The 144179-nt window shown below is 38.1% G+C and overlaps 3 protein-coding genes, 2 long non-coding RNA genes and 1 pseudogene across 8 annotated transcripts; 2 read left to right on the forward strand and 4 right to left on the reverse strand.

Annotated features, from left to right (window-relative positions):
- Window positions 1-75520: 75520 nt before the first annotated feature.
- LOC133799556 (uncharacterized mitochondrial protein AtMg00810-like) lies at window positions 75521-76915 on the reverse strand. The gene is made up of 3 exons (XM_062237561.1): window positions 76642-76915; window positions 76418-76536; window positions 75521-75571 (listed from the first exon to the last, which is right to left on the reverse strand). Exons 1-3 carry the CDS (start codon window positions 76913-76915, stop codon window positions 75521-75523), a joined length of 444 nt encoding a protein of 147 aa, XP_062093545.1.
- A 7370-nt stretch (window positions 76916-84285) lies between these two features.
- Window positions 84286-95808, reverse strand: LOC133802258 (uncharacterized). 4 transcript variants are annotated; one of them, XR_009877228.1, is made up of 5 exons: window positions 95488-95808; window positions 93931-94075; window positions 92058-92129; window positions 84665-84769; window positions 84286-84561 (listed from the first exon to the last, which is right to left on the reverse strand). It is a non-coding gene; the product is annotated as an uncharacterized LOC133802258 (long non-coding RNA). The 4 variants fall into 4 exon arrangements; XR_009877226.1 differs by lacking the exon at window positions 95488-95808 and adding an exon at window positions 95023-95425; XR_009877229.1 differs by lacking the exons at window positions 92058-92129; window positions 95488-95808 and adding an exon at window positions 95023-95424 and having other exon boundaries at window positions 84665-84766.
- A 274-nt stretch (window positions 95809-96082) lies between these two features.
- On the reverse strand, window positions 96083-97913 carry LOC133802257 (berberine bridge enzyme-like 21). Its single transcript, XM_062240524.1, has one exon. The coding sequence runs from the start codon at window positions 97889-97891 to the stop codon at window positions 96287-96289; it is 1605 nt and encodes a 534-aa protein (XP_062096508.1). The 5' UTR covers window positions 97892-97913; the 3' UTR covers window positions 96083-96286.
- Window positions 97914-115620: 17707 nt separating this feature from the next.
- Window positions 115621-118348, forward strand: LOC133799557 (uncharacterized; annotated as a pseudogene).
- A 201-nt stretch (window positions 118349-118549) lies between these two features.
- LOC133801152 (berberine bridge enzyme-like 19) lies at window positions 118550-119911 on the reverse strand. Its single transcript, XM_062239308.1, has one exon. It carries the CDS (start codon window positions 119252-119254, stop codon window positions 118733-118735), a length of 522 nt encoding a protein of 173 aa, XP_062095292.1. The 5' UTR covers window positions 119255-119911; the 3' UTR covers window positions 118550-118732.
- A 7848-nt stretch (window positions 119912-127759) lies between these two features.
- LOC133801747 (uncharacterized) lies at window positions 127760-131932 on the forward strand. Its single transcript, XR_009876944.1, has 7 exons — window positions 127760-128023; window positions 128338-128556; window positions 129780-129858; window positions 130284-130415; window positions 130570-130658; window positions 131305-131415; window positions 131752-131932. It is a non-coding gene; the product is annotated as an uncharacterized LOC133801747 (long non-coding RNA).
- Window positions 131933-144179: the final 12247 nt, after the last annotated feature.

The raw sequence follows: 144179 nt of genomic DNA on the forward strand, positions 1-144179 counted from the left end.
TTGACTTTCCTGAAGCTCCTGGGTGAGGGTGGCTTTGTCCTTGCATAGCTGTTCGTTCAGCTTGGACAGCTCCTTGTTTTCCTTGAGCAGCTTTTTCTTCTCTTCCTCAAGTACTTGGTTAGTCTGAGCAAGCCTGGAGTCAAAGTTCTGTCCGCAAGAAACCAACGCCCCAGCACGGCGCCAGCCAGCAGTTAAAGACAGTAGTCCCTGAAAACAAAAAACGAAAAAGTAAGGAAAATAAGTCAGACATAAATGATGAAACAGCAGAAAATGACTTACGCTGACTATCTCATTCAACCCTCTGTTGATGATTTGGTCGACCTCCATTGAGTCAGTTTTGTTGATGGCGGCCTGGCTGCGTCTGTGCTTCGAGAGCTTATATATTCTCTCCCTGGCCGACCCGACCACGAGGCTGGACAGGGAGCCTTCGGACAGGTTGTCTGAAGTCTCTCTGCCAGCGGCCCTAGAAGAGGGCTATGGATTCTTAGGCACGGGCATCGACTGTTCAGTGGGAGGCGGAGGTGTCATGTTTTCCTTAGAAGGGGGGGCGACGGAAGTATCTTCTGTTCGAGCCTTCTTTGAAGGGGTCTTGCTGCTTTCCCCTCGAGCCCTTTTGCTGTCCTTCTTCGGGACAGAAGCGGCAGCAGCAACTTGGTAATGCTCGAAGAAGTCCTCAGAGTCCATACCTGCATAAAGGAAAACAATTCGAACAGTGAGATTAAAGGGTCACGGGAAACAAAGATCAAAGTAAAAGGATTACAAGTAAACTACCCGAGCTACACCTATTGGTCATAACATTATCTACTGAACTACCTAGTTCTTGGAAGAATTCTGAGTTTAAAGAAGGGGCGTTCCTAAAGTTGCCATCCCAATCAAATAGATGAGAAGGAATTGGCAGATTATTCAAAAAGGAGAATGATGTACCATTTACTTCCGATGAGTCGTCAGACAGTTCAGTAGGTTCGGCAACCTTTTGTTTCCCCTTGCCCTTGGGGACCGAAGATTCTGCTGCTTGATGGGGAACAACAGGTTCCCTGATCGTAACCCCAGTTGGCCTCCTCCGTGGAGGGGGCGCTGGAGGTTGCTGCTCGAGTTCCTGCTCAGGTCCCGCATCGGCGTGGATGCCACCCGCCGCGGGTTTGTTAGTCGCAGGTTGGGAGCCCCAAAGGCCATCCAACCTAAGGATAGCTTCATTAATTAAGTTATTTACACTCTTAGCAGCATTTGGCATGCTGGCTAAGAGTGCTGGCCTCGACTCCATTCCTGGAGTGGCGGTCGGGCGTAACCATGGACTTGGAACACAATGGAACAGGGAAGTATTATGACAAGAAAGAATTAAAGTACAGAAACTACTAGTTCAAGGATTATTATTTTCTTTACCTCCTCGAGTGAAGGCAAGATTATCCACGGCAATGTCGAGCGTAAGGAAGTACTCTTGATGGTACTTCCCCACGTTGGAGATGTGAGTGGTGTTGGACAGAAAGGTGCGTCCGGTCTCCTGGTGGCAGAAATGAAAGAACCCCGTACCATCCTGGTTGGGGTTGGACTTGAGGTCGAACAGAAAATTGAACTCATGAGGAGAAGGAGCTGGCCATTTCTTGAGCTTGTAGAGGATATAGAGCACGACCAGCATCCTATACCCATTCGGGGTGATTTGAAAAGGGTCCATCCCAAAGTATATTTCCACCCCTTGAAAGAATGAATGAAGAGGCAGGGTGGCACCCGCCTCGATATGGTACCTCGACCAGGCACTATAAGCCCCCTCTAGCAGGTAGGCTCGCTGGTCGATGGAAGGTCTGACCAGGGTCACCCCCGTTAGATTGTATTTGTTTAAATAGTTGGTGATCATGCGAAGTGTCACCGAACTTGGGGAAACGACGTGCCACTCGATAGCCGGCTGGTCAGCATGGCGAGGATGGGCACGCCTCTGAACTTCGGTTTCAGGTGGGAATTCACCTCGACCACTGGTCGAGGGGGCATCAGCAGAAGGCTGACTTGGAGAGTTAAGGTTGCGTCTTTTTCTAGCTTTGGTTTTTGTTCTGGCCATTTTCTGATTGGGAATTGGTGGAGGATTTGGGTTAGGACGTGAAAAGGGGATTTCTAGAATCAGTGTATGGATTATCTTCGCCTTCGAGCAGTTGGACCAAGAGTTCGTCTTCAATAGGTCTTTCTCCCCCCCAAGGGTCTTGAATATGAACTGTAAACAGACAATGGAGGAGATAAGACACAATCCGCGAAGTAGTGTGGAAGATTGGGATAACGTTGCTCGTGCCTAAATAACCAGCAACATCCTAATCCTACGATAACTTCAACGTGGATAGTTTGAAAGATGGATAAAAACAAAAAGGAAAGTAAATTTTTTTCTGAAAAGAGAACTTTTTCGACTCTTGAGGGGCGGGAAAAAATTTCGATTTTTTTTTTCACCTGGCTTAAAGGTTGAATCTTCTGTCAACCTAACGTCCCAAACCAGAGATCCTAACTATCAAACTATAGTCTTAACCTATACAAAGCATAAAAACACACTTTTACCAAGCAATAGGCGGTTTATACCAAAAAACCCTTAAAACCCTATTCAAGAACACCCAAGTCACAAAGCAAAGAAACGGCATGCATGGCGCAATAGAAAGCTTAAAGAACGAAGTTCTTACCAGGGCGAAGATGGAGATTCGGAAGAAGATGGAAACTCGAGCCGGAAGACCTTCGGCTAGACGTCGGACTGGTTTTTGAGGCTCTGAACTCTGGTGCAAGTTCTTGAAAATATTGGCAAAGATGGTGAATAAAAATTTCTTAAAGGGGCAGAAAAGCCTACTTATAGGGATTGAAGGGATAGCCAAAAGACAGTAATCATCACTTCCCACTTTCGAAACGTGGGGAAGTGTATAAGCCGTCAAATTGCCTTTTTGGAAACTGAAAAGGCTTGATTAGACATAATTATGTCACGGTTTTCAAAAATGCGCAGGGATTATGACAGGCATCATGGGAATGTGAACAATTGTTCCCTTAAGTTTATTTACTACTGGTCGCACTAAACAAACTTGGGGGGAAAATGTTATCCCTAAAATCAGAAGTGAATGACATGGCAGACATTAATTACACGTGGCTGACACCTAGCAGAATCTGTGTTCGACTATCGACCAGGAAGACATTCAGTATCATGCGATCGGTTTCTTTATACGACCAGCCTGGTCGTACGCACATTATACGCGGAGGAAATCTTAGGCAGTTATGATGGAATCCAAAATTATCTCCCATGATTTCCTGAGTATCTGATTATTTAGGAAAGAATATCTGTAACAAATCAATGTAAATCTTCCCTGAGCTTATAAATAGAGGGAGAGGGCTCAAGGAAGAGGATCCTTTTCTTTTGAGCGAAAAAGATCTTTTGAGATTAGAGAGAGATTACACGAGAATAATTGTATTTTCTTCTTCAGAGGTTAGTGAAACTCATTGAACCCCAGTTCTTTGATCACCCCTTTGAATCTCGTTTCAATAAAAATTCAAGTGGACGTAGGTTATTACTAGATCCTTGGGCCGAACCACTATAAACTCTTGTGTTCTTATTATTTTCGTCATCACATTCTTTTCAACGTATTCATCCACGTCAAGCGTATTTTGACTCCGTGTGAGTTGGCCAAAATCTGGGTCAACAGTTAGGCAATTAAGTTCCTTGAACTTGAGCTTCTTTTCGGTAAGTTCTTCATCTCGGTGGTTTAGACTCATTTCTTTTCATCTCTTTCTCTTAGAAATACTCACCTTCTCTTTGTTGGTTTTAGGAGTGTTCCAAAATCCCGTCCTTGTTCTCACATCCCGGTATTGGTAAGGAAAATATGATAGTTATTATATGCTTATATGATAATATGTTTTTATATGTTATGATATATATATGTTTTGGGGCTTATAGTTGCTCAAATATCAAACCCCAACACTTTTATGTTCTTGGGGCTTATAGTTGCTTAGTTAGCAAACCTCATTGTATTTTGAGGCTTCTAGTTGCTTAGTTAGAAAATCCCAATGTTTACCATGTACATGGGTTAGAATTATGATGTATGTTATAGTATATGTTATATGTTTTTAGTTATGTTTATGTTTCATGCTTGTATTAGATTCTCCTTGTTAGGCTTTAGGCTCATTCCTTTGTTTTATATGTGCAGGAAAATAGTTATGGCAGTGGTAAGATTCTTGGCAGCTTGGGATTGTGTATTGATGGAGAATGGATTCGGTGGAATGCGTGAACGATTCGAGGACAAAGTTGTTTTTAGTTATTTCAATTACGTTTTCTATGTATTTTACGCACCTGATTTTGTAACGAATTTATTTAAGATTTCAGTTATGTTTTATTTTTAAAACAATGGGATCCCATATAATACCTCGAATTTTATGTATTTTAACATTTGCTTTACAGATTTCAATAAAGTTATGACTATTTTGTATGTATGTTTTCTTAAGATTGGTGTCTATGTATAGTAGTTATTAATAGTCCAAAGTTTAGAATTAGTTGGGTCATTACACATAGCATCCGTAACATCAATTCATAACCCCTACTCTTCCAACATACACACCATGCTTCCAACTCTAGCATGCAAATATCACATTCAAATATCACGGATTAGGTAATCGTGTAATTATTTCAATAATTAAGAGCCAGGCTCTATCAGAATCTCATGCTCCCTAATACAATATGTAGGTAAAGCATTTACATTCTATTTAAGCAGTTAAGCACATAACTACATAAATAGTTACCACACCCTGAGTGAAGCTTGTCTTTATTAAAGAGTGTACATGCCCAGCTTGTCTACAGGAACCCTTAATCTTGGCTCGCTCTGATACCAAGTTGTAATGCCCTACTACCCAGGGACCGTTACGTTGTGCATTTTAAATAGTGCTAAACTCGCTAACCGAGTCATTTGGCCATAATCGTGTAACTAAATGTGATTAACGGTTTAGGGTAAAAATATTTGGTCAAAGATACAACGTTTCACTAAAATGTTTACTGTATACATTGGGATCATGAAATATAATTTAAAGGTTAATTACAGTAAAAGATTTACAACCAGTCGACCTAAGCGGCAAAATAGGGTTTAACCCTAGTTCCTCTTTAAACCCTCGACTGTGGTGGTCGAGTAGTCGCATATGTACACATCGTCACCTAATCTCTCCAACTCAAGGATGGTCCAGCTTTCTTTGGCCTTTACCTGCACCACATAGCACCCGTGAGTCGAAGCTCAGCAAGAAAATTTAAACATGCTCATAAACAGGTAATAAAATTTCACTAAATCATAATAGGCATGCCTAGCAGTAATAACCCTACTCATGCATGCAAGCATGTACAAATAAATGCTTGTCGAGTCCTATGCTCTGAGTAGATGACTAATAAGTCTCTTGCTCTAAGGTAGATGACTAATAAGTCTCTCTGAGGTAGACGACTAATAAGTCTCTCTCTGAATAGATGACTAATAATTCATACTCTGTATATATGACTAATAAGTCTATCCTTATGTAGATGACTGATAAGTCTATCTCTGAGTAGATGACTGATAAGTCTATCTCTGTATAGATGACTGATAAGTCTATCTCTCTATAAATGACTGATAGGTCTGTCTTTGTGGTTCCTCACCCTCCTAGCCATGTGACGTATCAGTCACCTGAGCTTATAACCTTGTCTCTATGTAACTAGCATTTAGACTAGATAAGCGCTTTTTTTCATCGAGCTTAGCGTCGGTCAAGCATTTCATGCTCATGGTGATAATGCTTAAGTCGATTAGAGCTTATCTTTTCGGATTGCGTTAAACACGCTAATATCATTCTTGACTCATAAGCCAATATCATACTACCAGTGCCTAGTTCCACTACCAAACATGACTAACAAGTCACAGCTTCACAATCAATACTGACACCATTGTCGTTGTTGACTAATAAGTCGGTACTATACACAGATAAGCAAAGCTTCTATGCATTAATTATGCAATCAATTTCCATATATAGAGCACTCAACATGCCTCATTAACAATTACCAGCATAATTATAACCATGCACATTCAAACATCAGCATGCTTAATTGATAATCACAAGCATAATCATAATCATGCACAATTGCAGAGACTCAAGCTCTAATCAATCTCATATTAAACATTCATGTCATGCCCTAATCACATGTATCTTATGCATCACATGCATCACATATTGGGTACAGTTTTCTTACCTCTAGTCCAAGCACAGGTTACCAATAAACGAGCCACAAGCACGGTCCTGTTTCCAAGCCCCTAGCAATAACCTAGTCACAACCATAATATAAAATCTCATAAAAAATGATTAAATAAATACTTCCAGACCTAAACCTAGCCTCCGGGACATCGAATCCTACTCAACTGGGTAGTAGGATAAATCCCAGGCCCTTAGAGTTAAGTTCCCACGACTAAAACCAAATCTGGACAAAACTTCCCTCTAGCGCCGCGGCCCCACACTAGAAATGTGCCACAACCCGCCTCCAAATAGAGGATGAACCCATCTCTGCTTGTGCCTAGTGTCGCGGCACGCCACCTTGCGTCGCAGCCCTAACTGCCCATCAGAAAACTTCACCTTCTTCGATAAGCCTAGGCCCAACGCCCAAGAACAGGGTCGCGGCCCGACCACGAACCCAAGCAAAAACCTCATTTTCTCCATTTAAAAACCTTCCAAAAACCTATACAAACATATCCAAATCCCAAAATCAAAGTTCTCAAACATCCCAGTTATCCAAAACAAATAAAACCCAAGCTTCAAATAATCCAAAAACTCACCAAAACATAAAATCCAATCGAAGCATAAAAACTCGAAAACTTAAAACATAAAACTTGGATTACCTCAGATTGAGTCGTTTCCCAACTAAATCCTCTAGCTAAAAAGCTTCTAATCTTCCCTAGAATCGCTATGCCTCGATCCTTGCCTGAATTATAGTCCTAAAACTCAAGTTTACTTCGAAAATGTGATCGATGTCAAAAAGGGAATGGGAGAGAGAGAGAGAGAACGTACTGAACATTTTCTTTATGTTTCTGATAGGTTACTTCAAGCTTAAGTAACCTCAAGCAAATCCTAATGCTCGGCTCCCAAAAACGCCCCCGGGGGTAAAATAGTCAAAATTCCCAGAATTCTCTCTTGATCTCACTATCTCCCAATTTATCATCAAATATTTATTCCCATTACCCAATATCCCGGTAATGTGCTACCCAATATACTCCTCAACTCACTCCAAGTCAAGTATGGATCTCGTTGTGAATTTCCCACTAACTTGCTCCATAGGATCGTCTCGTGCGGAGTAACCCAAGCATAACCAAATAATAATGAAGCACCACACACATACCACATATATGCCAAATATACCCAAAATGGCCAAAATATGAAAATTACCCAATTGAACAAAAATGGGCCCACATACATATTTAATACACCTAAACATGCATATCTAGTCATATTATAATACAACTTACATAATCACATAATGATCCACATAAATATCACATAATCATATAACTCTAAGATTTGCCATCCTGGCCCCCTAATCAAGGCCCTGAGCCTTATTAGGAAATTTGGGTCGTTACACTACAAGTCAGAGAGTTGAGTCCCATATTTCCCTAGACACGCGCTGCGGCGCAGCCCACCCAGTGTCGTGGCGCTAAGGCGGTTCAGAAAACCACCTCTAGCCCCTGTGTTCATGCGGGTCGCAGCACTCCAAGAACAACGACGTGACGCAGCCCCACGAATCTAGAAATGTTAGCGATTTCATAAATCAAAATCTCTTCCGAAACCCCCCTCCAAACTAAGTTTATACCCCAAATTGACAACCCAAACTATTCCTGCAATTCAGATACGCAATAGATAACAACCCATAGCTTCTAAAATATCCCCAAACATCGAAATTCAAGAACTCACCATGAACACTTAAATAAATCAAAGTTTAGACCTCCAAATCTCTGAATCCCTCAACAAAATTTGAATCCCCTTAGTTGTTGGTACTCCTAGCTGCCTCCTAATCCGAATTCTTGCCCAGGCCCTCAACTTCCTAGCAATTCCTCTCCAAACTTAAAGAAAAACTTCAAGTGCTTCAAGAGAGAGAGAAATGAGATGGAGAGAATCACAGGTGAGTGTTTTGCTTGTTTCTGAGTTTTCCTAAAGTCTCTAGATGACTAAGGTAATCCAAGGCTAGGGAAAAGACCAAAATACTCATAGCCTTTACCTTGGTTCTCTAACGCCACCAAGGGAAAATTTGTCTTTTACCACTCTTTTCCCGCTAAACCTCAAATTCCATTTAAGATTCCCAATTAATCTCGACATACCCAAATAATCACCAAATAACTTCCCATTACCCAATAAACCCCGACAACGTACTAGATTACTAAAATACCCCTTGGCTTACCCCGAGTCGAGAATTTGACCTCGTTGTGACTTTTCCACTGACTCGCTCACTAAGATCGCCTCGTGCCGAATATCGCAAATATATTCACATAATAATGTGGTCTCGATAACATAACACGTATAATTACAATTATAGCCTCAAGGAGTCAAAATTACAAAAATTCCCTAATTAACGAAAAATAAGCCCACATGCATATTTAATACACACAAACATGCATAAGTATTCATATCACAATATAACTCATATATGCCACATAATCACACATATATTCAGTTAAATTCACATATTAATCAATTATGTCGTCCTAGCACCATAATCGAGGCACTAAGCCTTATTAGCAAATTTGGGTTGTTACAAATCTCTTCCTTTTGTCTATTAGAGTTTCTTAGACAGACCAACGGTATACCTTATTAACCGAACCCCTTAAAAATTGCTAAAAAATAACACTTCATTTCAGCTTTTACATAATAAAATGCCCAATTATGACCACTTAAAATGTTATGGTTGTCTTGCATATTCATCAACATTAGTTGGTCAACGACACAAATTCACACCACACTCAAGAGCTTGTGTGTTCATTGGTTATCCAGAAGGCATGAAGGAATATACCTTACTTAACCTTCAATTAAATAAAAAAATTTCATTCTCGTGATGTTCAATTCCACGAAAATATATTTCCTTTTCATTCTAATGCTCAGTCCATTTTACCTTATCATATATTTCCCTCATCTATATTGCCTAATTTTTCTTCTCTTGCAGGAAAGCAAACTATGCCATCTGAGTTGCCTCAGCAACAAAACAGAGGCAATCCTTCTTTATTTTTTGATCATAATGCAGGGCAAAATGATACTAAGGTTACTGATTCTCAACAGGTTAAGCAACACCAAACAATACATCCAATTACTACCAAAACAGGTCGCACCATTATCCCACCTACACACATATCTGATTATATCTACACTTACACAATTTCTTCTTCCTCAACAACACACCCCATTGCCAATTACCTTGCCTACACTAAATGCACCCCAACTTTCCAAGCTGCCATTTTAACTCCCACCATTGTTTCTGAACCAACCAGCTATTCTAAAGCATAAACCCCGCAGTCATATTCATTGTCTTGTTGGCGAATCCCTTCATCAAAATGAAATTTCAAATTCAAAGAACTTGAAATCAAGTGGCTTTGTCCTTCGAATTTCATAATGAAACAGCTCATCTAGGCTATCCAACTGCCGTTACGTTATCAATAATAACGAAGATTAGACAGTTAAAACTTGAAAACAAAAATGATTTAGAAAAAAAAAAGTGAATATCATTCACACCCTACCATTTCGCTAGAATGCTCAACCTGATCTTCCTTTCTAGCAGGAGTATTCAACAAATCTCAAATGTTAGCACGATTTGAAACAAGATTCACATGCGAGATGAACCAGTTACGTACTTCGAGAATGGAACCACCTATGATGGGGACTACCATCTAAATAAAATAACAAAATTGTGTAACCATCTCATAGGCAGGAAGCTCAAAAAATCAAGCAATCACCCCAAAGGTTAACCATTTCCCAAAAAAAAAAGGCTAATTACGTGTTGGCATTTCTGAAAAATTACCAAAATGGAACTTCATCCATTTATTATCAAGACGCACACGGCATAGTGGGTAATACGAACCATTATGTTTCTTCTATATAAAGAACACATATGCATTATAAAATTGAGGCCGAAAACAATAAATTAGATTCAACAAATAAATATAATAAAAACAACACAAAGAGAGATGGTATATATACTCACTGAAATCTTAGCAGGCATGAACCAAACCAGGCAATCTGCTTTTTTTTAGTACTTCTTCATCTCCGCTAAACAAAGAATTCTAGAATAACAACTCCATATCTGCAAACAAATTTCAAAATGAATAACAGAGAGTAATGATACACAATTATTCTTAATATTCACAATTCAAAAAGACACTTGCCTCTCTGCGAACCCATTTCTTTGGTTCGAGCGAGTGGATGCATTGGCGATCTACAGACAACGCGTCATAATTACAGAGCTCATAGATGCAATGACACGTACAAAATAAATTTAAAGGATATACACTCTATAATATATGGTTGAAATAAAGGATATAAAATGACATAAATATAATTAAGAATGTTGACTTGCTACTCATCCAGACCTGGGTTGCACATGAATTCTGCTAGCTTGTAGATGGGGAGGGATATCGACATCGTAAGTCTAAAAGATCCTACAACATGGCCCTCATTGGTATAGAATTGCGCATAACTGTTAGTACCCAACAAGTTGGGGTCTTTCAAATCATTGCCAATGGTCTCGTTTGGGGTTGGGTTGTTCACTACTTTAGTCAAATCCATAACCTAGTTTGAGGTCCAATTAAAAGTCAGTCACATTCTTGCTACTCATTCAATGTACATTAATGTCTACGAAATAAATAAAAATTAGTCTAAACACTAAAACAAAAAGGTTCTGACTAAACCTGATCATCATCTGTCACATTACTGGGGTTGCCTATTTCAGTCTCAGTGTTCTGCTAAACTACTGTTTCCTCCTTTGCATCACCTTGGGCAGTTTTCACACTCAGCCTCCTCACCTTATTTGCACCATCACCCTTAAATTCTCAGGTAAAGATACTGCTAGTGCCATCAAAGCTTCCATTTGATGGCCCAACCTTGTCACCTTCTCCATTATCACCCGAAGAGCGTTATCCATATCATTGATAGCGCAGTCCTACTTTCTATTGGTATTAAAAGAGAAAAATAAGAATATGCATAAATAACACATAAATAGATGAGAGATTTCATCTAATAATCTATCAGGTGTTCTTGAATCTTTTTGTATAAATAAACAATTTTCATATCCTTTCGGAAAGCTTATACCTTAGTCTTCCATGTCAATCCTCAAACACACAATGACGTGTATGAGCACGTAGAATTCAAATGTTGATTTAGACTAGATATACTTAACACATGAGATCTAAAGATAATTGAAAAGAAAGAGCCTATAGAAATTTCTAGAATTTCAGATTTAGAAAATTTTATCGTTTCTTTTCTTAGAGAAAGTGTGACAATCAAAATTAACTTTTTAAAGAAAAATATCACTTCTTTGCAAGTTTAAAAAGATAAGTAACTAATTTAATTAATCTTTATTTTATTTTAAAAAAACTGATCAATAGAGTACAGTACACTGAAATTCTAAATTCAAATCTCAAAGATATGATATCCCTGAAAGTGGCTCCACTCACTATACAGTACACTAAGTGGCGTGAGCCACTAAATGGCTCTCCATGATTTTCTCTTGTTTAATTAATTATTTCCTAGTCCTAAAAAATTAAGTGGCTCTCTCATAATTATCACATAATTATTTCCTTGCCCCGGAAAATTAAATAATTTGAAATTTAGTCATTCTCTCTACAAATCTTCGTTATAACTCCTTACCTTTGACAGAGAAGACCTGAGGACCATGGACCTATAATACGAAACTCCAATAAACCAGATTATTAATAATAAACAAACTATTTACTCTAATAATCTTATTTATTAATTCAATGATTACTTAACTATAAATTGGAATCTCTCCCTAAGTATTTATAGAATTAAATTTACAGAGTTTTCTTTGTAGTCCATTTATGTTGGTCAAAATTATCGTTTTACCCTTCCAGTTACCTCTTGTTCATTAAGTACTATTATTTCACTGGCGAATAATTAATCTATAATAAAATTATAAATTTGAGCTCAATAACTATTCAATTCTAAATTTAACTCTTAAAGGAAACAATATTTAATCTGTTAAGAAAGTATGGATTCCGATATTGTAAATCATGTTCCAAGCCATTTATGATATTGAATCTCCAAAACAAACATCACTAACATCATTATACTAAGAAACTTTAACGAGTGAATCAAAAGATCCAATAAACACAAACAAGAGTTCATGACTAATCAGATTTAGACTGATCAATAAATGATCATCTATTATGATATGAATTAAATATCCATGGTCAGCGGTATGTTTATAAAGATAGTTAATTCATATCGATTCTCTCATATAGTCTTTGTTATATAAAATACTTTTACTAAAATGTCTATCCACATCAGTATGCGGAATCTAGATTACTTGCATCACGTATGCTTAGTAAATTGTACTAGTAACAATTCATTAAAGATTCCTTACTTTAATATAACTATTTTACTCATTGTAAATAATATGAATTCTCTCGTAATATTACAAAATCATATCATCATAAATGAATATGGAATTTTTTTTATTTTCATATAAATTATTCAAACAATAATTATAACATTCAAATATAATAAAATTTTACTTTTATTTAAGTTAACAAAACGTCTTTACATATTTTTAGGGCATAAATTCTAACACTTTCAACCTCATTTCTAACCATACAAACTACACAAATCTAAAACTCCAAAAAATATCCACCAATTAATGACAAGGTTTTCATATACCAATCTTATAATTTACTGAAAATTAAATAAACTAATATGTCACATGCACTTTGGCATCCATTATATCCACCATTGTGACGCACATAAGTTTTTAATTTTTTGCACACTTCGTCTATCCAATAAATGATGGGAGGAACACACCATTCAACATATACACTAGGCACCACAACATTGTGGAGATACATAAGCTGAAAACAAGAAAATACACCCCCTCTATTAAGGAAAAACATTTTGAACATAAAGTACATACACTTAACATACACAGAATTATAACAATCTGGAGAAAAGCTGTGCATCCATAGATATGAAACACCTAACCAGACTTATAAGGCGACCAAATGCATGCGTGGCCCAATTTTGACACTTGTGGTTGATTCTCTCACTGCATTGATGTTAAGAGGTACGCAACTGATTTCTAGAATACGGTACCAAGATGCTTCCCACAACCACAAGAATGAAGCTAGCCAGAAACTTTGAGGGTGTTTGGCTCCTTAATTAAAAAATTGTTTTTTGTTTTTAAAAGTTAAAAACTGATTTTTGAAAAGAAATTTGGGGTGTTTGACGTTGTTTTCATAAAACAAGTTTTAAAAACAAAGTTACAAAAAACAGAAAATTTTGAGAACAATAAAAAGTTGTTTTTTGTTGTTCTCAAATTTTTTTTGTCTATATTTTTTTTTCTCACATAACTTTTTTAATTATTATTTTCTACCATAATTTATTGTCACATCATTTTCTCTCTCATTAGTTTCTCTCTCTTCACTTTCTCTCTCATTAGTTTCTCTCTCTTCACTTTCTCTCACATCACTTTCTCTCTCCTTATTTTCTCTCTCATCACTTTCTCTCTCCTTACATTTTATCTCTTCACTTTCTCTCTTGCTATTTTCTTTTTCATCATTTTCTATCTCATTATTTTCTCTTTCATCATTTACTATATCCTCATTTTCTCTCTCATCACTTAATATTTCCTTATTTTCTCTCTCATCATTTTTTTCTCTCTCGTCATTTCCTCTCTCTCTACTCACTTCTCTCTCTTCACTTTCTTTCTCATTACATTCTCTCATTTTTTCTTGCATCCATCAATTTCTCTCTTCTCAATTTCTATTTCTTCAAATTTTCTCTCTTTACTTTGTCACTCCTTATTTTTCATCATTTTTCTTTCAAATTATTTTATCTCATTATTTATTACAAACTTTTAAAAGATTTTTATCTTTGTAAATATATTTGTTAATTTATTATTTAAGATTTAAAAAAAAGTAAAAAATTATTTTTAGAAAACATTAATCAAACACCTCTTTTTTTAGAAAACTACAAAAAGTGTTTTCTGTTCTCAATTCTGAGAACACAACTTTGAAAACTGAAAACAGAAAACAGAAAACAAAGCGAAACAGGCCCATCTTTTGCCTTGTCTTTTTTTACTAATTGTGCTTCTAAAGCAGACAGGTCAACACGATTCTTGCCGTCAATCATTCTCATTTTGATATCACATTCGGGCACCATCCTTTTAATGTTTATATTAATATTGACGTTAGGTACGTCCATGACCCACTGGAAAACTTTTGCATTTATTGGCAAACTCTTCCCATAAAGTTTTAGACAACTGCCTTCAACATGCACTCTTCGCCAGCCACTGAATAAGTGGAGTGTACATGTTGGGGAAATCAATCCTCAAATAAGCTCCAAACCTAATATTTCTCACAATGGATTTTTGTTCCTCCAACATCTTAATGACAATACAAGACTCCCTTTTAAAGACACATCGGCTGGCAATTTCCTTCTAATCAACCTCAACCCACCATCATTCCTGGACTTGTCCTCTTCTTCATCATCCATTCCCTCATTGTACTATGATGTTTCCACACTGTTCTCCTTCGTAGCCTTGCTTGTTGAGACATTATTGACAGCTGCCTTCCACTTTAGCCCAAGGTCCTTTTGCATCTAAAATTAAACAAAAATGGAAGTCAATATCATTATTTTGTAACACAAATAACCCAACAATATATACCTACCAACACTAGGAAAACATACCGATACATTTTGAAGCCGCTTTCCTTTTGAAGGGCTAGCAACTTTGAATCCCTGCGATGCATATACCAATGGATCACATTACCATATAAAATTAGAAAATAAAGAAGCTAATTATACTATTTAAAATAAAAACTTGTCCATAATCTCCGCCTTAGTTGGAGCTTGCTCTTTTTTTTGGGTCCGCCATGCTTTCCCTTAACAGTCATTTTTCCACAGCTGTCACAACACACCACAATAAGAGCAAAGAACAGAGTTCATATTATGCTACTCGAAAATAATAACATGCAAGAAAAAAAAATCAGTTCAAAACATAATATTGTAAGCATGAAACGAGTTAAATAAATTGGGACAATCAATAAAAATCCATCAGATCATACAACTTATATATTATTACATCAGTCAAAAGTTGTTAGTTAGTTTTGGTTTTAGTTAGCTGTTAGTTACAGCTCTTCTTGTACCTATATACCTATATATAAACAAAGGCAAATGTATAGATTGTAACAAAGTTTTCTCATTCAATAAAACAAAACCATTTTCTCCTCATGTTATGGTATCAGAGAACACACATACAAACAAACATTCCTCATGGCTCCCACTCGACACAACTCTTCTGCAATCCTCCGAGTTCCCCCTCACGCACCGATTGAAGATGCATAGAACGAATCCCAGGTGCCTGAAGCTCCAACTGCGTCAAACTCCAACAGCAATGGCGGACACACCTCTGCTTTAAATTGATTAACCCCCTTGGAATATCTTGATCGTCCTCCCCTTGAAGATGCCAACAATCCGTATTTCTTGGGCAATGGAGATCATCCGGGGCTCATTCTTACCTCACCTCCACTAACGGACAAGAATTTTCAATAGTGGGATCGAAACTTCATGATATCGATTGGAGCAAAGAATAAATCCAATTTCCTCAATGGATCTCTTCCCCAACCTTCCCCCAATGATCCCCACTTCAATTCCTGGCAACGCTGCAACCAAATGATCTTGTCTTGGATCATCCATTCTGTCTTCTCAAATATCAAGAGTAGTATAATGTTCTTGAACTCTGCAGCTACTATGTGGGTAGAATTAAACAACTGGTTTAATCAGGGGAATGGGCCACGATTTTTTGAACTTCGACAAACCCTCATTCGTCTCCATCAAGGTGATGATTCAGTTAGCTCATATTTCACCAAATTGAAGGCTATATGGAATGAAATAAATTAAATTTGTCCAAGAACCCCTTGCACCTGTGCTACTATTGCTGATAATCTTGATTCTCACAATCAAGAACAGGTTTTGCGTTTTCTTACTGGTCTTAATGAATCATATCATGTTGTTAGGGCTCAAGTTTAGTTGATTGACCCATTACCTTCCTTGTCCAAAGTTTTTTCTATGATTATACAAGAGGAAAGACAAAGAAATCTTGATCCTTCTACAAACCCAAATCTAATTGCTGCCTCTACCACAAATCAGATACCTCATCAGTAACCCCCAACACACAAGGCTCCTAATCCTTCTCCCCCAAGCAACCTTCCACCCTGTGCTAAGAAGCTACGCCCCACCTGCACCCATTGCCAAAAACCAGGTCATCTCAAAGAGAAATGTTATTTTCTTCATGGCTTTCCACCTGGTTATGGTACTCAAAGGAAACCAGAAACTTCTCAAAGCCTTCATCATTCTCAAAATGCTCAACAGTCCCATAGATCCTCTATTCACCAAGCTACTGCCTCTCACACAAATGCCCCTGTCCTTCCTTCTAATGCCTCCATTCAGGGATTAATATCTCATTTGAGTCAGCAATTACAACACAGCAATTCCTCTTTGGCAACAACACAACCTCTAGTGTCAAATTTTACTGGTAACCCTATCATTTTCTCCAATTTACTATGGATTGTTGACAATGGAGCCACTCATCACATTTGTTATGATATCAATTGTTTCTCTTATTTTCACTCCACTACTATTGCTAACTCAATCATTTTACCAAATGGTTTCAAAATTAGTGTACAAAAATCTGGTACTGTGCAAATAAATGAGCATCTGAAATTACACAACGTTTTATATGTACCAACATTCAAGTACAACTTGTTATCAGTTTCTGCTTTATTAACATCTCATGATTACTCCATTTCTTTTTATCCATCTAATTTTTCTATACAGGCACTACATCTGAACATGATGATTGGGATTGCTAAAAGAATTGGTCATTTATACTTTCTGCACCAACATCGTCGTTTTTTGTTTTTTTGTTCATCTGTACACTCTCAAAACTCATGTAAAGATGTTCATAAATGGCATACTCGCCTTGGACATCCTTCCTTGTTTTTTACAAATTCACTCAATAAAGATTTGAAACTTTTGCCTTCTACTTTACCTTCTTCTTGCAATTTTTGTCAATTAGCTAAACAAAGAAAATTACCCTTTATATCTCCACAAAACATGGCACCTGCTGCTTTTGATCTTCTTCATATGGATATATGGGATCCCTTTCACATTGTTAGCATAGAAGGTTTTAGATTTTTTCTAACTATTGTTGATGATAACACTAGATTCCCTTGGGTATATATGTCAAAGTGTAATCTGATGTTCAACTAATCATACCTCAGTTTTTTTCATTCACTTCCACTCAACTTTTAGCTACTATAAAGGTCATTAGATGTGATAATGCAAAGGAATTGAACTTGACTTACTTTTATGCCACTAAAGGCATTCAATTGTTTCATTCTTGTGTAGAACGACCTGAACAAAATTCAATTGTCGAAAGAAAACACCAGCACATATTAAATGTTGCTAGAGCTCTTGCTTTCCAATCTCATATTTCTTTACCTTATTGGATTTACATGATACATACAACTGTTTACCTTATTAATAGAACTCCTTCAGCTTTATTTAAGTTTAAAACTTCCTTTGAAATGCTGTATCATAAAGCTCCTTCTTATGAACACTTAAGAAATTATGGTTGTCGTGCTTATGCCTCTACTCTAACTAGTAAAAGGCATAAATTTTCTCCTCGGGCTAGTGCTTGTGTTTTCATTGACTACCCTAATGGGATGAAAGCTTATATCTTATTAGATATTGAAACTCATCAAAAAATTTCACTCTAAAGATGTTATTTTCCATGAAACTATTTTTCCTCTCAAAACTAACACCTCTAGTGACTCTTTTGCTCAGTTTTTCTCTTATGACAATATCCCTTCATCTTCACTTTCTAACATTTCTAATGCAGGTGCTGAAGTTGATCATATTACTCCAACAAATACACAATCAGTTCCAAAACTGAACCATGATTCTCAGCAACAGCAAGCTCCTGTAAGATGTTCACAACATGCCTTGACACAACCTCCTGTTTCTGCTAATCATTCCACTAAGTATGGTCATTCAATTCATCAACCAGCTTACTTGAAGGACTATATATGTGAGTCTTCTACTGCACATCCTCTATCTAATTTCCTATCTTGTGATAAATTTAAGCCACATTTTTGCAATGCCATTCTAGCTGCTCATTCCATTATTGAGCCTACCTCTTTTACTCAAGCATCCAAAGATCCTAATAATGGCAATCAGCAATGATTGATGAGATCGATGCCCTCATAGCTAATAACACATGGACCATAGTCCCTCTTCCCCAAGGCCAACATGCCATTGGCAATAAATAGGTGTATAAAATAAAATACAAATCCAATGGTGATATATACAGGTACAAGGCACGTCTAGTAGCAAAGGGTTATACCCAACAACAAGGCATAAATTACCTTGAAACTTTTGCTCCAATAGTGAAGTTTGACACCTTAAAACTTTTATTTGCTCTAGCTGTCATTAAAAACTAAAAATTACACCAAATAGATATCAATAGTGCTTTTTTGCATGGTGATTTAAATGAAGAAGTTTACATGAAACTTCCTCAAGGTTTCACACCTAAGGGGGAGTTTCCCTCAAATGTTGTTTGTAAGTTAAATAAAAGCTTGTATGGTTTGAAGTAAGCTTCACGCCAATGGTATGCTAAACTAAGTACTACTCTAATCAATGATGGTTTCAAACAACCTCCATCTGACCATTCTCTATTCATAAGAACAACTTCTACTAATCTTTTAGCTGTTTTAATAAATGTTGACGACATTATCATTGCTAGTAACAATGATCTAGATGTGTAGCTACTTTTAAAGCTAAGTTAAACTCTAGCTTTCAACTTAAGGATCTCAGTCCTTTACGTTTTTTTCTTGGTCTAGAGATTAGTCACTCTACAAATGGTATTTTCTGTTTCACAATGTCCTTTTACTCTCCAAATTTTAAGTGATACAGGATATCTAGGTGCTAAAGCTTCCTCAACACCAAGGGAACCAAATATAAAGATTAGTGCCAACCACATGGATGTTCTTACTGTTCCTACATCTTATAGAAGTCTCATTGGTAAGTTAATTTTCTTAACAATAACACGACCTGATATTTCTTATGTTGTCAATAGGTTAAGTCAATATCTTAGTGAGCCACGACAGCCTCATATGCAAGCTAGCCAAAGAGTTCTACAATATCTCAAAGGCACACTAGGCCAAAGCTTTTTTTTACCTTCAAAATCACAAACTCAACTCACAGCTTATGCTGAAACTAACATGTCTCCTTCAGATTTACAGCTCAAAGTCTTCTTTGATGCTGATTGGGGCACTTGCCCGGATACAAGACGATCCATTACTGTCTTTAGCATTTTTTTGGGCTGATCCCTAGTATCATGGAAGTCCAAGAAACAAAAAAATGTCTCTCGTTCATCTACCAAAGCAAAATATAGAGCAATGGCTAACACCACTTGTGAACAACTATGGCTGCTTGCTCTTCTCCAATATTTTAGTGTTCCTCATCCACAACTAGCTATATTATATTGTGATAACAACACTGCCATACACATTCAGAGAATCATGTATTCCATGAGCGCACCAAACATGTGGACATCGATTGCCATATTGTCCGAGAAAAAGTCCAAAATGGTCAGCTCAAATTAGTTCATGTCTTTTCCAACAACAATGTAGCTAATATTTTTACAAAGCCTTTGTTTCCTTCTCACTTTAATATCTTACTATCCAAGATGAGTGTCACTAATCTGTACCACTCACCTTGAGGAGGAGTATTACATTAGGCAAAAGTTGTAAGTTAGTTTTGGTTTTAGTTAGCTGTTAGTTACAGCTCTTCTTGTACCTATATACCTATATATAAATAAAGGCAAATGTATAGATTGTAACAAATTTTTCTCATTCAATAAAACAAAACCATTTTCTCCTCCTGTTATATATGAAGTTATTCAAATTTTTAATATTAAAAAAATACTTCAATTAAAACTAAAATAGAGTAACGATGAAAAAAGTAACACTTCATTTTCTAATAAGAGGGAGTAAAGCAACAAAACCCTAGTTCTATTAATACAAGTTACAAACATTGAAAATAAATTAAAAACTAAACAAGGATTCAAATAAGAGCCTCTACAAATCAGTTTCCCTTTAAACTAAAGATAATGAAAAATTTCTTAAAAATCTACCTTTCGAAAACTCGGACCTGACAAACCTCTTTGGCTTTGTTCTTCTCAAGCTCTCCACCAGAGTTTCAATGCCGCTATACCATACTCTAAATGCAACCTTGACAGAGACACAAACGGACGATCAAAAATTGCGGAATGATGGATGGCATGATGGGAATGAAATCTTTTTGAGAGGGTTTTCATTAGAAAGAAGTAAATGAGATTATCAAAGAGAGAAGGGAGTTTTCTAAGGATGAATGTAAATGGGAACTAATTGTGCCTCTCATCAATACCACACTTCAACTTATCTCTACATCTACTCAGTAGACTGTAACTGTCAAATCACTGACAAATGAACAGTACTTTCTCATGGAACTCCCAAGTCGTTGATTAAATGAAGGGTCACGATTCTAACATATGGAAGAAAAGAAACCGTTAGATCAATGGAACAGATTCAAAAATAGAATAATTTCTGCTACCATACTGGGCTTGCCTAAATCGGTGGCCTTTATAAATATACATGACAATTCTTCTATAGGGATTTTACTTTAAGCTTTACCGGTGGGACTTTCAGTGTTTCTCGACCCATAAATAGTTATCGGCACGATTTTTTTTATGACCGTGTGTATTGTAGCTATTTAGAGCATCCTGCAAATTTTCAGAAAATTCTGAATAGTTTACTGTACCGAAAACTAGTTCAAACATATTAATTTCCACGTGCATAAAAAAAATTAGTCACTGTGCAACAACATGTTTGTACTTAGTTTTCGGTACTGTAAACTATTCGTAATTTTTTTAAAATTTGCAGGATGCTCTAAATAGCTACAATATACATGATCATAAACAAAATCGTGCCAAAAACTATTCACGTGTTGAGAACACTGAGAGCCCCACCGGTAGGGCTTAAAGTGAAGCACGTATAGGAGAATTCCCCTAAATATATATCCTATGTTTAAACAAAGTGTTTGCTTAGTTTAAAATAGTAATATTTAATAAAAATAGTTTTATTATTTGTTTTAAATATGTACATAATAGAATAAATTATAATTCTCTAGTATATATAAATATTTAGGGGAATTCTCCTATAGGGGCTTCACTTTAAGCCCTACTGGTGGGGCTCTCAGTATTCTCGACCCGTGAACAGTTTTCGGCATGATTTGTTTTTTGACCGTGTATATTGTAGCTATCTAGAGTATCCTACAAATTTTCAGAAAATTCCGAATACTTTACAGTACCGAAAACTAAGTTCAAACATGTTGTTGCACGCGTGACTAATTTTTTATGCGCGTGGAAAGCAATAGGGGTGAGCATCGGTCGGTTTGGGCGGTTTTTTCATAACATAAAATCCAGAATTCGGTTTTCGGTCCGGATTGGTGCAATCCAAAAACCGACCAACCAAACCAGTTAAAAGAAAAAACTTACCGTTTTGGACCGCAGTTTGGTCGGTTAAACCGACCAAACTGAATTTCTTTTTTTTTTTTTTAATTTTTTTTTTTGAAAGTTTTAGTTAAAAAACTAAAAAATTTGGATTGTTTGAATCCATTTTTGTGCATTTTTAAAACATAAATATATAGAACATAATTTCATATTTTTTTATTTTTATTTAATAATTAATAATTATATAATATTATATTATTATATATTATATTGTTCGGTCGGTTTCGGTTCCACCGGTCGGTCCTGAAAAAAATTTCAAACCGACGGAACAGTGGCGGTTTGCGCCGTTGGTGATTTTTTCGGTGTTCTGTTTAATCGGTTTTGGTTTTTTCGGTGTTCGGAAGGTCGGTGTATACGGTTTTTCGGATTTTATGCTCAACCCTAGAAAGCAACATGTTTGAACCTAGTTTTCGGTACTGTAAACTATTCATAATTTTCTGAAAATTTGCAGGATGCTCTAAATAGTTACAATATACACGGTCATAAAAAAAATTCGCACCGAAAACTGTTCACGGGTCGAGAAACGCTGACAGCCCCACCGGTATGGCTTAAAGTGAAGCCCCTATAGAAGAATTGTCCTAGATATTTATATCAATAATCCCTATATATGACATCTAAACACAATATTGACATAAATATATTTACATGGTTTTATGACATATATATATAAAATACAATAATATTTAAAAAGAAATTACTAATAGAAATAAAATAGGAATAGAAAAAGTTGTAGTATAAACAATAGTATACATGCATCAACTATATTTAGTTTCTAATGTATCTCACATTGTCCTTTGCTGAATTTGATGAAGAAAAATAGTTGTAATCACTTGATAAAAAACACACTATCACACAAATTTATAAGATAAAAAAAATGATATGTATGCATTTATTATTTTTAAATAAATATGATTTAATTATTTAAATTATCATAAAATATCATAAAAATATCATATTTTAATTAATTAATTATTTTTTATTTAAGTTTATGTTTGTTCTAGTTTTTGAATTTGACACTAACAAAAAAAGATTATATATTATATGTTTAATATAATATTAATTTTAAGTTTAATTAAATTTTATTTAAGTTATAAAATATATGGTTTTATTATTTTTAAATAATTATCAATGTAAAATATCTAAAAAATATCATATTTTAATTTGTTTAATTGTTCATTTATTTAAGTTTAAGTCATGTTTATAATATATTGTAAAATATAATAATATTCTGTTAAATATAAGAATATTCTGTTAAAATTAACAGAAAAAAAAAATAAAAAACCATTAAGACTAAGAATTTCCGTTATCTACACATTTTTTATATAGTGGAGATATAACTTTTGGAGGGTAGTTGTGAAATTTCCCACCAATTTCTTTACTACTCTTTTCAATCCGTCCACCAAGTGAATCATCCAAATTGTGGGCCCAAAGTCATTTACAATCACTCCAAATTTACTTTCTTTCTTCCATTCTCTCCAACCAAACAAAAAATATTTCTTTCCCTCTATACCTCTCCATCCTTCCATCTTCCACTCTATCAAATAGATTGGTCATCAGAATCCAATGTCGACACAAGGTCTTCACTTAGAAAAATTATATATAAGAGAATTTATATGAACATGAAGTGAAAAACTGTGTGGTAACTCGCACAAGGGCAATTACATATTATTCGTATTTATTCCCTCTTATTCGAATAATTAAAACAAATTTATAAAAAAAAACAGAGAGAGAATAAAATTTACTAAACCAATATGGATATATAATTAGTAAACAAACAATAAAAATTTCATATATAATTGTCTAATAACTAACTATATAGTTAACAAAATATTCATGGTTCAGGGCTTGAGAAGGGTGGGAGCCTAGTTCGAGGCTGCGTGAGCAGGGATGGAGGATTTTGGATCACGAGAGGCAAAAATCCAGGGGATCGACCACTTGTTGGGAACGGGTACAAGCAAGCCAACTTACGAGAAGGTTTGAACCCAGTAATGACCACAACTTTAGGCCTGAGTAGTCCGATCTCTGAGACAATTAAAATTCTTGTAAGCATGTAAACCAGCCTGAATGGCCTGACCACTTGGCGAATGATCTAGTTTTCGCTGAGCTTACGAGAAGGGGACAACAAATGGATTGATCCTTGAAACGCCAGGGACGGGAGTTGGATTCTGATAAGGAATGAGGAGAGCTCTATGCTCGCCACTTAGTCGAGGCACCCATGCCTTTCGATTTTAGGATGCCTGCAATGGGCTCCTACGGTGGGACTATGGAACCTACTAACCATCTGACCAGATTCAATAGACAAATGACAGCACACAAGGTGTGAGAAAGGAAAAGAACAACATCCCATCAACTACATCAACAAAAGGTTACAGGGGGAAGAATCTCTGTACCCGTTGATAGAGAAATTAACTTTTTACTTAGTGGTGGCCTCGAAAAAACTCCACCCATATTTCTAGCAAATGCTACAAAAGTATTGACCAACCATCCTCTATGACAAGTCTTGCAAAATCCAGACGCTCCTGAAAGACATTTAAAATGGGCCATAGAACTCAACCAATACGATATAGCCTACAGCTCGAGAACGACTATCAAATGATAAGTGCTTGCTGGTTTTGTTGCTGGGTGGACTAGAATATGTGACGGACCTGAGACAAGTAGAATACAAGTCCCTACTTGCAATTCATTTCTTCACGGGTCCTCGAATGAGAACATCTTGGGAGGCTACATATTTTGGTATCACTTTATGGTAATCGGGTACATAGCACCTTCAAATTTGAATTTGAGGCTTCCAAAAATGAGGCTGACTATGTAGCACTCCTCGCAATATTACGGTTTGCCCAAGACCTTCAGGAGAAGGGGCTTGATATTTTAAGTGATTCACAGCTAGTGGTAAATCAAGTGACCAGAGAGTACCAAGCTCGAGGCTCTAAGATAGCCTCTTATTTGGGTAAAGCATGAGAACTACTGCATCTGTTTGACCATTACACCATCAGGAAGGTCCCTCAAGAAAAGAATTCTAATGCAGATATCCTCGTGAAGTTGGTGACCACTTGGGATTCTGAGCTCCTTAATGTGATTCCCATCAAGATTTTGGCAGTACCAAGCATTCAAGAGGTAGAGAAGGTTTGTGAAAACCCAATATGAAGACACATGGATTGGACCAATCATAAAGTATATAACCACCAGTGAGCTCCCAGCTGACAAAAATACAACAAGAAAGCTACAGTACCAAATCCCTAGCTACATTTTAATGGATAACAAGTTGTATAGGAGGTCACACTCAATGCCCCTTCTAAGATGTGTAACCCTTGAGGAATCCTGAGCCATTTTACAAGAGGTGCTTGAAGAATTCTATGGTGATCACGTTGGGGGGCAAAGCCTATCCAAGAAGGTCCTAAGGCAAGGTTACTTTTGGCCATCCATGAAGAAGGACTCCCTCTAGTACGTTAAGAGGTGCGATAACAGTCAATGTTACGCCAACATACCCCAAGCACCTCCCAATGAATTGACTCAGATGACCACTCTTTAGACTTTCGCAGTTTGGGGAATCGATTTGATCAGATCATTGCCCACAAGGCAAGGAAGTGTATAGACGAAGTGGTAGTTGTCGACTACATTACAAACGAGTTGAGGTCGAACTACTCGCAACCATCACATCCAAGAAGATTTTGGATTTTGTAATCTAGAACATTATCTGCCGGTATAGGCTCCTGAGAAAATTGTTGTCCGATAACGGTCTACATATCAATAGTAGCCTTTCCACTGATTTCTGCGAGAAGCATGGAAATCGCAAAAGCTTCTCAACAGTAGCACACCCCTAGGCAAATGGCAAAGTATCATGAAGAAAACGCTAAAAATATATTTGAGAAAGAGGCTATAACAGGCAAAGGGTGCTTCAACTGAAGAAATGCCTAGAGTGCTTTGGGCCTATCGAACTACTGCTCGGACATCAACCATCCATACACCTTTTTCTATGGCCTATGGATGTGAGGCTATGCTCCTTGGGGAGGCAGACATCCCCACACACAAATGCACCACCTATGACCCGACAACCAACTATGAGTTACTTCAAGAGTCGTTGGACCTACTTAAGGAATACCGTGAGCTGTCACAACTTCGGGTTGCCTCATATCAACTAAAGGTCACTGGTACTTTTGTTGGTTTTTGATCATGTGATTGACAATGCAGCAGAAGCAAGGGAAATTATTTCAATGCAATAATAACATTTATTAAAGCATGGGATCGAATCACTCTAGGAACCATAAGTATAATGGGATCTTACTCGTGCGTATGAATCTGAATAAAATAGAAAAGTACGAATACCTTCTAGATGTAGAACACATGCAGATCAAATAGCGTCTTAGCCTCCTAACCCACTATCTTCCATATTATAGCTCGCACAAAGAGAATGACATAGACGAATGTCTATGCTATTTGGTAGGATACACAAGAACACACTTTTGAATCTCAACACATGAGAAAGTATTCTTCTCACAATTCAGAGAGAACAAAGTTCTCTATTTTCTCTCTTGGAAAAATAATGCAAAAAAATCTGATTTCTTTTTCTCATGATGTTATATTCTATAAATACAACAATCAAAGAAAGACATAGCCCTAATCATATTGGGTCAATGATGGACTGTGGTTGGCGCCAACTACATGGTTGTGGGCCTTGTGGCATTTTTATTTGTATAAATGCTATTTGTTGGACCTTTAACATATTATTTTATGCAGTATGCAATTATACCACAAAAATAAATATGATTAAATAACTTTTCAACAAAAAATTAATTTCACAAAATTATCAATATAAATTTATTTTCCATTAAATATTATTTCACAAATAATGTTAATTTTTGCGATTAAAATCAATAATTTATTATTTTTGATTATTTCCTTTTAATACTAAAATCGTACATCTGTGTTATCGAGCTAGTATGGGGACAGTATGGACTCATAGTTCTAAGCTGTAATAATTTAAATAATTTCACTTACTCTTAGTTCCATTAATTTAATTATTAACTATGAATTATTCCACTAGAAATTCATAGTTGAACTTTCAAAACTACAGTCTTATATTAGTAGAAGCTATAACTATAGAGCCGTCCATTGATTTAGTCATTTGCATGAGTTATGCTAGTTGTTAATAATTAAAGTTAGGTCTTAATGTTCGTTAACCTCTCTAATTACGTATTTATCAATTAGTTCCATTGATCCCCTAATGAACATTATTCTATAAATTTAATTATCGAATGAAATTTTTGTTCTCTAACAGAAATTGAGCGCTCTATGTTCTAGCCCTGAATCAACACTAAAAGGAACAACTAATCTGCTTTCATTTAAGTAAGGAGCAGATTACAAATCTGTGAAGTATGTTCTAAGCCACTTGTAGTTTTATGACTCCAAGATATCAAAAATTCAATTGTAAGAATATTGAACCTTACCCGATAAGTCAAAAGTCATAAAAGCACAAATACGAGTTCATTACTCACTTCAAGATTGAGATCAAGTCTCAAACAACCATCGATTGACGAATGTTAAACTTATATATTTTAATGGAGATTCGTGTTCCAGTCCAATATAATTTATATTGTATACGATACCTCTATCTTTTTGTTTCGCTACACTTAACAGTCTCGATAAACTACTCTGTCTTAAACAGAAGATAGACCGTACTCATAATATTTATTAAATAAAGCTCCACTTGATTTAGCGATTACGGACAAATTTTATATTATTATCTTGAATTAAATCCTCTTGTATATATATCTTTATACATATAATTAATTCAATACCACATCAATAATATTGGATCTTTATGATAAATTCCATGTATAATTAAATACAAATACGAGTGCATAATATTAACTTTATTTAATTAACAGTAATCGTTCATATAGCAATACACTTTAAGGGCACAAATCCCAAAACTTTATCTCCAGGGTAAAGGATCAGAATTCACTATAGGGACCTCGTCCTTAGACGAGTGTTCCTAGCCACCAAAGATCCGGGAGTAAGGGTTTTTGGCACGAACTAGGAAGGACCATACAAAGTAGAGGAAATCATTAGGCCAGGAACTTATAAATTGACCAGATTGAATGGAGAGTTGATACCGTACGCCTAGAATGTCAAGCACCTTTTTTAGTATTACAAATGAGAATATAAGCAATGTTTATACTATTTTTACGTCTTGCATCAGGAATGTATTGCTTAAATTATGTACCCATAATAGCACTGCATATGACACACCTGAACACCCTAAACAAGTGGTCACTGATTACAAATCCCCAATCACTTGGAGGCATATGAGTAAGACTCAAATCTCTCAGAAGCTAGAGTTCTCGCATGCGAGACCTAAACAAAGCTCCAATGAGAGGAACCTAAAAGAAGTACCTTAGAGTTTTTCAAACCTTAGCATCGACAATAGGCATGTGAGATCTTGAATATGGTCCTCGACCATTTCCCACTCACGACTACGTGTCTTCAGACCTGAAGTCAACACAAAAAGTAGAGGATCCAAAGTATATCTTTAAATCCTTGGGCCAACTCAGATAAGAGAAACCTAAAATAGGTACCTTAGAGTTGGGAAAAAAATGAGCAAAACTCAAAAAACTTGGGTAATCACACTACAAGACCGAAATGCATCCCAGGGCTTTAGTGTCAAAGTTATGAGTGCACAAAAACTTAAGACAAACATGATAATACGAACCTAGGTTTATAACGCATTACAATACATGCAAAAAACCTAGAAGACATAGGTGCATCTTGGAACCCTTATGATAAAATAACTCGAATACTTAAAAAGATAAGCATAAGGTTGCCTATTAATCCAAACATAGTAAAAAAAAAAATTGGTACCAATATGCATTACATAGGCCTGAGTACATTGCGAAGCCTCAGTGCTAACACTCTGTGTATGGGGAACTATAAAACACTATTGACTAAGTTGAAGAAAATAGACATACAAGTAAGAAGAGCTATATATTAAGTTACATAAAAATTATGTGTACAAAAAGGCTTGGGAGAGCGAGCTATATAAAGTTTATGCTCCAAAGGCCCAAAGACCTATAAAATATTACACAGAAAAAGGAAAAGTAACAAAAGAGAATATTCACAGGCCTCCTCAGCTTTTAAACGCTCCCCACAAAGACCTTAGATGTAGGCCTCATTGCCATGATAGCTTAGGCTCAGATCTGGGTTACAGAGCCACACTTGGAATATTGCATCCATACCAATTGAGTTGGATAGCTCCCAGAACATAGCAACCTCAGCTTCACTCTTATTTATTACCTCAGCCACTGGAGCTACTTGGGCATCAATTCTTGTACTTAGAGTTGCCTCCTAAATGATCAAGTCCGCCTTGTCCTTCTCCAGTGTGAAAATATTCTCTCGTGCCTCAGTAAGCTTTCTCTCCATAAGTTCTCGACGGGTCTTCTCCTCATCTCAAGCACGCTCAGCCTCTGCGAGAGATTGGGCGAGTTTCTTTGCCTTATTTGGGAGGGAGAACATCGCCAGTCAGCTCCCTGTGAAGGTGTTTGGTGTCTCACATCAACCCCTTCATGGCCTCACTTTGTTAGATAGTGAGGAGGGCCATCTAAAAGAAATATAAATATTAGAGGTCTGTTAAACATGAGCAAAAACCAATAGTCAACACATGCATTAAAATGAGGGGACTTAAAAGTACAGAAGTCACCGACTAACTTTGAAAAAGGTCGGCAATATTCTGCTCTCGCAACTGGGCCCACCGACAAGGAGGTATGCTCCACATAATATCATCCACCGTCGCTAGAAATCCCACAACGAGTGGGGTGGCCTGCTCGGGTCCTCAGAGGTACTCCATGAACTCGGCGTGGTGCAATGCCTCCAAGGCTTCTTGGCCCTGGCCTGCAGAATGGCTGCTCAAGGGCCCTCAAGATGGGTTATGAATTAATGAGCCTGCCAAAGAGGGATTTGATCCCTCGGCAACGGATTTGCCACGCTGAGTTGATCGGTCGAAGGCCTTTTGTGCAGCTGGAAGCCTACAACCATCCATTAGTCTCAATAGAGGAAGATTATTCGTATCCTTCCAAGATGCCCCGAGGGGGGCTACTCCTACAGTCACAATAGTAGAGCTGTTGGTCCTCCCAGGTGGGACCTTGCTGACTGAAATAGTCGATCTGGAAGCATGAGCAGCTAGGGGAGCATTAGTTGTGCTGATTCTCGATCTTTTCTCTACCCGAGAACTCGCCAGCTTATATCCTTCTTTTTTGAACGTCCAAGGCCACGTACTTCTTCTCGACGATCAACCAAACAGAATTCATCTGACCTAAATAGCAACAAGGAACAAAGATTAGTTGGCGAGGAATACAAAACAACTGGCAATATAACATAAAAATGAACTCTAGCTCTCGGAACGTCATCCCACCATTGAGGACCTCCTTGGCTAAATGGGATCTCTTAGAGGGCAAGTCTTTTCACAAGGCATCCTAGTCTGTGTCATTGCCCAAAGACATCAGTTCATCGACGGTCCTTTCCATGGCATCAAGTAGGAGACTCAAATCCAGGCCAAAGTTGGTGCTATACTTGTCAAACCCTTGAACCCTCATCGTTGCGAGCTAATCAATGACAGCTATCATAGTGAGATCCACAGGATGTGGTAATGAACCACCTCGTTGACACAGTTGAGGTAATCGGCATACTGCCGCCTCGACCAAGTTGATCAGCATACCTCTACCGACGCAAAGAAGGAGTAAAAGATGAATGTCCCAAACTATGACCCTGTCAACAGTACATAGAACAAAAAGTGAGATCTCCTCGCCTTGGTTCTCGATCTCCTGCTGACAAATTCGATGATTTTTAAATTAGACATGCATGACTTTGAAGGTTTCATCGACCTCATCTTCTAGCTCTATTCAAGGCTCAGGGGTAGTCTCCTCAGGTTTCTGAGTGTCCAAGACAGCTCGACCCAGATTTATTGCCTCCTCATCGGCGCTCATTATGGGAAACTGCCGAGAGTTCTCAGAAGCCTTATCAATATCCTCCTCCAAGGGCCCGAGGTTCAGAGCGTCCAGGTCGACAAACTTATTAACCACCACCACTGAAAAGATACGCCTCTCCCTCCGACAAGGTTGGACAATCCCCATCATGTTGAGATGGTCGAATATTAGCTCAAGACCGATAAGCCCCTCCCCTCTCAAACGAGCACTGGTGTTCATAAGTAGTATGTCAATCTCTTCATGAGAGAGGGTATGGATGGCTTAGGCCTACACCAAATAGTCGTCGGTTTGTTTAGGCCTCGCATATTCACCTATGAGATAGAAGTCGGGGAGGTATGAGGCAAATAAAAGAATGGATTATGATAGACACAAGTAAGGCACCAGTGAGAAATCTTACCGACTCGTTTGAGTGTTAGGCGGAGTCAGTGGTTATTGTGGGTGTCAAAACCCATCAAGAAGAAGAAATTGCTTTTGGAGTATTGGGGCTTGTTCTTCTCATGGTGGAGTGTCTGATAAGATGACACCCACTTCTTCTGTTGGTAGAATCCATCCTCTTCCCAACCTCATTTCATGGGAGCAACTTTCATTTGAAAGTTGTGTGAAAGTTGTAATGAAGTTCCTTATGGCTCCGGAGAATCCAATTTTTCTCCTTGTAGAGCACGTAGAATGTCGCCAATAGTCGGTTGGCGTTGACAATGAGCTGGAAAGGCGAGATTTGCATCCACCCCACGAAATCAATGAAGTATTGGTAGAGTGGAAGGGCCACACTGGCTTTTAAGTGGGCTTGACTCCAAGTCAAGAACTCATGGTAGGCATAACAGGATCTCTCCATCCTATCGGGGAGCCTGTTGATGTAGTGATTGGAGGAGATCCCATAGTTCTCCACTATGGAACCAAGTACCTCCAAAAAATTTATGTCGAAGACGATACCCTCTGACTTGAAGTGGGCAACCTAGGAGGGGTGCTTGGTGGTCTAAGATTGGGCCCAGTGGTATTTGAGCAGCAACAGGCACCGCTCGGGCTTATTGGGGTAGAGCCATCAGATTGGGGAGTATGAGTGTTATACCCGCCGAAGAAGATGTCTGAATTGAGGCTTCAATCACAAGGCTTCGCTCAATGAAACCCCACCATCTACCTTCTTAGAGTTCTCAAAATTCATGTGTGGCAGTCGCTCTAGACACAGCTGGGTTCTCACGTTCTCGACGCTCACTTTGCAAGCGTAGATTCTGCGATAAAGGAGAATCCTCGGAGATGTGCTATTCTGGCTCGTCGCGAAGTAAAGACAAAAACCCAATGTCAAATGAGCGATACCTGAGGGTCACGAGACAACTGAAACAAAAAACGAGCAGTTAAGCACTTGGCAAAAGAAGAAACACCAAGGTGCTTCGATTAAACAAAAATGGAAGAAAATTCTCGCAAAAAAGTAGAAAGATGGAAACAAAAACCAAGAAAAGGGAAAATGAAACCCAAGAACTCGCTAATGCCAGAAGTCACAAATCGATGATGTATGTGGACAAAATCTAGTGTAAAGTAAGAGTTTATGCACAACATTCAAAATTCAAAGTAAATAAATTAAGGAAAAGATAACTTATGTGCTAAGAAACGGCGATACGTCTAGTAAGTGGTCCTCACTCAGATGAAACGTAGTCCTTCAATTATTGGTATTAAATAGAATAAAATGAGGGACGCAACAGAAAGGTGGGGAAGGGGGATTTTAAAAAATTATTAATACAATCCATAATCAATACATATATTTATACATTAAATCACTTCATACAATGAAATAAAGATTACCTTTTGGAGCCTATCAAGATTCCTTGAGTCTTTTAATATAGTCAATGATCTTCTTATCTAAGTTGTACGCCCTGGATTTCCCACGGGCTGTTTAGCAGGACGATCCTCGGACTAAACATGATTTAGCCCGAGGCTCCCACAGGCCAGAGGCTTTATCTTCAGGACGGGCCCTTTCTAGCTCGAGGGGATGGAGTTTCCTGCTCCCTCTTGTTGTTCCAGGAGCTGGGAACAACATCCGACGACCACTGACGGATCAGCTCGGGTTATGGATTGCTCCGGTAGCGAGCTTCTCAGGAAGCTCTGACCCTATGGGAGGTCAACACGCAAGATAAACGTGCATAATCCTGACATCACGTGTCCGATATCCCCCTGACTTCTCGGACACGCCGCAGGAACGTGCGTATTCAGACACCCACGGATGGGTTGGGCCGTGCGGCCCATTATCTCCTTCCATATTGATTAGACCACACTTGTGTGTCAGGTTTAGGAAGTAATCATGAATATCACAGACTTGATATGACAAATGGTAAGGTCACGGGATGACCTCCCTACCAATTTCCAGGTGCCTTCTCCTATAAATATGGAGACCCTGGGAATTGATGGGGGTTGGAAAAAATAGTCTTGTAAGAACTATATATTTTGTAAACCAATTACCCAGAAAAGATCAATAATATTGACTAGTGGAGTAGAAGGATTTTAACCTTCGAACCACTTAAAAAACGTGTTTAGGGTCACCTAGTTCTTCTCACAAAGATTTCATATCTGCGGCGGTTCTACTTTTAAGTACTAATCTCTTTCTCTTCTTCTCTTAATTACCTGTTGCCGAAGAACCGCGTCAACAGTTTGGTGCTTTCATTGAGAGCAAGTCTAATTAGTACCACCACAAACATACAACTATGGTGACCACTCGATCCAAACATGGCAACGAGACAGAACAGCATGATGGGCAGGAGGCCCGCCATGTTGCCCTCCCCGAGGAGCAAGTTCCTGAAGTCCAGCAAAGGCCAGGAAAGCAGCCGGCCGGCCAAGACGATACTGGTAGTTCGACGCCCCGGCCGCCTAATCCGAATCCAGGTTATTATACTGCGGTGGAGATGGAGAATGCTCAACTGAGGAGCCAGCTAGCAGCAGCTGGTCAGCAAATTCAGGATATTCTGAGTCGACTACCCCCTCTCACAACCAACGGTAACGTTGGAGAGAGGCAAGGCGAGGCTCCTAAGTCTCGCCGGAGTAATCGATCCAGGTATAGCCGTTCGGGTAGACTCCCTGCAGCCAACTCCACCCCTTCATCACGCCATCAAGAGGCGAACTTCAGGGAAATGCCTCAGACCGAACCGCAGCAGTACAGCCGTTCGGTTAGGACATCAACCCCTAGCTCTCAGCCTTCCTCGAGGACACCCAGAAGAGATAGGGGAAATTCCCAAAGGAGGGCCGAGGAGATCCGGAGACGTCAGCCCGTTCCCGAAGAGCGTCCAGTTCCTCGTCCAGATCGCCCAGCGCGAAACCATCAAGCTTGCAGGGCCGAGAGGCCCCCACCAAATTTAGTCCGTCCAGACGGCACTAGGATCGCCTCTCCGGTCAGGCATCCTCCTTCTCCCATCAGATATCCGTCTCCTCAAACTGTCCGAGACATCCCGACCTACGGAAATAGTAGGAGAGACCCGCCATCGGCCGGGCCTTCCCGCCGCAGCAGGGCGCCGGGAGGAGGAGCAGGTCAGAGCCGCCCAAGACGCACATCGAGCCTGTCCAGCAGGAGTCACTGGACCGGTAGTGCACGGAGTGATCTTTCAGGAGGAGACCTGCGACAGCGACTAAGTTCAGCACAAAGTCACCATAATACCCATGGAGGCGACCTTCGAGATCGCCTCAACTCTCACAGAGAGGATCGAGTTAGGGATGGTAGCCAGGCCCGCTCAGTTGGGGTCCGATCCGAAGTACGTAATGGCGGGAATGCCCCGAATGACCTATCTCCAGATAGGAGGGGCAATAACCCGCCTAATATGTACAACGGGTCCGGAGCTGTTGAACAGCCCCGGAATAACCCAGGATCTCAGGACAAAACCTTAGAGCACTTAACTCAAATGGAGGAGCTGATGAAGAAGCTCTTGTCAGAGAAAGAAAAAGACGAATATGATTCAGGGGATGAGATGGAGCTCTTCGCCCCCAACATAGCAGCAACGGCATACCCTTCTGGCTTTCGTATGCCTCACTTGTCAAAGTTCAACGGGGATGGAGACCCATCTGACCACTTAGGGATGTTCAACACCCTAATGATGGCTCATAACATCGGGCCAGAGCTTCGTTGCTTGATCTTTCCTTCCACCCTAACTGGACCTGCCAGGCAGTGGTTCAAACAAAGTAAAAGGCAGTCAATCAGCTCCTGGAAGACCTTTTCGGCTGACTTCAAGAGGGCATTCCACGCCTCTCAGGCCGCCAGGGTCCAGGCCGACTCCCTAGCTAACGTGAGACAGCAACCTGGAGAAACGCTAAAAGCCTACTTGAGCAGATTTGCAAATGTCGCTGCTCGAGCCAGAGATGCCGACGACAGCTCCAAACTCATGGCTATGAGGACCGGGATCCTAGTAGGCGGAGATCTGTGGAAGGATATTCAAAGGAGGGGGGTCAGCTCAGTTAGTGAATTCCTTAACAGAGCCCAAGAATGGATAAACTTGGAGGAAGCTGAAGCTTCAGCCGCGGGGACCAGCCAGGTCCTCGAGAAGCCCGCTGGGGCGGGAACAGAGATCGTAGTAGCGACTCCCGACGTCACGCAGAGCAACCAGCCCGGTGGCGGCAAAAGAAAAGGAAATGGTGAAAACGTCCAGCACGGTCAAAAGAAGAATAAGTCCGTGGATAAATTCAAGCCCGTGTTCACAGCGTATACCGAGCTCACCCAAACCAGAGAGAATATTTTCCTGGCCAATGCTACGCGAGTCCCCTGGAAAAGACCAGAGCCAATAAAGCACCCTAAGGGAAAGAGAGACGCTTCCAAATTCTGCCGTTTTCATAACGACGTCGGGCACAATACCGACGACTGCAGGCACCTCAAAGATGAAATCGAGACTCTCATCCGAGCAGGTCCGTTGGCGCAATACTCGCGGAACAGGGTCCCCACAGGTCGACCCGCTCCGGAGATCCCAGCCAGTCAACCTGGACCTCGAGTAGATCAGGACGTCCCTCCCCCCGTGGTCGAGGGAGAGATTTCCACCATCTCTGGAGGGCCACACATGGCTGGCACGAGCAGAGGCGTTTAGGGACAACCCGAGCCGAGGCCCTTGAAGAAGAAGTGGCCCGGCTCAAGAAATGTGGCTTTATCCGCGAAGCCAGATTTCCCATTTGGGTTGCCAATCCCGTGTTAGTTCCAAAGCCCAATGGCAAGTGGCGGACCTGTATTGATTTTTCCGACCTGAATAAAGCCTGCCCCAAGGATTGCTTTCCGTTGCCGAGGATCGATCAACTGGTGGATGCCATGGCGGGGCACGAGCTCATGTCCTTCATGGACGCGTACTCGAGCTACAATCAGATCGCGATGAATCCAGCAGACCAGGATCACACCAGCTTCATGACCCCGACTAATGTCTATTGCTATAAGGTCATGCCGTTCGGTCTAAAGAACGCCGGAGCAACCTACCAAAGGCTGGTAAATAGAATGTTCGCGGATCAGATCGGGAAGAACATGGAAGTATACGTCGATGATATGCTTGTCAAGTCAAAGACTGCCACCAACCACGTTGCCGACCTGGAAGAATGTTTTAACATACTGCGAGAATATGGCATGAGGCTCAATCCTCAGAAGTACACTTTCGGTGTCGCATCGAGGAAGTTCTTGGGTTTCATAGTCAATACCCGAGGAATCGAGGCAAATCCCGACAAGATCAGGTCACTGCTCGAGCTTCCATCCCCCAGGTCGCGGAAAGATGTCCAAGGACTCACAGGAAGGGTGGCGGCACTGAACCGGTTCATTTCCAAATCGACCGACAAGTGCCTGCCTTTCTACAACCTGCTCCGCGGAAACAAGAAATTCGAATGGACAGTAGAGTGCGAGGGCGCATTCCTCGACCTAAAAACGCACCTGGCTGAGCCACCTGTGCTATCAAAGCCCAGGGTAGGAGAACCTCTTTTCCTCTACATGGCCGTGACTGAGGACGCAGCTAGTGCCGTTCTGGTGCGAGAAGAGGACCGGGCTCAGAAACCGGTTTATTACATCAGCAAGAGACTCCTCGGAGCTGAGTCAAGGTACCCGTTGATGGAAAAGCTGGCGTTCTGCCTAATCACGGCCTCGCGAAAACTCAGGCCATACTTCCAGTCCCACTCTGTACACGTCATGACCGATCAGCCTCTAAGGCAGGTTTTGCAAAAGCCTGAAGCCTCGGGACGCTTGCTAAAGTGGGCGGTCGAACTCAGTCAGTTCGAGATTTTCTATACTCCCCGAACTACCATAAAAAGTCAAGCCTTGGCCGACTTCGTGGCAGAATGCGCGGGATTCCGTGAGATCCCATCAGAAGATTCACAGCAGCTCACATCCTCAGGCTCATCGTGGAGGATCTTCGTTGATGGCTCGTCTAACGAGAACAGCTCCGGGGCCGGAATTATTCTGATATCCCCAGAAGGACATAGATTCCATTCGGCGCTGAGATTCGGGTTCAAGGCGTCCAACAACGAGGCAGAGTACGAGGCCTTGTTAGCCGGACTTAGGATAGCTAGCAAGCTAAAGGCAAGCTCTGTCCAGTGCTTCAGCGACTCCCAGCTCGTGGCGAATCAGGTCTTAGGCGAGTATCAGGCGCGGGGTCCCAAGATGGACTCTTATTTGGCTAAGGTAAAATCCGAATTATCTACGTTTGGGCAAGGGTCGATCGAGCAGATACCTCGGGAGCAGAACGCCAATGCAGATGCTCTCGCCAAGCTCGCCACCTCGGGGGAGGCAGAAACCCTGGGGTTGGTGCCAATTGAGTTCTTGGACAAACCAAGCATAGACGGAGATCGAGTGGATATTGAGATGATTGACATCAGGCCGACCTGGATGACTCCCATTGTTGAGTACCTCGTCGAGGGCAAGTTACCCGAAGGGCGCAACGACGTACGGCGAGTCCTTTATCAAGCTCCGAGATATACGCTAGTCGAGGGGGTGTTGTACCGACGTGGGCATTCATTACCTCTCCTCCGGTGTGTTCTTCCAAGTGAGGCGAAGGCCATCCTGCAGGAAGTTCATGACGGATTCTGCGGAGATCACACTGGGGGGCAAAGCCTGGCCTTGAAGATCCTTCGGCAGGGTTTTTACTGGCCGACTCTGTCCAAAGACTCGATCTCATACGTAAAAAAGTGCGACAAATGTCAGCGGTTCGCCGCGGTTGCACGAGCACCCCCGACCGAGCTAAAAATGATATCGTCTCCCTGGCCCTTCGCCATTTGGGGCATAGATCTAATAGGCGCCCTGCCCACCGGAAAGGGCGGGGTCCGTTACGCCGTTGTAGCCATTGACTACTTCACAAAGTGGGCCGAAGCAGAGCCGTTGGCGACAATAACATCGAAAAAGGTGCTAGACTTCGTGGTTAAAAGCATCGTTTGTCGCTTCGGCCTACCCAAAAAGATCGTTTCCGACAATGGCACTCAATTTGACAGCGACCTGTTCACCGAATTTTGCGAAAAGAACGGAATTGTGAAAAGTTTCTCATCCGTGGCCTATCCCCAGGCGAACGGCCAGGTCGAAGCTGTCAATAAAACTCTGAAGGCAAGCCTCAAGAAGAGGCTAGATGAGGCAAAGGGGATCTGGCCAGAACAGCTCCCCCAAGTTCTGTGGGCCTATAGGACCTCACATCGGACTCCCACGGGTCACACTCCTTTCTCCCTAACCTTTGGAAGTGAAGCGGTCCTCCCCGTGGAGGTAAAGGTCCTATCGCACAGGGTCCGGTCCTACGAACAGAACAAGAACCACGAGCTCCTATGCCACTCCTTAGACTTGATGGATGAGAGGCGAGAGGATTCACAACTCCAGCTCGCCCATTATCAACAGAAAATCACTCGCTACTTCAACGCTAAGGTCAAAAGACGTGCCTTTAGCGTCGGCGATTTGGTCTTGAGGAGAGTTTTCCTGGCCGGGAAAGATCCCAAAGATGGGGTTCTGGGACCAAGCTGGGAAGGACCATACCAGGTCATCGAAGTCATCAAAGAAGGGACGTATAAATTAGCTCGACTTGGTGGAGGGGCGGTCCCGCGGACTTGGAATGCAATCCACCTAAAGAAATATTATCAATAAACATGTGTAAGACCTAGAAGGTCACCTCCCATGTATAAATAAAAATCAAATGTTTCTCGTTATTTGCAAGGGTAATTTTAAAGTAACAACGAAAGACCCTTTCCCAGTTACTTGGGGGGCATATGGTACCCGGATATATCCAGGTCTCCTTAACGACTTAGGTGTTAAGGAGACCTGGATATATCCGGGTACCATATTTTTTGGGTGCAACACGAGGACTTCCCAGGAGGTCATAAAACTTAGAAGTTAGCTAAAATTTGTTGACCGAGGTTCTTCTTTAAAGAGCCCGGGATACGGATAAAAGTTGACACGAACTAAGTTTTTTCAAAATAAGTTCCTGGTCTTAACCAGGTCATAAAACTTAGAAGTTAGCTAAAATTTGTTGACCGATGTTCTTCTTTCAAGAGCCCGGGATACGGATAAAAGTTGACACGAACTAAGTTTTTTCAAAATAAGTTCCTGGTCTTAACCAGGTCATAAAACTTAGAAGTTAGCTAAAATTTGTTGACCGAGGTTCTTCTTTAAAGATCCCGGGATACGGATAAAAGTTGACGCGATCTGAGTTTTTTCAAAATAAGCTCCTGGTCTTAACCAGGTCAGAAAACTTAGGAGTGAACTAGAAAATTGTTGAACGCGGATCTTATTTAAAGAGCCCGGGATACGGATAAAGTTAACTCGAACTACGTTCATAAAAATAAAGAGATAAATTATGACCAAATACATGAAAATATATATGTAAAACTGGTTGAGCAAATTGTCTCGAGGCGGAAACGCCTCACATGAAAAAGAGAATTACAATAAAAAAAAAAAAGAGTTCAAAATACGAAAGCAAGAAGCATCCTAAGCCCCATCAGCTGGCCCTTTGGAGGTCGCGGTCTCACCCTGCTCCGCCGCGGCAGAGGCCTCTCCAGTCTCCGATGGAGGAGCCTCCTTATTCAGGCGGGCTTGAAGCCGCGGCAACAAGAATGCCCAGAGGTCCGGCGGCATGAAGGAGAAGTCCGCGTCCGGATTGTGGGACCAGCAGTGATAGAATAGGTCCTGTAAGGACTGCTCCGACACGACCCGCTCGTCTTTCAGGGCGGTCTGGGAGGTCTGGACTTCGGCCTTCGCCACCTCAAGGTCTGCCCACGATGCGGCCAGGGAGTTTTTAAGCTCTAGGTTCTCGGAGCGAAGCTTCTCTAGCTCGGATGCGGCCAGGGAGCGTTTAAGCTCTTGGTTCTCCGAGCGGACCTTCTCTAGCTCGGCTTTTGAGGCCGCCAAGGCGTCTCTCGCCTCCTGAGACTCCTGGAGGGCAGTCTGGCGATCTGCTTCCAAACCCTCGAGCTGGGCCTTGGTCCTAACGATGCCTCTATAGGCGGCAGCCATGCCCTGCAAGAAAAGAGTGATAAATTAGCAAACTGGAAGGAGAAAGGCGGCGTGTGAGTGTCAAAGCCTTAAAAGAAGGGGGCACTTTACCGTTAAAGTCATGTCCATAGCGGACTCTATAACTCGGACCGGGCTCGTTGTTTCGATGGCCCGGAGCTCCTTCTCCCTGATATTGTAATAGTGGCTGACGGCGTAGCTGGCCGACTCGTACACCGTACCCCGGAATGCTTCGGGCATCTTCTCCAGAGCCCGGGGGTCGACCGGGATACGCACGTCCGGGGCTACCGCGGCCAGATTCCCGACCTCTATTACCCCGTCCTGGGCGGCCAGTGGAGATCGTTGGGGTGGCGGATGCATGAGTCCTGTCCTGGCGACAGGGAGGTTCGCCCCCGCGACCTGGGATGACGGGTCTCTCCCCTTCTCCGTAGCTGGGGATTTGGTGGAGACCCCGGTCGAGCTCTTGGACTCGCGAAGCCTCTTTAACCTCGGCCCCGCTGGGGGATTCCCACCAAACACAACGCCCCGCAGACTATTCCCGGGCTGAGACATCTCTTCTGCCAAAGAGCAAAAAACACGGTTATCAGCAATCATACAGAAATAAAGGCAATAAGAAAGCAAATACTAAGGGAGCCCTACCCCCCGAGCTGGAAGAGCCTAGGATGATTATCTCACGAACTGGCGAAGGTTCTAGGTCCGGTTCTGAATCGGGGCTGGACTCTTCTACGTACTGCCTAATCCCCGGAGCGTAGACGCCCCTCTGGAGCGCAGGCCACGTGCGTAAATTGGTCCCGTACTCCTCAAAAATGGCCGACCTAAAGGCTAGGGTATTATCTACTACTACGGTACCCTTGGGCCGACTCTCTTGGTTGTCCAGCACGAGCTGGTCAACGCAGTGGAGCAGAAGCGTGTCCAGGTCCGGATTCCTTGGGTGACGATGGACGAGCTGCCTAGGGTTGAACCTAACCAGCCGGGGGTCTGCAATGGCCCTATCTACGTTCTTAAATAAGTAAAAGTTACCTTGACCGGAAGGACCCGCGGCTGCTCCGGATTGGGCCCTCTCCTCGATCATCCCCTGGGCGACCTCCAAGCTCCGCTTCCTGTTCCTCACCAGAGGAACTTCCTCACCTTCTTCCTCGCCTTCGTCATCTGCGACCTCCTCCGCGACGATCGGCCTGTTGTCGCGGGCTGGGGGAGGCCCCCGGGGCCTTTTCAAATTCAAAGTCTGATTTGGGAAAATCAGCTTGCAGAATACCATCGTCTCGTCCGTCACGAGCACGCGGTAGTCTTTCTCACTGGGAGGTAGGTTCGCCAGTGTGTCGTATTGACCCCCGAGGGTCACGGACTTTTCGGTCCTCGAGTAGATGGCTGCAAGGTTGGTCGAAATCAGAATTGGGATAAGGGACGAGCTAAAATAAGATAACCGTTAAAAGGCGAGCTAAATGGAGGATTACTTACGAGGGCGGTTGAAATAATGATGATCGCAGTTTCGGAACCTAGTAGACATAAAAAACTGGTCTTTGAAGTCGTTTGGATGGCTCGGCAGCTCGATCACTGCTGCTGTGTTAGGGAAGCGGGTTAAGTAATAAAACCCGTCGCCTCGCCCCCGCTGGTCCGGGCTGGCTTTGAGGCAGAAGAAATACAAGATATCAGCAGGAGTGGGGACCTCCCACTCATGCTCTTGGAACAAATACCTCAGTCCCGCCAGCAGACGGTAGGAATTGGGGGGGAGCTGAAATGGGGCCAACCCCACGTAGTTCAGAAAATCAGCAAAATACTGATCCAGGGGGAGGAAGGCCCCTGCCTTGAAGTGTTCCCCGCTCCAGGCCGCGAACGACTCGTCGAGCGGCGTGCAGCTCCTCTCCCCATCTGCAGCAGGTCGGGCGATCACGGAGGTCTTCCCCAGAGGAATGTTGTGGTTAAGGAAGATTTTGGTGATCTTTGCCTGGCTGGTTATCTTCGAGACGATTCTCTCCACCTCGAAAAACGCGTCAGGAGCCACCTCGGCCTGCTTCTCCACCGCCGGTCCAAAGTGAGGAATTGGCGAGCTGGTCACCACCACCTTTCCTTTATCCTTCTGGGAGGCCAAACTTCCCACATTCTTCTGTGGCAGATTTCTCTTTGGAGCCATCTGGTCGCCTATCGAACAAAAGAAAACACTTTAGAAAAGGCGACCCAAGCAGGAGAGTGAGGCAAGCATTAAGTACACGAGCTGGGGTAAGCCCAGCCCGTGGAGAGTGGTGCCACGCGTTCCAAGGAACACGCGCCTATGCCCTCAGCAGATCCCAGATTACTCGGAATTCGTGTGTCAGATGGCTCAGAGTAAAAAAAAAAAAAATTTGCCTTGGGGGGAAAGTTTCAACAGGCAAGGCGTGGCAAAACCGCTTTTAAGGCGTATTCCCTAAGCTACCCGGTTTTTGCACCCAAAGTTCCTACGGATCCTACCAGAAATTGTTCCTAAGAAAGAATCATGGAACCCATGTTCTAAGGCGATGTCCCATGGAAAATGTGCCCTAATCAAAGAAGGGTCATCACCCTCCATATCCGCGCGACCCAGAAAACCTCTGCATGTGGCTACAGTAAAAAATTTTACCTAGGCTACAGTGGCATGCTTTCAAAAATAAATGGGGACAGAAGACTTACAGTATAGGGTTGGATGGTGAGCGAGGTTGCTGCGCGGGTAGGGGCTTCGTTGGCACAGTAGTCTCCAAGGCCTTGAAGGAACTCGCACGCTTAAGCTTCGTGAACGGAGAAGATGAGAGCAATGGAAATGAGGGTTTTGCTCTTCGGAAGGTCAGAGAGAAAAGAAGGAAATTTGAGAGGTTCTGAATGGTAAGGTGGTCCGTGCGTGGGATGACCACCCCCTTTTTATACAAGGGGGGATCACGTGTAAAAGGCTCCTGGGAGACCCTCCACTCGAAATGTGAAACGACGGCTGGACAGTAGGCTAGGCCATTTAATGCGGTTCTCGTAGAATGTACCGTCGCCACCCGCGGCGTTCCACGTATCAGACGCCTGCGAAAAGCATGGAATGCGAAGGGTTGTGGGAGAAGTCTAAAAGCTCCAACTGTGGTCTCCCATGTCTGACGTCATGGACCACGAGCAGGAGCTTGGGGGGCAGATGTACGCCCTGGATTTCCCACGGGCTGTTTAGCAGGACGATCCTCGGACTAAACATGATTTAGCCCGAGGCTCCCACAGGCCAGAGGCTTTATCTTCAGGACGGGCCCTTTCTAGCTCGAGGGGATGGAGTTTCCTGCTCCCTCTTGTTGTTCCAGGAGCTGGGAACAACATCCGACGACCACTGACGGATCAGCTCGGGTTATGGATTGCTCCGGTAGCGAGCTTCTCAGGAAGCTCTGACCCTATGGGAGGTCAACACGCAAGATAAACGTGCATAATCCTGACATCACGTGTCCGATATCCCCCTGACTTCTCGGACACGCCGCAGGAACGTGCGTATTCAGACACCCACGGATGGGTTGGGCCGTGCGGCCCATTATCTCCTTCCATACTGATTAGACCACACTTGTGTGTCAGGTTTAGGAAGTAATCATGAATATCACAGACTTGATATGACAAATGGTAAGGTCACGGGATGACCTCCCTACCAATTTCCAGGTGCCTTCTCCTATAAATATGGAGACCCTGGGAATTGATGGGGGTTGGAAAAAATAGTCTTGTAAGAACTATATATTTTGTAAACCAATTACCCAGAAAAGATCAATAATATTGACTAGTGGAGTAGAAGGATTTTAACCTTCGAACCACTTAAAAAACGTGTTTAGGGTCACCTAGTTCTTCTCACAAAGATTTCATATCTGCGGCGGTTCTACTTTTAAGTACTAATCTCTTTCTCTTCTTCTCTTAATTACCTGTTGCCGAAGAACCGCGTCAACATAAGTGAAGACTCACACCTTCCAAGTCGTTCTTTTAACATCCAAGGACGTGTGTGGGCACGTAGGATTCAAATATTAATTATTTAGGGTCTCTAGATGTTCTCAACACATAAATTTTGAGAAGAGAGAAGGTTTGTAGAAAATTCTAGAATTTTTAGGCCTCGAAAATTCTATCGTTACTTTTTGTAAGAGAGTCTGATAACCAAGATAACAACTTCATTCAAATAATCGGTTCTTTTCAGGTTTTTAAAGATAATAAAATAATTTTATTTTTCTTTATATTTATTAATTCAAAATCTCATCACTTACTTTTAATTTAATTATTTATTTAAATCAATAATTAACTAATTAAATAAACAAATTAGTTTGAAATTCAAAATTCAAATCTCAAGAATGATGTGGTGCCACTGTTATGGTCTCCCTAATTTTTCTCATTTGTTTGTTTAATTAATTTTAAGACAATATATTTATTCCCAAAAAATAAATATAAGTTAATGCAAAATTAGACTTATCTTAAAAAAAAACTATCTGCTTGAATAATTATCTTAAATAACTCTCTCAAATATTAATTCAAACATGATTAATATTTATTTTAACTAATTTAATAAAATTTTAAATAAAAACTAATTAGTTTAATAATTAATTAATTGTACATAATTATCTCTTTGCTCTGGAAAACCAATTCCTTTGCAATTTAGTCATTTTGCCCATTAATCTTACTTGTGACATCCTTACCCTTGATAGTGTAGGATAGGGGCGACCCAGGATCTTGGATCTATAATACGAAGCTCCAATAAACCAGATTATTAATTAAACTCTTTAATCCAATAATCTCAATTATTAATTCCATTATTACTCTACTATAAATATTGAATTGCACTCTAAGTAATTATAAAATTATATTTACAGAGTTTTCTCTTGTAGTCTATTGATGTAATCAATAAATGTAATTCTATCGTCCATTTATTGGTTTGATAATTAGAGCCAGTCAAGAATTACTGTTTTACCTTTCTAATTACCTCTTGCTCCTTCAGTACCATTACCATTACTTAATTAATCTATAATCATATATTATAGATTTGAGCTTAATAACTATTCACTCCCAAAATTAACTCTTTAGGGAACCAATATTCGATCCATTAGGAAAGCATGGATTCCATTATTGTATGTAACAGTCATTCATGATATTGAATCTCCAAAACAACAGCCTCAACCTTGTTATATCAAGAAACTTTAACGAATGAATCAAAAGACCTAATAAACATAAACAAGAGTTCATGATTACTCATGATTTAGACTAATCTACAAATGATCATCTACTATGATATGAATTAATCTTAGGTTTTTTTTTCAGCTACATTCCTCATTGTTTACACTTTGTAACATTTAGGTCCTAAAAATTGATTTTGTACTAGCTAGATCCCCAAACTTTTTAAATCATATCATTTAAGTCCCTAAATACTATTTTTATTTCTTTTTAAAAAAAATACATAAAAAATACAAAATAAATGGTGAATCATTCTTAAATTATTTGGACATTTAATTTATGACAATGACAAATATGACATGAGAAAAAAAATTCATGTAATTTTAAAAAATTAAATTAATGTTTCATTAAAAAAAATATTCCTACATACATTGTTGTTTTATAATTAATATTAATAACTTTATTATCTCGATTATCTTGATATTATTAATTTTTATTATTGTTAATTTCATACATTTTTTTATAAATTTAATAGTGTATATTGTTATCCCTCAAAAATCCAAAGATGACGTGACGAATGAAAAAGCAGCACGTGGCATCAAAAATCAGGGAAAAATGACGAAGTATTGAAAAAAGAACGATGAGAAAAAAAGATAGGTCCAGGACCTATAGAAAGTCAACCAGGCCTAAACCCCCTATGGGTGGTCGGCCTAACCCCAACCCCTAGGGGTGGTTGGCCTTAACATGCTCAAGAACACCTTGGGGTGGTCGACCAACCCTATCCTTCATAGGGTCGTCGACCCACCCTATCCTTCATAGGGTCGTCGACCTACACTCCCAAAGAAAATTCACTGGGGGTAAAACTCACACTCATTCAAACTAAGATCAACCGGCCTAGAACTCAGTAGATCAACAGGCCTAGCACCCAGAGGACCAACGGGTCTTGCACCCAAGCTCTAAAGGGTCGTTGAGCCTAGCACCTAAGTCTCATAGACCAATCAAGACTTAGCGCTTTCTCAAAGGTCTCAATCATGCATTATCGACCACGATCCAGAGAAGACAACGGGAAGACCCACAATCTCATAATCATGGGAAGGTGGACACGTATCTCCACTCTAAATGATCGTGTACCAAACCACAATCCCACTCTTACTGATCATGTAACAACCCTTAGGTACTATAAATAAAGGACCCAAAGCTTCGTTCAAAATGGCTCTTTTTCTGGAGTTTTTTGGATCGATCTTTTGGACGAACTTGTGAGGAGTAAACTCTGAGTTGATCTTTGTAATTGTCTATCGAGCGATTCAATACTAAACACTAAGTGGATTAGGTTATTACTGTTCAGAAGAGCAGGGCTGAACCACTATAAATTCCTGTGTGTTTTGTTTAGATGTTTGTACTCTATCGTATATTATAGTCATTCCATTCAGAAGGTGTCGTATATTGTACATACGACTGTTGGCCAATTTCAGAGGATAACATTTTGGTGCTTTCATTGAGAGTGCAAGATCAAGAAACACACTTTCATCAATTTTACGATGCCTCCAAAATCCAATCAGACAAAGAAGATGGCTCCTAGGGATTCCACCACTCAGGATTTCATCGATCCCATTAACGAACCTCAGGTGGAGGTTAGAGATCAACCTAATGCGGAAGATCCACGAGATGCTCACCATGAGGAGATGGCGCAATTTCTGACAAGGCAGGAGGCCGCAAAAATTGCTCTCCAGATGGCGACTATGGAACGACAATGACAGGAGATAGATGAGCAGATCCAAAGGATGATCTAGAGGGAGCAGAAAGCTGACCGAAGGCACCAGAAGGCTATTGTAGCCCTGGAGGCGGCTACCCAGTTAGCCCGAGCTAACGCTGAAGTTGCTGCTCAGGCGGTGAGGGAGGCTCAGGCCAAAGCAGCAGGGAAGCGAGACAGCAGTAACAAGGAGTCTCAGGGGAGGAGTCAAACCCCAAGGACGCTCTCAGAGCCACTTTCCCAGAGACAGGATGAAGAGGCGCAGTCTACGACTGCCTCCTCCATGACTAAGAAGAATAACACTTCATCTCGGAGTAAGAGTGTTACCAACCCGAAGGCCCCCTGCCAGGGGGACAGACGAAACGACACATGAGAGGAAGGTCAGACATCTAAGAGGCATGACAGGAATGGAAACAGTCGCTCAAAGTCTCAAAGTCATGTAGGAGGAGAGGCTCGGAGGCAGGGTCGCACCGACAAGGGCAAGACGGACCTACCACCCCTACACCCTCAGTCTCGCAAAGGAAAGGAACCGATGAACAACACCAATACCATGTTCGATAGGGTTGGAAAAGATGCACAAGCTCAGGATCTGAGGGAGGTCACAACAGGAGGACCATCGCTCAAGAGGCGGTACCAGGGACGTCTACCACACATGGAGTAGCGATCCCACTAGCAATGCAAACTCAAATAGATGCACTCGTCATGGTTGTCCAAGTTTAACAAAGAAACCTTCTGATATCGAGCTAGCTCATAGAAGTGGAAGTCCCTTCAGTGTCAAGTTCCAAGTTGCTCAACCACCACTGAAATACAAAACCCCAAAACTTCCAACATACATTGGGAAGGAGGAACCAGTATGACACATTGGAAAGTTCGAGGATCAGATGGAGTTACTCGGTGTGGAGCATGATTATAGGTGCAGGGTATTCCCTACCACTCTCTCTAACTTAGCTCAAGAATGGTATTGGAAATTCAAACCTGGATCAATCACTTCCTGGGAGAAGTTCAGGAAGGAATTTTTCAAAGTCTTCAGTGCCAGACAGATTCAACCAATTTATGACAATCAGCTAGTTGACATCAAGCAAAGGAAGGATGAATCCCTGAAGGACTACATCCAAAGATTCACAAGAGAGGCATACCGAGCGTCCATAGTAGGAGATAAAGGGAAGTTCATTGCCATCTCAGTAGGAATAATCTATCGTAGTCCCTTGTGGGATAGCATACACATGAACCCCATCAACACCTTGCAGGAGTTCGTGGACCGAGTAGATAAATACATGAAGCTAGATGACACTATCATTAATGAAGAAAAAGGCATAAACCATCCAACCACTACCAAGACAGACAAGAACGACGCAAACCCTCAGGGCGGCAATGGGGGCAACAGTAAAAAGAGGAGTACCTCAGGAGCCGAGCAGGGTGGAGAAAAGAAAGCTAAGTTAGCACCAGTTGACAAACAGCCTAAGCATTAGCCCTACCATCCAGGGTCACCAATTATACCATCCTGACTACATCAAGGGCTGAGATTTACTTGGAAACATACCAAGAGGTACCATACTAAAGGCTACCACCCTTGCGTTCAGAAGGAAAGAGGGACAAAAATAAGTTTTGTCATTTCCATAATGATTATGGGCACAATACAAATGAATGCAAACAGTTGAAGGATGAGATAGAGTTTCTCCTCTGATTAGGAAAACTCTCAAGGTACTGAGTCAAGATCGAAACCCCGAGAAGGAATCCAGAGTTTCAAAGGTAAAGTAGTCCACCACTGGAGCCAGTGGCCATGGACTTCACATTGGATACCATATGTGGGGGGGGCCACATAGCATGCAACAATAACAATGCTCATGAGCGATATGCAAGGACTCTAAGACATAAGGTATGGGAGTCTTCCTAGTGCATGGCAGTCGAGGAGCGGTCTCCAAAAAATCCAAAGTATGAAAGTGAAACTCTCACTTTTGCAGAGGATGACGCCAGGCACGTGTGGTACCCCCACAATGACCCTCTGGTCCTTACCATTCAATGCCCGAGTGAAGATTGGTGGATACGGGAAGCTCAGTAGATATCCTCTACAAATCATCCCTCGAGAAGATGAAGCTCACGGTCAAGGACCTGACACTGTCTTCCCAAGTGATAAATGGGTTCACAGGAGAATGCCTAGCACCAACAGGAACTATCAGACTACCGGTCACGGTGGGAGATGCCCCCAAGCACGAGTCTAAGATAACGGAGTTCCTGGTGGTAGATTGCACATTGGCTTATAATGTAGTGCTAGGGAGACCTCTCCTGATGGCATTACACGTAGCAGTGCCAATCTGGCATCTGTCTATGAAGTTCCCCACGAGCGCAGGGCAAGGATGCGTACAGGGTAACCAAAAGGAGGCACAAGAATGCTATAATGCATCAGTGGTCAAGGCAAAGAAAGAACCATGCATAAACAACATGGTAGTATCCTATTACGAAGAGAATGAATGAACCAATGAGGTTGTCAACATGGAAGTTGATGTTGAAAGAAACACTCTACTGGAGCCGAGGGCTCCTTTTAACAAAGATTTGTTATTATAGTAAGTTTCCCAAAGCGAGGGAAATGACATCGATCCTCACTTTGGGAATGACGTCAAGGGGGTAGGACCAGTCGAAGATCTTGATGAAGTCTTACAAGATGAGGAGGACACGACTAGAGTAATTAAAGTCGGGAAGGAGCTAAAGGTGGAAATTAAGGCACAGTTGGTAGAATTTTTGAAGAAGAACCAAGACGTCTTTGCCTGGTCACATAAGGAAATGGTTGGAATTTATCCATCTGTGATAAGCCATGTCCTCAATGTGGACAAGAACTACCCACCAGTGCAACAAAAGAGGAGACTGCTTGACAAAGATCGATCTCAAGCCCAGAAGGACGAGGTCGAGCGGCTCAAGGAAAACAGTTTTATAAGGGAGGCCTACTACCCAGATTGGGTATCAAACCCCGTGTTGGTCCCAAAGCCAAACGGGAAGTGGAGAACATGTGTGGACTTCACAGATTTGAACAAGGCCTACCCCAAAGACTGTTTCCCACTACCCAAAATAGACCAACTAGCTGATGCAACAGCAAGACATGAAATACTCTCATTCATGGATGCGTATTCTGGGTATAATCAAATAAGTATGCACCCTCCCAAGGAGGAACATACCAGCTTCTGGACAGACAAGGGATTGTACTGTTATAAGGTGATGCCATTCGGCTTGAAGAACGCAGAAGCCACCTACCAGCGTTTAGTGAATGGCATGTTCCAAGACTTGATCGGCAAAAATATGAAGGTATATGTGGATGACATGTTGGTCATGTCCAAAGAAGTTGGAGGGCATGTTCGAGACTTGGAGGAATGATTTTCAATACTTAGAAAGTATAGCATGAAGTGAAACCCTCTTAAGTGCTCATTTGGAGTTGGTTCTGGTAAGTTTCTCAGATACATAGTCAATTCACGTGGAATCGAGGCTAACTTCGAGAAGATCAAAGCATTGATCGACATGAAATCACCTACCACAATCAAAGAAGTGCAAACCTTAACAGGGAGAATAGCTACACTAAGTAGGTTCATATCGAAGCCAACGGACAAGTGTGCTCCCTTCTTTAACCTATTGAGGGGCAACAAGAAGATCCAATGGATCGAGGAGTGCAAGAAAGCTTTCCAAGCCTTGAAGGAGCATCTCGCTCAACCTCCCATCCTAGCTAAGCTAATATATGGTGAAGTATTATTCATCTATTTGGCAATCACCGAGCATGCAATCAGCGTTGCTTTGGTAAAAGAAGAGAACATGGTACAACACCATGTGTACTATATATGTAAAAGGCTAGTAGGTGCGGAGTCTAGGTATCCCCCTCTTGAAAAGCTAGCCTACTGTTTTGTAATCGCCTCTCGAAATTTGCGTCTATATTTCCAAGCTCACTCAATCCGAGTCCTGACCAATCAACCACTGAGACAAGTTCTTCGGAAACCAGAGGCCTCGGCACTATTACTCAAGTGGGCAGTGGAACTAGGACAGTTTGATATCACTTATCATTCAAGGACGGCGATAAAAGGAAAAGCATTGGTAGACTTCTTAGTCAAAGGCACCAACCTTGAAGACGCTTCCTACCAATCAAAGAATGGAGATACCAAGAAGGAAGAAGATACTCCTGTATGGAAGCTATATGTTGACGGAGCATCCAATGAACACAACTTAAGCGCAGGAATCATACTAATCACTCTGGAGAATCACCGAATCCATTGCGCTCTCAAATTAGGATTCAACACTTCAAACAATGAGGTTGAGTACGAGGCATTATTAGTAAGATTACGCTTGTCTCAGGATGTGCATGCACAGTCCCTGGAGATAATCAGTGATTCCTAGCTAGTAGTGCACCAGGTACTGGGGGAGTATCAAGCCAAGGGACTTAGGATGGTGCAATACCTGAACAAGGTGAAGGAATTGTTGACACAATTCAAGAAATACTCAATTATACGAGTCCCAAGGGAGAAGAATGCAAATGCTAATGCCTTAGCCAAGCTTGCCAGTGCCAAAGATGTGGACACTCTGAATATCGTTCTCATCGAATACTTGGTGGAAAGAAGCTAGCCGAGCAGAAGACACTACCTGTTGAGTTAGGAGATACATGGATGACCCATATTATTAACTATCTAAACCAAGGAGTAGTACCCAGTGATCAAAACAAAGCAAGGAAATTGGTGAGACAAGTTGCACGATATATGATAGTTGAAGGGGTCCTGTACCAATGAGGGTACTCCCTACCACTGCTAAGGTGTGTTACACCCGACCAATCAAAGTTGTTAATGATCGAGGTGCACGAGGGATTTTGTGGAGATCACGCTAGGGGGCAAAGCCTATCAAATAAAATCCTCGGACAAGGATACTTTTGGCCAACGATGAATAAAGACTCGATGGAGTATGTCAAAAGATGCCACAAGTGTCAGATAATCTCCAAGATACCTCGGGCGACATCTTGTTGTTAAATTACGTTCAACAAGAGACAGGTCCTAGGACCTTGTTGTCAAATTAATGGATCATGTTCAATCTTGATTCTTGAGGAGCCTATCGACCCATACGATCCAAAAGAGATACATATCCTAGGACCTTGTTGTCAAATTATGGATCATGTTTGATCTAGATTCTTGAGGAGCCTATTGACCTATACGATCCAAACAAGAGGCTGGTCCGAGGACCTTGTTGCCAAACTATTTAATCATGTTCGATCTTGGTTCTTGAGGAACCTATCGACCCATGCGATCCAAAAGAGAGACAGGTCCGAGGACCTTGTTGCCAAACTATTTGATCATGTTCGATCTTGGTTCTTGAGGAACCTATCGACCCACAAGATCAACAAGAGAGACAGGTCCTAGGACCTTGTCATCAAATTATGGATCATGTTCGATTCTGGTCCTTGAAGGACCTATCGACCCTTACAATCCAAAAGATAGATCGGTCTGAGGACCTTGTCTCCAATTTATTTGATCATATTCGATCCTGGTTCTTGAGGAACATATCGACCTATACAATCAACAAAATAGATTGGTCTGAGGACCAGTCGCCATCATCGGATCATAATCGAATCTGGTCCTTGAGGTGTCGATCGATAATTTGATCTAAGACTCTTTACAGGCTCAATTAGCCCATCTAGACCCGGTTGGTCCAACTTAGACACTTCTATCTACAATCATTATAACGAGTACATGAGAGATTACGTAAATCGTGATCAACACTTGCTACACAATCTGCATTTGTGTATAGGTATCATTACTACTGAGTATGAAACCATCACCTGACTACCAATGAGGGACAATCATTTGTAGCTTCCATCACTGGGTGAAAAGGATAGTACTATGTGTCTAAACACTCGAAGCAAGGCATGGTCAAGTAGCAAGTGACCAAGGCTTTTAAACTCGTGATCACTTGGGGGGCATATAGTTCATACCGATTGGGGTATACACAAGCAATGAGGATGTGACCTTAAGTACTAAGCAACCTCAAGTTTTTCAAGGACATTTTATCAACATATGTTCTGAAAATGCAAAAAAACAAAAACAAAAAAGGCATTGGTGAGGAGACTCCTAGCCATGTCCCTTATAGGTTGGTCACCCAATCCATCAACCTATAGGGTGGTTGACCTATCACCCATGGGGTGGTCGACCTGACCTGCTTTGTACTTGGTGAAGTATCATAGTTGTTAGCATGAAAAACTATCACCCATGGTTGTTAGCATGAAAAACATAAAAGAGTAAGGTTAGTATGGCACGTGAAATACATGTGTTCAGAGTATATTGATACCTGAACCAATGAGGGATGTGAGTTGATAAACTTATTAAGCATTGGAAATAAAAAATTTCAATCAATACACTGAGTACTCATAACAAAAAAGCATAAAGGCTTGAAATGTCATATGTAAAAATTGTCAAGTACAAGGTTCCCCAGCAATGGCTTGAAAGGAAAGACAAAGTAAAATACCAAGAGAAGACTAACTAGGGCGAGGAGTATCATCTGAAAGACCACCCTGAGCCTTGGCAGCTTCACGAGCTAGACACTTCCTAAGTTTCTACGCTCATGTCTTCTCGGGAAGGACATCGAAGTTCAGATCTTTGTTGGACTTCCAGATCAAGTAGAAGCAAGATAAAGATGTCTCTTAATACTCCTCTCGAGCTTTGTTTCGAGCATCCTTGACCTCTTGCTCCTTCTCGACAAGAGCATCCTTCCGCCGTTGGTCCATGTCAACAATCAACTTCTCTTTCTGAACTTCAGACTGTTCGAGCTGATCGACAAGTTTCCCATCCATTTGGGTTATCCTGAGAGTCAACTCGATCACTTCTTTCTATTTGAGGTCCACAGTACTGTGACGAGTGTTGATCTCTTCATCCTTCAAAGCAATGTCCGCATCCATAGAGCCAAGAACGCGGCTAAGGTCCAACACCTCCTGGCAGACAGCTTCAAGCTCAGAACAAAGGTTGGAAAGTGTAGAGGTATACTCTACAGACCTATCACGGACATGGGAGACCAACATCAGTGCCTGCAAAAAATGTACAAGTGTTAGATAAATGCCAACACACAAGCTAACGATACAAGAAGAAAGCTGTAAAGGATTTACACTCTGAATGTCAAGGAGTGACTTCATGAGGATGGTGCTTAAGTCCTCATTCTTAATCCCATTAAAAGTCGTTGTAGCCTGCTCTAGATGGGACGCTTGGTCCATGATGGCACCTAGGCTCCATATGGTAGACTGTTGTGGCTCAGATAAGGGAGCAGGCGCAGAACATGAGGCACCCGCATTAGTAAAAATGGGAGGAACCGGTGTAAGCAAGGATGGCTCTACCTCTATGACAGGACTAGATGCCAAAGGAGTCGGAGGAGGCACCTCGGGAGGAACCTCCATTATCGACTCAGCCTCAACCATGGTCCTCTTAGCCACTCAGACAGAAGGACTGGCCTCAGTGGGAGTCGACCTCTGCTGGGTATGGACAAAGTCGAACATGTCTGAACCTACAAAAGAAGATCAAATGTCAGAAGGATATCAAGCACAGATGAATTATAAAATAAAGGTGATAAAGTGTCGAACCTTCTGAATGAGATTCGGGCTCGAACATAGTCTCATCAAAGTCATCTGAAGCAAGCGATGAGTATACGACAGATGCACCCACCTCATCACCCTCCTGTCCAGCTAGCACAAGCAAAGAGGGTACCTCTTCAACATGAATAGGTCCCGAGGAGTCTATGTCATTCACGGGCTCGGGACCATCTTCATCCGGAACATTGGCTATAGTTAGAGGAAACAACCAAACCTTTCTAAGGTTCTCCGAAGTAACAAGGGTCTTGACGTTCTTCTCGTCAGGGGTCATGGCAATCAACGCCCATGCCCTAACTGTTATAGCCTGGGTCGGGAGCGGTCTATAAAAAGGTCCAACATGCTTAAACTTGGAGTAGTTGGCCTCTGCATCCTTAGTGAAGAAATATTTGTTGGCATATCTAAACACCTTGCTATTTCCAGAGATCTCTTCCAAGAAGGTGTCGGTACCCTCACTTATATAATGGTGGAAGTCGAAATACCCCGAGTTGCGCTGAGAAGGGTTCTTCTTCAGGTCAAATAAGTAGTGGATCTCGTGAGGCACTAGAGCAGCCCATTTTTTGTGATGATAGATAATGTACAATACAGATAACACCAAGATCGCATTGCTCCTGAGGATGAGTAACCTGGCGATGAGAGCCCTCAGTATGTTCTTGCTGAGAAGAAGAGTGATGGGGAACCCGACTGGTATCCTGATTTAAACGGTGTGGCAAGGAGTCCCGCTAACCGGACAAACTTTGTTCAGAAGAGTGACTTCGCTGAGATGTGCCCTGAGAGCCATGAGAAGTACTATGCTGAGAAGAGATCTGTAAAGATCCAGGTGAAGAACCTTGAGTGATGTGCTTGGTAATCTGAGGATTATCTTCGGAAGGTTGTCGAGTTGTCTATTTTACTCTCGCCATTGTACCTTTTCAAGAAGTCTTCTTCACTGAACAAATATAAAGTGGAGCGAGGGAAAATCTTTTCGTCCTTTCCAAGAACTCCTAGGGAGTACACTCTCTTACAGACTTGTCTGGCGAAGAGGAGCTGGACATCTGCAACAAAGGAAAAATAAAGAGTAAAGTTAGTAAGTGAACATAATTAAGCCAATAGTTAGGAGCATATCCATTAACTAAGAAGCAAAAATGAATAAATCAAGGGAAAATCTATATAGGGGGTCGGCCTAGTGAAACTAAGCTTAGGCCAACCACCATAGGACTCCCATAGAATTGGAAAATCGATCGAAGTCACAAAGAAGGGTTAACCTAGGCCCTAAGCTTACAAAACGTGAAAGAAAGGGCATAGGTGGTTGGCCTACCACCTTAGGGATGCAAACCTCAGAAAAATTCTAGAGGACTAAGGTTCAAGTCTCATATAAGTTGTACAGTACAAGGAAGACCCAAAGAGACCAGTAAAGGAGGAGAAATTTTTTTAGGGTCCCAGGTGGTCGAGCTATGCTTGGGCCAACCACCCTAGACCCTAGATCCCTGGAAATCACTCAGGGAGTGTGGTGGTCGACCCATGTTGTAAACCCTAAGGTGGTCGGCCCATGATGGGGTATGTAAGCCTAGAAGTCGCATAAGGCAAGGGAAATGCAATGGAAGTCCTAGAGGTGGTCGACCCATGATGGAAACCCTAGGGGTGGTAGGCCCATAATGGAATGTACATCCATGGAAATCGCCTATGCCTTGATCTGAAACCATGAAAATTTCCAAACCTTAATGTTTATAAGCCTAGAAATCGCCAGGCCAAGGGAACTTAAGAATTGTCGGCCTAGGGTTTTACAAGCCTGAAAATCGCCAGACCAAGGGAACCTAAGAGTGGTCAGCCTAGGTCAAAGTTTTACAAGCATGAAATCTCCTATGCTAGGGTTTGAAACCCTAGAAATCGCTAGGCTAGTGAATCTCAAAGAAGTTGTCGGCCTAGGGTTTTACAAGCCTGAAATCGCTTATGCTAGAGTTTGGAACCATGGAAATCGTCCAGGCTAGGGAAATGATAGACTTGATTCAAACAAGTCAATTATTTTGGATCAAAATAAAACAAAACAAGGAGATTCAGACAGATTCCTCAAAGATTCAAAGTATTTCTTCTAAATCTAAGCACATTTAAATTAAATAAGGTAAAGATTAGGAGAAAATACTTAGCCAAGTGAAGATCTGAGTTTGATGAAGAGTTGAAGAAATCTCGCTTGGAGAACCCTACAGCTTAGGCGCATAAAGCAGAGAAATGATAAGTGAATACCCTACTTATAGCCTCTCAGACTAATCATATTTTTAGGAATTCAAAATCCTTGAAAAATATCTAGTATGGTCAAAAATTCAAATTCCTTGAAAAATATCTTATATTTTTAGGAATGCTAATTCCTTGAAAAATATTTTGTATTTCTAGGAATTAATATCCTTTAAAAATATATTATATTTTTAGGACTTCAAAACTCCTTGAAAAATATATTATATTTTTAGGACTTCAAATTTCCTTGAAAAATATACTAGATTTTTAAGAAATTAATTTTCCTTGAAAAATATAATTATTTTTAGGAATTATAATTATCCTTCAAATCGATAGTTGATAAAATTACTAAGTAATGTCCCGAAGGACTTTGTTGTTAAAGTACTGCTACAATATGTTTCTCTGGCTAGATCAAGTTTACCGTAATGTTGAACACATTACGATAAACTTGGGGGGGGGGGGGGGGGGGGGGGGAATGTTATCCCTAAAATATCTAGAGATAACATGGCAAATGAGAAAGCGACGCGGGGCATCACAAATCAGGGAAAAACAACGAAGTATTGAAAAAAGACCGATGAGAAAAAAAGATAGGTCCAGGACCTATAGAAAGTCAACCAGGCCTAAACCCCCTAGGGGGGTCGGCCTGGCATTGTCCCCCTAGGGGTGTTCGGTCTGATCACAACCCTTGGGGGTGGTCAGCCTAAACATGCCCAAGAACCCCTTGGGGTGGTCGACCCAACCTATTCTTCATAGGGTGGTCGGCCTACACTCCCGAAGACACTTCACTAGGTAAAACTCACACTCGTTCAAACTAAGATCAACAGACCTAGCACTCAGCAGATGAACAGGCCTAGAACCCAGAAGATCACATGCCTAGCACCCAGAGGACCAACAGGTCTAGCACCCAAGCTCTAAAGGGTCGTTGAGCCTAGCACCTAAGTCTCATAGACTAATCAAGACTTACCGTTTTCTCGGAGGTCTCAATCGTGCATTATCGACCACAATCCAGTGAAGACAACGGGAAGACCCATAATCTCATAATCATGGGAAGGTGGAAACATGTCTCCACTCCCAATGATCGTGTACCAAACCACAATCCCACTCTTACTGATCATGTAACAGTCCCTGGGTACTATAAATAAAGGACGCAGAGCTTCGTTCAAAAGGGCTCTTTTTCTGGAGTTTTTTGGATCGATATTTTGGACGAACTTGTGAGGAGTGAACTCTGAGTTGATCTTTGTAATTGTCTATTGAGCGGTTCAATACTAAATACTAAGTGGATTAGATTATTACTGTTCTAAAGATGTAGAGTCCAAGAACTTTACTTAGCTAGTTAGATAGTAGTAGCAATAGTAATAATTGTAGTATTTTAATGACTGTGGATTTTGGTTCAGACCGGGATTTAATTGGACACTCGTAGTAACACTTGTAGATTTTCTAAGTTTAACCTATAGTTTAAGAATATTAATTTTAACCTAAGGTTTGATTAATATGACTGATATTGATGGTGATATTTATTATATTATAAGGTTTAGATAGACCCAATAAGATAGTAACACTTGTCATATGTATGTTTAATGATAATTAAGTATTTTTGAGGAATAAGTTTATTAAGATCAATATTTGAATATCCTAGGGTCTGTCAGCAGCTTTAAAATCATTAGAGGACTTAGTCAAGGTTGTTTACTCAATTCAAATTAGGCTAAAAATATGCAATTTCGTGTTTAAATATTCAGCGTATGTCGATATATCGCAGCTATAGGGGGCGATATATCACAGTACGGGGATATGAAAAACACGTAACTTCGCACGACCAACTCGACGAGCCTCAAGCATTTTATCCCAGGCGATTTATCGGCTCTTTGATGGATTTTGAATGTTTTTGAAATCGTTCTCATTTAATTCCTTAAACTCTTAATAAGTCCAGCATCTTTCTGGCCGAGTCTTCAGCCTGCTGAACGATAATTCAAATATTTTTCACTTGAAAAGCCATTATTTTATTCAAGTTAAATGAAGATCTTTTCATTCTTGAACTCTATAAATAGGACCTAGTACCCAACCATTTATTCATTCATTAAGCTAAGTTCAGAGGCTGCAAGCTGCTAGGTTATTTTTGAGTGCTTAAACACTTGGGTTGGGGATTATAAGCTTAATCATTATAAGCTTACCAAACACTTGGGAAGTAAGGTTTATAGCACATTTCGGTTCGAGGTTTAGATCGGTCATAGAAGCATTCAAGGTATTCCAAACTCTAGTTCATTTTGGTATTGTTTTCCTTAAGTTCTTATAGTTTTCTACTCAAAATCCTAACTCTATTCTTTATTCTTGGTTAGGAAATCTAAGATCTTGAACATAAGGTTCTTGGTAAGTATCTTTCGATGGTATAGTTCTTTCATTATTTTCATCCTTTTTTCTTTAGTATACTCACCCTTTCATTGATGGTTTTTATGAGTGTTCCAAAGTCCCAATCCTGTTCTCATATCCCGGTATTTTTGGTAAGGAAAATAGGATAGGATATTATATGTTATGCTATATGTTGACTTATGATTTATGTGTTATGCTATCTTATGATTTATGTGTTATGTTATGTATGTTGTAGACTTGGGCATATGACTTGTATAAATAACAAGCCCCAATAAATTTATGGGCATATGACTTGCTTAGCTAGCAAGCCCCACAAATCTAACGGGCATATGACTTGTTTAGTTTACGAGCCCCAAGTAATAATGGCCATTATAGTATGTGTGACATATGTTTATGATATGTTTTATTATATGTTGCGTTATGAATTTTATGTATATGGTTTACATGTTCGGTTTTCCTTGCTGGGCATTAGGCTCACTCCTTTATGTTTATATGTGCAGGAAAATAGCTTTGGTGGCGGGAAAGGTTCTTGGAAGCTTGGGGATGTGTATTGAGACGGGATGGAATCGATGGACCGAGCGTTAGATTCGAGGATTAAGTCTCTTTAAATTTTATATGTATTTTCCGCACTTTATTATGTAATCCATTTATTTGAAATTATATTATGTTTTTATTTTAAAAACAATGGAATCCCATATCCTACTTTAAATTTTATGTAGTTTAACATTTGTTTTTACAAGTTTTAAATGAAGTTATGATTATTTCACTTGTGAGCTTTATTAAAAATTAGTGTCTATGTATAGTAGTCATTAATGGTCCAAAGTCTAGATTAGTTGGGTCATTACAGTTGGTTTCAGAGAAAACGGTTCATTTGCATGAAGTTCTCCTCGATACACACACTCAAAGCTCCGAATCTGACCACCAAGTAAGTCTTTAAGTTATAGTTATTATGCTTATATGTATATCTAAAAATTTTAGCATTTATGATTTCAGTTAAGTATGAACGGATCATTAACCTAGGAGGATATCCGAGCCATTAAGGCTTTAAAGAGAATAAGAGAACCGAGAAACACCATAGGAATACTAGAGAGAATCACTCGAAGACTGCTTATGTTCCACAGAGAAATAGGTCACCTTCAAGAGTCTAAGCAAATCATGATGAGAGCAATGGAACAATACGTTTTAGTAATTAGACTATTTAGAGATTTTCATCCCGTAATTGAAGCCTTAGAGGAGATATGGGAAACAATGGATGATGAAGATGAACTGCCAACAGCAATGTGATATTACTTTCTCTTAATTAGGTTCACTTCAAAATCAGAATTTCAGTTTACAAATGAGAAAAAACATAGGATTTTTACAAACGTTCCTGGAGGACATTTGGAGGCACATGATAATGATGATATGCTAGATGAAGGATCAGATGTAGAAGATCCTGATTTTTAGAATAGTTAGTTTCATTATTTGTTTTATTTATTGTTTGTTATATGGTTGTAATAAGTGAAAATTCTTTTCCATAATTAATATCATGTTATTTTGTTATCATGTATGAATTTGATTTTATTTCGCAATCATAATAAATAAAATAAATAATGACTAAGTTCAGTGAGGGTGGATACAAATCAATGGACAAAGTTTCTATATTGAGAGTTAGGGGTCATAGTAGTGGGAACGATTTTACTGATCCCAACCCTCCCTCAATATGGTTAACTTTGGAACAAAGATGAGTTTCGAGGCTGAGAATTAACTCATATAGGATGATTAGAAACAGACTTAGAAATAATAAAGATGGCTTGTTTTCTAAGTAAAGAAACCCATTCTAAAAAAATAAAAAAGACCTATATAATTTTCATAAGAAGTCATAATCAATAGGTCCTAGTTATGTTTGTTTTAGAATAAGTTTTGCCTTAGAGCCTATTAGGTAAATTTCTAACATGTTTCTTTCAACTGTTAGAACTCTGCTGCGATGTCGCTCCGAAGATCTGCAAGCACCAACGGAAACGCCTCCAATGCTGCTCCAGTAAACAATGAAGCCCCTCCAGTTCGCAGAAGGGGAGTGCATGCTACTTCCAGCCGCAACACGCCGGCACCGCCAGCTGACAACATTGCGGAGATCGCCAGACTGCGACAACAAGTCGAGGAACTATTGTAGCAGCAACGACAACAAGCTCAGCCCCAGACTCAGCCTCCGCCTCAACAGCAGCCGCAGCCACAGCAAATGGCCTCAACACCCCAACAAGATGGTCCATATAGGGGATGACCAGTGGCAAACTACTCGTCGTATCCAGTACAGTACATGGAGCCCATTTATGAGAGGTTCCGCAAGCAGCACGCTCCAAACTTCAAAGGGACTACGGACCCCTTTGAGGCAGAAGAGTGGCTAAGGAATGTGGAGCCAATTCTGACGCACATGAATCTCAGTAATGCGAACTGTATATCCTGCATCTCGTCATTGCTCAAGAAGGATGCCAGGATATGGTGGGACTTGTTCCAGCAATCGCATGATGTTGCCACCATGACATGGACTCGATTTGTGGAGTTGTTCCACAAGAAGTATTACAAGTCAGCTGTACTCACTTCAAGAGTTGAGGAGTTCGCCAACTTGAAGCAAGGTAGTTTATCACTGGCAAAGTATGCTCGTCAGTTCGACCACCTAGCTAAGTTCGCATCTGAGATGGTTCCAACTGATTTTCTGAGGGTGAATAAGTTCGTTAGGGGACTTCAACCGAAGATCGAGATGGGGGTTAAGCTAGCAAACCCAGGAAACACTACGTATGTCAACATTCTAGAGACGGCAGTAGAAGTAGAGAGGTTGCAGGCTAATGTATGTAAAGAGGAAGCCAGTAAGCCTGAGCCTAGACAGCAGGGTCAACCTCAGACCAGTCAGAACAACAACCATAATGGCAACAATCAGTCTGACAAAAACGATAACGGTCAGCAAATAAGGCATCCGGATAACAAGCAATCTGATAGCGATAAGAAGGCGCGGACAAATAATGGAGGAAATAGGTCGGGTTATGTGGAATACCCACCATGTGCTAAGTGTCAGAAGAAACATCCTGGAGAATGTCGCACAAACACCAAGGAATGTTTTAACTGTGGTCAGGAAGGACACTGGAAAAGAGATTGTTCTCAGCGCAAGCGAGAAGGGAAGAAGGATGACAAGATGGTTCTTGCTAGGGTTTTTGCCTTAACCCAAGGAGAGGCTGATGCTAGCAATAAGGTGGTAACATGTCAGGTTTCTATCCTCAATAACATATGCTTTGTATTATTTGATTCGGGAGCCACCCATTCGTATATCTCGTTAGGAATGATAGAAAAACTAGACAAACCTTGTGAAAGATTTAGAACTAGGTTTGTAACCGAGTTGCCTTCGGGCAAAGTAGTTCTATCATCACGGATAGTACGAGGCGTGCCGAACAAGATTGAGGTCGTAGAACTAGAAGGAGACCTGATAGAATTGGTGATAAAGGACTTTGACGTAATACTAGGCATGGACTGGCTAGCACAGCATGGCGCAACCATCGACTGCAAATGCAAGACGGTGATGTTCGAGACTCCTAACGGCCAGAAACTATGCTTCATGGGACAAGCTTCAGGATTACACACCCCGTTAGTATCATCTCTCAAAGCTCAAAAAATGATGGCAAAAGGATGTCAAGCGTTCTTAGCCAGCATCACAGATGTGGTAAAGGAAACACCACTCAAGGTTGGAGACGTCTGTATTGTAAGAAAATTCCCAGAGGTATTTCCCAATGACTTGCCAGGATTGCCGCCGACTCGGGAAATTGACTTCACGATAGAATTAGTACCAGGCACCGAGCCTATTTCCAAGGCACCGTATCGGATGGCACCTACGAAACTCAAGGAGTTAAAGACGCAACTACAAGAACTCCTAGACTTGGGTTTTATTAGGCCGATCCATTCGCCATGGGGAGCCCCAGTGCTATTCGTGAAGAAAAAGGACGGAAGCATGCAGATGTGTATAGACTATCACGAGCTGAACAAGGTAACAATTAAGAACAAGTGTGTATAACTTAAAAGCCAAACATGGGTGGAGTGATAAGGGAATGACAAAGTTGTTAATATTTTTAGGAGAATTATTACCCGAAGGTAATGAAATTCCATCTTCATTTTATGAAGCAAAGAAGACATTGTGTTCGTTAGGCATGAAATATGAAAAAATACATGCTTTTCCTAACGATTGCATCTTATATCGAAAGAGATTTGTTGATGCAATTGCATGTCCAACATGTGGCGAGTCTAGATGGCAAAAGAAAAAAAATTCAGATGCAGTTAGAAAAGGTGTTCCTACAAAGGTTTTATGGTATCTACCACCGATACCTCGTTTGGTTAGGTTGTACCGAAATGATGATCATGCTAAAAATTTAATTTGCCTGCTAAAGATAGAGTAAAGGATGGCAAGCTAAGACATCCAGCTGACTCGCCAGCTTGGAAAACAGTACATGTTAAATGGCAAGAATTTGGCAATGAACCGAGGAATATTCATTTGGGTCTTTCTGCTGACGGAATTAATCCGCACAATTCCCTTAGTAGTAAATATAGTTGTTGGCCTGAATTGTTAGTCAACTATAATCTACCGCCATGGTTGTGTATGAAAAGGAAGTTTACCATGTTGACCTTGTTGATATCTGGTCCTAAACAACATGGAAATGATATTGATGTATACCTAGCTCCTTTAATTGATGATTTGAGCACATTGTGGTATGAGGGGGTTAATGCTTACCATGCTTATAAGAAAGAAAATGTTAGTCTTAAAGCAGTGTTGTGGACTATTAATGATTTTCCAGCCTTAGGTAATCTTTCTGGATTTAGTGTGAAAGGGTACAAGGCATGTCCCATTTGTGAAGAAGGGACTCATTTTGAATATTTAAAACATTCTAAAAAGATTTGTTATATGGGACATCGAAAGTTCTTATCCGAAAAACATAAATTTCGAAGTTTGACAGATGCCTTTAATGGTAAACCTGAATTTGGAAAGGCTCCACCACCTTTACTTAGAGGACAATTGTTAACAAAGTTGAACAAAGTCCAATGCAAGTTCGGTAAACCTAGAAATTATACAAATAAGAGAAAAAATGTTAGACGTGAAAAAACAAAAGAGGTTGTAGATGGTGCGACGGGTTGTTGGAAGAAGAAATCTATTTCTTTTTTAGCTTGAGGATCGGGAGCATTTGATTTTGCGGCATAACTTGGATGTAATGCACAATGAGAAAAACATGTCGGATAGCTTAATTATTACATTGTTGAATATTCCTGGTCAGAGTAAGGATGAAATTAAAGCTCGATCGGATTTAAAAGTAATGGGTATACACAGTAAGTTACAACCAAAGGTTGGTGAGAGATGAACATATTTACCACCTGCATGTTATACCCTGTCTAAAGAAGAAAAAAAAATTGTTTGTCATTCTTTGTCGAATGTGAAAGTACCGAAAGGTTATTCTTCAAATATTTCTTCTCTGGTAGATATGAAAATTTTAATTTAGTTGGAATGAAGTCTCATGACCATCATACACTACTTGAACATCTTCTACCGGTAGTTATCCGTTCTGTGTTACCCAAAAAAGATCGATATGCAATTACCAAGCTATGCTTTTTCTTAAAATCTATTTGTTGTAAAGTGGTAGATGTGTCAAAGTTGGACAATTTTCAAACAAATATCGTGATAACTATGTGTGATTGGAGCAGTATTTCCCACCTTCATTTTTTGACATAATGGTTCATTTAATAGTTCATTTGTTGAGAGAAGTAAAATTGTGTGGACCAGTATACTTGAGATGGATGTATCCATTTGAACGGTATATGAAGGTTTTAAAAGGTTATGTTAAAAATCGAAGTAGACCTGAGGGTTGCATAGTTGAATCCTACATCGTTGAAGAAGCAATGGAGTTCTGCTCATAATACTTATTAGGTGTTGCGAGCATTGGACTATGTTTTTCTAAAATTGAGTTTGAAATAAGTAAAGGTGGTAGAGGTGGTGTTGTTTCTGAAGTAAATAAATATGATAGAGATGAAGCACATCGCCTAGTCTTACAAAATATTGATGATGTTCAACCATACATCGAGTAAGTTCCTATACATATGCATGGTCAATCTTATTTTTCTCTTTCATTATATTGGCAATGAATTTTGTTTGTTGATATAAATGATATTTCTTGAAGAGAACATTTCAATTGGATCAAGACTACTTATCCTAATAAGTCTCGGAATAAAAAATGGGTGCAAGATGAACATTATCGAAATTTCAGCACTTGGTTCGAGAATGAGGTAAAATACTTGTGTTGTTCTTGTTTGAGTGTTATTGCATTTTAGCTTGTTAGAATTTAATATACTTTGTTTTATTTTATTGTATTCTAGGTTCTGACGCAAACGTCTGACATTTGCGTCAGTGGGCATTGCCACAAATGCCAATTTGTGACAGTGCTCCACTGCGCAAATGCCACTCTGGTTTGTGTCATGGGTAATTGTGTCACATATCAAACTGACGCAAAAACCCAATCGTGGCAGTTATAAACTGACGCAAATGACATTTTTTGTTGTAGTGTACTCTCTCTTTACATATCTCTCTATTACTCTGTATTTATTTTCAGTATACTTTATATCTCAGCATTATTAATAGTTTTATAACACGTTATCAGCACGAGTCTCTATCTAAGGTAAAGATTGTTAGTTGAAATTCTTGAATTGTTTTGAAGTCACCTTACAGTACATAACTCAAAAGACCAAAACTAATTCAAGCAACCTGCTTGTATTTTTTCTCTTTCTCTTTTCTCTTTAGCATGTTATATTAGAATGATATGGTTTTTTTTTTCTACGTTGATTATGATATATAACCATTATGTTTCACATGCCATTTAATATATGTGGTTTATGAATTCTTTTATCTATTCATTTATTTGTTTTGTCTATGTTATATATCCTTTAATATTTGACGTTAAAGATATCTTCATATTATATTATATAATATACAATATATATAATATTTAATTTATCTATAAACATTTTTGTTACACGTTACGTTATAAAAATTATAAATATTAATGTATTAATAAATGTGTTAACATATATACGTGTTAAGTTTTTAAATTAATATTACATAAACATTTTTTTAGCTTTAATTTATTTGTTTCTATATGGTGCATTACATAATATTAAAATACCTAGATTTAATTAGTCCACTTATTTTTATTTTATGCTAATTAGAGATTCAATTATATTAGTAAAAAAAAAATTGGTATATCACACTTATCACTTTATTTCTTATTAGTGTTTCTCAAATGTTTATTTTTCTAATACTTTGAATATTATTCTATGATAGTTTTCTTTATGGAAAATCTCACAAAACTCGACTTGGGAGAAATTACTTATCATGGATTCGTGATGCTGAAATCCACCATCAAAGATAAAAACGAAGCATCAAGTCAAAATAAGGCCAAGGCTATGATTTTTCTTTGCCACCATCTCCACGAGGGGTTAAAATCTGAATATCTAACGATAAGAGATTCTCTTATTCTCTAGCAAAATTTGAAAAATATATATGACCACCAAAAAATTGTCATACTGCCAAATGCTCAATATGAATGGTTGCACCTGAGGTTGCAAGATTTTAAATCAGTAAGTGAGTATAACTCTGCAATGTTTAAAATTACTTCTAAATTAAAATTGTGCGGAGAAAAGATTACTAACAATGATATGTTAGAAAAAACATATTCTATTTTTCCTGCTTCAAATGTGTTCTTGCAACAGAAATACAGAGGACGAGATTTTAAAAAGTACTCAAAATTGATTTCGTGTTTTCTAGTAGCATAACAAAATAATAAACTTTTGATGAAAAATCATGCATCTCGCCCAACTGGATCTACCCCATTCCCTGAAGTGAATGCTATAACATCCGACAATCGTGGTTGTGGTCGTGACCATAATCAAAGTCATAGTCATGTTCATGGACGTGGATGTGGACGAAAACATAGTAAGGGTCAAAGTAATGTTTGGCAACGTGGTGGTTATAATAACAACTCCTCTACTTCGCTGAAAACCACAAGCAATGAACATAAGGGAAAGAGTCCACAAAATAAGAATCAATAAACTTATGTTTCAGGTGCGATATGAAAGGACATTGGTCACGTACTTGTCGTATGTCCAAACATCTTGTTGATCTTTATCAAACCTCTTTGAAGGAGAAGGAGAAAAATATAGAAGCAAACTTTTCCCATCAAGATGATGACCTCCTCAATGAATCCTTGGATTTTACAAACTTGGATGTTGTTGATGATCCCATCAATGGCAATATGAATATTTCTATTGGCGATGAGAAAGTTCATAATTAGAGTTATTTTATTTGGTCGTGTTTGACATATTTGTTCGTAATTAATTTGTTTTAAGTACTTTAGTTTGGTATGTTAATTTTATGGACTTATGTTTAAGTAATTCTATTTAGAACTTATTATGTATTTTTTTTGTTGGTTAATAAAGAAATGGACATTTCTCATCCCTTACTTGATTCCAAGAATGATGGTGAAGATATATGTTTAGCGTACAGCGCAACAACTCATACAATACTTAGAAGTGATAAATATTTTTCAAAGTTAACAAGAATGGAGGCAAATGTTAATACAATATCAGGCAGTGCAAATTTGATTGAAGGTTCTGGAAGAGCCATTATATTAATGCCTAGAGGAACAAAAATGATCATAGATGATGCTTTATTATCTTCCAAATCAAAAAGAAATCTATTGAGTTTTAAAGATATGCGTCGTAATGGATATCATATCGAGACAATAGATGAAAATAATAGAGAGTATCTATGTATTACATCTATTGCTTCAGGAAAAAAGTGTAAGTTAGAAAAACTGCCTGCTCTGTCCTCAGGTTTGTACGTTACACGAATAAGTGCAATAGAGGCACATGTTACAGAGAACCAGAAGTTCACATATCTACAAGAATCTTTCATTGTTTGGCATGACCGGTTAGGCCATCCCGGTTCAATCATTATGCGTAGAATTATAGAGAACTCACATAGTCATCCATTGAAGAACCAGAAGATTCTCTTATCAAATGAGTTCTCATGTGTTGCTTGTTCCCAAGGAAAATTAATTATTGAGCTATCACCAGTAAAAATTGGGATTGGATCTCCTGGATATCTTGAACGAATTCAGGGTGACATATGTGGGCCTATTAGCCCACCATGTGGACCATTTAGATATTTTATGGTATTATTAGATGCATCAACCAGATGGTCACATGTTGGTTTATTATCTACTCGTAATGTGACATTTTCAAGATTGCATGCCCATATAATTCGATTACAAGCACAATTTCCAGACTATGCAATAAAGATTATTCGTCTAGATAATGCTGGTGAATTTACTTCACAAAATTTTGATGATTATTGTATGTCAACCGGGATACAAGTTGAAAATCATGTTGCTTATGTACATACATAAAATGGCTTAGCAAAATCATTTATTAAATGCCTCCAGTTAATTGCTAGACCATTACTTATGAGAATAAAACTCCCCATTTCAGCTTTGGGATGTGCCATTTTACATGTAGCGGCACTTGTGCGTATTAGGCCAACATCATATCATAAGTTCTCCCCATTACAATTGGCTTTTGGTCAGGAGCCGAATATTTCTCATTTAAGAATATTTGGTTGTGTAGTGTATGTTCCAATTACTCCACCACAACGAACTAAGATGGGTTCTCAAAGGAGTCTGGGAGTATATGTTGGGTACGAATCTCCTTCTATCATTAATATCTTGAACCCATGACCAGAGATATATTTACAGCACATTTTGCTGACTGTCATTTTGGTGAGACAATTTCCCAGCTTTAGGGGTAGGAGAAAAGAAATAGCTGGAAAAACAAATTACATGGAATGCACAATTATTATCTCAATTTTATCCTCATACAAGTCAATGTGAACTTGAATTTCAAAGAATAATTCATTTGCAAAATATTGCAAATCAATTACCAGATGTATTCACTGACCCAAAGAAACATAGAAAATCACATGTTCCAGCTGAAAATGCTCCAATTCGAATTGAAGTCCTAGAAGGACGATATGCTAATGAGTCTAAAGCACGCTTGAAGCGTGGTAGACCAGTCGGTTCCAAAGATAAGAATCGAAAAAGAAAATGAGCAAATAATCAGCATGGTCCTAATGAAGAGGCTGATAATTTCGAGGGAAATATTGAAATAAACAATCACAAATCTCTTGAAGAGATTCAGGTACTTGCAAATATTAAAATAATGAGATCTCAATTAATTATGTTAATACAGGAAAAGAATGGGATCGACTTGAAGTAGTTGTCAACAATATTTTTGCTTATAATGTAGCGCTAGATATTGTAAATGAAAATGAGGATCTTGAACATAAATTTGTTAAAGAGTGTCAAAGTAGAAAAGATTGGCCAAATTGGAAAGAAGCGATTCAATCAGAATTGAATTCACTTGCTAAATGCAAAGTATTTGGACCAGTAGTCCAAACACTTGAAAGTGTAAAACCTGTTGGATACAAATGGGTGTTTGTGCAAAAAAGAAATGAGAAAAATGAAGTTGTAAGATACAAAGCACGACTTGTAGCACAAGGCTATTCTCAAAGACCAGGTATTGAGTATGAAGAGACATATTCTCCTGTGGTTGATGCAATTACATTGAGATATTTGATTAGCCTAGCTGCTCATAAAAATCTTGATATGCATTTAATAGATGTAGTCAGAGCCTATTTGCATAGATCACTAGATAATGATATTTACATGAGAGTCCCTGAAGGATTCAAGATGTCTGATGCATATAAGTCAAGTCATTGTGAAATGTACTCAATTAAACTACAAAGAACATTGTATGGACTAAATCAATCTGGGCGCATGTGGTACAATCGACTTAGTGAATATTTGTTAAAAGAAGGTTATCAAAATGATCTTATTTGTCCCTGTGTTTTCATAAAGAGATCAGGTTCTGAGTTTCCTATCATAGTTGTATATGTTGATGACTTAAATATTATTGGAACTCTTGAAAAACTTTCAGAAGCTGTAGAATATCTAAAGAAAGAGTTCGAGATGAAAGATCTTGGAAAAACAAAATTTTGTCTTGGTTTACAAATAGAACATTTAAAGGGTGGAATTTTTATTCATCATTCAACATATGTCGAAAAAATTTTGAAACAATTTTATATGGAAAAATCACACCCATTGAGTAGTCCAATGGTTGTTAGATCACTTGATGTGAAAAAGGATCCCTTCTGACCCAGAGAAGAACATGAAGAGCTCCTTGGTCTTGAAGTGTCATATCTTAGTGCAATAGGAGCCTTAATGTATCTTGCTAACTGCACAAGACCTGATATAGCATTTTCTGTAAAAAATTTAGAAAGATATAGCTCTGCTCCAATGTATAAACATTGGAAAGAGATTAAGCATATGCTATGCTATCTTCAAGGTACTATTGATAAAGTGTTATTCTATTCAAATAAATGTGGGTCACAACTAGTTGGTTATGCAGACGCGGGATATTTATCTGATCCACATAAAGCTAGATCTCAAACAGATTATTTGTTCACATGCAGTGACACTACAATATCTTGACGTTCAACAAAGCAAACTCTAGTGGCTACTTCTTCAAATCATGCTTAAATACTTGAAATTCATGAGGCAAGTCGAGAATGTGTATGGTTGAGATCAATAACGCAACATATTTGAGGAACATGTGGGTTAACACCCAATAAATAGGTACCAACAGTTCTCTATGAAGATAATGCTGCATGTATCGCTCAACTAAAAGGAGGGTACATTAAAGGAGATAGAACCAAACACATTTCGCCGAAATTATTTTTCACACATGACCTTCAAAAGAGTGGCGATATTGATGTTTATCAAATTCGATCAAGTGACTATCTTGCAGACTTATTTACAAAGTCATTACCAACATCAACGTTTGAGAAGATGGTACATAAGATCGGAATGTGTCGATTAAAGGATATTCAAGAGTGTCGAAATGAGGGGAAGTAAATACACACTACACTCTTTTTCCATTGGCCGAGTTTTTTTTTCTGGCAAGGTTTTTAATGAGGCAGTTTTCATGGACATCCAAGTGGGAGTGTTATAAATATTATATATATAGATGTCCATAATAATGAAGAATAACTAGGTTACCCAAAGTAAAATATCAGTATTAATTCTTTATTGTATTCAGAGTAGTTACCCGGTTTCCTTAGGGCATATTTATCTGTATAAATAGGGGTTCTTTCCCCATTGAAATGATACACAAGAGTTTCACTCTCTCTCTTTACATATCTCTCTATTACTCTATATTTCTGTTCATTATACTTTATATCTCAGCATTCTTAATAGTTTTATAATAATTACTATACTATGACATTTTGTTAAAATTAATATATTTAATGTTCATTTAAAAATAAATGTTAGAGTATATTTTCTTATGATATTAAAGAATCAAGGAAGCAATATAGTCAGCCACAAATTCTGGGTTTACTATAACAAGCTTTTGATTTTCTCCATTTTTTCCATTTAGGTAACGCTTTCTCCTTCCATGATTCATCATTTTCTCCATTCCTAACTTATGTTATTGCAAAATGAAGTTCTGAAATCATAGTACCGCTTTGAGAAATGTATGATTCTACAAATTTTTGTAGGTAGAGAAAACAATATTGTTTATTATGTTATGGAGTATCACAAAAAATAAATGAAATTATGTTTTTGATGATTACCAACTGAATTTAATAAACAATTTAATTAATGAGGAACTATTAATCGATTGTTTGATCACACAAATATTCTGATGTAGCAGGATAGAGTGCTGATAGACTAGAATATACGAACCAATAGTAAATAAACTTAAAGTAACATGACACAATAGGATTTTTATGTGGTTCAGAAAACCTATTCCACGGGGCCACACCCAGAGATAAAATCAATTAGTAAAGTCTCAAGAATGCAAAAAGAAATTGACTTATACAAGTTTAGGCTCCCTCTAAAACTTTGTCGCAACCATGAAGTACTCCACTTTAATAATCTAAATTTGATAAACACCAAGAGTACGAAATCCCTTATGATCTTGATTAGCGCTTAGTTCTTCCCAAAGTAAGTCTTGTAAAAATCTTCTCCCGAAGACTTGTATCTCACGTTCACAAGCTTTATGACCTATTTAAGAATAAGCAACACAAAACACAAACAAACAAAGAGATAGTAGAACAAGAACTACTCTTTACAAATAAAATAACTCTTCAAAAGCATAAAACATTATAATGGTGAAAAGGTAAGTATGGCTACTACTTAGGTCTGATATTTATAGAGTTTAGAAACCCCTAAGTAAGCCAATCTCGTTTGTGGCCCAAATCAGATCAAATCGGGAAGTTACTCAAAATAACTTTTCATTTTATTAACTGCAGGAATTTCAAGATGTGATAGACAAACATTCTGTAGCATCAGGAAATTGACGAACCTAGTCTTATAACCCAGCCAAGTTCATTTTCGAAGTTTCCTTTTTTGAGCATCAAGACTCACTGGATTTCCTCTTTTAAAATAGACTAGAATCAATCAAAATATTCAGAGAATAATCCTATAAAAAGTTCTTCTTAAAATAGACAAGTTACCATAAACAAATTAGGAAACTTGACCAAGAATAAAATGCACTTTAATAAAGATAATTATTCTTACCAAAAAGAGGCACTTACCCAAAATACCATTTCGAAAATACCAAATAATAAAATTTATTTATTACAAAAAGATTTGCCAATTTTAGGATTTTACAATCTCCCCCTTTGGCAACTTTTTAGACAAAATATTTTTTATCATTAAGAACACAAAAATCCTATAGCAAATACTTTGTTAGAAAAAGTGTGAGTTCCTTAGAACTCCCCCTGCAAACAAGCATACTAATAAAGATAAAACATGTCAACTTTTGGAAAATGTTTAACAAGACATGAACACAGAACTCCCCCTGAAAATAGGGTCCAGAGTTGTTCACAAATAACATAAAAATAAAAACCATCCAACTACACCCCCTTTTTGTCTATCAAGGAGCCAAAATAAAGAAAAACAAAAAATATTGAATATGTTCTTTGGAAAAAATGAAACAAGAAATGAAAAAACAAGAGAGAATATAAACTAAACATTGTTGGCTAAGGCAGTCAGCTGAGCAAGGATTGCTTGTTTTAGTGGCCTCTAATGTTCCAAGTCGATTTTGTACCATGGTAAGATCAGTCTTGATACCGAGAATTTCTGATGTCTCAAGACCAACACTAGATGGATTAGCAGTAGTGGCAGTGGAGACAGAAGGAATCATCACAGACTTAGACTTCTTCGATGTTTGATCTTTCCCTCTAAATGGCTTGAATATGAGACTAGGAGGAGGAACCTCAATAGACTCATTTGGCATCAGGACATCTTTTTGAGATGACATAATCTTAAAAATGAATTCTAGAAACAACAGGATGAACCCCTTCTTTTTTGCCTTCCTTAGAGAAACAATTTGGTCCATAATTATGGAAGGAAGATTTATCTGTGCACCTGAACCAATCTTGAACAAAAATAATGCCAAATCTTGTGAAACCACAACTGGATTAAAGGAGAGCATCTATTTGGATAGAGCAAAACACATAAGCATAACAGAGGTATATGTAAGATCAGTAATGGAGAGTGATGTGCTTGGATTCCAAGATACCTTTTGTCCTACAAGCTCCGAAAGCACTAAGTCCTTATCAAATTCAAGGGTATTCAAAATGACACCAAAAGGCAAATTTAGGGTCGTTGCAATATCTTTAACAGTAAAAGAGAACCAATGTCCCCGAACATATACTTTGCCATACATGAAGGAATTATGATTAAGAAAATCATCAGTAATGATAGGATAAAATTCCATGACAACCCGATCAACATACCCAATATAGCCCTATAAAGAGTCTAACCATTCCCTTTCTTGTAAAATATCAATTACCCCAAACACCCTATGAGTAGCAAGTTCCAAATTATTTTCACAAATAACCTTACGATTAGCATAATAAACCATATCACTTTCATGATCATTATAGAAAAAATCATGAGAGTGAGGAACAAAAGATGAACCTGGCCCAATGTTTTTGGGTAAAGCCTTTCGAGCAATTGGACTAGGAAAGGTCATAGGCTTCGTTCCCTTGGAATTAGAAGGCAGTGGTTTTGGGACATGATCAAAGGGCTCAGACAAAGTTCCTAATGCATCACAACCGTCTTCTGATTCAGCAACCCTTTCTTCAGAGGCAATTAGATCTTCACGCTCTGGGTAAGATTCTGACATTTTGTTGCTCTCAGAACTGGAGTGGTCAGAAGGATCGGTTGCATCACCAGACGGGTCTTCAAAAGGATTAGCCTCAGAGGAAGAACATGCAGGTGGAGTGATTTTGAGTTTTTTTTATGTACGAGATTTCTTTGCGGGAGACGGTTTTCCATGTTTTCCTCCATTCTTGACTACTGTCGTTGAACCAGAAGCAGACAATTTGGAGTGAGTTCGAGAAGCAGGTGACAAACCTGAAATGGGTTGTGCAGCACCAACAAAGGCTTTTGATTTTGCAGACCCAGCCTTTGATGGTTTAGGATTTGAAGCATGAGTCTCAATTTCAGCATGAAGGGTTCCAGTAGGCACTACCTCTTCAGATGGTGGTGCGGGAAGATCCATTAGAGGAGGAGACAGAGATGGAAGCACCAAAGGCGAGGTTATGGACACATGAAATGTTTGTTTGCAAGCCCTAGTTTTGACAGAGGACTTCGGAGTAGATTCTAAAGTCACCAGAGGTGAAGCTGATGGGGCAGAGCCACTCGCAGCAGTAGCAGGTGGTCTGGGAGCTCTAATGGTCTTGGTTTGAGCCATGGGTTCTTGCACACTTAGACAGCCGAGAGAGCAAACAAGCAGAAAAACAAGAGAAAAAAATAAGTAAAGTGTGAGAGTGAAAGAGTGATCATGAGAGTTGAGACCAAACGTGAGATATAGGCATAACAAAATGGGTAGTGACCTGTTTTTGACTATGTGCCTTTTTTCTTCATTATGACCAAACCAAAAAAGGCAACAAATATATTTTTTTATAGAAATTTTCAAACTTCCCTTGTTCTTTAGACAAAACACAATTAATAATTAGAAAACCTTAACTTTAGAGAGAAAGATGACAAAAATAACACAAAATCATATTGGACCAAAAAAAATGAATAAACAACGAAATTCAATATACCCCCCACGAGATTCAATTGGTTTACTCTTCAAAAAAAAATCTCATTTTATATATATATATATATTTTTTTATTTAATAAATGACCAAAACATTTTCTTCTACTGTTATCAAAAAATGTGAAACCTGAAAAACAATAACCAACGAAAACAAAAATTAAGTGAGTACTAATAATGTTAGACAAATTATTTGATCTATATAACATGCTTGAGAGTGTTGGAACAAAAATAAATTTTTCTAGAGCACAAAGTAATTTTAGGAGAAACATTACCATAGAGGATGAGACTTATACTTTTTTTACTTTTTCTTCATACAGATGTGTGTGAAGTGTAAAAATTGGGTCACTGCCCATGTTGCCAATTTTGCCCTTTTTCTGTAGTACCTAAAGGAGACGATGTCACACTACACCAGTGGTAGCCATTTTCAATGGTAGTGTGTCATCTACATAGGTCTAATTACATAGTCTCAACTTACTCAAAGATGACTATCATACACTGACATAGGTAGCTCTATTCTCACAGAGAAACCTGAAACTGAAGAAGATTTGTTAATTAATCTCAATGCCCTCTTAGTAGGTGTTTTCTCCAAAAATAAATTGTGAGTAAATTTTTATTTTGAAATCAATAAACTTAGCATGTCATATATAAAAAATAATTAATCTAACAGAAAGTACTCACAAATGTTTTGAAATTGTTTGAGAATTGTTTAACATGAAAACACATAAAAGATAAACAACTTTGATGGTCATGAGAAGATAAATAATGACATACTACTAACCCCCAAGGATTTCCTAAGGGAATCAAACCGAATTAAATCAAGGGACTTAGTGAAAATATTAGCTATTTTCTTGTCTGTTTCAATGTATTCAAAGATTAGTGTCTTATTTTCAACAAGCTCTTTAATGAAATGGTGTCTAATATCAATGTGTTTTGTGTGTGAATGTTGGACAGGATTTTTAGAAATATTTATTACACTGGTACTGTCACAAAAAATGCTTAAAGTGTCCAATTCAAACTCATAATCAAACATCATTTGTTTCATCCATAACAGCTGAGTACAACAACTGTCAACAGCAATGTACTTGGCCTCAGCTGTAGAAAGAGATATGAAATTCTACTTTTTGTTATGCCATGACACCAAGTTGTTCCCTAGATAAAAACACCCTCCACTTGTGTTTTTCTTGTCATTTGCATTACCTGCCCAATCGACATCACTAAACCACACAAGATTAGAATTTGTTTCTTTAGAGTACCAAATCCCATATTCTAGAGTACTGTGAACATGTCTAATAATTCTTTTTACAGTAGTCACATGTAACTCCATGGGATTTCCTTGGTACCTAGCACATACCCCAACATTATAACATATATCAGGACAACTAGCAGTGAGATACAAAAGACTGCCAATCATACTGCGGTATAAAGTGGGATCTACCTTAACTTCATTCTCATCTTTTGTTAATTTAACCATTGTTCCCATGAGAGTTTTGGTATGCTTTGCAGTATCAAGCCCAAACTTTTTCACCAAGTTTTTGGCATACTTACTTTATGATATGAACATACCATCTTCTGATTGCTTGATCTGCAAACCTAAAAGATGGGTTAATTCACCCATCATACTCATCTCAAATTCATCCTTCATTTGATGAATAAAAATCTGCACTTCAGAGTTAGATGTAGAACCAAACACAATATCATTAACATATATTTGAGCAATAATTATGTCTTTCTTAATTCTTTCAATGAAAAGTGTTTTATCTACTCCACCTCTACGATAACCATGAGACACCAAAAATTGTGTCAATCTTTCATACCATGCCCGTGGGGCATGTTTCAAACCATACAAAGCCTTTTTTAATTTAATAACATGATTAGGAAAATGTGGATCTTCAAACCATTTAGGTTGTTCAACAAAAACTTTTTCATTCAAAATGGGATTCCAAAATGTGGATTTAACATCCATTTGATGCAATTTGAAACCCATGATGCATACAATAGCTAATAACAACCTAATCGATTCATGTCTAGCAACAGGTGCAAATGTTTCATTAAAGTCCACACCTTCCACTTGAGTGTACCCTTGTGCTACCAATCTAGCTTTGATTCTTACTATTGTGCCAAATTCATCACTTTTATTTTTAAAAATACATTTTGTTCCAATGACATTAATGTGATTAGGTCTAGGCACAAGGGTCCACACATCATTACTCATGAATTGTTCCAATTCTTCTTGCATAACTTTAATCCAAGATTCATCAGTTAACGCTTCTTTCACGTTTTTTGGTTCAAGTGAAGAAATGAAACACACATGTTGAACAAGATTCACATACATTTTCCTTGTGACCATGTTCTCCTCCAAATCACCCAGAGAGATCAACAAGGTGATTCTTTTTCACCTTAGTTGAGGGTTCTCTACGTATGGAATCAGTGATGATTTTTGGCATTTGTGCCTCTGCTTGTTCAGATGGGGATATATCAGACGTCATGGGTGATGATTCAATTGTTGTTTCTGTCGCAACGAATAAAATTTATAATACATCATGTTGGGCATCTGAGGCAACAAATACATTTTCTATGAATTTGTCTATCTCGGCTTCTATTGAAAATTCTGAAAAATCATTCATATCATCAACAACAATGTTAGCAGATTTGATAACATTTTGGGTTCTCATGTTGTACACATGATATTCCCTACTAAATGGAATAACCACGAAAGACACAAACATCACTTTTAGCATCAAATTTTCCAATATTTTCGCAATCCTTCAATATGTAACAGACACAACCAAAAATGTGGAAGTAACTTACATTCGGACGTTTACCTTTCTAGATCTCATAAGGCGTTTTGGCGGTACCTGGACGTAAGAACACTCTGTTTATAGTGTAGCAAGCAGTATTAATAGCTTCAGCCCACAATCATTTGGACAATTTCTTGCTATTCAACATTACTCTTGTCATTTCTTGAAGAGTACGATTCTTTCTCTCAACAACTCCTTTTATTCAAGAGTTTTGGGTGCTGAAAATTTATGAAAGATACCATAAGACTTACAGAATTCATCATACACAACATTTTCCAATTCTTTACCATGATCACTACGAATTCTCACAATTTTTCCAATATTACAATCTTTTTCAACTCTCTATTTTAAACACAGATCGTTGAAGGTTTCAAATGTGTCAAATTTTTCTCTTAGAAAATCAATCCAAGTAAAACTAGAAAAATCATCTACACATACAAAAATGTATCTTTTTCCATTTAAACTCTCAACCTAGATTGGGCCCATGAGATCCATGTAAAGAAATTATAAAACTTTTGATGTATTTACATCCAAAATACATTGGCGAGTGGTTTTTAATTGCTTGCCAAGTTGGCATGACTCCCACTTACCGATAGACTCTTTATCCAGTTTGGGTAATCCTCAAACAATACCTGCATTTGACAACTTTTTCAAGTTTTTGAAATTAATGTGTAACGACCCAAATTCGCTAATAAGGCTTAAGGGCCTTGATTAGTGTGTCGGGAGGGTATAAATGGGATTTGGATTAATAGTATTTATTTGAATGAGATATTATGTGATTAATAGTGCTTAAATGATATTATATGATAATTGGTGATATTATGTGATAATATGAAATAGACATGTTGTATATGTGAGAACCACATTATTATGTGGATAATTCTGCAGCCGGCGACTCGAGGCGATCTTAGGGCTAGATAGCGAGAAAAGTCACAATGGGGCATTATAATTGACTTTGGACAAGTCAAGGAGTATTTCAGGTATCGGGTAGTGATTTAGACTATCGGGTGATGGAAATAAATAATTGGAGATATATTTGAGGTTATGGAGTCAAGGCAAAAATATTGGGGGATTTTACCGTTTTGGCCTCGGGGACGTTTCCGACACCCCGAGCTTTGGGATTAGTCTAATAACCTAAGGATATACTTGGAGGACTTAGAAAACACTAGACAGAAATTAGACCGACTCTTCCTCAGTCTTCTCTCTCACCTCTCTCCTAAGGAAGGAAAAACACTGAAACTTGAGGGGGAACTGCTGGAACTAAGCTGTATCTTTGAGAATTGAAGGGAATAATCTGGAGGATTAGCTCAGGAACTGATCAAGGTCTGAGATAGAGCCAAGGTAAGCTTTGAATTTTTGTTTCTGAGGTTAGGAATTTAGAGAAATGGCTGAGTCTTAAATATCTGTGGTTTTGGCATTTAAGGTGGAAATTGAGGCTTGAAACTTTGAAGATAGGTCAGGGGATTCTTGGAGAAGTGATTCTGCAGCTGAGGTAAGGTTTAATTAAAAGTTTTATGGTTGAATTTGAGAGCTTTCATGACTAGTTTTGAGTTTTGCGGGTTTGAAATCTCAGAAATTGGAATTGGGATTTTGGTGAGTGTTATGCTGGATTTTTGGTGGATTTGTGTTGTTTAAATCATTCTAATGTTGTTATTATTAATTGGTATTGAGTTGGGGGCTTTGGGATGGCTTAAGGTGAGGTTTAGAGATTGAAAATGGTGGTTTTTTCTGGGTTCGAAGGGTTGGGTCGCGGCATGGTTCTTGGTGAGTCACGACCCTTCGAGGTTGTTGCATGCTGAGAAAGGAGGGCGGGCCGCGGCATGGTCCAAGAAATGACGCGGCCCTTACCTGTTTTTGTACCTTAGATGGTTTTGTTTGGGGGCCATGCCGCGGCATGGGAGACCTATGCCGGGGCGCTTAAGGGATTTTGGGATTTTGAGATTTTAGGCTTGGGAATTTAACCTAAGGTGCTCGAGATTGAATCTTTTACCATATTTGGTGAAGTTCAATGATCCGGGGACTAGAACTTGGTTCGGAAACTCATTTAAGATTGTTAATGGTATCTTTCATCATGGTTGTGACTAGGTGTTAAGCTAGGGCTCGAGGATTGGATTGCGCTCAAGGAGTATCGCCCGTAGCTAATTCATCTACAAGCTAAAGGTAAGAAAACTACACCTGGTTGAATATTTTAATGGGACTAAGGGATCCCTGATATATATGATTGAAAGAATGGTATTATGCCATGTAAATTGTAAACCAACGGCCTAAGCGTGCCACGGTTAACTTGTGCAATTGGCATGGCTCGGACACTAGTATCTGAGGACAGCTTATTATGCACTAAGCTCGGTTTTAGCGGGCCGGAGTCAGTGGGTTAAACAGAGAGTGCGACCTAAGGTGTCGACCCTAGTATTTGCGTTAATTGATTATTATATTTGGCTATGAATGTGATTAATGAGATTGTTGAATAATCTTAGTATAGTTGAGGTTACTTGTACCTTGAAGTGTGCTTATATGTTGTGGATTGAATATCTAAACATGCTTATTGGAATGTCTGTTTGATAATATTGTTTATGCTGTGTATGTTGTTTTCTTGCTGGGCCTTGGCTCACGGGTGCTGCGTGGTGCAGGTAAAGGCAAGGGCAAGATCGATCAACCTTGATTGGAGAGCTCTGCAGAGTGAATGTACATGTCAGGCCGCTCAACCGCCACGGTTGAGGAGATTACAGGGACGAGAGGACCAGAACCTTGTATTTTGCCTTAGTATGGCTAATGTTTACTCTTAACTGTTGAATTTTGTAAACCAACTTTTAAACATTGCAAGTTTTGGGGATCCCTTCTGTAAACTGTTTATAACTTATGATTTGAGGCCAAAATGTCTTTTAGCCCTAGAACACTTTAGCTAATGACACGTTTTGATTAAACAACTTGATTAGCAAGTCTCACACCTTTATAAATACACAGTGTAGCGATCTTGGCTATCCAGGGCGTTACATAATGTGACCAAGTTTTTCATGCAACATTTCAGTTGAATTGTTTATGGCTGAGTGGCATGACAAATTTTGAGAAAGAGTATAACAATTGTCAACTGATCTGAAACCCTTTAAAACACAATTTCCATCTTTATCAATCACACTAAAATCATCACAAGAAAAATTGACAATAAATCCTTGATCACAAATCTTACTTATGGTAATTAGATTAGCTTTCAATCCATCAACCAGTAGGACATTTTTCAGTTTAGGTAACCCTTCCAAATTTAGAGTTCCCTTGCCAAGTACTTTACCCGCAACACCATCACCAAAAGTGACTGCACCACAATTTACAACTTTAAAATTAATGAGAATATTTTTGTCACATATCATATGTCTTGTACATCCACTATCAAAGTACCAAGAATTAGATGTATGAGCTCTATGACATGTAAATGCAGCAAGACAAGTATTCAGATTCTTTTTTTATCCCTTTTTGTTTAGGCACATGATGTTTCTTTTGCACATTTTTTAATTTTTCGTGATGAAATAATTTGTATAAAAAAAATTCATCATAGTTAAACACTTTGGTCGAATGTGACATTTGACTCCACAAAAATGGCAAGTGGGAATGAATTTCTTAGTACTTTCATTGAACATCAGATTCTTACCTATCTGTCTCTTTGCTGATGAGACATTTTGTAATGTTGATGGATCAGAAACCTGCAGTGTTAGATCAGAAGATACAACAGGTAATGGCCGGGTTTGAACAAACACAATTTTTCCCTTAGATTGAAACTCTTTAGATCCCAATCCAGCATTGTTTCATTGACCTGCATTCTAGACCTCCTCAAAAATTGTAGATCCTAGATTAAACATTTGAACATTTCTTTTTATAAGATCCAACTCGTTTTTTAGACGATTAATTTAAGCATTTTTATAAAAAATCTCAGTTTCAAGAATTTTAACATTTGATTCAAGTTCATCATTTCTATAAGAAAAAGAATTAAGGATTTTTGCATTTGATCTATTCACAGCATACAACTTAATCCATTCATCATACATTTTTTTGTAAGATTCTTCCAGTGAATCTTCATTGACTTCTAATTCATCAGAATCAGTGTCAACAACGTCAGCAGTACCTGTTGTATTATCAGTAGCTTTATTTACTAAAACAGTAATATTTAGGCAAACAAGTTGTCTATTTTTCTGCAAAAAAAACAAGGAAAATTCGAGAGTATAGATGTTAAAGCAACATTTTCTCTATCTTCATCACAACTTTCAGAGGCATCGTCATTCCAAGTAGCATTCATACATTTTTTATTTCTTTTCAAGGTATTTGCACATTCTGATTAAATGTGACCAAATCATTCACATTCCCTGCATTGAATTCATTTTTTATTATTAGGAAAATAAGGTTTTGAAGATGTATTACCTTTAGAGAAATTATTTTTGTTGCCCAATTTTTTCATATATTTTTTAAAATTTCTTGTCAATAGGGACAACTCATTATCATCTTCATCCTCTGAACTTACATTCTCAGAACCGTTTAGGCAATAGATTTTTATTTTTCTTTTACCTTGGTCAGCTTTTCTTTTTGTCTGATTTGTTGATTTAGTTCAAAGTTTTGAAGAGAACCCATTAATTCTTCAACCTTCATGGTATTCAGATCTTTGACATCCTCCACAATCGTTAGCTTTGTGCTAAACCTGCCAGGTAAAACACGAACAATATCAAACAATCTTTCATAAATTCAGTAAGAGTTTCAGTCTCAAACATTCTAATATCCTCAAATTTTGTTTGCAAAATAATGTACCTGGAACGCTTGACATCAGCAGTTCCTTCAAATTGAGTTTGAAGGATTTCCTAATCTTCTTTGCCTGAATCACAAGAGGATATGAGTTTAATATATCCTTCGCCAAAACCATTGAATAAGGCATGTAAGGCCTTGTTATTGTAGCTAGACAGTAAATCATCAGCAGTTAACCAATTTAACTAAGATTTTATCGTTATTTCTCCAGTTTTTTCGTCAACTTCTGTTGGTGCTGACCAGCCTTCTCCATGCCTTCTCTTCTTGAGATTTGATGAAGGCTTTCATCCTAAATTTCCAGTAAGGATAGTTTGAGTCATTAAGCAATGGTGGTCGAGTTATAGAACTCCCTTCTGCAAAATACGACATGTTGCAACCAAAAACACAAACGAAAACACAAACAAACGGAAGGAAAACCACAAGATCTCACTAAGAATTTAGTGGACAGCTCTGATACCAATTGAAATTTCGTATTTTATGATTAGCAATTGAATTTAATAAACAATTTAATTAATGCGAAACTATTAATCAATTGTTTGATCACACAAATATTATGATATATCATGACAGAATGCTAATAGACCAGAATATATGAACAGATGGTAAATAAACTTAAAGTAATGTGCACAATAAGTTTCTTACGTGGTTCGGAAAACCTAGTCCACGAAGCCACGACAAGAGATAAATTCAATTAGTAAAGTCTCAATAATACAAAAAGCAATTGACTTATACAAGTTTAGACTCCCTCTAAAACTTTGTCGCAACCTTGAAGTACTCACTTCAATAATCTGATTTTGATAAACACCAAGAGTACGAAATCCCTTATGATCTTGATGAGTACTTACTTCTTCCCGAAGTAAGTCTTGTGAAAATTTTCTCCCGAAGACTTGTATGTCACGTTCACAAGCTTTATGACCTATTTAAGAATAACATTACAACAAAATAGGCATTTAATGGCTACATGGAGGAGACATTATAGACATTTAATGTCTCCCCTTAGGGGAGATGTTGTTGCAGGAGCCATCTAAAGTAGCCCTATGATGATTCCTAGGGGGAGACATTAAATGTCTATAAAGTCTCCCCATGGGAGACGTTGTAGGTACCTATGACGTCTCCCCCTGCGAGTCATCATAGGTTTTTGTATTTAAAAAATAAATAAATAATTATTTTCAATATATTAATTAATATAATTAAATATATTAATTTTTTTGAAATAGAATTAAATATATATATATTTTTAAATATATTAATTTAAAAATCTAAATTATATGCAAATTAAATTGTGAATTTTCATTAATAAAACATAAATGTGTATATAATATGTTTTTGCTAACTAAATATACAAAAATATAATATTTGTTGTTAAACATACAAAATTAACAAATAATACTCTAGTTAGCTAGACATATAGTAAGAAATAAAAAGTAAAAAAAAAAGCCTAATATGTGGGACGATGACTTTGAATTATCGGTAGCATATGGTTCGCCCAGTGTTGTCGCATTTCATTAATTTAAGCTGGTGTATATGGCGTAGTATTTAGCTACAAAAAAATACAAAGAAAAATATATTAGTTAATTATTATTTAATTATATATGCTTTAATAATAAATAAATTGTTAACTTTGTATAAATTTATATACATACCTCTTTCTTCAAGTAACGTGTAGGTCATGGATGTTCAATGTAATCCTTCAACATCCTCATCACATAATATCCAAATGTCACATTGTCTGATTGGTGTGGACACTACTATTTAAATAAAAATACTTAATATAAAGAATATTAGTAAAATTCAACTATATATTTTCAAAACAATTGAAGTTGTAGTTAGTTACTTTAGGTTGCACAATTTCTATATTATTTGGAATCTCGAGATGTTCTGGTAGACTAGTCAGAAAAAGGTCGACCCCGTTTTTATATTCCACAGATAACCTATTCGCTAACATCCATTTTCTATCCATATCATCTCCTATGTCTATGAAAAATTAAACAAAACAAAAAACTAAATAAGCATACAAAAAATTGGGCAGGATTTCCCCTATATTAGTAACCTAACCATCTTTCAATCTAATTAAATCCAATTGAATAAACACAACACAATACAAATATAATAATAAAATAATAAAATACATAATTCTAGACAAAATCGAGCAGCATTTCCCCTATAATAGTGATCTAACCATCTGTGAACAACAAGTCAAAAAATTCAAACAACACACAATAAGTTTCTTCCTTATAGCTCCGCAGCACACAAACAAATTTTCCAAAACCTACTTCACTAAAACACACAGTTCTCAACCTTCTGTTATCACTGGAACACACAATTTTAATCTCAGAACCTATTTCACTATGGATGAATATTTAAGATATTTAAACCCCTCTAACAAAAGTTTAATAATACTAAAACAAGAAAGAAGATGTTGACAGTGAAATCTCGTCAACGAAATTAGATCGGAAAACTCAAAGGTAAGTTAGGTGAAGTTTATATAAGAACTGAGAATGGACTTTAAGGAAAAGTAAACACAGATAAACAATGGAGCAAGCCTTAGTATATTTCTCAATAGCCTCTGCATACAATGAATTTTTCCAACCCCCTTCTCTATGGAAGTGGGGTTCATTTTATAGTAGGCTCTAATGGCCCTGGGTACATTGTGGTCCAGGGGACCAGATGGTACACGAGTACACTAATAGGAGAGTGGTTCCAGGGGTAGTGGTGTCGGCTCTGCTACAAGGTCAGAGATCATGGGAGCACCTCACCTTCTGTACCTGGTCATACCTCCACTACCTGCCTGGTACGGGTGTCAGAGGAGTGGCTGGTGAGGACAACAGATGGTACTTTGTTCGTACCTCCACTACTTATCTAACGTGGGTACTATGTCCGTACTCTAACTCATTTCAGTTCGTCAGTGGACCCCGTACCTCATGAGATCAATGCCATGTGACCCTCATTTGCAAGGCATAGATGCGAGGCGGTAATGACCCATGCACTGGTCATGCCTTGCAAGGCTCCTAGTGGCGAGGGGCCTAGCAATACTTGTCTCCTTGCGGAGTGGATCCAGACTAGTGACGTGATGGTGCAACGGCCTCCCGAGAAGATGATGGCCCCCGAGCCTCGCGGGGGAGCGCGCGCATGATGGCCTCGCTGGGGGCGCGCACGCATGAGGGCCTCGCTAGGGGCGCGCGGCTGATGGCCTTGCTGGGGGCACGCGCATGAGGGCCTCGCTGGTGGCACGTGCCTGATGGCCTCGCTAGGGGCGCGCGCGCAGGAGGGCCTCGCTGGGGGCGCGCGGCTGATGGCCTTGCTGGGGGGGCGCGCATGAGGGCCTCGCTGGTGGCGTGTGCCTGATGGCCTCGCTACGGGGCGCGCGCACAGGAGGGCCTCGCTAGGGGCGCGCGGCTGATGGCCTCGCTGGGGGCGCGCGCATGAGGGCCTCGCTAGTGGCGCGTGCCTGATGGCCTGAGGACCCAATGAGAGTGTAGGCGTATGGGGGTCTAAGTGCGTTCTTTGGGTCTTTTATGGGCATGGAATATTGAGCATCCACAAAGGCCATACTTCATGGCTCACTAAGTGATGCTTCCCTTGGGACAATCTCTCGGTTTCACAAGACTTATAGGTCTGAGCCTGATAATGTGACTAAGTGACCTTTATCCTTGTATTTTCACCATGTACTGGGGATTTTTTTTATTTGGTGGATTTTTGGCATCCACACTTGCCCCCCAGTCTATAGGGAGGCCTTTAGGCGTTCTTGTAGACTCTTCTCTTCCTTTTTATTATCCCTCTTTTTTATTTTTTATTTTTTTTTGTTCTTGGTATTCATCATGCTCGAGGTCCTTTGGAACCCACGCGAAAGGGGGGTTCAATAGGTCTCTCTTTGGTGCACCTTGGTTGCACCTATAAGGATATTTTGACCCCTTGGGTTCTAGTTATCCTTTTATATATTTTCGCGCGCGCTTATTATATCTTGCGAGAAGCGTCCTTCTCGTCATTAGGCATAGTACTATTTTTGCAAGCGTCTTCTTTGAGACCCTTTTTGCAAGCGTCTTCTTTGAGACCCTTTTCGGAGGCGTCTACTTTGAGACCCTTTTTGATAGCGTCTACTTTGGAGACCCTTTTTGGAGGCGTCTACTTTGGAGACCCTTTTTGGAGGTGTCTGCTTTGGAGACCCTTTTTGGAGGCATCTACTTTGGAGACCCTTTTTGGAATCGTCTACTTTGGAGACCCTTTTTGGAGGTGTCTACTTCGGAGACCCTTTCTGGAGGCATCTACTTTGGAGACCCTTTTCGGAGTCGTCTACTTTGGAGACCCTTTTTGGAGGTGTCTACTTCGGAGACCCTTTCTGGAGGCATCTACTTTGGAGACCCTTTTTGGAGTTGTCTACTTTGGAGACCCTTTTTGGAGGCGTCTGCTTTTGAGGTGATTTCCCCTCAAGTGGGGACTTTCATGGCTAGAGGGTCTTCGTTCGATCTCAAACATGGTCAGCGACCCCTCTTGCACGATGCCCCCCTTCTATATGGAATCTCCAGACGTATTGGTAGTATGGCCACTGGAGGAAGGTTCACTTTCCTCGACATGGAAGTTCTTATGGCCCTCTTCCACATGTATGTACTTCTGTGCTCTCTCTCGAAGTCATCCAAATTCGAAACTTCTCTTTTGAGCATGCTTCCCCATAACTTGCTTCCTGGACGAACTCCGGCTGTAATAGCCATCTTGAGCTCCGCTTTGGTTAAATCTCCCACCTTTGTTGCCTCCATACTAAACCTATGGACGTAGTCCTTCAGACTTTCATTCTTGCCGTGTTTTATGTTAGCGAGGTTGGTAGTTGGCGTGACGTAATCACAGGCTGCATGGTGCTGCTGAAGAAATTCATCAGAGAATTGTTGCCATGACTCGATTGTTCCTGGCCTTAACCTCTTGAACCACTTGTATGCCACTCCTTTAAGCGTAACAACAAAGCAATGACACTTTGCCCTCTTGTTGACCCCTCTTAACCTCATCAAGTTATTGAAGGAGTCTAAGTGATATTTTGGGTCTGTAGTACCCTCGTACGGAGTCATGCGAGGCTTTCTGAAGCCAGTGGGCATTTGTTCAGCCTGAATCTCCCTGTGAAGGGTGAATCACGGTCGAATTCTTTGTCATCCATGTGCCCCCCAAGTGCAGTGGTGATCTTGACTCGAGGGCTTCGCATTTTGGTGTCTGGTCCCCTCCTCTTTTTGCATAAGGAATTTTGCGGGTTGTCGGGCTAATCCCTTGCCTTGGTTATGTCCCTCAGTGGAACCGCAGTGGGTACGTCTCTTACTTCGGACCTCTCCCCACGGAGCTCTTTTCTTAGGCCAAGGGGTGCCTCTTTTGAGGGGACTTCGGCCTCGTTCTCATGACCATCATATTCTCTCTGCCTATGCTCCTGGGGACATTTCGGTGGCCTAGGTCCCCCATGGTACTTTGCCTGGGGGGTTTTACTGGCAGAAAGTTGGGTTCTCCCATCATCTACGGGGACTGTGTTTTCCCCTTTTTCATGCTCCTTCCCTTTACGCTTTGGGAGGGGTATCCTTGACTTCCCTTGCCGTAGGTTGTTTAAAACCTCCTGCATGTTCTCTATCATGGTTTCCAGCCTCCTAGTCTTTTTATGCAACTCGTGAATCTCATCCTTGTAGAAGCGCGTCCTTGAGCTGGAACTTTCCGAGCGTACCCCGAGACCCTTGCCTGGCCAGTGCGTCGAGGGACCGGGGTCCTGGTGGCCTGAGCGTGGGGTTAACCGGGGCTGGTTAAGTGGATACACTAGTGGCTCAGAATGACCTCCGTCGAGCTGGGTAGCTGGGGACGATGCTTCCCTCTCCTCCTCTGGGGGAAGAGGTTCTTCCAGTCCACCTCCATGCTTAGGCAGAGGGGGGTCTTTCTTGGAAGGCCTCCTCTCTATTTCGCCTCGGCGAACCTCAACCTCTTGTATTTGCCGTAGGCGTTTTGAACGTCTTAGCATCTTTCTTTGTTGGAAATGATGGAAGAACACCAGCTTGATGCTTGTTCTTCCCACAGACGGCGCCAAACTATTGACGGTGAAATCTCATCAACGAAATTAGATCGGAAAACTCAAAGGTAAGTCAGGTGAAGTTTATATAAGAACTGAGAATGGACTTTAAGGAAAAGTAAACACAGATAAACAATGGAGCAAGCCTTAGTATATTTCTCAATAGCCTCTGCATACAATGAATTTTTCCAACCCCCTTCTCTGTGGAAGTGGGGTTCATTTTATAGTAGGCTCTAATGGCCCTGGGTACATTGTGGTCCAGGGGACCAGATGGTACACGAGTACACTAATAGGAGAGTGGTTCCAGGGGTAGTGGTGTCGGCTCTGGTACAAGGTCAGAGATCATGGGAGCACCTCACCTTCTGTACCTAGTCATACCTCCACTACCTGCCTGGTACGGGTGTCAGAGGAGTGGCTGGTGAGGACAACAGATGGTACTTTGTTCGTACCTCCACTACTTATCTGACGTGGATACTATGTCCGTACTCTAACTCCTTTCAGTTCGTCAGTGGACCCCGTACCTCATGAGATCAATGCCATGTGACCCTCATTTACAAGGCATAGATGCGAGGCGATAATGACCCATGCACTGGTCATGCCTTGCAAGGCTCCTAGTGGCGAGGGGCCTAGCTATACTTGTCTCCTTGCGGCGTGGATCCAGACTAGTGACGTGATGGTGCAACGGCCTCCCGAGAAGATGGTGGCCCCCGAGCCTCGCGGGGGGGCGCGCGCATGATGGCCTCGCTGGGGGCGCGCACGCATGAGGGCCTCACTGGGGGCGCGCGGCTGATGGCCTCGCTGGGGGCGCGCGGCTGATGGCCTCGCTGGTGGCGCGTGCCTGATGGCCTCGCTAGGGGGCGCGCGCGCAGGAGGGCCTCGCTGGGGGCGCGCGGCTGATGGCCTCGTTGGGGGCGCGCGCATGAGGGCCTCGCTGGTGGCGTGTGCCTGATGGCCTCGCTACGGGGCGCGCGCGCAGGAAGGCCTCGCTGGGGGCGCGCGGCTGATGGCCTCGCTGGGGGCGCGCGCATGAGGGCCTCGCTAGTGGCGCGTGCCTGATGGCCTGAGGACCCGATGAGAGTGTAGGCGTATGGGGGTCTAAGTGCGTTCTTTGGGTCTTTTATGGGCATGGAATATTGAGCATCCACAAAGGCCATACTTCATGGCTCACTAAGTGATGCTTCCCTTGGGACAATCTCTCGGTTTCCCAAGACTTATAGGTCTGAGCCTGATAATGTGACTAAGTGACATTTAGCCTTATATTTTCACCATGTATTGGGGATTTTTTTTATTTGGTGGATTTTTGGCATCCACAGAAGATAATGTATGTACCACTTGCAATTAATAGTCCTTGCTAGCAAATTTACTTCACTTTGCAAAGAGCGCACTTTGCTATTAAATTCACAACCTACAAAACAAAATTAATTAATAAATAAAATATTACTAAACAAACTTCACTAAATAATTAGATTAACAATAACTTATTATTGAAATTTTAGAAACTTAAAAACCTCAAATGTGTGCTTGAAATCGAAAATTTGAGGCAAAAGTCTCTGTTAAAACCACAACTTAAAAATTTAAATTAATTAATTAATAAAATATTACTAAATCAATAAAATAACATAACTATATATAAATAACCTACTTAAATTTTAATAAATATTACAAATATATATAATTTTCTAATTAAATAATAATATAAATTAAAAAAAATTATAAACATTATAAACTTGAATGACTATTTTGTATGTAAAATTAAAATTAAATTATTTTTCTTATTTTAGACAATTATTAAATACATTTTAGCAAAACATATTTACATATATATACTTAACAAACATTAAAAATTAATTAAAAAAATGTATAATTTTTGGATTAAATAGTAATAAAAATTTTAAAATAGTAAATAATGTGGTATCATCTTAAAATTAAACAATATAGTATCTCAAATATACATAAAAATTAATTTTCATACTTTAAACTAATATTTCTAATAAAACTCACAAATCATATAAAAAAATGTACAAAAATAATTTTTTCTACCATTCTAACTATAATACATTGTTTAATCTTGAAATCCTACCTCAAATATGTTTCAAATCCACTTTGTTGAGCCAAAAATCACAAAAAATCGCAACTTATAAACCCTAAAATCCCAATATCAATTTATTAATAACTAAAGACAATAAGCATGAAAATTTTCCTAACTATTATACAACACTTATAAATAATAAAAACTTACCTCAAATGAGATTTTGTATCCTAAAATCAGCCAAAATCGTCAAAAAATGGCCCTAAAATGGCCCACAAAATCGCCTTTCTCTGCCTCTGGTTCGTGCACTCGCGGAAGAAGAAAGAAAGGCTGAATATATATATTAGGCCAAACATTTAACGTCTCCCCATGGGACGTCTTCCCTGGGGAGACGTGCGGGAGACGTTAGATGTCTGGCACGTCTCCCCAGGGGAGACGTTAGATGTCTGGCACGTCTTCGTAGGGGAGACGTCAGATGCTCTTACATGTCTGATATTTTAAACATAAATAATTTTATATTCATATTTTTAAATTAACGTCTCCCACCACTTTTAATGACTTACCTTGGTAGTCATCAACAAGAACTTTTAATGACTTACACCATTAGATTTTAAATATCCCTGAATATTTTTAATGACTTACACCATTGGTGTAAGTCATTATCGAAAGTCATTAAAAGTGAAAATTGTTGTAGTGTAAACAACGCAAAACACAACCAAACAAAGAGATAGTAGAACAAGAACTACTCTTTACAAATAAAATAACTATTCAAAAGCATAAAACATTAGAATGGTGAAGAGGTAAGTATGGCTGCTACTTAGGTCTGGTATTTATAGAGTTTAGAATCTCCTAACCTAGTCAATCTCGTTTATGGCCCAAATCAAACAAATCGGGAAGTTACTCAAAATAACTTCTCATTTTATTAACTACAGAAATTTCCAGATATGATAGATAAACATTCTATAGCATCAGAAAATGGACGAACCTGGTTTTAAAACACGGCCAGGTTCATTTTTGAAGTTTCCTTTCTTGGGCATCAAGACTCACTCAATTTCCTCTTTTAAAATAGAATAGAATCAATCAAAATATTCAGAGAATATTCCTATAAAAATTTCTTCTTAAAATAGATATGTTACCATAAACAAATTAGGAAACTTTACTAAGAATAAAATGCACTTTAATAGAGATAATTATTCTTACCAAAAAGAGGCACTTACCAAAAATACCATTTCGAAAATACCAAATAATAAAATATATTTATTACAAAAAGATTAGCCAATTTTAGGATTTTACAATACACATAATTATTTTTAAATTATTTTGTAAACACTACAAACAAATTTATATTAAAAATATTTATTTTTACATTTTCATTATAAAATAAACATAAAATTGTTGTTTGCATTTACATCATCAAACTATTAAATGTTCATCTCATATATACTTTTATGTTTATAATGTTTCACAATTTAAAAAAAAAAACATAAAGCACAATATTTCTTGAAATATAAATCCCAAATCTGTTTTTTAATACAAATATAAGCAGCTAAATACATAAACAATAAAGTATAAAAATACAATGCATGAAACTCACATTCATAAACAATAAGAATCCATCTTTAAACAAAATAAACATCCATCATAATAAACAAATTAACGACATGATATATTTCACAATCTTAAAAGCTAAATATAAACAACACTGTTTACAAAATTAATGCTACAAACGAACTTAATATATTGTTCTAACCAACTAAATAAACTAACTATTTTTTTTTATTGAAATAGACCAATTATTTTAACATACTCTACTTGACGGTAACAATATAATTAGAAGAAAAAAAACAATAAACATTTTTGGTTATTATAGTAAATGATGACAATATTAATCAAGTAATAACCTAAAACAAATGATTTTTTTTTTGGCAACAAAAAATTTAAGATGAAAACTTTGATTACACCGAGTAAACAAAACTGTATAGTATGAAATAAGAAAACAAAATCTTTTATTCTATAATCATTTCTAAAATATAATTCAACCATAAACACTGATAAATGAGGAAAACATAAACAAAAAACAGTGAGGATTAAAAAAACGGGGCCCCGCGGGACCCACACCTAATGGGGCAGAGATTCCCAACCTAAGCGAGGAATGGAACGAAGCGGGGATAGGGACAAATGTCATTTTCAAACCACGAATGTTAAACGCGGTTGGGACGAGGATAGTACCCCCCGCCTCGACAAAGCCCTTTGAATTTTTTAATTTATTTTATATGTTTCTTTATGTGATTTTGTAGCATATTAGTAATATTTTTTAGAAAATTAATTTTATTTTGAGCATATTTAATACTTTGTGATTAATATAGTGTAATATATTAATTTTAGGTAATATAATTTATTTTATTTTTTTTCAATATATAGGTACCCACAGAAATTCCCCACCCCAATGGAGATTCTCAGCCTACCCGCAACAAGGAATATGCGATGATAGATATTAAAATGGTTAAAGTGGATGACATACCTAATAACCATATAGTACTAACCTCTGGCTCTAACTACACATTTCTCATATAGTGTTAACTTTGAATTTTTGGCAACAAAACTGTGGACTAATTCAATAATGAATACCATTAAATCAGAGACACAATCTAGATGATGACAAACCAAATAACCATCTAGTACTAAACGCGTGGTTGTTTCTGCGCAATTCATTGACAACATAAATAAATTAAACAATAAAGTAAAAAATAGCAAATTTGTCCTTGAATGGAAAAGTAGATTCACATTTTGAAATTGACATATCAAAGACCAATCTAGCAAGAAAAAGTAAAACAAAAAGGGATTCGTCGATTCCATACCAGGTAAACGTGAATATATCGAAGGTTTACGTAAAAAAGATTTTCAGTTACAGTCCCCCCACCCCATCAAATACGTACGTCACCAGAAGAAGTGCTCTTAAAATGTTTGATCTTGACCACCCTCTCCTCGCACTGGAAACAGAACCTGCAATTAGCTATCAAAAACTTCAGAAACCAAGACAGTTTGAGATTGAACTTAAAGTATCAGAACGTATCATATATACAAATAATCTAAAACATATATAGGTTTTGAATTTTTTCTCTGAGAAAGCATACTTGGTATTTTGTAGTTAGATTAAGATTCAATGTATTCTGAACTTCATTTTGTGCATTCTAATTATTGATCCTACATTTATAAGGTAAACATGATGTCATCTCCCAAAAGACTAAATCCCAACCCTATATATATATATATATATATATAAATGTCACATAACCTTCATCACCAACATTATCATCACTCACAATATACATTTTCTTATTTCCAGAGAACAGTTGTCTGTGTTCTGGATTTTCCTCAAAGCATCGGTTTGAACATAATAAAAACGTGAAAAATTATACTTAGTACCCAATTTAAGTTAACATCTTTAATTTTTACCCACTTTTTAAAACTCTTTGATTAATACCCAAATTATTAATGACTCTACCTATTATACAGTAGTCTAGTGGAACTCACAGTGGAATATTATTTAAAGAAGGAACTAAATGACACGACAGTAGTCTAGTAGTGTTTTAAGGGTAATATGAGAAATGTGCTTAAAAAAGTAGGTAATATTCAACTAAATATTATTAGTAGCTATTTTTAGTTAACTAATCCTAGAGTATTTTTCAAATTATCCCATAATAAACCCCATTTGGCCTTGCTAAGGTGGGCTAGCTATTTGAAACAACTCCAAGCAAAGTAAAGTTCCATGTGGTACATTACTCCATTAAGGAAGACCGGGCTTATGGGAAAGAAAAAACTAATGATGGTTATGCAATATATATGTTGAGTACAATAATAAAAACTACAGATATGGGGACAAAAAGAATCAAATGCTAGACATAATACCGTCAAAAGATGCTAGGTGTTCAGAGAAAAGTTTTGTTCACCTGCTTAACATATTACCAAGTTGAATTACCAAAGAGAGTCTGCTCCATTGAGAATATAAATAGGAAACTACATGGTTTCTTTATAGTTCTACGCATATCAAGTATGACCTGTTTTAATTAATTAATAAATGAACCTCCAAAGTTGAACAGAGACCATAATTGAGTATTCAGCTCGCCAAAGATTAATTACTTGAATCAATGGGTAAAGGGTGATAGAAAAGTGTCTGGTACAAATTTGTGGTCGGATCAGAATCCGGATAGGTTCATCTAATAGCTACCCTTAGATAAGAAAAGATAACAATGAATGATATATTTGAACGAACTCTGGTTGAGGATTTAAGTCGAACACATGGGATGCACTAACACAAAGTACATGGCAGCAAATATCCATCAACAAACCCCACCATTCTATAAACAAATAATGAAGAGTAGCATTAATTGGTCATAAATGGAATGTCACTTTACCTTTATCTCTATTCTTCTCACTATTGATGAATGAAAATAATGGGTATCAGCTATATGAAAAAAAGGCAAACCAAAGTGACACTCATAAATTGAAGTCGCTGCCGACGCACACAGCCTATGTCAACTAACCAGGTAGACACGACATCAAATGGTCCAAGACCCCCAATGTCCACATGAATTCTTGAATATTTAAATTTTTTTGTTGGAAAGACATTACAATAATCATATAATTAACAGAATATGAAGTGAAAACCGCGTGGCAAATGAAAGAAAAGTCGAGTGAGAAGGTTTATAAGATATTAATTAGTTTCATGCAATTACGGTCCCACATAATTTAAGATTTAAAATATAATATATGTATATATATATATTTATAGATATCTAATATGAGTGGCACCAGAGTGTACACGACATTGCGGCGTTGGCATGTGAAACAATATTCATTGATAGCATCTCTCATAATATGTTAAATTACGAATTGAACTCAGATTAATATAGTGTCAATGTCAATCGTCTAATATTTCAAACATTCAAAAACTTGAGTTTTATATAGACCCGACAATCATGCATGATTATAGTAGCCGTCACAAACTAATTGAAGAACGATTATTACTAATTTTGCATACATGTCCCATCTCTATTACAACTCTATAACATTGACAAAGGAAGTAAATCATTTAGAAAGACTAAAAAAGAATATATATTTCATTATTCCATTAACTAAAATCCAAATAGTACTTTTTGATTTTAACTGTGTAACGGCAATAAAAAGAGTTCTGTGACTCTTAAAATAAATTTCCTAGCCCTTACTTGGAAAAGTTGGGATACTTTGTTCACTCCTGAAGAAATTTTCTGGATCAATGTCAGTCTTGACCTTCACCAACCTATCAAAATTCCCACCGAAGTACTTGACCCCATAAACTTTTCCCTGTTCATAGCTGTCTTTAGCAAAGTTATTAACACCAATATCTAAATCTCTGTAATTCAAGAAAGCACTTCTGGGATTTTTGGACACAAATGGAGTCATGTAACTGAAAAGCCTCCTGATCTCAGTAGTGTAATTCTTCTGTAACTCTACATTAGGGTCGTCCCAATTCACTGAGTATTGAATCTTAAACAAATTCCCAGCTCGATGTGGGAAAGGAGTCTCAGAAGGTGAGATTTCGTTCATTTTCCCACCATAAGGGTTGAAAACGAACCCGGTTTTACCTAACTCGATCATCTTCTTCCATATCCATTCCAGCCCATCTTTCGAAATCGGAGTCTGAACATAATCCGATTTTCGTATGCCAAAAATTGCGCTGTTAAGATTTCGATCAAGGAGAACATTTGGTGAGGTCGCATTATCCAAACCCCACCAAAGAACAGAGTCTATCCAACTCATTTCCATACAATTCTCCTTCTTTAAACCCAACAGAGGAAACTCCTTCACTAATAACGACACCAATTCGTTTGCATTTCCAAGATACTCAGCTAATATCGAAATTCTAATAGTTTTCGTACCTTTCTTCACTTTCGAACTGATTGGCTGTACCAACATCCTCATAAAAAGATTGTCGTTTGTCGTAGGCGCCACTTGTTGCCACTGAGAAACGACATCAGTCGCGTTCTGGCCTTGGTCCAATATTTTCTCCACTCTAAAAAGTGTGACGGTTTCAGGAACTGGAACTAATCTCAACTTGTACGACAAAACAACACCAAAACTCCCGGCTCCACCTCCTCGAATGGCCCAGAACAAGTCTTCCCCCATTGAATTTCTATCAAGAATTTCTCCCTTAACGTTTACTATTTGAGCGTCAAGGATGTAATCAACGGCCAAACCATACTTCCTTAACATGTTCCCGTACCCTCCGCCGGTTATGTGGCCTCCGGCGGCGACTGTGGGGCATATCCCTGCTGGGAAACCGAGGACTCTGCTCTTCTCCCAGATTCTGTAGTAGAGTTCACCGAGTGTTGCTCCAGCCTGAACCCAGACCGTCTGGTCGGCGATGTTGACGGAGATCGATTGGAGTTGAAACATGTCGAGAATGACAAACTTTTCGTCGGAGACGTAGGATCTTCCGGCGTAGTCATGACCACCGCTTCGGGTTTTGAGTTGGAGGCCAATCTGTTTGGTGCAGACCACGGTGGCTTGGACATGCGACTCGTGCGTGGCCGTGACAATGAGAAGGGGTTTGTTGGTGGAGGATGTGTTGTACAGGGCATTTCGGATGTAGTTCTGGAGAACAGAGTCATAGGAAGTGTTTGATTGAGAGTAGACTGAGTTGGAAACTCGGTCACTGGGGTTGGTGTGATTATCTAAGCACTGGAGGAAAGTGTTGTAGAGAGAATCAGAGGCAGTTGATAAAGCAAAGAGAGTAAGAACCAAAAGGATTGGCATGTGAAGCATTCTTGTCTTTCCCATTTTAACCTTTTTAGTATTGGGCTTGGTTCTTTCTTAAGTTGGAGTCATTTATGTAAAAGAAATACTTGTGGAATTTTCTCCGAAGTCGACCTGGCATCCAAATAAGCATATTTTAAATATTTATTTAATAATAAAAAATAAATAAAATTGTACAGTGTATTTACTTTCCCAAAATATTTTTTTGTTTTAGAAAAACAAGAAAAATCTCACCATCTCTAACAAAATCACTCACTGATTTTTCCAAGAAAAAAAAACACTCACCAGTTTCTTCCAAAAAGAAAACCAAACACTAATTAAGATAGATTTTTTCTCCTAAACCGATTGCTAAGAAAATGAATATCATTTTAAAATAGGAAAAGATAATGTTGTCCTTTGTCCTACACAGGTATGCTATTTTTTCCTTTTTTTAGCGGTAATCATTCCTTATATATTTTGATCCCTAAAATGAATTATTGCTGTAAGATTTCTTTCTCTTTTTTTAATTGTTGTATGTTTATTTTCACAATTATTCAACTTAAAATCTAATTTCTTTTCACCAAAGTCCCATCGCCAAACTAGGATCCTTATTTTTTTTTTCTTCCTCATTTTTAGTTCTCTCCAAGGCATAAACTCATTTATTCTGTACAAATCGAAATGCAAAGTCAATTAGTAGTTTTTTAATAAAATTAATTTTATTTTGTACATATTTAGAGGGAATAATATAGTGTAATATATATATTAATTTTAAGTAATATACTTTTGTTTATTTTTTTTAAATAAATAGTCACAGATTTCTCACCCCAAAGGAGATTCTCTGCGTACCTGCAACAAGGAATATGCACTGATAGGGGCGGTGATGGATATTAAAATGACATACCTAATAACCATATAGTATTAACGTCTGGATCTAACTACACATTTCTCATAGTGTTAACTTTGAATTTTTGGCAACAAAACTGTAGACTAATTCAATAATGAATACCATTAAATAAGAGACACAATCTAGATGATGACATACCTAATAACCATCTAGTACTAAACGCGTGGTTGTTTCTGCGCAATTCATTGACAACATAAATAAATCAAACAATAAAGTAAAAAATAGCAATTTTGTCCTTGAATGGAAAAGTATATTCACATTTTGAAATTGACATATCAAAGACCGATTTGGCAAGAAAAAGTAAAATAAGGGATTCGTCGATTCCATACCAGGTAAACGTGAATATATCGAAGGTTTACGTAAAAAATATATTCAGTTACAGTCTCCCCACCCCATCAGATACGTACGTCACCAGAAGAAGGCTCTTAAAATGTTTGATCTTGACCACCCTCTCCTCGCACTGGAAACAGAACCTGCAATTAGCTATCAAAAACTTCAGAAACCAAGCAAGTTTGAGAGTGAACTTAAAGTATCAGAACGATCATATATACAAGTAATATAAAACATATATACATTGGATTAAAATCATATTTTATGAGCACATATGTATAATGTATAATGCTATTATAAAGTGTGATATAAAATTAAGTGACCAATTATGTTATAAATATCATAGGATATTAAAGTGTCATGGATTTAATGTACAGAAACAGGAAAGTGAATTTTTAATTTTATAATGGGAAAAATTGGAAATCACTAATTATAAATTAGGGTTGTAGTTCTATATATATGTATTATTCTATTATGTCTGTCATCCCATTAAGAGAAAAGAAAAGAGAGACTATTGTCTTATAGACATACATATTATATAGGAAGATCTAAACCTTTTATGCAATCTCCAACAATGGCATCAGGTTAGTGCTTCCGCTCTTGTGATAATCTTCTTCTTTAATTTAGCAAAAGATCTATAGAATTATGATTTAGGATTTCTTATATATGTATTTATAATTACATGATTTTTGGATTATGTGTTGGAGATTATTGTTTGTTCATGTTATTTGAGTGTATTAGATATTCTAACAAGTGGTACCAGAGCCATCTTTGCTGAATTTATTGAAGATTTGATGATTTTGTTCGTAAGAAATTGGGGAATTTTATAAAATTAGGGTTTTGATTATAAGATAATATTACCGCTTCTGTTACTTCATGATTGCATTTAAGTGCATATTATTATGTTTCGGTATATGTAATATATGCATATATAAATTGGTCAAATAATTTTGTGACTGTTATGTGCTGTTGAAAATTTTGGTTATCTATGTACATAGACTTTAAGCTTCAGGAATCAAATCAATCTTTTGAGTCCAAATCAATCTTTTGAGTCCATATTTATTGTACATGACTGTTATGTTTTTTTTTTCTTTTGCTTTATTTGATGCATATACGATATCATGATAACTTCATCACTTCAGATTTTGTTTTATTATCATTATTATTATTTTATTGAATATAATAAAATATCTCAAAGTTGTATATAATAAGGAAGATATAAATTTATACTCAGGCATTGGTATTTTCTTTTTGGTATATTATATATATATATATACATATATATATATATATATGAAATAGTTACTAAATATATGTATATATATTCATATACAGTTTCATTTAAATAATTTTGTACAGATTTTCAATTTTGTATATATTTAATTGAAAGATAAAAGGTTAACGATTGATAATTTTTTAAGGAACAATTAAATTTAAATTTTGATTTTGGAAATTTCTTAAGGATGTCTAATATTTTGAATAGATTAATTGAAACAATATGTTGCCAAAGTGACATCTTTTGTGTAAATTAATTTATTTAAAATATCAAGATGCTTGTGTGTTTATAATTTATGCATATATTAACTGACTCAAAGGTAAGTGAATATTTCGTTGAATTTCATTCACACATGTGGTAATAAATGTGTGACAATTATAAGGTATTTTGTGTGAGCAATATGTTAGTCCAAAGATTGACTTATTGTTTGACATAAGTTATTGTCAATGTTTGATTGCTACAACAAGAGTATCGCTTACAATTAATATTATTGTTCAAAAACTTAATATTAATGTTGTGTTTGGTATCTTGAGATGAGATTAACCAAATTTTGAATTTATTGTTTGATTATGCATATTGATGTGAGCTTGTTTTGTTTGTTTTGTTCTATATTCAACTAGTTCATCTTCTGCTGCCTTAATATCTGCTAATATTAATTCTATTCCTATGCTTAATGGGACCAATTTCAAGGATTGGAAAAGAAACTTACTTATAGTTCTGGGATGTATGGATTTAGACCATGCATTAAGGGATGAACAACCTGCACCTCTCACTAAGGAAAGCACCCGTGATGAGAAAACGGATTTTGAGAGGTGGGATCGTTCAAATCGCATGAGTTTAATGATTATGAAACACAGCATTCCAGAAGCCTTTTGGAGCACAGAATCCGAAGGGATTAATAAGGCCAAGAATTTCCTTGAACAAATTGAGGAACGTTTTTGCTAAAAACGATAAGGTTGAAATGACAACACTTCTAAGTTCTTTGATGACCATGAAGTATAAGGGTCAAGGAAATGTAAGGGAGTACATTATGGAAATGCATCATATTGTCTCAAGACTTAAGACACTTAAGATCGAGCTTTCTGATGATGTGCTTGTGCTTATGGTTTTGTTAATGCTTCCTGCACAGTTTAACCAATTTAAAATTAGTTATAACTATCAAAAGGAGAAATGGACTCTCAATGAACTCATTTCTCACTGTGTGCAAGAGGAAGAAAGGTTAAAAAAAGGACAAAACTGAAAGTGCTCACTTGGACACTGCCTCTAAGGATAAGGGCAAGAAAAGGAAATCTGAGAATGAAGCTGCTAAGGGTCCAGCCCGAAAGAAACAACAGAAGGATTCAGAAGGGTGTTACTTTTGCACCAAGCCAGGACATGTGAAGAAAGATTGTGCCAAGTATCACGCATGGCGTGCAAAGAAAGGTATGATTCTTACTTTGGTCTGTTCTGAGGTTAATTTAGCTTCAGTACCTAGGAACACTTGGTGGATAGATTCTGGTGCTACTACTCACATAAGTGTTTCTATGCAGGGTTGCCAGAGCTTCCGAAAGCCAAGTGATGGTGAAAGACACATCTTCGTGGGCGATGGAAAATCGATGGAAGTGGAAGCAATTGGGCATTTTAGGTTGTTGTTAGGAACTGGTTTTTATTTGGATTTGAAAGACACTTTTGTTGTACCGTCTTTTAGACGGAATTTAATTTCTGTTTCTTTATTGGACAAATTTGGATATTCTTGTTCTTTTGGAAACAATCAGTTTAATTTGTCTTTAAATTCAAATGTTATTGGAACTGGTTACTTGAATGCTTATGACAACCTTTATTTGCTAGAAACAATTGCATCCTATAATGAAACCTTGCATGTGGAATCACGTGGTACTAAACGCAAATTAAATCAGGACAATTCAGCGTCATTATGGCATAAGCGCTTAGGTCATATCTCAAAAGGTAGAGTTGAGCGCCTTGTGTCTGATGGCATTTTAGAATCTCTTGACTTCACAGACTTTGATGTTTATGTCGATTGTATCAAGGGAAAATAGACCAAAACTAAGAGATTAGGTGCCAACAGATCTTCAGATGTCTTAGAATTGATTCATACAGATATTTGTGGGCCATTCCCTACAACATTATGGAATGGTCAACAATATTTCATATCATTCATAGACGATTACTCACGTTATGGGTACCTATATCTCATTCATCAAAAGTCCCAGTCTCTGGATGTGTTCAAAGCTTATAAAGCTGAAGTTGAGAATCAACTCAACAAAAGGATTAAAAATGTAAGATCTGATCATGGTGGTGAGTACTACGGTAGATATGATGGCTCAGGCGAACAACTTCCAGGACCGTTTGCTAAATTCCTAGAGGAATGCGGTATTGTCCCACAGTACACCATGCCAGGATCACCTAGCATGAATGGTGTTGCTGAAAGACGCAATAGGACTCTTAAGGATATGGTAAGAAGTATGATTGCTCATTCTACCTTACCTGAGTCCCTCTGGGGAGAAGCATTAAAGACAGCAGCTTACATTCTGAATAGAGTACCAACTAAAGCAGTTGCAAAAACACCTTATGAGCTTTGGACAGGTCGAAAGCCTAGTCTAAAACACTTTCACATTTGGGGATGTCCAGCTGAGGCAAGGCCTTATAAGCCACATGAACAAAAAATTGGACTCCAAAACAGTGAGCAGCTACTTTATTGGTTATTCTGAGCGATCTAGGGGCTATAAGTTTTATGATCCCACAATTAAAAATATTTTTGAGACGGGAACTGCAACATTTTTTGAGGATGTTGAGTTTGGGGGGAGAAATAAGGTTAGAGACATTGCTTTTGAGGAAGAATTGAGTTCAAACTCAGTTCCTACTATCATTTTTGACAATGTTCAGGCTTCTACACCTGTCATTGTTCAAGAAATGAATCCAGAACCTCAACAAGACAATGTTGAACAACCCCCAAATCAAGATGAGGTAGTTGTTCCAGAAGAACAAACTCAACAACCTCAAGAACCAGAGCCATTAAGAAGATCCACAAGAGAAAGAAGAAATGCCATTTCAAATGATTATGTTGTATTTCTTCAAGAACATGAGGATGACAATGGAATGATGGAAGATGATCCAATCAATTTTCATCAGGCCATTAAAAGTTCTAACTCTCAAAAGTGGATTGATGCCATGAAAGAAGAGTATAAGTCTATGCAAGACAATAAAGTTTGGGAACTTGTCCCATTACCAGACGGTGCAAAACCAATTGGTTGTAAATAGATATTTAAAACCAAGGGGGATGCAAATGGTAATGTGGAGAGGTATAAAGCGCGTCTTGTAGCTAAAGGCTATACTCAGAAAGAAGGCGTTGATTATACAGAGACTTTCTCTCCAGTTTCATCGAAAGACTCTTTTAGAATAATAATGGCACTTGTTGCTCACCTTGATCTAGAGCTACATCAAATGGATGTTAAAACCGCGTTTCTCAATGGAGACATTGACGAGACAATTTATATGGTGCAACCAGAAAACTTTGTGTTGGGAGACCCAAAGAATATGGTTTGCAAATTGACAAAATCCATCTATGGACTCAAGCAAGCTTCTCGTCAATGGTATCACAAATTTCACCAAGTAATTATCTCATTCGGTTTTGAGATGAATGTTGTTGATGATTGTGTATATCACAAGTACAGTGGGAGTAAGTATATATTCCTGGTTCTATATGTCGATGACATATTGCTTGCCACTAATGATATAGGCTTATTGCACGAAACCAAGAGATTTCTATCTAAGCATTTTGAGATGAAAGATCTTGGGGACGCCTCTTTTATATTAGGAATTCAGATACATCGACATCGTTCTCGAGGTATTCTTGGATTATCACAAAAGAGCTATATCGATAAAGTACTCAAAAGATTTGGCATGCAAGATTGTAGACCAGATGATACCCCTGTTGCTAAAGGAGACAAATTCAGTCTTAGTCAGTGCCCTAAAAGTAACCTTGAAATTCAGGAAATGCAAAAGATTCCCTATGCATCAGCTGTTGGGAGTCTGATGTATGCTCAAGTTTGTACGCGTCCGGATATTGCGTACATTGTTGGAATGTTAGGCAGATATTTAAGCAACCCTGGTATGGACCATTGGATAGCAGCCAAGAGGGTTATGAGGTGTCTTCAGAGAACAAAGGGTTACATGCTCACATATAAGAAATCAGATCGTTTGGAGGTCGTAGGGTATTCTGATTCTGATTTCGCTGGGTGCCAAGATAGCAGAAAGTCTACATCAGGCTATATTTACATGTTAGCTGGAGGAGCTATTTCTTGGAAAAGTGTCAAACAGACACTTGTAGCTTCTTCCACTATGGCAGCAAAATTTGTAGCATGCTATGAGGCATCGAATCATGGAATATGGCTGCGAAACTTTGTCACTGGGCTGCGCATTTTGGAGAATGTAGAAAGACCACTCAAGTTATTTTGTGACAATAATTCAGCAGTATTGTATTCCAACAACAACAGGAGCTCATCCAAGTCAAAGCATATTGACATAAAGTTCCTAGTTGTGAAAGAAAGAGTGCAGAGTGGACAAATATCCATAGAGCACATTGGGACACACTCCATGATAGCGGATCCGCTCACAAAAGGATTACCACCCAAGGTCTTTCATGAGCACATTGCTCATATGGGTGTGGTATTGTTTGATGATATCATGATTTAGTGAGGAGTTTGTATTTAATTTGCTTTATGTTTATTTAAGACATTTATGTATTTGGTTATTTTCTGATCAGAAATGAAGTTTTTCAATTCATTCACTCAGTTTTTTTTTTTTTGTTATTCTGACCTCACTAAAGTTTAAGGAGGACCAGTTGAAAATAGACATGTTTGATTCACATTGCATATAATTTCCATGCTACGCATCCATGATTGATCTATGTCATTTGACTATATTTGTATATGTGACCATTGATGGGTTTAGTCATGATTAATATGACAAAGACCGCTTTGATCCTATATGGATATGGTTGATGGACGAGATTGTTAAAGAATACCTTTATATGATAGCAAATTTTGAGCTCATAAGGTTGTACATTTATAAGGAAACATATGTTGCCCAAGTGGGAGATTGTTGGATTAAAATCCTATTTTATGGGCACATATGTATAATGTATAATGCTATTATAAAGTGTGATATAAAATTAAGTGACCAATTATGTTATGAATATCATAGGGTATTAAAGTGTCATGGATTTAATGTGTAGAAATAGGAAAGTGAATTTTTAATTTTATAATGGGCAAAATTGGAAATCATTAATTATAAATTAGGGTTGTGGTCCCCTATATATATGTATTATTCTATTCTGTCTGTCATCCCATTAACAAAAAAGAAAAGAGGGATTCTTCTCTCATAGAGATACATATTATATAAGAAGATCTAAACCCTCTATGCAATTTCCAACAATGACATCAGGTTAGTGCTTCCACTCTTGTGTTAATCTTCTTCTTTAATTTAGCAAAGAATCTATAGAATTATGATTTAGGATTTCTTATATATGCATTTATAATGACATGATTTTTGGATTATGTGTTGGAGATTATTGCTTGTTCCTGTTATTTGAGTGTATTAGAAATTCTAACAGGTTTTTGAATTTTTTCCATGAGATAGCATACTTGGTTTTTTGTAGTTATATTAAGATTCAATGTATTCTGAATTATTGATCCTACATTTATAAGGTAAACATGATGTCATCTCCCAAAAGACTAAATCCCAACCCTATATATATATAAATGTCACATAACATTCATCACCAACATTATCATCACTCACAATATACATTTTCTTATTTCCAGAGCACAGATGTCTGTGTTCTGGATTTTCCTCAAAGCATCGGTTTGAACATAATAAACCCCATTTGGCCTTTCCAAGGTGGGTAGCTATTTGAAACAACTCCAAGCAAAGTAAAGTTCTATGTGGTACATTACTCAATTAAGGAAGACCGGGCTTATGGGAAAGAAAAATTAATGATGGTAATGGAATATGTATGTTGAGTACAATAATAAAAACTACAGATATGGGGACAAAAAGAATCAAATGCTAGACATAATACCGTCAAAAGATGCTAGTTGTTCAGAGAAAAGTTTTGTTCACCATCTTAACATATTACCAAGTTGAATTACCAAAGAGAGTCTGCTCCATTGAGAATATAAATAGGAAACTACATGGTTTCTTTATAGACCTGTTTTAATTAATTAATAAATGAACCTCCAAAGTTGAACAGAGACCATAATTGAATATTTAGCTCGCCAAAAGATTAATTACTTGAATTAATGGGTAAAGGGTGATAGAAAAGTGTCCGGTACAAATTTGTAGTCGGATCAGAATCCGGATAGGTTCATCTAATAGCTACCCTTAGATAAGAAAAGATAACAGTGAATGATATATTTGAACGAGCTCTGGTTGAGGATTTAAGTCGAACACATGGGATGCACTAACACAAAGTACATGGCATCAAAATATCCAACAACAAAACCCCACCATTCTATAAACAAATACTGAAGAGTAGCATTAATTGGTCATAAACGGAATCTCACTTTACCTTTATCACTTTTCTTCTTACTATTGATGAATGAAAATAATGGGTATCAGCTATATGAGAAAAAGGCAAACCAAAGTGACACTCATAAATTGAAGTCGCTGCCGACGCACACAGCCTATATGTAACCGAACCAGGTAGACACGACATCAAATGGTCCAAGACATATTTTAATTTTTTTGTTGGAAATGTTAGAATGTAGTGGAAAGTGGTTTAGAAAGTAGGAAATTGTGCATGGTAAGAAGTATGGGGTTCCAACTCAAAATCAATTGGTGATGAGTGGAGTAACTCATACTCTTATAAATAGTATGATGATCCCACATACTTTCCACGTGGATTCTATTCTCTAACTGGAAAGACTTTACAATAGTCATATAATTAAGATAATATGAAGTGAAAAACCGTGTGGCAAATGAAAGAAAAGTCAAGTGAGAAGGTTTATAAGATGTTAATTAGCTTCATGCAATTACGGTCCCACATAATTTAAGATTTAAAATATAGTATATATATATTTATAGATATCTAATATGAGTGGCACTAGAGTGTACACGACGTTGCGGCGTTGGCATGTGATAACAATATTCACTGATAGTATCTCTCATAATATATTAAATTATGAATTGAACCAAGATTAATATAGTGTCAATGGCAATCGTCTAATATTTCAAACATTCAAAAACTTGAGTTTTATATAGACCCGAAAATCATGCTTGATTATAGTAGCCGTTACAAACTAATGGAAGAAAGATTATTACTAATTTTGCATACATGTCCCATCCCTATTACAATTCTATAAGTCTTTAGCAAAGTTATTAACACTGTGGAATAGTTCCTATAAATTATAAGCACCAGAAAATCAGTTATGTCAGTTTGTTTCTTGCTTTAACTAACTCCTATAAATTATAAGCACCAGAAAATCAGTTATGTCAGTTTGTTTCTTGCTTTAACTAACTTATCCATCTCAGCTGAAAATCAATCAAAGCCACTCGTATTTTTTCCATCTCAGCTGTCTATAAATACTGATTCATTCTCCTCATTTCATAGATAGATATAGAAGAAGAGCAAGAAAGAGAGAAAGAGGGCACAGAGAAAAGAGTGAGATTGGGGTTCTTGGGTTTTGTAAGGAGCTGCATATGTTGATGAATATGCAAGCTCGGGTCTGAGTGTTTTGTGAGGAAGATAAGCACTTTGAGAGGATCCAAGAGAGTTGAATCTACTTGACTGTATTGTACCAAGAAATTGTTCTTATCAATAAAGAGGAAGTTGGTGGTGTTCCAGAACTGGATTAGAACCATAGATCACTTCGATCTATTGGTCTTGAACCAGTATAATCATTGGTGTTGTTTATTGTTTTCTGCATTGTTCAATTCTCAATTTTTTTAATCTTGCATTTGATTATGCTCTTGCTTATTAGTTTGTTGTGTTTTAGTTGTTAATTTGGTTATGTTTAGTTCAATTATCCCACAAATCAGAGCCAGATCAAGAAAACAGAATCAAGATTCAATTCGCTGCAACTTGAAGCAAGAACCAATGTCATCAATGGCAAGATTCGAATTGGAAAAATTCGATGGGACTGGAGACTTTGCATTATGGAGGGAAAGTTTGAAGGGTATCCTTGTACATCAGAAGGTCTCCAAGGTTCTTGGAGATAAGAAATTACTGGCTGAAAAGAAACCAGAAGAGAAGGCATAAATGGAGGAAATGGCCTATTACACAATCATAATGTACCTGTCCAATAGTGTTCGAAGGAAGCTTGCCACAGAGAAGACAACAAAGGGAATCTAGGACAAGCTGGAAGAACTCTACATGAAGCCATCTATTGCTAGCAAGATCAATTTGCTAGAAAGGTTATATGGATTTCGTATGAATTCTTCACTTTCTTTAGATGATAATATTGACAGATTTAATGAGATTATTGTAGGTTTGGCTAACATAAATCATAAGGTTGATGAAGAGAGCCAAGCCATCATTCTGTTAAGGTCTCTTCCTATAGCATATCAAGAAGTTCAGGCTGCCATCAAGTATGGCAGGGATGTTATCTCTTTGGCAGATGTTCATGGAGCACTCAAGTCTAAAGATTTCGAATTGCAATTGGAGAAGGAATCTAGGAAGGAAGAAGTGTACCTAGCAAGAGGAAGAACAACAAAGAGAGGAAGTTCAAAGAGTAAACATCACCACTCTCAACCAAGATCGAAATCCAGGGAGAAAGAAACCAGAAAATGTTACTTCTGTGGAAAACTTGGACATTTGCAAAGATATTGCAATAAGTATAAAGAACAGCAAGGCCTAAACAAGTCCCAGAATAGAGATAGAAAAGACAACAAATCTTACTACAAGAAGAGAGATTCAGTTGCTGTAGCAGAAGACAGTGATGACTGCTCAACAGATGGAGAATTGTTTTCCACCTCAGAATCATCAATAAACAGGGAGTGGATTCTCGATTCTGGATGCACATATCACATGTGTCCAAATCAGGAATCATTTTTTGATTATAAATCTGTTGATGGAGGCAAAGTTCTAATGGGAAATGACTTTTCTTGCAGGATCATTGGAACTGGAAAGATTGCCATCAAACAATATGATGGAGGAATCAAGGTGCTGAAGAATGTTAGACACATTCCAGAATTGAGGAGAAATCTCATATCTCTTGGAGCACTTGAAGATGAGGGATATGGATACAAATCCATGAATGGTAGTCTAAGGATTACTAAAGGTTCTTTGATAGTGATGAAATGGGATAAGATCAATGGTCTGTACATTCTGCAAGGAGAAACTGTACCTACTGCAGAAGTAAGCTTATTGAAAGGGCAAGAATCTGATATGCAGCTCTGGCATCACAGACTTGGACATATCAGTGAACAAGGCCTCAAATAATTGCATAAACAAGGTATCATTGAAAATTTAAATTCTTGTACCTTACCATTTTGTGAAGCGTGTGTTTTAGGGAAACAACACAAGCTGAAATTTACACCAGCAAGACACACTACAAAGAAGATTCTTGAATATGTGCATGCTGATCTTTGGGGGCCATACAAAGTGCCTACACACTCAGTTAAGCAATACTTTCTTTCTATAGTTGATGATTATAGTAGGTGTTTATGGACATATCTGTTGACAACTAAGAATGAATGCTTAGAATAGTTTAAGATTTGGAAAACTCATGTGGAAAACCAAACTGATCTTAAGGTTAAGAACTTAAGGACTGATAATGGTTTAGAATTCATTTACTCAGAATTTAATAAACTATGAGAAGAGAATGGAATCACTAGGCATAGAACTGTAGTGAAGACACCAGAAAAGAATGGTGTAGCTGAAAGAATGTGTTATCCCCAAAAATTGGAGATCGATGACGTGGCAATAGAGGTGACAAGTGGCAGTACATGGTCCGTAAAAGACACATTAATAAGTCAATAAATATATTGGCTCCTCAGAGTTGTGATAAAGTGATCTAGCTTAGGAGTAGCCGAGTAGGCCATTGAAGAATTTTGACTGGCTTGAGAAGTGTCATGATAGACCATAGATGTGCCGTGTTAGACAAGATAAATGTCATGCTAGACCAGAGATGTGCCATGTTAGACCAGAGATGTGTCATGACCGACCAGCCAAGTGCATATCCTACCAGCTAAGTGCATGACTGCCCAGTCATAGAGTATACTGGCGTGCACATAAGGTATAATAGCGTGCACATAAAGTATACTAGCGTGCACTTCAACAGTATACTGGCGTGCACATAGAGTATACTAGCGTGCACATAAGGTATACTCGCGTGCACTTCAACACAGGCAATCTGCCCAGTGAAGGTGTGTTCGACCAGATTGAAGGTGATATGGATCAACTAGATAGAGCATGACTACGTCAAGATTCCCAGAAACAGCTTCAACAAGAATCGGTCTTAGCTTACGCGGGAATCTCTCATTCTTCCCACAAATTTGGTGTTCTAATACATTTTGAATATTAATGTAATTTAAATATAATGAGAATAATAAAATATCTAGATTATGGGGATATCATCTGTACGATCCTAAGCCTATAAATACAAGGCTTATGGCATCATAAAGGGGACTTTTTTGGGCTCTTTCTTTTTTGAACTTTTGATCTAAGTTTTCTAGAGAGAGAAAGTATTTGCATTTGAGAGAATTCTTGTATTTTTGTAATCTGCACTGAAGAAACTCAGTTGACTCAACTTCATCTGATCTTGAGTGCAGATCTATAATCATAACTCTAAGTGGATTAGGCTATTACCAACATATTGGGGCTGAACCACTATAAAAATTGCGTGTGTTATTTACTTTCTTTTCAAAATCGTCTGTGTCGTTTATTTTCTCTTGAATGCTTTATCGTTTTTGACGTTCCTTGTTAAATAAAATGAGATGTTTGCTGTTCAGTTCAGGGTTAGAAAAACCATTTTGGGGGGAAGCTCTAGCAACTGCTACCTACTTAGTAAATAGAAGTCCTAACAGATCCTTCGGCTTGAAAACTCCTTATGAAATGTGGTATACCAGAATCCCAAACTTAATGCACCTAAAGACATTTGGCTGTACAGCATATGTACACCAATCTATTGAAAAACTAGAGCCTAGATCAGTTAAAGGAACCTTCCTTGGCTATGCTTTAGGTACTAAGGGATATAGAATCTGCATTTCTAAAAGGGGTAGGCCAAAAGTAGTAATTGCTAGGAATGTCGTTTCTAATGAGTATGAAATTCCCCAATTAACAGCCAAGAAAGGTAGTTGCTTTACTGATGATACAGGTCTATCAGAAACCAAGAATACTACAAGTATTGAGATAGACAAGGAGCTGACAGATGGAGATGCAACAGAACAGCAAACAGAGGCTGCTGATCAAACAGATGCACTAGATGAACATGGTGAGGAAGATCTAGCAGATTACCAACTAGCAAGAGATAGAACAAGGAGAGAAATTCACCCTCCATCAAGGTTTGCTGAAGCAGATCTGACAGCATTTGCACTGGCAGTGGTACAACAGACTGAAATTGCAGAGCCAGACAGTTATGAAGAGGCAATCTCAGGTGGACACAAGTCTCAATGGTTGCAGGCCATGGATGAGGAGATGGATTCTCTTAGGAAGAACAAGACTTGGGTGGTAGTGCCAAAACCAGATGACAAGAAGGTCATAGAGTGCAAATGGATTCTCAAGGTGAAAGAGGGAATAAATGAGAAGGAACCAATGAGGTTCAAAGCCAGATTAGTGGCTAAGGGTTTCACTCAGGTGGAAGGTGTTGACTACACTAAAATCTTCTCACCTGTAGTGAAATACAAGACTATAAGGTTGATGCTATCCTTGCAGCCCAACTAGAGTTTGAAGTTGAACAACTTGATGTGAAAACAACTTTTCTAAACAGATTCTTAGATGAAGATATCTACATGAAGCAACCACCTAGTTTTCAGGTGGAACAGAAGGGAGTTGAGCTAGTATGTAAGCTAAACATGTCCTTATATGGACTGAAACAGTCCCCAAGGCAATGGAACAAGAGGTTTGACACATACATGCAACAAATTGGGTTCAAGAGATCAGCTTATGATCAGTGCCTATACTACAAAAACCTTGAGTTATCCACAGCAGTATTTCTACTACTCTATGTGGAGGACATGCTCATTATGAGTAAAGATCAAGCAGTGATCAAAAGCATTAAAACCAAACTCAAGAGAGAATTTGAAATGAAAGAGCTCAGACCAGTTCAGAAAATCCTTGGTATTGAAGTATCCAGAAACAAAAAGGAAGGAAAGCTGAGTTTGAAGCAATCCTGCTACATTAAGAAGATAATTCAGAAGTTCAACATGGAAGAAGCTAAGAGTACCTCTATCCCTCTAGGAGGGCAGTTCATGTTGTCAACAGAACAATTCCCCACCAATGCAGAAGAATTGGAAGAGATGAGGGATGTACCCTATGCTATGGTGTTAGAATGCCTAATGTATGTGATGGTGAGTACAAGACCTGATCTTGCACATGCTCTTAGTATTCTAAGCAGGTTCATGTCCAATCCTGGCATTGAACATTGGAAGGCTCTCAAGTGGTTACTAAGATACTTGAAGGGCACTTGGAATTATGGTTTGACCTATGAGAAAGCCAAAGGTGATCTTGAGCTGAAAGGGTTTGTATATGCAGATTATGCATCTAATAGAGACACAAGAAGATCAACCACTGCCTATATGTTTATGAAAAATCAAAATTGTATAAGTTGGAAGGCTCAATTACAATCCGTGGTTGCTCTTTCAACAACAGAGGCAGAATTTATGGCCACCACTGAAGCTTTTAAGGAAGCATTGTGGCTCCAAGGCATTCTGCAGGAACTGAAACAGATGAAAGACAAAGTAACAATGTACTCAGATAGCCAATCTTCTATTCATCTATGCAAGAATCCTGTGTATCATGAAAAGAGCAAGCACATAGATATAAGGCTCTATTGGATTAGAGAAAAGATAGAGGAAGAAGTGGTTGAACTGGAGAAGGTCAGATCAGAGGACAACCCAGCTGATGTTGGGACTAAAGCCCTGACAGTTAGTAAGTTTAGGCATTGTCTAAACTTTCTCAATCTCAGAAACTGAGTATCTAAGATCCCTGGGACACCACCTATGATGGCTGTCATTATTCATCAACTCTACAGCTTATGATTTAAAGGAACTAGGTGGAATTTGTGGAATAGTTCCTATAAATTATAAGCACCAGAAAATCAGTTATGTCAGTTAGTTTATTGCTTTAACTAACTTATCCATCTCAGCTGAAAATCAATCAAGGCCACTCGTATTTTTTCCATCTCAGCTGCCTATAAATACTGATTCATTCTCCTCATTTCATAGATAGATATAGAAGAAGAGCAAGAAAGAGAGAAAGAGGGTATAGAGAAAAGAGTGAGATTGGGGTTCTTGGGTTTTGTAAGGAGCTGCATATGTTGATGAATATGCAAGCTCGGGTCTGAGTGTTTTGTGAGGAAGATAAGCACTCTGAGAGGATCCAAGAGAGTTGAATCTACTTGACTGTATTGTACCAAGAAATTGTTCTTATCAATAAAGAGGAAGTTGGTGGTGTTCCAGAACTGGATTAGAGCCATAGATCACTTCGATCTATTGGTCTTGAACCAGTATAATCATTGGTGTTGTTTATTGTTTTCTGCATTGTTCAATTCTCAATTTTTTAATCTTGCATTTGATTGTGCTCTTGCTTATTAGTTTGTTGTGTTTTAGTTGTTAATTTGGTTCTGTTTAGTTCAATTATCCCACAAACACCAATATCCAGAGCCGGCTATGTGGCTGTGCAACCTGGGCTATTGCCCAAGGCCCAATTCATTTACTTACCTTTTCAGTTTTTTTTTATTAAAATAAATGAAATCAAACGTGTTCCCACTTTTAAAGGAAAGATTCTGTTATACCCAAAAATTGGAGAATGCATCCTAGGAGGCTAAGGAGAATGCATTCTAGGAGAGCCAAGGGGAGTGGTCCTAGGAGACCCCAAGGAGGATGTGGTCCTAGGAGACCCCAAGGGAGTGGTCTTAGGAGACCCCAAGGAGAAAGTGGTCTTAGGAGACCCCAAGGAGGATGTGGTCCTAAGAGACCCCAAGGGTGTGTAGGAGGCAAGCCTCCCAAGGTTTCCTAAGTGTTGGCTCGAACGTGTCCAAGGTAAGTAGCTAAGGAGGAGGAGTCTCATGCAAGAGGAAGGAGACTTAGATTTTGATAAGGAGAGCCTATACAATGTTCGATCAGACATGTTTGGGAGGTGCTAAAGGAGAATGCCTTGATCTTGTCCAAGGTGAGATGTTATGGAGGAGGTTGCCTCAATGTTGTCCAAGGTGAGGTGCCAAGGAGGTTGCCTCAATGTTGTCCAAGGTGAGGTGCCAAGGAGGTTGCCTCAGACCACCTTGGTCCGAGGAGAAGCCAAGGAGATTGGTTCAAGGAGGAACATGGCATGCTAGAGGAGAGTGCCATGTTAGAGGAGAGAAGTGCATGTCCTACCACCATGCACGTTCAACCCACGAAAACATGTCCTACCACCATGCATGTCCTACCACCATGCACGTCTGACCAACACTTGCATGGGTGATCAGTAGGAGGTGGATCAACTAGCTAGAGGAGACTAAGTCAAGATTCCCAGAGACAGCTTCAACAACATACGCGAGAATCTCTCATTCTTCCCACAAATGGGGGGTTTGTTACATTTCGAATTTTGAATGTTTAAATGTAATAAATATAATAAAATATCCCTATCATAAAGGGATATCAGTTGAGGATCCCAGGCCTATAAATAAGAGAGCTTATGGGATGAAAGAGGGTTCTTCTTGGGCTTCTTCTTTCTAGAGAGAGAAAATTGGGACTGTGTATTCTAGAGAGAGAAAATTGGGTCTGAGTATTCTAGAGAGAGAACTCTTGCTATTTTTAATTGAGATTAATCACTAATTTTTATTTAATTATTAATTAATCACTACTTATTAGTACTACTTTTTTTTTATTGTTGTAGAAATATCACTGCATAGATCAGAAAATTAATTGAAAAGGGTATTGGGCAATTGGCGACTCTAAATTTGTGACAATGAATTTTTACAATTTGAAGCTTTTAAACTTTGAAGATGGAATTAGCAGCGAATACCAGGTTCTTTTGTTCCTTTTTTCACTTCTAATTTAATAAATTATTACTATATTGATTGTTCTTTGAAACATTATATTAGTTCTTGTGGTTTTTTTTTCACTATGCCTCCTAAGATTAGAAAACATGAGTCTGGGTATGAAAAACGTAAGAAAAAGAAAAAAATTGAGGAGTTAACTCAATCTCAAAGAAGAGCTCTTGATAAATTTATTATAAAAGAACCACAACTTTCTTTAGAAAATCATAATTATGACATTGTTGATGTTGAAATTCTTGAAAACATGGTTCCTAATGAGAATGTTAGTATTGAGAATGAAACTGAAAGTGTTGATGTGGAAAATAGACGTGACGTGCCCATTGAAAATGATAATGTGAAAAATAATAGTGACGTGCCCATTGAAAATGATAATATGGAAAATCAAAATTCTAATACTAAAAATAGTGATGATGATCATTTGAATAATTCACTTGAAAATGAAGATGTTTTAGAGGATAATGATAATAACAATGAAGAGCAATCAAACCGATTTGAACATTTGCTTGATATATTTGATCCAAGAAATTGGGATGCTCTTGATTAAAAAATGATTGATGTATTAGTGATGAATGGTCCAAAAAGAGATTGTTCTATTATGAGTGGTTCTAAAGCTAAATTTTCTAGACGATTCACTGCTAATTTGTATACTAGAGTTTTATCAAATGGAGAGAAGTGTGATCGAGATTGGCTTGTTTATTCAAAAGAATTAGATAGAGTATTTTGTTTTTGTTGCAAAGTTTTTAAAAGTGGGATTGGTAGAGGCATGTTAACAAATGAAGGCTTTAGTGATTGGGCACATATTGGTGAAAGACTTAAAGAGCATGAAATCAGTAAGGAACATGTTATAAATATGACCACTTGGTATGAATTGCGTCTAAGGCTCGAAAAGAATCAAACGATTGATAAAGCTACTCAAAGACTAATTGAAAAAGAAAAAGATCATTGGAAAAAAGTTTTACTAAGAATTATTTTAATAGTGAAATTTCTTGCTAAACATAACTTGGCATTTCGTGGTTCTAATGAGAAATTGTATCAAAATAGTAATGGAAATTTTTTGGGCTTAATTGAAATGTTGGCAGAGTTTGACCCTATTATCCAAGAACATGTTAAACGCATTACAAATAATGATATTCATATTCATTATCTTGGACATAACATCCAAAACGAGTTAATACTTGTGCTTGCTTCTGCAATTAAAACTGAAATCATTAAAAAAGTTAAACAAGCAAAGTATTTTTCTGTGATACTTGATTGTACTCCTGATGTTAGTCATCAAGAGCATATGTCCTTGATATTGAGATATGTGGATGTTTCTTCACATTCTGTTAGCATTGAAGAATCATTTTTAGGATTTTTAAATGTGAATGATACAACTGGTCACAGACTTTTTGATGTTCTACAAAATGATTTGAAAAAACTTAATCTTGACATATTTGATGTGCGGGGACAAGGTTATGATAATGGGTCAAATATGAAAGGAAAACATCAAGGTGCACAAAAGAAATTTTTAGACATAAATCCAAGAGCCTTTTATACTCCTTGTGGTTGTCATAGTCTTAATTTGACATTATGTGACATGGCTGAATCATGTAGTAAAGCTAGAGATTTTTTTGGAGTTATTCAGTGTATTTATACGATTTTTGCCAATTCTACTAAGAGATGGAAAATTTTGAAAGATAATGTGAAAGGATTGACTCCAAAATCATTGTCATCCACTCGTTGGGAGAGTCGTGTAGATAATGTTAAAGCTATAAGATCTCAAATGTCAAATTTTAGAGAAGCTTTACTTGAAGTGTCAGAAAAGGATGAACTTGATTCTAAAATAAGAAGTGAAGAAAAATCCTTAGCAACAAATGAGCTTGGTGATTTTGAGTTTTTAATAGCAATTATTATTTGGTTTGAAATATTATTTGCTATTAATTTAGTTAGCAAGCTTTTACAATCAAAGGATATGCTTATTGATGTTGCTATGGAAAAAAATAAAAGGGTTAATTTCTTTTTTCGTGGGATATAGAGAAACAGGTTTTTATAATGCCTTGAATAATGCTAAGGAAATTGCTATTGAAATGAATATTGATCCAGTTTTTCCTCAAAGGCGCACAATTCGAAGAAAAAGACAATTTGATGAGAATTTGAATACATCTGTTGAGTTATCTGGAGAGGAATCTTTTAGAGTTAATTATTTTCTTTACCTTGTTGATCAAGCCATTGTTTCTCTTACTAAGCGATTTGAACAATATCAAGAATATGAAAATATTTTTGGTTTCTTGTTTACTTCTGACAAGCTCCAATCGTTAGACAATGTAAGTTTGAAGTCTTGTTGTAGTCATTTTGAAAAGGCATTGAAACATAATGAACATTATGATATTGATGGGAATGAATTATATGTGGAGTTAAAGTTATTAACATAAATCTTGCCTAGGAAAAAAATGAGAGCTATTGATATATTAAAGTTTTTGAAAGGCTTAGATTGTTTTCCTAATGCAGTTATTGCGTATAGAATTTTGTTGACTATTCTCGTGACAGTTGCTTCTGCAGAAAGAAGTTTTTCAAAATTGAAGTTGTTGAAGTCCTACTTGCGGTCTACCATGTTACAAGAAAGGCTTAATGGATTAGCATTGATCGCGATTGAAAATGATATTTTGGAGACTGTAAATATGAAGAGTTGGTTGATGAATTTGCTTCAAAAAGTGTGCGAAGGATGGCTCTTTTTAAGTAGAATATTGATATTAGCTTAAAGTTTGTAATGGAAAAATAACAATTTTAATAAAATAGTTTGAATTTTTGGTGCTTAATTTTGTAAAATATATAATCGTAACAATAATATTTGAAAATATTATTAGTTTTTAGTTAAACTTTTTTTTTTGTTAGGGGGCCAAATTTTTAGATTAGAACAGGTCCTCCAAAATATTTAAGACGACCCTACCAATAATATCTAAATCTCTGTAATTCAAGAAACACTTCTGGGATTTTTGGACACAAATGGAGTCATGTAATTGAAAAGTAGTGTAATTCTTCAATAACTTTGCATTAGGGTCATCCCAATTCACTGAGTATTGAATCTTAAACAAATTCCCAACTCGATGTGGGAAAGGAGTCTCAGAAGGTGAGATTTCGTTCATTTTCCCACCATAAGGGTTGAAAACGAACTTGATTTTACCTAACTCGATCATCTTCTTTCATATCCATTCCAGCCCATCTTTCGAAATCAGAGTCTGAACATAATCCGATTTTCGTTTGCCAAAAACTGCGTTGTTAAGATTTCGATCGAGGAGAACATTTGGTGAGGTCGCATTATCCAAACCCCACCAAAGAACATAGTCTATCCATCTCATTTCCATACAATTCTCATTCTTTAAACCCAACAGAGGAAACTCCTTCACTAATAACGATACCAATTCGTTTGCATTTCCAAGATACGCAGCTAATATCGAAATTCTAATAGTTTTTGTACCTTTCTTCACTTTCGAACTGATTGGTTGTACTAACATCCTCATAAAAAGATTGTCGTTTGTTGTAGGCACCACTTGTTGCCACTGAGAAACGACATCAGTCGCGTTCTGGCCTTGGTCCAATATTTTCTCCACTCTAAAAACTGTGACGGTTTTAGGAATTAGAACAAATCTCAACTTGTACGACAAAACAACACCAAAACTCCCGGCTCCACCCCCTCGAATGGCCCAGAACAGGCCTTCCCCCATCGAATTTCTGTCAAGAATTTCTCCCTTAACATTTATATTTGAGTGTCGAGGATGTAATCAATGACCAAATCATACTTCCTTATCATGTTATTGTACCCTCCGCCGGTTATGTGGTCTCGGCGACGACTGTGGGGCATATCCCTGCAGGGAAGCCAAGGACTCTGCTCTTCTCCTAGATTCTGTAGTAGAGTTCACCGAGTGTTACTCCAGCCTGAACCCAGACCGTCTGGTCGACGACGTTGACGGAGATCGATTGGAGTTGAAACATGTCGAGAATGACAAACTTTTCATCGAAGACGTAGGATCTTCACAGGGCGTTTCGGATGTAGTTCTGGAGAACAGAGTCATAGGACGAGTTTGATTGAGAGTAGACTGAGTTGGAAACTCGGTCACTGGGGTTGGTGTGATTATCTAAGCACGGGAGGAAAGTGTTGTAGAGAGAATCAGAGGAAGTTGATAAAGCAAAGAGAGTAAGAACTAAAAGGATTGGCATGTGAAGCATTCTTGTCTTTCCCATTTTAACCATTTTAGTTTTGGGCTTGGTTCTTTCTTAAGTTGGAGTTGTTTATGTAAAAGAAATACTAGTGGAATTTTCTCGGGAATTTTCTCGGGAGTTGTTTATGTTCTTTCTTAAGTTGGAGTTATTTTAAATGTTTATTGAATAATAAAAAATAAATAAAATTGTACTATGTATTTACTTTCCCAAAATATATTTTCTTTTAGAAAAACAAGAAAAATCTCACCATCTCTAACAAAATCACTCTCACCGATTTTTCCAAGAACTCGCCAGTTTCTTCCCAAAAGAAAAACCAAACACTAATTAAGATAGATTTTTTTTCCTAAACCGATTGCTAAGAAAATGAATATCATTTTAAAATAGGAAAAGATAATGTTGTCCTTTGTCCTACACAGGTATGCTATTTTTTTTTTTTTTTTTTTTAGCGGTAATCATTCTTTATATATTTTGTTCCCTAAAATGAATTATTGCTGTAAGATTTCTTTCTTTTTTTTTAATTGTTGTATGTTTATTTTCACAATTATTTAACTTAAAATCTAATTTTTTTTCACCAAAGTCCCATCCCCAAACTAGGATTCTTATTTTTTTTTTCTTCCTCATTTTTAGTTCTCTCTAAAGCATAAACTCATTTATTCTGTACAAATCGAAATGCAAAGTCAATTAAAATACTTCCTCTGGTGATGATTACTCCAACTATAAAGAAAACAAAGCTCGGCTCCTTAACTAAAATTCTGCTTTTTATTTTTAAAACCTAAAATTATTTTCTATAAACAAGTAGGAGTATTTGATATTATTTTCTCAAAACAAATTTTTAAAATAAAGTTACAGAAAAATAAAAAATTTTAACATCAACAAAAAGTTATTTTTAGTTCTCAAAATATTTTTTGTCAATTATTTTTCTCACCTAACAATTTTACTTATTATTATCTCACATCATTTTCTCTCTCATTAATTTATTTTCCTTACTTTTTCTCTCATCGCTTTTTCTGACATCACTTTTGATCTATTTATTTTCTCTCTTTCATTACTTATTATCTCGTAATTTCCACTCTCATCACTTCATATATCCTCATTTTTTTTATCTCGTCATTTTCTTTTGCATAAGTTTCTCTCTCATCACTTATTATCTCGTAATTTTCACTCTCATCACTTCATATATCCTCATTTTTTCTCTTCTCATTTTTTTTATCTCGTCATTTTCTTTTGCATCAATTTCTCTCTCATTTTTTTTCTTGCATTAATTTCTCTCTTCTTAAATTTTCTTTCTCAAAATTTCTCTCCTTATTTTTCATCATTTTTTATTTCACATTAATTTATTTCATTATTTATTACAAACTTTTAAAATATTTTCTCTTTGTAAATATATTTATTACTTTTTTATTTAAGATGTTTTTTAAAAAAAATTAAACTAAAAAATTATTTTTAGAAAACATTAACCAAAGATTTATTGTTTTTTGAAAACTACAAAACTATTTTCTTTTCTCATTTCTGAAAACATAATTTTGAAAATAAAAAACAAAAAACAATGCCAAACAGATCTAAGCTTTCAACATGCATTTGAAAAAAGAAAAAAATAAAAATAGCTGTCATCATGTTTTTGTTCTTCTTTTCTTTTTCAACTTAGAACCTCAATCATACTTTTGTTCTTCACGAGAATATATGGTAGAAGAAAGAGAATAGTGTATTTTGCGGGTCAACCTATTTTATTGAGTTTTTTTTTAAAAAAATGTATACATACATTTTCTTTTTATCTTAATTACAATAATAAGGCGAATTATTTTGATTCACAAATATACATTTGTTTTATATGATTTTTAAACTTATTTCTATTTTTTTTTCTATCCTAGGTGTTGTTTTCCACGTTTGTCTCTTTGTTTTTTTATGCTGTTTTTTTTCTCTTCTCCTTAATTTAAAAAATGTTTTCCAGTCATACTGCTAGTCGGTTAAGCTCAATAGTAGTACAATCACGACTTACTCTTCAAGTTGGTCATTTTGATATGTGATAAAACATATATTTTTTCGTCATCACCAGAGAAGATTACTAAAATAGAAAGCAATTTTTTTTGGTTTTTTTTTATTTTGTTAACAAAAAAAGTAACTAAATTTTAAACTTAAACAAAATTTAATATTCTAAAATTTGTATTCTTATTTTAATATACCATATGATATTCTAAAAAACTTTAAAGTTATTTTAGAAATATTTCAAGTATCTTTTTTAAAATAGTTTCTTTAGGATATTGTTTGATAACATTTAAATAGAACACTTTTTTTGTTAACTAACTAAGTTTGTTGGTTGCTTTAAATTTGTGGCCCACAAAAAAATTTAGTCATATATCAATCAATTGTTATCTTAAATTATTTTAAAAGAACAAAAAATGTCCCTTTTAAAAGTAACTATTCAGCATATTAAATAGTATCGTTTTCTAATAAACTATTTATGGTAACGTGGAATTATATGAGTAACTTTATATACTATATGATAACTAATTAGTTTCTAAAATATACTTGAATTTAATGTAAAAATATCTTAAATAATAAGACATGTAAATTACAAGAATGACTAAAAATATCTATTAAAAGTTTTCATTTATAATAAACCATGTATTATACTAAATTATTTTTTATTAATAAACTATATGGTAACATTGTTACACCTAGATTTTGAGATAAGAAGTTATGACCCCAAAAAACTGGGCTCGTCAGGTGTGAGCTTAAAATATATGCGGTCATCATATGGTCCAACCGTCGAATCTCTTTGAAGTAAACAACGACCTCGAGGATGTGTAGCCTCGAATATTCTCTGAGCTCGCAATGGCATGGTACGACACTTGAATATATTTTTCACTAATTGCCTTCAAGAGAGATGGTTCGAGCTCGAGAAGTGCAAGCTTGAATGTGACAACATTGTCTGCATCTACTTGTTCTGAGCATAAGCGAAGCTGGGCGGCGAGCTTGTGAATGACTCATGGTCTCGGCAAACTCAATGCCAAAGGCTGATCTCGAAGATTTGATGAATCATCCGGGATAATCAGTTACGTGTGACCATGTTTATTGTTGTACAATTCCAATATTTAAGGGATATCATTTAATCTGTTATCCGTTCCCAATCTTCATGGGACGTTTCCGTGTATATAGGAAATAATGCATTAAATAACATTATATTAATTAATTTATAGAATATATTCTCGAAATATGTGGGAATGAATTCTGCAACATTCTCTATAAATAGAGAAGGAAAGACCATTTGTAAAGGATCGATTTTTGATTTATTGAGAGAAAACTCTGGGCAACTCTTTTTTGAAAAGTTTCCAGAAAACTCCCAAATCTTAATAACACAGACTTGTGGACTAGGCAGAGTTAACTGCTGAACCACGTAAAAATCCTTTGGTTTCCTTCTTTATTCATTTGCACCAATATTTTATTGTTTAATTGCTCTACTATTAACGAAAAACGGCGTCAACAGTTTGGTTCTTTCATTGAGAGCCATTAAACAGTACATGCATGAGTCTGTTTAGTCAGAGAGCCTCTTGAATCAACAATGGCAGCAAAAGATCACAATGTTCCTGAGGAGGAAATTTTAGATGAAGCTGACTACTCCCGATGCCTTGGAAAGCTGCCTATGGTGAATTCAGATCCTAATGAGAGGAGTGGTTCATCCGACTCTCGGGGACCACCAGCCCCCAGGGACAACAAGGACATGTACTACAATCCTGAACGATATGTCTTGATAGTGGAGCTCGAAAATCGTCAACTGCGAAAGCAGTTGGCAGAGGCTAAGAAACGCAACGAAGAGCTAGCCAGACTAGCTGCTGAATCATAGGTGGCTTAGGCCCCACCTCCGCCAGATGCCCAGGCTCCACCTCTGCTGAACGTTCACGTTCCACCATGTAGGCCTCGAGGACGGGCGCGCAAAAATGCTGCCACCCGAAGGGCAGAGCAGCCTCCGCCATCAGCAGAACAGCCTGATCCGCCGAGGCCCCGGAGAAGTAACCGGGCTGGTGGCCCTGCCAACCCAACTGCGAAGGCACCAGCCGGAGTAGAGAATAACCGAGCCCCTCTGAGGCTCGGACCCAAAATCCTGGTAACGCGCAGAATGTTGCAGATGCTGATCGAGCGATGTAATGCCCTGGATAGCCAAGACCGCTACACTGTGTACTTATAAAGGTGCAAGACTTGCTAATCAAGTCATTAATTAAAAACGTGTCACTAAACATGTACGAGCTAGGGTTAAAAAGGTTTTGGTCTCAAAAGTTTCATTTTAAATAATTAAAATGTTATATACTTGGGATCCCAAAAGGAACAGAGTTAAAAAGTTGGTTTACAGACTTCCAAAAGTACATAAACAATTAGTAGTCATACTAAGGCAAAATAGACAATCTCTGGGTTTCGCGTCCCTGCTTAAACCTCAACCGTGGCGGCTGAGCAGCTGGCCATGTACATTCCCCTCGCAGAGCTCTCCAATCAAGGCTGATCAAGCTTGCCCTTGCCTTTACCTGCACCACGTAGAACCCATGAGCCAAGGCCCATCAAGAAAACATGTGCAAGACAAACAGTAATAATAGACAGTAAATTCATTCAGCATGAACTCTCAACAAGTAATCCACATAATATCATTCAACATATATTTAGAATCATGGATGCAATCAAACAGTTATAACATTTATATCACATAATAATCAGGGCTGACAACTTAGGCCGCACCCTCTGTTTACCCCACTGACTCCAACCCGCTTAAACTGAGCTCAGTGCATATTAAGCTGTCCTTGGCTACCAGTGGCCAAGCCGTGCCCTGTGCGCTAGTGTAACCCTTGGCACCCTTAGGCCGTTGGTTCACTAATTAGCTTGCATGGCATAATACCATCTTTCCAAGCATACACAATATGGAACCCTTAGTCCCATCACAGATATTCAACCAGGTGCAGTTTTCTTACCTTTGAGCTTTGCAGTTATTGTTTACGAGCAACACTCCTCAAGTACGATCCGTTCCCGAGCCTAAGCTTTTATCACCTAGTCACGACCAAAGTATTAGGTTTCATTAATATCCAAATATAGGTTTTCGGGTACAAAACTAACTTCCGGGAAATCAAATCCCACCAAGCACGGTGGTGAAATCGATCCCGAGCACTCTAGGCTCAATTCCCGACCTTAAGAACACTAAACGTTTAAGTGCACAACTAAGGGCTGCGGCCCTTGAAGCTTAGTCGCGGTCGTGGGCTCAAAACAGAACCAAGGGCAACCCTGGACAAAGACATGCACCGCGGCCCTAGCATTGGGCGCCGCAGCACTCACCCTTGGCCGAGGCTCCTTGGCTCATCTTCAACCTAGGGTCGCAACGCTCTAGTACAGAGCCGCGGTCCTTCCCTTCGAACCCAGAATTCCCACTATTACCAACATCTAAACCTCATCCAAAACCATCCCAAGGCTTCCCATTTCAACACCCAACAATCCCAACACTTTCGGAACAAGTTAAGCCACACAATTCAACAGAAAAACAACCCAAAAACCTACTGAAACCCCATTTCCAATTTCTGAAACTCAAGAACCTCAAACAGTCAAACCAACCATTCAAACTCAGATTAAAACCTCTAAACCATGAATTGAGACTTACCTCTTCTGCTAAACCACTTCACCAAGCCAAATATAAGCTAATTCCCAAGCTTTTCTCCTTAATTCTGCCCTTAAACATCAAAACCATATTTACCTCAAAACCCAGAATTTCTAACCACAAATAAGGAAATTCAGTGCTTACCTTAGTCCTGATTAGGTTTCTGATTAATTCCCGAGTTAAGCCTCTAAATCATTCCTTCAATCCACCAAGCTTCAGCTGAATTCCAGCAAATTCCCTTAAGATTTCAGTGTTTTATGTTTTCCTCCTGGAAATAGAGAGAGAGAGAGAGAAGTCGGTTTAATTTTTTGTCTAATGTTTCTCTAAAACTTAAGCTTAGTCTTATCCTATTAAGTCAATCCCGAGGGTCGGGGTGCCGGAAACGTCCCCGAGGCTAAAACGGTAAAATCCCCCAATATTCCCGCCTAGTCTTCCTAACCTCGAATATATCTCCATATATTTATTTCCATATCCCGATAGTCTAAATAGCTACCCGATACCTAAAATACCCTTGACTCATCCAAAGTCAACTGCTAAGCCCTGTTGTGACTTTTTCCCCGCTAACTAGCTCTAGGATCGCCTCGAGTCGTGCTCTGCAGACCTACCCACATAATAATGTGGTTCTCACAATTACCATATATACATATCATATTAATACCAATATAATCATGCAAGCATTATTAATAATATAATTATGCATTTAAATCTATAAATTCATTCAAATCACATTAAACCCAATAATGCCCTCCCGTCACACTAATCAAGGCCCTTAAGCCTCATTAGCGAATTTGGGGTCGTTACAAGCAAACTCAGGGCCTTATAGGCCCCGTAATGGATGGCAGCCACTATCACCAATAAGACACCCACCATCGCCAATAAGGCTTCCCTCACCAACTCGGAGGAACACACAACCGACCCATGGTGATAAGGAAAGGCGAGGCGTGGAGATGGGTAAACTGCTAGGGAGCACAGGGGTCCCCAACCCACAAGAAGCCAAATTTCTGGGTCCCACACTATTGAGACGAGGCAACAAGCAAGAAACCCGTCTCAAAACTACCATGCAACGAGCCATGTCAGTGAAGGATCGAGTGACCCTAGATCGATTAGTATATATGACCAGGAACGTAGAAACACTGGGAATCGAAGAAATCACCCAGATTTATAGGAACGTCTGAACCATAATCGAGGGAATGATAATCCATCAAATCCAGATCTAAGGGATCATCTCAATCACTACAAAAAATCTGATCTTTACCTACCAATATTTTACCTACCAATATATATTGGTAGGTAAAGGGAACCTTTACCCACCAATATTTATTCGTAAGATTTATTGGTAGGTAAATATTGCCAATATTATAATATTTTAGAATGATGATTGTCTACTAATAATATGGATAAGTAAAGAGTGTTACCCTACACATATACTGGAGGGAAATTTTTTTGCATTTGGCGCCAATGTTTCCCTCTTATTATTTTAATTTTTAATAAAAATGATGCTGAGTTGTGTGATGATGTGTTAAAAATATCCTACATATCATCTTACTTATTTTTAACATGTCATATTATTTTTAACAAAGGTACAAATCTTAAAAACAAATAAACATTACAATAACAAAAATTAAAATTAAATTAATTCTAACTACTAGTAAAAATAAAATCATAATAATATATACTTTATCATTTAATTCTTTCAGACATAAAAAAATACTCTAGTTGTCTTCTCTCTCTCCCTCTTAGAGCTGGGACTCAAATTTAGGCGGAGATTCCGACACTAACCCAACACCCAATGGCTCCTTGTCTCAGCCCGACCCTTCTCTTTTCCCTCTTTCTCTTGAACAGCAAGATGCCCATCTAAAACTCCACGATGCCCAGCCCCAACCGGATACTCAAGATGCAGAAAACAACGAAGACGAGGACGATGAAGATGAGGACGAAGCTGATAATGATGATGCTAAACACTGAGCATCCCAAGCTTGACGACGGCTTCTATGAAATCGAAGCCATTCACCGTAAAAGGGTCCGCAAGGTACTTTTTCTATACCCTTCTCTTCAATACTTTCGTGGGTTTGCTTTACTTTCTTGATTATCCCTAAAAGTCTTTTCCTTTGTTTTTCAAAACCAAAACCAACAATAGGGTCAGCTTCAGTACCTCATCAAATGGTGTGTATCCCAACCCTCTTCCTCTTTCTCCTTTTACTTAACTTTGCATTTCTTGTTCTTTTACCTGTATATGTCAAATCTAATATGTTAATGGAATATTTGTACTTAACGTTATTTGCTTTGTAAGGCGTGGTTGGCCAGAGACAGCTAACACCTGGGAGCCTTTGGAGAATCTCCAGTCATGCTCTGATGTTATTGAGTCATTTGAAGAGAGGTATTAAATGTTATTGTCCAGAAAGCAGAAACAATAAGTAGCGTCTTGTATCCTGATGACCGCTCTCATCAGGTTTATTCATCTATCGCTTATATTTCTCTGGAAATGGATTCTTTGTTACTTATTATTCACTTTTATTCTGAGTTTTAAAATGTTCAAGGGAAGGAACTTAGATTGAAGCAGCAATATTTCTTTGTCTCAGCATCCACACAGGACATCATTCGAAGATTCAAAGATGGTCACAATAACTTTGATGAGTTTCCAGAGAAGGTTCTAATTCCTATATAATTAGTGTATTTTTTAATTTCCTTGTAACCATATGAACTCAACAACCATGTAATGTTATGTCAGCTTCTTTTTCTCTGTTCGTTTCTGATTGGTTTTTTTTCTTTGTTATTGTTGTTCTTATTTGTGCCCAGCTGGATGTGGATATTTCTTGAATTGCACTGTTTACTGATCATAACAATAATTTACCTTTTAGATTTCGTATTTGGGATCTAGATGTATTTTCTTCCATTAATATGGTAATATGAATTTGTCTTGTTTTTTATGCTTGTAAGTTTATGTTTCTCCATCTTATTCAGGTTGCTCTACAGTTGAATGATACTCATCCATCACTTGCCATAGCTGAACTCATGAGAGTTCTTGTCGATGAAGAGAATTTGGATTGGGATAGAGCATGGGGCATTGTTTGTGCTTTCTTGTTAATGGATAGCTTTGGAAGAAGGCTATGCTCATCTATTTGAAGAGAAGTGTATATGAGAAGTATATAGAATATTACTACCTCTTTATATAAGTTTCAGGTATGACTCTTCAATTTGTATTGTGTAGTTATTGAACATATTTCCTTTAGTCTTTTTGACAGTTAATTTCTTACCAAAGTCGTTGTTTCCTTGCTGCTTCATGACCATTTTTTTTCCAATTTAACAATTGTTGTTTTCAATACCATTATATAATTGGGTACTCATGTAAGTTAGGATCTAGGATCTGTTGCATATTTGGCTTTGGATGATTAGTGTCCTGTCTTAAACTGAGACTTCTATCATTGTTGTTTCTGTTCACTTTTTTTTTTTCTTTACTTAGTCAAGAAAGACTGTAAGACTTGTTCAATATTTTGAAGTCACATAAAGTTCACAAATTACGTATGTAGCTTTCTTGTTATTGATGATTATTGAATTTTGTTTATTTGACTACTTGTTGTATTCCTTTTACTTTTAATATTTTAAAATTTTAATATTGAATTCTCATTACGTCTCATAATGGACTGGACTTTTGACATCAGTTTTCTTAAATTTTTTGAACAAATTGGTAAGTAGTAGGTTATAGAGCTGTTGTGATTATTTCCGGAAACATATTGTTGGGGTTAGAGCAAATGATACCAAGCTTTGTTTTGTGATTACTCTGTTTAGTCAAAATGAGCTTAAACTTTGAATATATATATAGGTTTATTATAAATTTAATATTGAGTATTGAATTTCAAGTGCCCTTAGTGACCTTTGTGCCTTGACTAAAATGCATGAGCTTCCGTATATTTATAAATAAATAAATAAATAATTGTCATTTTCTTGAACGACATCAACGTTATCATGGTCTCTTGTCTGTGACATCCTCAGCTAGCCTTGCAAAGATAGGCCTTACTGTCTTTTTAATAGGATGCATTCCTATCTGAATTCTGAAGTGGTTTAAATGAGTGGATAGACCTAAGACAAAATTTACCAACTTTTTGCCATTTCTGTAGTTTATTAAAATTTGACGCTTTCCGTATTTCCTTGAATATTTTGCATCTAATATGGCTATGTTCTTATGCTGAGCACTAAGAGAAGTCGATGTAACTTATGCTAACCATTTACTAGCCCTGTCACTAAACATTTACTAGCCCTTACACTTTTTTTTAGTTGTTACACTTGGGGTTCGAACCCCAACCCAACACACACACACCCTTGCAAAAATTAATCGTGAAAAACTTAGAAACAAACATACGAGGATAAGGTTTAGTTCACTTTAACTATGTTGTTCAAACTTGCAGAAAGTCTTGATCCCAGTTTTGCAAGAGACAGGTAGGTTACACAAGGCAATCTCATCTGATGTTGGATGATTTCATTAAGGTACTTTCCAATTTACTGTATAATCTTAATCTGTCATTGGTGAGAACAAAATTCTTGGGTATAATTGAGGTCAGGATTGTGACCTATGAGTATTTGTAAACATTTTTGTAACATTTCTATTTATGGAAAATATACACAACAATGCTAAGTATGATTCATGCAGAACCACAGAAGTAGAATGGAAGTCTCCTTTAAAATTATGAATTACGAGCTAATCCCTGATTGTTTTGGTTCTTTGTCCCTTGTTGCTTATATAGTGTGGAATTCATGTTGAATAATTTTTTTTTCAACTATACTAAATGTAGAGATTAAAGTAGTTCATTTGAATCATAATCCTTATGTTGTCTACCTCTTTGATTGTTAAGATGCTTCACATTTTCTTATATGTTCTTATTGCAAATTTATCAGATTGAAAATGAATACAGAAATATTGAAGGGAAGTTTGGGCAGAAAGGAAAGGACTATGTTAAGTGGGCAGCAAAGATGGCTTTAAGCCTTGGTGCTGGGGTTCCATGGGTGATGTGCGGGAAAACTGATGCTCTGGATGAAGTTGTAAGGTCTTAGCCAATGCTTTAAATTTTCTGAACTTATATATTATGGCTGTAAGAATGTATAGGGACAGGTGAAACTTTCAGAGTAGTGGCGGTTAAATTTTATCAAGTGTGGTATCTTAATATGTTGTTTTTCATAAATTACTTTTTTCATTTACAGATAGATGCATGCAATGGATACTACTGTGACGGTTATAGGCCAAATTCCTATAACAAACCCACGCTTTGGACTGAAAATTGGGATGGATGGTAAGCTAATATCTTATAAAATGTCATTATTATTTTTTCCATTTATGGCTGTTAAAACTGTGTGACACCCCTTCTTGTATCCCTACTTCCTTACATGGAATTTAGCACTTACCTTTCCCGATCACTAAGATACAAGTTCCAAGCCAATGTTTTAATTTCTTTCTGAATCTTTTTCATAGTTTTCTTATCAGTTTTAATGGTACATTTTGTATAAGTTATTGTTATCATTATTATTATTATTATTATTAATTTTTATGTGAAACAAATTTGTATTAATAATGGAAGATATGCTGTGTATTACTGTAGACAGCCTCTGAAAGACTGCTTCAATCTAAAACATCCAGTAAGACGTAAAACATAAAAACTATCACAAAAACTAACTCATTACAACCACAAATACCAATGACCGAGAAGCATTGAGAACGATTATGCCTTAAAATGCTTACAGTTGAAAATCCATACAGCCAACCAAGGCTTAACTTTTTCCCAGATAACTCCCGTGTCCTCTTCTCCTTCATTGAAAATTTTATTTCTTTCTAATGATATACTTCCTAATGGTACTCTTTATAGAAGTTCCAAGTACATATGACATTTTATTGTCACTTGTTATCTTATATTTATATGGTGCATCTAATCTATGATACAGAATTATGGTGCATTCTTGGAGAAAGACGGAGCGGGGTTTAGAGGGCAAGTTAAACTTACTGGATTTCAAAATGGGTATATAGACCTCTCAAAGTCTTTATGGACCTACCAGGTGTGTTCAATTTCAAGGTTTCATTTCCTTTGTGTTGGTTGTGAAAGTAAAAGTTGTTGGCTCCCTTTAATATATTTTTGTTTTCTCCCTTTTGCATGATTTGCTAGTCAGTTAAATGGTGTTGCACCTAAATTCACTTTTTATCCAGGTAGATAATGGTATCTAGTAGACATCTCTCAATAAAAGTCGATGTTTTGTTTAAAAAAAAGACGAAAAAAAATTGTATTTGAATTTTTTAGGCAAAAATTCTAGACAACCTTTAATAAGTTATCATTATTTGATATATTTAAGGTTGGGATTTTAAAGTGGATTTCGTATTGTTTAACATGGTTCTAGGTTGGGCTCAAGGGAGAATTCTTGAAGATATATGCTGTAGAAGAAAATGAAAAGGCAGGGTGGATTGATTTAACTCCAGATGCTGATCCATCGATATTAACAATTTGTTGGCACCGCCTCCACCACCTCCAACAGACCAAGCTTCAGATGCAAATTTAAGAGAGTCGCCATCTATTTCAGTTTGAGAGTCACAAGATGATTCTTAGTTTATTTACATTAATTTACTAAGGAATGAACTTTATGAAGTTTTTTTTTATTTTGGTAGGGGTAACCTTAAAATAATAGCTTTATGACTTATTTTAGTATTGAACATTATAAAGAATTTTAACATTAAACATTTTATTATTGAATGGTTTTTTTCTAGTTTATTTCTAATATAGAACATTTACAAATAACTGTTATTATCTTTTACCTACACATAACCATTAAATTTGAACAAAATATAAATTGTGTAACAAACCAATAAAATAATGCTATGTGGGCTAATAAAATGTTACCACGTAGGATGCCACGCAGAATGCCACGTAGGATGCCACATATGATGCCACGTCATCAGACACATAAAACTACAAAAACCTTGTTAGCATACACGTAGGATGCCATGTCATCAAACCCGTCATCTGATGACTCATCAATTGATTTATAACTTAGTGGGGTCCACTGATTCTTTTACCTACCAGTGTTAATAAGTGTAGGTAAAGACTCTTTCCCCACTAACTTTTACCTACCAATCTCTACCAATTCAATATTGGTAGGTAAACCATATTACCCACCATTAGGCTAGTTTTACCTACACTTACAATTGGTAGGTAAAGACCCCATTTTCTTGTAGTGAATGGGCGTAAGAACCTTGCGGCGAGGTGCAAAACTAGAGTTGTAATCAACGATAACCAGTTCCCACTGCTTCAAGTCAGACCCCCCATAGATCCAGTCCAAGAAAGGATTGAACAATTGGAAAGAACATTCAGGCTCTTACTAAATGAACGAGGTTGGGAATGGGACGAAGAGTTCGATGAAGAACTCGAGCCCTTTGCCCCGCATATTTCTAGCACCCCGTTTCCTCAGGGATTCAAAATTCCTCATATCCCACCATTTGATGGGAATTTAGATTCGTACAATCATTTCAGTGTTAGAGAATATATGTTATTGCTCAATGGAAAAGTGGAAAAACCAAAATACAACTCTATGCAAAAAATACAATAGACAAGGTAATTGATTAAATAAATATTACAACTCAATTGCTCAAAATACAAGTAAATAGAAATAGAAGTAGAGGATTACAAACTCAATAAACCAATAATACAAGAAGAACAACATAATGAAAAGATCAATGAAAAAACAAACTCTCACACAACCAAAGTGTAGAGTAGTGGGGATCACCAACTTGAACAAGGTTAAAAACCTTTGTCCAAAAGCTTATTTCCCCTATTTTCTAAGCACTAAGGGATCTCTCTAGGAAATAGCTCTTTGGAATTATCAAGCTTCTATGGTGTATTGTAATGATCCAACTACTCTAGACTTTTGGACCATTAACGAAACTATACATACTAATCCTTAATAAAACTTACATTGTGAAAATACCATAACTTTATTAGGAAACTTGTAAAATTAAGAGTTACTTACATAAAATATCAAGTAGGATATGGGATCCCATTGTTTTAAAAACAAAACATAATTTAAAATAAAAAAGAGTTACATAACAAGTGCAGAAAAATACATGTAAAACAATAAAAATAAGACTACATCCTCGAAAATCGAACTCTCGACTCCTTGAATCCATTCATCACTGATACACATTACCCAAGCATCCACGAACCTTACCGCCACTATAGCTATTTTCCTGCACATATAAACAAAAAAAGGATGAACCTAATGCCCAGCAAGGAAAATCTAACACATAGTTCATATATATAAATTTCATAAGAAACATAAAAAAACATAACATAACATAACATTACACTTATATCATACACATACTATAATGGCCATTATTACTTGGGGTCCCATAGACTAAACAAGTCACATGCCCATTAGATTAGTGGGGTCCTACTAGCTAAGCAGGTCATATGCCCATAATCTATTTGGGGCTTGTTAGTCATATGGGTCATATTCCCAAGCCTACATACATACATAACATAACACATTTCATAACATAAAAACATAAGATAACATATAACATATGAATTCTACCCTATTGTCCTTACCAAAATACCGGGATAAGAGGACAGAGTTGGGACTTTGGAACACTCCTAAGAACCATTTGAAAAAGAGTGAGTATAGTGAAGAAGAGAAATGAAAGGAATGGAAGGACTAAACCATTGAGAAAAATACTTACCAAAAACTTATGTGCAAGTTCTTAGATTTCCTAACCAAAATAAGAATACGGTTAGAAGGCTGGTAAAAGATTATGAGAACTTAAAGAAAATAATACCAATGAACTAGAGTGTGGAAATACCTTGAAGACTTGTAAGACCAATCTAAACCTTGAACCGAAAATGCTATAGAATCTTACTTCCCAAGTGTTTGATAAGCTTATGATGATCAAGCTTATGATTTCCCCACCCAAGTGTTTACACTCTCACACTCACCTAGCAACTTGCAGCCTATGAACTTAGAGTAAAAGGTGAATAATGGCTGGGTACTAGGTCCTATTTATAGAGTTTAGGAATGAAAGGATCTTAATTTTACTTGAATAAAAATAATGACTTTTTAGGTGAAAATAATTTGAATTGTTGTTCAGCAGAGGCTGAAGACTCGTTCAGAAAGGTGCTGGACTTATCAAGAGGTTGAAGGGTTGAATGGAAAACAAATTCAAAAACTTTCAAATTATGCTGAAGGAGGCGATATATCACCCCCTATAGGCGATATATCGCCTGGACCATTATGCCCGAGGCAAACGTGCATCGTTTCGTGTTTTCCGTATCTACGTGCTGCGATATATCGCCCCCTATAGCTGCGATATATCGGCATTCGCTGATTATTTAAACACGAAATTACACATTTTTAGCTTAATTCAAATTGAGTAAATAGCCTTGACTAAGCTCTCAAACGTATTCAAAGCTGCTGACTGATCTTAGAGCATTCAAACTTTACCCTTATTAAATTTAATCCTCAAAATACTTAATCCTTAATCACCCATACATAACATGTGCTTAAAATCCTATTGGTTCTTATCTAAACCTTATAGTATAATAAATATTATCCTTAATATCAGTCATATTAATCAAACCTTAGGTTAAAATTAATATTCTTAAACTATAGGTTAAACTTAGAAAATCTACAAGTTCTACTATGAGTGTCCAAATAAATCTCGGTCTGAACCAAAAATCCATAGTTATAAAGATAGTACTATAATTACTATAATACTACTATCTATCTTAGCTAAGTAAAGTTCTTGGACTCTACAATTCTCCCCTACTAAAAAGAATTTCGTCCTCGAAATTTACTTACCAAATAATTCCGGATACCGGCCTTGCATGTCCTCCTCCAACTCCCACGTTGCCTCTCGTTCAGAACTGTTACTCCATAGGACTTTGACTATAGGAAAGCTCTTGGACCGTAACTGCTTCATCCCTCTATCTAGGATGCTAACCGGTCGTTCCTCGTAACTCAAGTCTTTCTGGAGTGCTATCGTATCGTACTTGAGGACGTGAGATGGGTCTGACACATATTTGCGTAGCATCGAAATGTGGAACACGTTGTGACTATCGGCTAGTCTATATGCAACTGGTCCCACTTTGTCCAATATCTCAAAAGGACCTATGAATCGGGGACTAAGCTTGCCTTTCTTCCCGAACCGCTTGACACCTCTCATAGGAGATATCTTCAGGAAGACTTGATCTCCAACTTGGAATTCCACATCGCGTCGCTTGGCATCCGCATAGCTTTTCTGACAGCTTTGAGCAGCAAGCATACGCTGTCTAATAAGCGCTACTGCTTCTTGAGCTTGTCTAACAGCTTTGGGCCCTAGAAGCTGCCTTTCTCCTACCTCGTCCCAGTGTAACGGTGATTGGAACCTTCTTCCATATAGCAACTCATAAGGTGCCATCCCGATCGTCGACTGGTAGCTGTTGTTGTAGGAAAACTCGATCAGCGACAAGTACTTATTCCATGATCCTCTAAAATCTGAATCGTATGCTCGGACTGCCCATCTGTCTGAGGATGAAAAGCTGTACTAAGGCTTAACTTAGTACCCATAGCTTGCTGTAAACTCCCCCAAAATCTTGATGTAAACACCGATCCTCTATCTGACACTATTGTCTTGGGGATTCCATGCAACCGTACTATCTCTTGGATGTAGATGTCTGCATATTGGTCTGCCGTGTATGAAGTTCTAACAGGCAGGAAATGAGCCGACTTGGTTAGTCTATCTATTACTATCCAAGCGGAATCATGCTGCTTATTCGTCTTTGGCAAACCTGTCACGAAGTCCATGGCTATATCGTCCCACTTCCATTCTGGTACGCTAAGTGGTTGCAATAAACCTGCAGGCCGCTGATGCTCTGCTTTCACTTGCTGGCATATAAGACACTTAGATACATACTCTGTTATGTCCCTCTTCATCCCTGGCCACCAATAGATTGCCTTAATGTCATGAGTCATCTTGGTAGACCCTGGATGAACTGAGTACGGGGTGTTGTGCGCTTCTTCTAGAATCTTCTTCTTAATACTTTGATCATTTGGCACGCATACCCGATCCTTATATCTCAATAAGCCTTGGCTAGATATTGAGAAATCTGTAGTCTTGCCTTCTCTAACTGCATCCATATGTGCTGCTAGCATGTCATCATGTCTCTGACCAATCTGTATGTCCTCTAGAAGATTTGATTGGATAGACAAGTTAGCCAGCTTGCCTATAACGACTTCTATTCCGGCACTGATCAGCTCCTGCTGTAGCGGCTTTTCTATTCCGGCTAAAGCTGCTAAATTCCCATAACTTTTCCTGCTAAGTGCATCGGCAACTATGTTCGCCTTCCCCGGGTGGTATAGGATTTCGCAGTCGTAATCCTTTACTAACTCCAACCAGCTGCGCTGCCTCATGTTGAGCTCCTTCTAAGTAAAGAAGTACTTTAAACTCTTGTGGTCAGTATAAATCTCGCACTGTTCTCCGTAAAGATAATGGCGCCAGATTTTTAACGCAAAGACCACCGCTGCCAACTCCATATCGTGAGTTGGATAGCGCTGTTCGTACTCCTTTAACTGTCGTGAGGCATAAGCTATCACCTTGTCATTTTGCATTAGTACGCAACCCAATCCTTGCTTCGATGCATTGCAGTAGACAACGAACTTATCGTTGGGTGTCGGTACACTGAGCACTGGTGTTGAGCAAAGCTTATCTTTAAGCAACTGGAAGCTTTCTTCACACTTATCATTCCAGTTAAATTTTTGTTGTTTCCGGGTCAGGTTGGTGAGCGGAGTGGCTATCTTTGAAAATCCCTCTACAAACTTCCTATAATAACCTGCTAACCCTAGAAAGCTTATTACTTCAGATGCGTTCTTTGGTCTGGGCCAATCCTTCACGGCCTCTACCTTTGATGGGTCTACTGCAACTCCATCTTTCGATATAATGTGCCCGAGGAACGCCACTTGCGAAAGCCAAAACTCGCATTTCTTGAACTTTGCGTAGAGTTGATGCTCCTTCAATCGCGTCAAAATCATCCTCAAATGTTCCTCGTGCTCTACTTCATCCTTGGAGTATATTAAAATGTCATCGATAAACACAACGACGAATTTATCCAAGCAATCTTTGAAGACCCTATTCATTAAGTCCATAAACGCGGCTGGTGCATTAGTAAGACCAAAAGACATAACAAAGAACTCGTAATGTCCATAATGAGTCCTAAAGGCTGTCTTAGGAATATCTTCTCCCTTTACCTTGAGCTGATGATACCCGGACCGTAAATCGATCTTAGAAAATACAGTCGCGCCTCGGAGTTGATCAAACAAATCGTCAATCCGAGATAGCGGGTACTTGTTCTTAATCGTTACTTTGTTCAGCTCACGATAGTCTATGCACATTCGCATACTTCCGTCCTTCTTCTTCACGAATAGTACCGGAGCTCCCCATGGTGAATGGCTTGGCCTAATAAAACCCAAGTCTAGGAGTTCTTGTAGCTGTGTATTTAACTCCTTGAGTTCTGTAGGTTTCATCTGGTATGGTGCCTTAGAGATAGGCTCGGTGCCTGGTACTAATTCTATCGTGAAGTCTATTTCTCGAGTTGGCGGCAATCCTGGCAAGTCATCGGGAAATACTTATGGAAATTCTTGTATAACACGGACATCTCCAACCTTAAGTGGTGTCTCCCTTTCCACATTTGTGATGCTGGCTAGGAACGCTTGACATCCTTTCTTCATCATTCATTGAGCTTTGAGCGATGATACTAACGGGGTGCGCAATCCTGAAGCTTGTCCCATGTAGCATAGTTTCTGGCCGTCAGGAGTCTCGAACATCACCTTCTTGCGTTTGCAGTCGATCGTTGCGCCATGCCGTGCTAGCCAATCCATGCCTAGTATTACGTCAAAGTCCTTGATCACCAGTTCTATCAGGTCTCCTTCTAGTTCTTTGTCCTCAATCTTGATTGGTATGCCTCGTACTATCCGTGATGATAGAACTACTTTGCCCAAAGGCAACTCGGTTACAAACCTAGTTCTAAATCTTTCAGTAGGTTTGTCTAGTTTTTCTATCATTCCTAACGAGATATACGAATGAGTGGCTCCCGAATCAAATAATACATGACATAAGTTATTGAGGATAGAGACCTGACCTGTGACCACCTTGTTGCTAGCATCAGCCTCTCCTTGGGTTAAAGCAAAAACCCTAGCAGGAACCATCTTTTCGTCCTTCTTCACTTCTGGCTTTTGCTTAGGACAATCTCTTTTACGATGCCCTTCTTGACCACGGTTAAAACACTCCTTGGTGTTTGCGCGGCATTCTCCAGGATGCTTCTTCTGACATTTAGCACATGGCGGGTATTCCACGTAGCCCGGCCTATTTCCCCCATTATTTGTACGTGCCTTCTTATCGCTGTCGAATTTCTTGTTATCAGGATGCCGTCTTTTCTGGCCGTTACCGCTGTTGCTGGACTGATTGTTGCCGTTATGGTTGTTGTTCCGACTAGTCTGAGGTTGACTCTGCGGTCTAGGTTTAGGCTTACTGGCTTCCTCTTTGCTTACATTGGCCGGCAACCTTTCTACTTCGATTGCCGTCTCAAGAATGTGAGCATATGTAGTGTTTCCCGGGTTTGCTAGCTTAACCCCCATCTCGATCTTCGGTCGAAGTCCTCTAACAAATTTATTCACCCTCAGAAAATCGGTTGGAACCATCTCTGCTGCGAACTTTGCTAAGCGGTCGAACTGACGAGCATACTCTGCCACCGATAAAGTACCCTGCTTCAAGTTGGCGAACTCCTCAACTCTCATAGCGAGTACAACCGAATTGTAGTACTTCTTGTGGAAGAGCTCCACAAATCGGGTCCATGTCATGGTGGAGACATCATGTGATTGCTGGACCAAGTCCCACCATATCCTGGCATCCTTCTTGAGTAAAGACGAGACGCAGGATATGCGGTTCGCATTACTGAGATTCATGTGCGTCAGAATCGGCTCCACATTCCTTAGCCACTCTTCTGCCTCAAAGAGGTATGTAGTCCCTTCGAAGTTTGGAGCGTGTTGCTTGCGGAACCTCTCTTACACTGGTTCCATGTTCGGTACTGGATACGGCGCGTAATTCGTCATTGGCCATCCCCCACATGGACCAACTTGTTGGGGTGCTGGGGCCATTTGCGGTGGCTGCAGCTGTGGCGAAGGCTGAGGCTGAGTTTGAGCCTATTGGCGTTGTTGCTACAAAAGTTCCTCGACTTGCTGTCGCAGTCTGGCGATCTCCGTAGTGTTGTCAGCTGGTGGTGCCGGCGCGTTGCGGCGGGCAGTAGCACGCACTCCTCTTCAACGAACTGGAGGGACTTCATTGGTCGCTGGAACAGCGTTGGAGGCGTTTCCGTTGGTGCATGCAGATCTTCGGAGTGACATCGTAGCAGAGTTCTAACAGTTGAAAGAAACATGTTAGAACTTTACCTAATAGGCTCTAAGGCAAAAACTTATTCTAAAACAAACATATCTCGGACCTATTTATTATGACTTCTTATGAAAAATTATATAGGTCTTTATTTATTATTTAGAGTGGGTTTCTATACTTAGAAAAACAAGTCATCTTTATTTTCTAAGTCTGTTTCTAATCATCCTATATGACTTAATTCTCAGGCTCGAAACTTATCTTTGTTCCAAAGTTAACCATATTGAGGGAGGGCTGGGATCAGTAAAATCGTTCCCACTACTATGGCCCCCTAACTCTCAATAAGGAAACTTGGTTCATTGATTTGTATCCACCCTCACCGAACTTAGTCATTATTCATTTTATTTAGTATTTATTATGATTGCAAAAATAAAATCAAACTCATACATGATAATAAAATAATATGTTATTCATTTGGAAAAAAAATTTCACTTATTACAATCATAAAATAAAGAAAGAAATAAAACAAATAATGAAAACTACTATTCTAAAAATTGGGATCTTCTACATCCGATCTTTCATCTAGCATATCGTCATCTATCTCCTCATAATCATCATTGTCATGTGCAACAAAATGTCCTATAGGAAGGTTTGTGAGAATCCTATGTTTTTGCTCATTTGTGAACTGAAACTCGAATTTTGCAGTGAACCTAACTAAGAGGAAGTAATAACGCATTGCTAATGGCAGTTCATCCTCATCATTCATTGTTTCCCATATTTCTTCTAAGGCTGCTATTACAGGATGGAAATCTTTAAATAGCCTAATTATTAATACATATTGTTCCGTTGATCTCAACATTATTTGCTTATACTCTTGAAGGTGACCTATCTCTTGGTGGAACAAGAGCAATCTTCGAGTGATTCTTTCTAGTGCTCCTACGGTGTTTCTTGGCTCCCTTATTCTTTTTAAAGCCTTAATGGCTCGAATATTCTGATAGGTTAAAGCTCCGTTCATACTTAGCTGAAAACATAAACACTAAAGTTGTTAGCAATACATATAAGCAAAATAACTATAACTTAAATACTTACTTGGTGGTTAGATTTGGAGCTTTGAGCGTGTGTATCGAGGATAACTTCATGTGAAGGAACCGTTTCTCTGATACCAACTGTAATGATCCAACTACTCTAGACTTTTGGACCATTAACGAAACTATACATACTAATCCTTAATAAAACTTACATTGTGAAAATACCATAACTTTATTAGGAAACTTGTAAAAATAAGAGTTACTTACATAAAATATCAAGTAGGATATGAGATCCCATTGTTTTAAAAACAAAACATAATTTAAAATAAAAAGGAGTTACATAGCAAGTGCGGAAAAATACATATAAAACCATAAAAACAAGACTACATCCTTGAAAATCGAACTCTCGACTCCTTGAATCCATTCATCACTGATACACATTCCCCAAGCATCCATGAACCTTACCGCCACTATAGCTATTAACCTGCACATATAAACAAAAAAAGGATGAGCCTAATGCCCAGCAAGGAAAATATAACATATAGTTCATATACATAAATTTCATAAGAAACATAAAAAAACATAACATAACATTACACTTATATCATACACATACTATAATGACCATTATTACTTGGGGTCCCATAGACTAAACAAGTCATATGCCCATTAGATTAGTGGGGTCCTACTAGCTAAGCAGGTCATATGCCCATAATCTATTTGGGGCTTGTTAGTCATATGGGTCATATGCCCAAGCCTACATACATACATAACATAACACATTTCATAACATAAAAACATAAGATAACATATAAAACATATAACTTATGAATTCTACCCTATTTTCCTTACCAAAATACCGGGATAAGAGGACAGAGTTGGGACTTTGGAACACTCCTAAGAACCATTTGAAAAAGAGTGAGTATAGTGAAGAAGAGAAATGAAAGGAATGGAAGGACTAAACCATTGAGAAAAATACTTACCAAAAACTTATGTGCAAGTTCTTAGATTTCCTAACCAAAATAAGAATACGGTTAGAAGGCTGGTAAAAGATTATGAGAACTTAAAGAAAATAATACCAATGAACTAGAGTGTGGAAATACCTTGAAGACTTGTAAGACCAATCTAAACCTTGAACCGAAAATGCTATAGAATCTTACTTCCCAAGTGTTTGATAAGCTTATGATGATCAAGCTTATGATTTCCCCACCCAAGTGTTTACACTCTAACACTCACCAAGCAACTTGCAGCCTATGAACTTAGAGTAAAAGGTGAAAAATGGCTGGGTACTAGGTCCTATTTATAGAGTTTAGGAATGAAAGGATCTTAATTTTACTTGAATAAAAATAATGACTTTTTAGGTGAAAATAATTTGAATTGTTGTTCAGCAGAGGCTGAAGACTCGTTCAGAAAGGTGCTGGACTTATCAAGAGGTTGAAGGGTTGAATGGAAAACAAATTCAAAAACTTTCAAATTATGCTGAAGGAGGCGATATATCACCCCCTATAGGCGATATATCGCCTGGACCATTATGCCCGAGGCAAACGTGCATCGTTTCGTGTTTTCCGTATCTACGTGCTGCGATATATCGCCCCCTATAGCTGCGATATATCGGCATTCGCTGATTATTTAAACACGAAATTACACTTTTTTAGCTTAATTCAAATTGAGTAAACAACCTTGACTAAGCCCTCAAACGTATTCAAAGCTGCTGACTGATCTTAGAGCATTCAAACTTTACCCTTATTAAATTTAATCCTCAAAATACTTAATCCTTAATCACCCATACATAACATGTGCTTAAAATCCTATTGGTTCTTATCTAAACCTTATAGTATAATAAATATTATCCTTAATATCAGTCATATTAATCAAACCTTAGGTTAAAATTAATATTCTTAAACTATAGGTTAAACTTAGAAAATCTACAAGTTCTACTATGAGTGTCCAAATAAATTCCGGTCTGAACAAAAAATCCACAGTTATAAAGATAATACTATAATTACTATAATACTACTATCTATCTTAGCTAAGTAAAGTTCTTGGACTCTACATGTATTTTCCAGCCAAGTGCTTTGTGGATGGAAAATGGTGTATATTACTAGTGAGCATTAGGCTCCTATTTATAGAGTTTGAGATACCCTTTGAATTTCAAATTTCACCAACCCCCATGGCTGTTACCAATGTTTAATTGGATGTTTATGGAATTAAAATGGAGATTTGGGATGTTAGAACCGTTCAATTTGGAAAAAACTGAAAAACCAAATAAGCTGTTAGCCTTACTGGCCGCAGCCAGGACTTTTCAGTGGCTGTGGCCACTGGCTTCTGTCTTCCAGGCCGCAGCCACAGGCCATTTTCAGCACAAAAAAGTCATTTTTCCAATACGTTCCAAAACGTCCCAAATCCTTTCCCACATGATTTTGTAACCTCCAAACACATATTGGGAGTTAAAAACATGTCTCCAACAACCATATTTCATTATGGCTTTGTGAAATCCAATCTCAAATGTGTAACATATAATATACGCATTGTTGGGAGTTACAAATTTGTAACTGATTTTGTAACTCCAAAATATGTCACATTTGGGCACACACATGTGTCTAATTTTTGTGACTCTCAATAATATGTTACAAGGTGTGACAAATCACATTTGTGTGACAAATCACATTTTGTCACATTATTTAATCTAACATTATATTATATGAAATAATATAACATTCCCCCACTAGATTAAATAATCACTTTTTGTAACACTTATTTAATCAATCAAACATTATATTAAATTATAATATTCTCCCACTTGATTAAATAATCACTCTCTATAGAAACCTTTGCATTGGTGCATAAAGTAAAATGTCTTTCGACTTGAATTTTACCTTAGTGTAATTATCATAAAGTTTGTTGAAATTTTGGTTACCGAAACATTGAACCACTATCCCTTGATAACAAACCGGTGATAACACACACACCTTTGCTATGTTCACTTGAGACCTCAATGTCTCGCTTTTGCACCGTTAATGGCCATGTGCACATTCCATTCATAGACTTTTATGGAGAATGACTCCCAATTCTCATGAGGGGCGGCACCACCCTTAGGTCTATATAGGTAGAACTCTTACAATATTTTGTTACCCTAAAATACTTGTCTTTTCAAGATTGAGTTCTATTAAAAAACCTTTCGGTTTTAACCCTCATTTTGGTAACACACTAGTACTCATATCTCAGATGGGACAAAATTTGAGTACTACTACTATTCACTTGATTGACTTGTTATTACCTATTGAACCTAATACTAGTTTGGTTACTAGTATTAAGATAGGTTACCATCAACCGTGAATCTCTTTAGGGAGTCTAAGTCCCACCCCTTGAGATGTAGAAATGATTCCATTTGA

This window comes from Humulus lupulus, chromosome 9, assembly GCF_963169125.1.
Source record: "Humulus lupulus chromosome 9, drHumLupu1.1, whole genome shotgun sequence".
Lineage (NCBI taxonomy): Eukaryota > Viridiplantae > Streptophyta > Magnoliopsida > Rosales > Cannabaceae > Humulus > Humulus lupulus.

What these genes read in the sequence shown, in the direction of transcription:
- LOC133799556 (XM_062237561.1), bottom strand. Translation starts at nt 76,915, where the DNA reads ATGGTTAAATTAACAAAAGATGAGAATGAAGTTAAGGTAGATCCCACT. An exon ending in TAGTGATGTCGATTGGGCAG is followed by an intron (nt 76,537 to 76,641) that starts GTAATGCAAATG and finishes CTCTTTCTACAG; the next exon opens with CTGAGGCCAAGTACATTGCT. An exon ending in TTTTTTGTGACAGTACCAGT is followed by an intron (nt 75,572 to 76,417) that starts GTAATAAATATT and finishes ATTGTTTTTCAG; the next exon opens with GTTTCACATTTTTTGATAAC.
- LOC133802257 (XM_062240524.1), bottom strand. Translation starts at nt 97,891, where the DNA reads ATGGGAAAGACAAGAATGCTTCACATGCCAATCCTTTTGGTTCTTACT.
- LOC133801152 (XM_062239308.1), bottom strand. Translation starts at nt 119,254, where the DNA reads ATGGGGGAAGGCCTGTTCTGGGCCATTCGAGGGGGTGGAGCCGGGAGT.